Genomic DNA, 101,272 nt, shown 5'->3' on the forward strand with positions numbered 1-101,272 from the left:
TCGTACACGTTTCCGTATGAATCACCCTTTAGTTCTTAATATCTTGGCTTGAGACCAACAATATGATTATTACTTCATCCAAAAATCTGATGTCAATAAGTTAGGGACAACTTCTTGTTGTCCAAAAATATCAAGTTGATTCCACCAACCTATAAGTTGTAGATAGTATATAGTGTGAAAGGAAAAAATAGAGGGGATAATAAAGAGGAAGTTGTGGTTTAGTGCGAACAACATGGCCAAATGCAACAACTTGTAGTCCAAAAATTTTAAACGCCCTTAACTCCTTAAGTCATCCCAACAGTTGATTTGAGAGGATGTATATCTTCTCTCCAAATTGCAAATGTAATATGAGCATAACAGAAATCTGGGTCCTGCATTTTGCATTCAGGAAATGATTGATCTTCTTCAGGTTCTGAAGGGGAGGGTTTTGAGAGAGAGAGAGAGAGAGAGATGGAACTAACTAGCTAAATGCTGCATTCCAAACTATGAGAACTATACACAATGGGTGTCATTTCCACTCTCTTTAGTGGTAAATAACACAAACTGTTCAAATAACCTCCTTAAACAACTTGATTGACTCAGCACTTAAAAGACCAAAAGACAAAAGCCAAAAGAGAGAGAAAAAAAAAAAGTACATGTGAGAAACCCTTTAGTATTAGGGTAAGGGTAAGCTGCCAAACTAACACATCAAAAATAGCCAAAAGAAGAGGTGGAGATTGGCCTCTTTCATTTGAGGTGAATACAAAGATTGAAAAAGAGAAGAAAAAGAGAGAAAAAACCCGCAACATAAAATAAGAACCCTATCTAGAGTTAAAGATTCATTGGTTATGCACTTCTGATTTTGTTAACAAATTGCTGATGAAGGGTAATATAGCTGCAAGCAATGCCTTGGGGCACTCCTCATGTGGAAGATGACCACACCCGGAAATTGCAACCAGTTTCTGCATGATAAAATCATAGGCCAGATTACAAACAATCAAACAAAAAGCTCATTTCAAATAAACAGCACTTAAGTACGTTCAAGTAGTTCTCCAGAAACATGGAAATTTCACTACGGAATTAAGTTGCCTAGCATGAAATGATCAGGCCATTTGCTGACGGAGAGGAATTGTAGAGAGTTTTGCATACATCAAAGGATAAAACAGAGGCCCCAACATATATGATGGATGACCATTTTTTTTTCCCACCCGAATCCCAATTAGCCTGATGTTATACAGAATCCAACGGTGGCTGAGGGGTACTTACAGAATTTACAAATCTTGAAGCCATGACTTGAGCAGATTTCAGTGGTACAAGAGCATCTTCAGCCCCTGCAATAACCAAAACTGGCAAGTCCTTGATAGCTTGCAGCAATGTTGCTGCATTTTGTGGTGAAAGGACTGTCTCAAATGAAAGTTTTCCTATCTCATGAAGAGCTTCATCCCAGCCTTCTACACATAAAGGAGCCTGGTTCCATACAGGAGCAGCAAATTAGTGAAATGGTCAATGTATTTCATGCAGTTTTCACAGCACATCACATTTAAACCAACACTAGATAGAAATTGCGGTAACACATTCAGGAAGTATGACCTTAAATCAGATTTTCTATTCTAGGTCTACATGTCCCTAACAGATTTGAGGTTTGTGACTATAGATATTTGAAGTACCTTGTAGAGGCTTGAAACTTCTGCTGTTAGCTTGGTCGCATCGTACCACGCACGCCGATTAATCACTTGAGTAATTTCTGTCCGCAGTAAAGGACGAACTATATGTTTCTTCCCAAGCGACGTGTACAAGAGAATTCTGGCAAAGCCAGGGACCACTTCCCTTGACAAGCTTACACTCAATAGTACCACCCCCTTGATTTCAACCTGAATGATGAAAGACAAAGATGGGTAAACAAGAATTTTCCAACCCTTCGTAAAACAATTAAGGGATAAAGTACTTCTTAGTGCTCTTACTAGAGATCTTAATATATTACACATGACGGAATTCTACTTTTTCACCAAGCTGCCCAAACTTGGAAACGAGACCCAAGAGGTCGGATAGACCTTAATACCAGAATTAGGAATTGTATTATCATCCATTGGGCTCTGAACAAAGCAACAATACAGGTAACCACGGATTCAGAACCAAAGAGCTGGTATGCCATTAAGGTCTCGAGGTCATACATCTTAACACTACTGTTTGTTAGTCAGTTGATTTGATTACCAGCAGTGTGAGTGGGATCAAAAAAGAAATGCCGTCTGTGTCGACAAGAGACAGCACTTGTTACCCTATATAGCTGTCAAGAATACTATGGAGGTAAAAGATTACCAGCAAAGTCATAGTTTTACACGTAGCATCCCTCTGATGTATAGTCCTGCAGGAGTATTAGGAAACATCTAATGGAAAACATTTCTTGCAGGAAAACAAACATTTTCGGAATATCTTTTGCGTGCAAATACAGTGATTGGAGCTGTAATATATGCACTGCAGACAATGGACACCTGATGCTGCAAAATCTAAGTGCTAAAGCCTGAGTAAAAATAGGGCTATTTTACACGTAGAGCATGATGCCAAAAATGTCTAATTGTTACCTAAAACCAAGCATAACTCACATTGACAGAATTTGGTGATGCATGGACCCTCTGTGCAGCCTTTAGCGCAAGTATGCCTCCATCATCATGACCAACCAGTATAACTGAAGAAAAGCCCATCTCCGCACAGAAAGAAAGAAGCAGGTCTACCTGGAAACACCAACACCAACTTTATTAACAATCAACAAACATGATGCCATACAGGAATAAGCTACAAACCAGAAAGTAAAGAAACAAGACATGTGGGCCGTAGTCTCATAGATGATGCAGACAACCACCACGACTTCAACACCACTACCACCTCCCCTATGCCATAAAAAAAAAAAAAAAAAATTAAGAATATTCTCAATATTGTGATCTACCCCAGCACTTCATAACCACCACAACACATTTGAGAATATTCCCAATCCAGATAATTGAGAACTCTCTCAATTTTGATAGGTTTCATATTCAGAGATGCCACACTAGCCTCGTGGTATTTGAACCTCAGGGCCACTTTTGCAACTGATGCCAAAGTATAGGTCCATACTCAATCCAACCCTCCCAAAGGTCAAAACCTTCACTAATTTGGACTAAAATAAGTGCTTTTTTTGCGTTACAGCACAATACTTATAAATTTCTTCTCATTGTTTCAATTTCATTTTTTTTTCCAGTTCACATGTTCCATTTAAAACCTGATTTTCGATGTTCCTCTCATGTCTACCATTTATAACCTTTATTTCAGTAAGTTGTATCAAAACAGATTCTTACATACTCCGTGATCACCCTCACAACTATCACGCAGGAGCAAACAATCCTACCAATTAAAAAATGCTTAGTATCTTGCTAAAAGAAGAAAATAATAGAAATTAAACAAGCAAAGAAAAAGAAAATAAGCGAATGTGAAAATAATAAAATTCCTCCGTACCTCTAATTATTAACAGAAGCTTTTTCTCATGTTCAGAATTACCATATGAACTCTAATAGAGTGATCTACACATGCCTACCCCTTAAGAGTCAGCATTCTAAAGTCCTCTTTCGTTCCATGGACCAAAAAGATCTACCAAAATTGTCCCAGATAAAACTGCTCTAAACATACAATAGTGGACAATACCTGATTTTCAAGCTTGTACGGGTTAGGCAATTGATTTACTTCCCAATCCTTTTGGCGTGGTCTCGATGTCAATCCCCAACCGGGACGGTCAAAAGCAGCAACTGTACAACCAACCTGCCGAGCCAGCACACCCATCACATGCCTCCATGAAAAGACTCCCCCTCCAAATCCATGCACTAAAACAATGCCAATCTGGCCATTTGCCTCCAAATCATGCTCTGCTGCCGGAGAGCTTGATGTACTCACTTCATCCATGTCAGCGGGACTATCTAGGCTCAGAATAGGAATATCTTCAGACAACACTGGAGATGTTGGAGAACCATCTAATAGTGGAGCATATAGAGAAGAAGTGGGGTATTTATTACTAAAGCTCCTGTGGAGATGATACTGGGTTCTCGACAGGACATTCAACGATGGCCTGTCGAAAATAGTTGTGGAAGATAAGGAACGAGGAGGTGAACTGGACATGCTAAGCTTATAGTGGATTGTAAGCCCTTGGCAAGCAATGAATAAGCTGTCAACGTCAGCAAGGAATCTAATGGGGAGCTCCCCTTCATCACGAGCGATGACTCCAGGTTTTCGCCTCAATTCACCGTCACTTTTTGGTATTTTGCCTGCAGAGGGAGTGGGAGATCGCGGAACCTTCTGAAAACCAGCAAAAACAATTTTGCAAGAAAGTACCTGCAGTCCTTATGGAGATCAGCTTAACATAGGATTACTCTTTCTTCTATTAAAGAAAACTCAAGGCAGAATATTTTGGTTTAAATGCATTTTATCTACGCCCTTATATTACCGTCTGCTCTGCCTTCCTGAGGTTTATTTTCTGAGGAATCCTATTTGAACTATTGACATGGAACTACTTGTGCCTGGTCTATATTGTTAGGCATTAACGATCTGTAAATGCGACAGAGAGCTCTAGAAGAAACTTAGAATGCAGGGAAATTTTCCTCCCATGCAAACTCAACCAAAAGATTCAAAGGCCAAGCAAAGATAAACATTCTTATGTAAATGAAAATGGTAAATTAAGTCATTGGAATAATTGGATGCAGGCAATGTTTTCTGTCGTAATTGGTTTTGATTTTGAAAAAATAATCTACTGATATTTTGTAGGAACGAAATGCACAACTGCATCATATATGTGCTTATAAACTAAGGAAATCATTTAAAAGCACAAATAGATCCTTAAAAAAGCTTCTGCAATCTTACTGCTTCCGGGTCAACTCGGTGAAAGAGGAATTTCCTCCGCGCTCTGCAGCTCGTTCTATAGGCAACCACGGTATGGCCAAGGGCAAAGACCACAGAGGAGAGAAACAAAACGGGCATTTTCAGATGGAGCTTCTGCCTCGAGAGCGAAGATGAAGAAGCGTCAGCCTCAATTTGAGAGTTGAAGGTGAAGACACAAGCCTTAACTGAAAGAAGAATAATGGAACTGAAAGAACACAGCATCACAGTTCCGAGATACGGGCCGTGTGAGAGGGCAGGCCCATCACACATTGAATAAACACCTGTTACGGGAAAAAGCATCAGTAAAGTGCACAAAAACAATTAGCAACAGAACATGTTCTTTGTTGCTCTTCTCCAATCACATGCAACTTTGAGGCACATCACATACATAACCTCTCAATTCATTTTAATTTTCGCTGAAAGACGAATTCAACTCACCGAAGTATTAAATTTCTGCTTTTAAGCAACTCAACGATAGAAATTAAAAACTCACATTCTACTTTCTTTTATTGCTTTCAGGTAATTATCCATAAAATCAACAATACTAAGAGATTTCTAACAAACTTGATCTTCACCCAAACCAATGGACATATACCGATGCACAGAATCATACAATTTAGGTCAAAACAAGACTTTAAGTTAGTGAGATAAAAGCTCTCGCATGCAATTGCTACCTTTAAATTTGGAAAGTCTACGTTCAACTTCTCTTTCTTTCTGAACATCAAAATCAAAAAGAGGATAACAAGAGATCCAAAGCAGGCATAAAAGTAGAAGTCCGCGAAGTTGGCCTAAATTTTTGTTGTTGTACTTTTGTTCGTCTTTCTAAATTTTGGTAAGGTCTGCATCAAAAAATTTTGAATTAAGCAGTCGTCATATGAACCTATAAATAAAAAAACACCACCAAAAGCCAAAAAAAAAAAATTGAAACGGACTTGTCCGGTTCATTATTTTATACTTTTCCAATTTCTCCAGAGATTTATCTAAAATCTAAACAAATTATCACTAAAAAAAATATACGACTGCCATGACAAATTAGTTTATGTTAAACGCACCCTAAGTCAATTGAATCTAGCAAACTCTACCATTCAAACAAGAACTAATAACAGATAAATGCGAGGGTACCAAACAAATTGAGCAAGCAGAGATAAGTAAAAGCATACATGTGATTATAACAGATCTAACAATCGAAACCAGAGGAATATCCGTCAAAGAAGTCTTGAACGAGTATCTACGAAAATGTTCCTGAAAGCTGTAACACCTAACACAAGTGAAGCTCGAAACCAACACCCAGGGCACCAGTATATCAACTACGGAAACCAGCAACGGCGCCGAGAGGACCAGAAGCGACGCCACCATCGCCACCATGAAGTAAACCGTCCGAACGAATCTCCGAGCCTTCTCGAACGCTCCCTTTCCGGTCGCCATGACCGATAGAACGACGAGTTCCTCCCCGGTTGTAGAATCGACGGCTTTTTTCGTCAAGTAGGGCTGCGGGGGATCTGAGATCTGGTAGGGAACAGAACCCTAGCCGACGCCGCTAGCGACGGCGTCGTACCGGACATGTCTTCGTCGGTGAAACAAGTATATGGAATTACTATGGAGGCGACGTCGTAAACGCCGTGGCTAGGGTTTCGAAGGTTGGGCTCAGAAAAAAGGGAGAGACGAATATTTGAACGACTCTTCTGTTTTCCGTTGGGTTTCTCTCTCCTCTTCTCTCTGTCTCTCCCTCTCTTGCTTTTTGTGCTGTAATCTGTCGTTGCGTTCTTGTACAGAGGGAGGAGGAGTATTATATTTGGTTCTTCGTTTTCATCGTTAACTTTATGACAGAGAAAATCATGATTAATTTTTGGAATTTTTGCTGTATTTAACCTGACCCACGTCTGCAATATCTGGCGGCTTTTTTATGTTGACTGTACTGCCCTTGTCTTTACTCTGATTTTCTCTGGCACCCAAACCATAAAAGGAAAAAAAAATACTCCTCCATCTCCCAAAATGTTAAAACCTTTTTTTGAAATTGTGTGTCATTTTAATTGTTTGTACAGTATTTCTTTCGTTGCAAGTAATAATCATTCGTTCTATTCTAAATGAATAAAAAACAAGTTAGTATATCTTTAGGATTATTCCAACGTCTGTCCAAAAGGGTAGGATAATAAGTAAAAAAATGCATTGATATTCGAGAAAGGTACATTGATATTTGTGAAACTGTAATAATATACGTGAGATATGCATTAATATCCAAACTTGTTTGAAATTATGTATATATTATCTTTCGCCTAATGGGTGGAGGTTAGCAAAACCGATATCTTTAAGAGTAGTGCTAGGGACACACCCATTCACACACCCACCACTCATGTGAGTGGTGGGTCCCACACACACTAGTGGGTATGTGTTTGGGTGTGTGAGTGGGTGTGTCTCTAGAATTATTGTATCTTTAAATCGATAATGAATTTTATATTCAATATGAATATTATTTGTTAGATCTTGATTAGTTCTATAATATAATGTTTTCAAAATCACGCAAAATATTATAAATTACAATATATAATCAATTGAAAAGTGGGACGAACTTTCAAAAAAAAAATTAGAACAAAGGGAGTATCTTTCAATTTATAAATTTATGTGATTTTAACAATTTTGTTTAATAAAACTACTCCCTCCGTTCCTTTTTAAATGTCTCGCTTCGTAACTCTAACTTGTTAATAAAACATCATTATTACACATTTCACATCAATTTTTACTTTCACTTTCCATATTTACCCTTTATGTAGACATCATCATTATACTTTTATTCACTAACTTTTCAAAATGTAATCTACTTTAGGGGCAAAATGGAAAATGTACTAATTTCTATCCACCAACTTTATAAAATAGACATTTATTAAGGGACAACCCAAAATGAAATACTGAACTTTAAAAAGAGGACGGAGGGAGTAATTAAAATCTATATTGAAAGTAGGAGTATTTTTTAACATTCTCATTGAAAAATGAGTATAAGTAATTAAAAATGACACGTTATCTCAAAAAATTCTTACATTTTGGGATGAGGGAGGACCAGTATCCCCTTTCCTATAAATAAATGCATTCTTGGTAATTTTCTCTTTATGGTTTTTTCTTTATTCAACGATAGCGTTAGTTCGTTAAAAAACATTTGGGATTACTGCGAAGGCTAACAGGCCTATTATTCATAGAAGTCGAACCCTAAATATTATGGGAAATTTTAAAGTGCATGCACGATCAAATAGAGCTTGAAATTACTAACTTCGAAAACAAAATGCAAGTATGAGATTGCAGAGGTGTGTCAGAAATTTTAGAATATGAAAGTTTGCAAACAAGATGGGAATATTAGCATCGGACTACAACCGCAAAAGATGGGAGTTAAATTGGAAAATGTACTAAACAGACCATTATCTTACTCTTCTTCTCTTTCTTTAAATATCTCATCGAGGAATAAAGTTTGAAAAGTAACCGAATGAATGAAGAATTTATATACCAGGAGGAAAAGGTATCGCCGGCTCGCCGCCCAAGAACGTGATCGTTGAATGGGGTTATTTAGCAAAAAGTCTGTTGACAGACACAAAATCGACACAGGTTGCGCACAGTTTTAAAATAGTTTTTTCACATGCTCTGTGAAAAAATTAGCTCAATCTGATATCTATTGGTACTCGATTCAATCATCTAGTTTTTTTATTATCCTGAAATCTGAATGAAATATTAGATGATTAGATCGAGTACTTATAGATATTGGATAAAGATGATTTTTGCAGACTCTCTTGAAAAAATGTTATACATTTAATGAACGACTTGGATCTTTTGTGTGGAATCTGTAGTGACCCCCACAAAAAATATGTGTGCTATCTGTGTTGATTTTCTCTGTGTGAATAGCACAGTTCGTTATTTAGAGTACGGGGAGGAGAAGAGTGCAATTTTGTTCACCTCCTTAAAAGAGGGTGAACATTATCCTCCTTATTATTTGTTGAAATTGTGTGGATTTCACCACAAAGTGATGTTATGTTTATCATATAATACATTATATGATATCACTTTGTATAGAATCCACGCTATTTTTTTCAACTAATGGGAAAAAGGGTAATGTTCACCCCTCAGGAGAGGGTGAACAAAACCCAACTTGGAGAGAGTAAGAGGAGATCGTGGTCGGGACCAGAAATCTCAGGAAAAAAAGATCCGGTGAATCGCGTCCGTTTGAGGGTCCCAAAATCTCAGGGAAAAAAGATCCGGTGAATCGCGTCCGTTTGAGGGTCCCAATATGCCGACAAGCTGTCTAGCAGTTGGGCGCCACGTGTTCAATGGTACACAACCTGTGGTTTTTTTGTCTTTCCAAAAGTGGGATCGATTGGGCCCAGTAACGGTCGTCAGAATACAGTAGTATATTTTGAAAGATTCGAAAGGGCCACTGCACTGGCCGCACCACATGCGCCTTGAATCCTACGCTGGCTTTGTTGCCCATATTGCCTGTCCTCCCCCTCATTTTTAACTTTGCACGCCACCGTTTTATAGTCTCGAAAAAGCCAAAAAAAGGCGACCCCCCCCCCCCCCCCTCCCTCTCTCTCTCTCTCTCTCTCTCTCTCTCTCTCTCTCTCTCTCTCATGTGTAGCGGTTACTATAAAAAGGAAGTTAGAAACATCACCCCGCATTACACGCCAATCCGGCTATTCATCCGAATCATCCTAGTAATGGACGATTTGGATTTTCATTCGAACAATAAACAATTAAGATTTATAGATGTTTGGATTAAATTCAAGCCGTCTGCACTACGCGGTGTAGTGCTTTACAGCTCCTCCCATTCTCTGAAATTGAAACTTAGCAATACGGAAATGATACTTACACAACCGTTATGTGTATTGTGTAATTAATTCTGACCGTTCAGATGTGTTTGAACGCTCTAGATTTTAAAAAAAACTCTTCCAATGAAAAGTTTAACTATTCCAAGAAAAAATTTGAACGAATCTTGACCATTTATTACTACAATAGACGGATGGAGATTGGTTGTGTTTGATATTTTGCACAACAGTTATGCATGTAGCATCTTTGTTAGCAATATGCACTTGTCTCTTAAATTATCTAAAATTTATTTACTTCCTCTTTTAACTATCAATTGCATAGACTTGCCATTTAAACAAACCAAATGTTACTCCCTCCGTCTCCATTCTTCTGCCCCTCGTCGTATCTCAATCGTATAAAAAACCAATTATAACTTTTAATTGATAACACTATTTATATGCAATATAAATTTTGTTTGATAGATCTCAATGAGCTATTTTAAATGACATTTTTAAAATCACCTAAAAATTACAGATGGCAAGATATAATCAAATAAAAATGACACGAACTCCCAAAAGGAATTAAATTAGAATGGAGATGGAGGGAGTACTTACTAAGGCCAATTCCCACATTCGGTCGCCCCTTAAACTATCCATATTTCAATGTTACACGTTTAGTTTTGAATTGGAATAAATACTCAATTAAAATTGTAGGGTAATTGCAAAAAATTTAAACTTTTGATGTTTACTCCTTAAGAATTTAGATTCTCCAAACAAATTGAGACAAAGAGATTACTAAAATTAATGTACTATTAATAAAATAAAAAAGAAATGTTAGAGACACATTAATGTGTCACACCCTAACCACATCTCTCTCAAAATGCATGTGTGAAAATTTCACAATAAATGCTAGAGATCCACATGTATGTGAGAAATGTGTGGTTGAGATGTGACAAATTGATGTACCCCTAACGTCTCCTATAAAAAAATTATTAATAGTTACAAAACTAACAGAATCATATACGTAATAATAATTAATTCTTACTTTCGAAAAGATTTGACCCATTAAAAAAAAAATACCAAAGAATACCAAAGAATGGCGGCCAATTAAACTGGCAAATCTTGTACCACCACAAATGGTTATACAAACACTCACATTCAATTAGGGACCTGCACATACTGAAGACATAGCGTGCGTGAGTTTCAACATCAATGCAAGTGTCGGTAAAAAAAATTCATACACCAAAAGTCTCGTATTCATGCACTTGTCACATGCTCGAGTGAGTATACCTAACTTTGATTTTGGTTTTAAAAAATTGTGGTTAATTGCCAACATAAAAAAGCGAATGTTCCTGGCACGGAAAATCGACATTTCAAGTCCAAGTGCTGCCTTTGTTGTATTTCTTTCAAGTTAAGCATCCCAATCTTCGCTTTCAAATTAAAGTTTTCCCAATTGCTGAACTTATAAGTTTGGCGTCAACGGGCTTGTAATTTAATGACACTTCTTCACCTCTTCCACATGGAAGATAAGGGTTCGATTCTGATGCAGGGAGGTGTGTTGAAAAAAGAGATCCGGCGGCAAGATTGTGACAACTCTTCCTTAAACCTGTTTAGTCTGAGAATACCCAGGAATAAAGATAACAACAATTGGTTGATTCACACAGAATACCCAAAGGTAGGCATAAAAGAGAACACTCTTTTTAATTTCATTAATCATTCAAAACTAAATAGACCTAAGGCTTACAAGCTTATTATATAGTAGTAGAAATCCCAGAGCTTGAAAGGAAACAAAAATATTTAGAAACAATCCTAAATCTTGTAAAACAAAAAAACATAGAATAGGAAATTGACTCAACCTAAATTAAGAAACTAAATAACTCTATGTTAGTAATCCCAAATTATAAGATTCCCAACAAAATACTAAAACTAAAATAGTAAAATAAAAAACTAATAAACTTCTATTTTTTTTCAAAATCTAATCTGCATCATTCTAGCCAGAACCTCGAGTGTTTGGTGTGATGGTTAATGTCGTATGGACTTGCCCCACCCGTATGCCGCTTAGCGGTACCCATTTCTTGTTCTCTTAGGAATAGACTAGACATCTATCGAATGAAAAAAAGAACTTAAGTTTGGGTTTTGAGCATTCGGATGTGATCAATATGGGATTGGTTTTAAATTAACAAATTCTTTATTTAAAAAAAAAAACACTCTCCCAATTACTTTTGCAGCTTTTTATCCTTAAGAAATAGTAACACTAAACTACAACTTTATAGCCTCTCATAGGTCTCATAAGGAAATCAAAGTAGACAAGGCCTGAAATAAGCACTCCTATCAAGTAATCAACTTCCCTTTGACCATTTCAAAAAAAAACTTCCCTTTGTTTTTTATTTCCACATCCTATCCTTTCTTCTTTAGTTTAGACACTGTTGGGTAAGTCAAAAGAACTGAAACCTTTCCACTACTGTATGGAGACAAAAGGGGTGCAGGTGACACCATTGTGACACATAATAAAGGAAACTGCAAAAGCACGGGTCTTCTTTAATGGCAATCCTATCCCTTCTAGCAAAGGTGTTAGCTGATGCATGTACAGCGGGTCCTCCATATGTAGTCCCCATAAACAGACAACCTTTTTTTTTAAATAATGCAAAATGTTCCGGATCAGTTTGTGCGCAACTCGAACGAATCTCTATTGTCTTTTCGCATGTTTAAGCATGTGAGTGAGATGACCCTAGAGCCGGCTCATAGGGGAGGCGAGAGAAGCGACTGCTTCCGGCCCCCGAATTATAGTCCAAGATTGAGGCCCTACTGTAATATAACTTACATATTAATATTAGAATGTTTCCAAATAAAAACACAATTGTATCTTCTTCTTTTTTCAAAAACTCTTGCAATCATATCTTTTTACATCTATATTGTCATAATTGTATCATTTTAATTTGATTTTTTTGTTACTTTTTTACTTTTATCATTTTTTAAAATAAATTCATGAGTATGCAAGGGCCATAATATAGGAAACTCGTTTCGGACCTCCAAAATATATGAACCAACTCTGGGACTCATGACCCCAAGAATTACTGGCAAAGAGACTCGAAGTTGAGACTTAATTTGGGTGCGAGTAAACTGCTAAGTCCCAAGCGCCAAGACGACCGCGAATTATAAAGATGACTCTAGTTACCATGTGTTCACACAGGGACGTTGGAATTTCCTTTACAGAAATTGCCCTTTCATTTTTTCTCTTTCTACCATCATCTCTAGATCATAGGGAAGAAAAAGTTGATACGTACGTACACGAATTAATGGTCATATGCCCTCCAAAGGTAGGGCCAATAGGAAAAATCCTTTTGGGGGAATCCAATTGCCCATTTGATAGCGAGGTTACAAAAAATCATCCAAATCTAAATCTAAATTGAGAGTAGTGTAGTTTGTCATCTCATTTTCTTGGACCAGGGCTTCCAGGACTTGGTCCACAGTGTTAAACCAGCCTACCAAAAGAGTCCTGCTACACACAACAGATTTGTGCACAGATTGTGCATAGATTTCATTGTGGGGCCCACCATGGGTCCCATACAAATCATCCGAGCCGTTTATTAAATGTAAAACATTTTTTCAAGGGGCCCCGTAAAAAATAAGTTCAATCCGATATCTATAGGTGTTTCATCCAATCATCTAACTTTTTATTCAGATTTCAGGATAATGAAAAGTTATATGGTTGGATCGAGTACTTATAGATATCGGATTGAGCTTATTTTTTTACTGAGACCCTTGACAAAATATTTTACATTAATGAACGGTTCGGATGATTTATGTGAGACCCGTGGTGGGTCCTATAACGAAATCTGTGCACAATTTATGCACAGATTTACTGTGCATAGACTTTCTGCTACGGAAAATATATATCTTGAGAAATAAGTCCTGCACAGTGGGGAATTGTGACCCCCCACTTTTAAGAATAAATTGCGTGCAAGTGACGATGGATTAAAAGAGCTAGCGCGATTGAAGAAGAAGTTTCAATCCATTATTTCACATAGCGATAGCAACTTATTAGTTTTCCTTAGGACCCAACCCTTTTCCTGTGCACCGTGGGTATCAAATTTTTTTTTATCTCAACTGAGACACCAACCAGCGTGAAACACCCTGGCGATGATCGACACGTGGCTCCTCGGGCTGGGGCTAGCGACCTGGCAATTACCGAAGCCGCTTTCTGCTTCGGCTACCTGTGGACAAAGGCCTCCAACATGGCAGTTCACAAGCACAATCAACTCCTCAGAGCTCGAAGATAACACTCCAGCGAGTTGAGGGGCTATTGTAATGGCTCCGGAACAGGAATTCAGTCGTCCCACCAAGCCACGTTGTCCCGAGGCACCATGAGGGAACCAGCCCAATACTTGACATAAGTGCTTGAGAGGGTTATGGCGCTTCCCTCGGTACGTCGCTCGATGAGGAGGCTCCGGCCGGGGTTCTGCCATTGCCTAAGGACGTGGAGCATACCCGACCCAAACTCCCGAGGCCGCTCGAAGGAAAGCAATTACTCTGGGAGGGTCCCATGCAGTTACGCCACAAGAGTAATCATTGGGGTCTGACTTGACTATGTGTTCTGTAACCGCCTTATCCCTTAATCATATATGACGTCACCCGAGATGGTTATCCGAACTTACTCTCCACACGCTAGCCCTAATCTAGAGAGGTATGTCATTCTATCTTAACTTTAGATCTATACACTTCTCCCTACATCTAACTTGATTGTCGGAGGCTCACTGGGCAACCACAGCCCTAGTGACTTGTTGCAAGTCCGGCGGTAAGTGCACGGAGCGGCGAAGGAATGAACCAGACCCAACCCACGATCAAGATCCCATTAAATCCAACCCCTACAATTTTGTAGATCTTTTTGGGACACAGGTAACATGTTTTTTTCCTACTAAAATAATAAGATAAGATCTTTCTTTGTTCCTCAGGAAATGAGAGAATTCGAATTCATCCAGTTGATTACAATCGCACGCAAACATCATATAAATATTCAACACTACGCGACTATCGTCAATGAATTGCAACCATCTTATTAAGACTGATTTGGAGTGATGATAATCACCCACTTAATTAAGCATAACATCGATCAGTTGTCTCTCTCAGTGTCAAGTGTCAACTATTAAGTCTCTGTAAGCTTACATCAAAACGACTATGATGGATAAATGGAATCTTAGCCGTAATTAATTATTATTCCTTGAATTTAACTATTTAAGGTTGTTTTCAGTGTCAACATTAATTAAACTTATTGTTCGATATAATAAAGAGGTGAATCCTAGTGGACACCATATATACTGTACCAATAATCATGTTGATATTGAAATGATCCTATATTTTTCTGTAGCACCAATTGACTTATACAAGAATATTGATAACTCCTGAACAGAGGGGAATTGAACCTCATTTTTAAGATAATTTATTGCGTGCAAGTGATCGATTATACTTATTTTTTGAATTGACATGTGATGTATCGTGAGAGAATGACCTATCTATGAAAGCGGAAAATAAGTACTTAAAAAATAAAAATCTTAGCCGAAAGTAGCCTAATTCATGCCACGGAAAATCCTTTTCAACCGGCAATGTCATGAATAACTATCACAAAAAGGATATTCGAAGAGGCTGACTCGGTGGTCAAGGCCCAAACACTTGGAAGTTTGCTCCCTCATAAGGTCTCAGGTTCGACTTATTTGAAGCCAGTTCATAAAGAGTTTTGCTCTGACTTTAATTGAGTTTCCTGCAAGTAGGAGGTAGAATTGAGCCCCCATGATTAGCCGAGTGCGTATAAACTGACCCGGACACTTAAATAATAAAGGAATGAAAGACTATCACAGAAAGAAAATGATGAAATCAACATCATACTTTAGTTAATTTATCTCCACTCATTAACAATGCTTTCCAAATTTGTATGGACAATAGGAGTTCCGTTACAAAGTGGAAGATCGATCATCTGCCCCACAAGAAGGGACTGCTTTCTTTGGGATGAACTCGCAAATACTCGATCCGGGGACTTCCCTCGAAGAGTGGCGTCTTTTATAAGACTCGAGTTTCTCAGTTGAACTAAAAAAAACTCAGAATCATTGTCAGCCCGACTTATTATCGTACCCTATCATCACCAACCCAACCTAAATTTACAAAAGATTAACCAAAAACGAACAGAATATCGATTTAATTAAAATTTTCACCTCATTTGTAGCTTTTCATGTACCACCACCGTGGTAGCCGAGATGGCCAAAGGAGCCGACTTGGAGGGCTGCTATCTCCTAGGGACAGCATTCAACAACGCTCAATTTTACTGTCCGTTTCGATAATTAATAGTATAGATTTTAAAAGAACTATTTTAGGGAAAGAGTTTTTTTTTTTTTTTTTTAATTTGGATCGTACAGCGCCCGAATTCCCCAAAGGAGCATGTGTAAAAGTCCCTTCATCCCGCACATAGCAGGGCTGTTGAACCATATATTGTGTTAGAGTGTCTTTGGTTCCACTCGCACCTTAGTTGGGCTATAGTAACGGACTGTCTTCATTCAGACAATAGTTAATTTGCAAGAACGTCATGTGACGACGATCCTTATCGGGACAAGTAGCCAAAGCTTCAACATTCCATAGTAGGTTGGAACCCGTTGGTCACAACCATAAATGAAGCTACACTGGTCTCCCTTTCCAATCCTTTTTATCTGCTTAGCAAAAACAAGCTTTTCATGTTAACATGGAGATCTACCGTGGGCCTAATTATACACGTGTCTTTGAATATTTTTGGATCCTACATTCCATTGTAGAGGTAATTATAAGATTAATTCAGGTAAGAAATGAGATAATATTGTGAAAAAACATATGTTCCGTGGTCCCTGCAATTAACTAAAGTCAATTGAGTCATTCCATTCAATAAACGTAACTTTCAACTTTTTCCCCCTGTAGTGTGTAGTGCGTGTCATTCATCGCAAAAATCAATTGTCTAGATTTCAGTTCGGCTCTTGCGTATTTGAGTCGTCTATTATCGAAATAAAATCTAAGCCATTATTAGTTGACATGGACGGCTCAAATTGAGCGCTACACTCCAGTAGTGCACCTTTACGCTATTGGGATCCCAAGTACTGTATGAAACGAGTAACAGTATGTTGTTGTATTAGCACCCGAAGGTTTTAAAATTCGCCCAGAGACATAATCCAAAAACAAATCTTAACCGAAAGAAGAAAATTTAAGTAATGAAGATTATTGATCGGCCTAGTCTAAAAGGCTTTTTAAATTTTTGAGTACGTTGTTTTGATTTGTGCGAGTGCATGGAGCCTATGAGAATAAGAATGGTAACAGGGCGGGACAAGTTTTTATGTACTCCGACCACGATCTGAAAATTCCCAAACTCCCCCAACCCCGTCCCGAAACCCGGCCGGGTAATGAAAATTTCTCCCGTCCCCGCCCCGTTGATTTTGAACGAATATGAATGGGATCGTGAATTTTATTTTCCTTGTACTTTGATGGGAAATCGATGCAATAAAAACATGAAATACGATAATCATGCCAGTAAGCGATAGGGCTAGATTTTTGCCTGAGTGAGCCCCTAAAACAATATCCTGGTTTTGTTCGCAATCAAGGCCCACAAATTGTTTATTCTTAGCACGCAAAACTGTTTACTTTTTCATTCTCATGCTTAGATCAACATGGAAAGAAGATTAGTTAATCTCTGTTTTATTAAGAATTTTATTTTTTAAGTACTTATTTTTTATTTTACGAGACATATTATTTTTAATTTAAAAAATAAATACTTATTTGAATTCCTTAGAAGAACGGGAGACAATCAAGGCATTAGGACCCTTTTGTCAATTATGTCACGTTAATTAACTATACGCTACAACTCAGACCGTTACGTTTGAAAATAAAATAATTAATTATGAAGATGACAACTAGACATCATCCATGCGTGGCGAATCGTGCATTTTTTCAAAACTGTGGGACACCACCAGAAGAGCAAAACTAAAGGCATGCTATGACTAAATAGGCCCCCTCACATTTAAAAAATGAATTTTTTTTTTTTTTTTTTGTGGGGGGACATAATAATGAGTCATGCTATGGCATATATAAGTAAAATAAGATCTTTCTTTGTTAGGCTGAGCGCGTTCTCCTAAATTTATTTGTTCAGAACTTATTTCAATTTAATTTTGGGAATGGAGCGAGAGATTGTTCACCATCTTATGCGAGTCCATGCTCTCTGGGTATGGCAAAACTCATCTAATTTTGGGACCCGGGAGTGCTGTAGTGCACCTCCACACTACATATGTAGTGCGGTCAATTCGGCCGTCCATATCAACAATGGACGGCTCAGATTTTCATCTGAACAATGGATGGCTAGGATTTATAGGAGTGCAGTGATGGACGGTTGGATCGACTGCACTACACGGTGTAGTGCGGCAAGTGCACTACAACCCCTCCAATTCCCTAATTTTGCACCGAAATTACTTTTTTACGCATGAATTGGGCCCATAAAGAGATGATCCAAGCCACATCTTGTTGTGTTCGTTAAAGTGCTTGCTTGAAGAAAATCATCCTAATCAAACAACGACATGTATCAAACGTCATCGTATTTTTAAATTGTTCATGATTGGCATGAATACTTAATGGTTTTGAGTTCCAAAAAAGTACTCGAGCTTAGCTTATTTATTAGATGAATCGATCTCGAACGAGCAAAACACAAGTGGAGAGCTGCTTGCTTCATACAAGGGACTGGGCCTTGTGAAACTTAAAAGTCGAATCTGGTGACGCACAAGGAGGGCCGCAAGCCCAACAAAAAGAGGAGCAGAGAAGATTAAGTATTCGTTTTAGGGTAAATGACGGTCCAGGACGTGTTTTGATAATTAATACCCGTCAAGAACATACTGAGAATATTTTTTAATGCTGAAAAATGTCTTTGACGGATATTAATAATCAAAACACGTCATTGGCTGTCATTTTCCCTTGGCCGTTTTATTGGTTTTAAGTCTACAAATTTTTTGTGCAGTGTAAGCCCAAGATTCTTAAGCCCAATCTGGTGACCAATAAGGTTTGGGAGTCTGGGCCTCGAAAAGTTTTGGGTACCACTTTCAAGTATCAAGTCAGCCTCTGCCCGTAAAAATCAGCTTTGATTGGCATAGGTATGTCAAATCAGAATGTCTATTCTATAAACCAAAATTTATTTTTTAACTTATTTATTAACGGTCTTGCTATTATCAGCCCACTGAGCTGACGATAAACACACTAAAAGACAAGAAAAACACGTATTTCTGTGCACTTTTTACATCTTTTAATACACATTCACACACCTACTATCGTCGGCCTATTGGGCTGATTTTAGAATTTTCCATTTATTAATATCTGACCAATCTAATTTTTTTGAGTGAATATTTTATTCTGCTTGTTCTACGAGATGAAACATTTATAATTGCTGCAATAAAAGCACAATGAGACCAACAAATGGCGGAAATTGAAACTATAGAATTTCTAAATTTCTGTTTGACAAAAAAAAGAGAAACTAATAATTTTCACTTGGGGTACTCTTTTATTCAAAGCCTACTCTCGATGAGTGTTTACCCTAGTGAATCAACTTATGCAGAATAATTTTTTGGTTTTGTCTTATTTAATTTTTTTATATTTGTTAGTTTTACACCAAACTTTTATGTGATATGAGTGAGTAAAGACGAGCGAAATTGAAAAATTAATTTTTTTTAACTGTTACATAAGTATTTTTGAGAAATATCCAAAGAAAAGCTCAAAAAATTAGTTTTTGACTTTTTCTTGGATATTTTCCAAATTACTTGTATAAAAGTCATATTTTTTTACTTTTGCGATTCCTTTCGTTCTTACCCATCTATATCGCATAAAAATTTGACGTAAAATTAACAAACGCAAAAATAAAATAAAATAAAAATAAAACCAAAATATTATAGTGCATAAATTAATCACTGACTTGAAAACTGCGATGGAAAACTACCTCCCTGACTCCCTCAGTCCCTGTCTCTATCAGCACCTACTACAAACAGAAACAAGACTGCTAAAAACTCTTGTATGGATCAAACAAGGCTCCCAGTAGCGCCTTTTCAAAAAAAAGAAAAAGAAAATCTCAGTGGTGGACCCGACACTTATCCGTAACCCACCCCGCCAACCCACCCACTACCCACCTACCCCAAAACCACCACACAGTTGGTGAAAACCACTTTCCACCCTCGGTCGCACAAATCCCTCCCAAATAGATTTAGTCCGATTGGTTAATAAGTTTGTTCTCCATATAATTAATCAAGATTCTATTTTAAGATCAAGAAACATATGCCTTTGTGTCGACATAGATATCATGTATTTAACCGAACTTAAAAAAAAATTAATTGATGTGAACGTAAATTAGCTTGAACATCTCGACCGTCGGGCAAAAAACCCTCTTCCAGACCCCACCCACCCAACCACCACTCTTCCAATCCACTTTAAAGAAAACCCACTCCACCCTCTCCCTCCCCTCTCGCCCACCCCAACCTCCACCCACCACTCCTCCAATTCAAGAAAAAACCCACTTCACCCTTTTCCGTTCCAATCCCCCCACCCCCACCCACCACCATCCACCAATCATGCCGCCGGCAAACTTCTGGGGAGACACCCCGGAGGAAGAATACTACACCTCCCAAGGCGTCCGCAACACCAAGTCCTACTTCACCACCCCGCACGGAAACCTCTTCACCCAGTCCTTCATCCCCTTAGACCAGCCCGTCAAGGCCACGGTGTACATGTCCCACGGGTACGGCTCCGACACAGGGTGGCTGTTCCAGAAGATCTGCATCGGCTACGCCAGGTGGGGCTACGCCGTGTTCGCCGCCGATCTACTGGGCCACGGCCGGTCGGACGGGATCCGGTGCTACCTGGGGGACATGGCGAAGGTCGCCGCCGCGTCGCTTTCGTTCTTCGTGAGTGTTCGTCGAAGCGAGGAGTATAAGGGGCTGCCGGCGTTTCTTTTTGGGGAGTCGATGGGGGGGTTGGCGACCATGCTTATGTATTTCCAGTCGGAGGCTGACACGTGGACGGGCCTAATCTTCTCTGCTCCTCTGTTCGTTATTCCTGAAAACATGAAACCATCCAAGGTACTGTGAATTGAAGCAACCTTTGACTGATTTTTTTGTTTTGTTGCAAAGCTGTCCTTTACTATGCAGAAATTCATTAAGGTTCCGTTATGCTAAATAAGTCAAATGACTTATTTTTTTGTTTTAATTTAATTTTTTTATATATATTTGTTAGTTTTTTGTTAATTCTTTAGAGATTATTGCATTGTCATGACGAGAGGAATTTAAAAAGTAAAAAATTATGATCGAAATTAATTTTTTTTGAATAAAGACGAAAAAATTGACTTATAGGCTTATTTTTGTCTTTATTAAAAAATTTAATTTTGATCATAATTTTTTTCTTTTTAGATTCCTCTCGTCATGACGATGCAATAATTCTCAAAAAATTGACGAAAAATTAACAAATACGATTTTTTTTTGAATAAAGACAAAAATATATATATATATATATATTTTTTTTTGGAACAAAGTGGGCAAGTTTGTTGCCAGCTAGGAGAGCCTGCAGGGGTGAGATTGGACTGTGGGAAAATGCTACCGACGAACACAAAAAATGCTCAAACCCTTGCACATTTTAATGTCACATAATCATTCAGCAGGGCCTTCTGTTCCCGCTCTCGCGAATTTTAATTGGTTGAAATATTTTTAAAAGACAATTTTAGGCTCGTGTCCCTGCTCATGCGCACACACACTGTTGGCTTTGGGCTAAGGCCCAAGAGGCGTGGGCCTTAAGCCCCTAAAAATGTCAAAAAATTAGGATCCCTACTTATTTTAGGACATCGTATATATGTATTGTTTTGGAACCCAATTTTAAACCCAGGAAGACATTTTACATTTGGAAAAATGGAACACGGAACGCAGAAAAAAACAAAAAGAAAAAAAAAACAAAAAGGAGGAATAAAAGGTCACGGATCGCCAAAATCCCTTGGGCCCTTTAAAATTATTCAGTGTGGTGGGTGCATGGATGCATATTTTTTTCTCCTTAAACACTACTACTCCAGTACTTCCCATTACAAACAAATACTATATCGGAATCAAAATTATTTAGTGTGATCGACTTTTTATTTGATTTTCGTTTACAATTACTAAGGGCCTCACTTTTAAAGATCGTCTTAGACCTTCAAAATATCAGAGCCGGCCCTGCACACACACGGACATTATGTGTCGACTTAGCTTGAACAGACACACACATTGGGTAGGATAGTGTTTGTTTGTTCGTCCAGAGAGAAATAAATGGAAGGGCAAAAAATTTCTTGTTAACATATGGGAGGACCGGAGGACATAGGGTGGGATATCTACAGATCTACTGAATGCAGCCCATATCCAGCTCCGGATAAGGGTAATCCGGATACCATATCCAGCTCCCGTTTGTTGCACCAAGCACTTCATCTCCCATTCCACTTTCATATCCGGCAACGAATTCCTTGTCCCAGCTTTATCCCTGCTCTGAAGATACAAATCCTTCCACTGATCTCAACAATAGTATTGTGTCTTACTACCAAATGAAGCCTTTGTATGGTAGGAAAATGTTTTATTCATTTACATCTTAATTTCTCAGACGTGGTGATGTTTTTTTTTTTCTTTTTAACCCCAAATGCATCCTTCGTACCGTAGGAAAATGCTCTTTTTTTTATTTTATATATAAGTAAAAAAATATATAGCATTATCGCAGGAAAATGCTATTGTTCATCTCTAATTTTTCTATAGATGTTGCGATGCATGTTTTGTCTCTAAATACATGATTTGATTTCATCTGTGCGTTGTTTTTTTTGAATAATTAGTTCTTAGCTGAGTTTTCAATCATAGTGAGTTTTTTTTTCCCCATGTATATGTTTTGGTAAATGGATTCAGAGGTCAATGAAAAACACGGATTCATGTAGCCGACTCCAACTGACTGAGACTTAAGGCTCGGTTTGGTTTGGTATATGTTTTGGTAAATACTACTTTATAGTCTTTGTTAACCAGAACAGGGAGCTGGGAGCTGCATACTAGAGTGTTTAACGCCAAACAAATATGCCAAACAAGCTCTAGGAGCCCAGAAAAAACCCTGTCCGGTCTTTAACAATATAGGTTGCAGGAAATATATAACCAGAACACCAAACGACAACAATAGTACTACCAAAGATCACCCTAGATCAAACCCATTTTCCACCTCAAAACAGAGTTGCCAAACACTAGCTCGACCTCAAGCAACATCAACAGTTTTGTGCTGGAAAATGAGATCGGTCTTGCTCTCAATCCAAATGTGGTACATGGCTGCAAGAAAAGAAAAATTAAGGCCCAATGGAACTCAACCTCCTTTATGCACAGCATAGGCTGTCTACAAATCTGATTAAGGCCAAAAAAGGACACAGACAGAAACTAAGAGAAGATGCGTTCGAAGAAAAGATGATTATGGGACACACTCCTTGTGCACAAAACACAGGCTGCAGCCGATGGAATGTCCCGAACAATTACTACCAATTTAACATGGTCATCGTAGATAATATGCCTTGAACTTCTAACAACTGGATAGAACCACATCACCTTGTAGTCTTGTACCCAGCAGTGCCCCCACTGCATTTGTTTTTTTAATTTTCACTTTTAGTTTAATTAAAATAAGTATTCTTAGCACAAATACGCACACGTCCAACTGTATATTTTTTTCCCTGACTAAAAAAAAGGATAAACGTTAGTTATTTGGGATTCATATCGAGTCCCATCCAAATGATCTAAACTGTTCATTCGATCAAATAGTAATAGATATAGGGATTAACTAATTTTTTTGCTTGAATTGTTTAAAAATCAAGCCCTGCAATGGATTTTTTTTACTATAGAAGTATAAACCCAAGGTGGACTACGGAAAATTGAGTAATTTTTACACAAAATAACACTCTACACAAGCCTAAAGTTCCCCTTCATTTCTCACACCGCAAGACGCAAGCCACCTTCACATCGCCAACAACCATCAACTCATGGGTTTGTGGGTTGTTGTCGGAGCTTGGCTATCGTCAAAGTTCTTATGACCTAGTGCCCCCCAATAATACACATTCATGGCTTATGGCTGCGCCAGTGCTTGTACCAAGGTACAGTAGGATGTATAATTCTCGCATCATTCATGTCTATTATTCTGTCTGTATGACATTAATCCCTGTGGTAACTTCATTTGAAGTCAAAACTCAAACGACGATCTCTAGGCAGTGCTTGATTATTGGAATGAAGTTAGAATCTTTTCTGACATTTGGTTCGCTAGAAGAGGACATAATGGTATATGCATGGAATCATCATTCACCAATTTAGGTGAACTTTTGAAAGGCCAATGAATGATCATTACATTCATTTCCAAAATTGTTTCAGTGAAGCACACATTACCTTACACTTTTAAAGAGCTATGTTTGCAACTCTAATTGGTAATGATCATTTCCTAATGCACAGATACACCTATTCATGTATGGACTTCTATTCGGACTGGCAGACACCTGGGCAACAATGCCGGACAACAAGATGGTGGGAAAGGCAATCAAGGACCCAGAGAAACTGAAGATCATAGCAGGAAACCCCAGGCGATATACGGGTCCACCAAGGGTGGGGACGATGAGGGAGATTGCCAGGATGTGCGAGTACGTACAGAACAACTTCCACAAGGTGACGGCTCCGTTTCTGACAGTGCATGGGACGGCTGATGGCGTCACGTGTCCCACAAGCTCTAAGCTGTTATACGAGAAGGCGTCAAGCGAGGACAAGACATTGAAGATCTACGAGGGAATGTACCACTCGCTGATACAGGGGGAGACTGATGAGAATGCTGATATTGTGTTGGGCGACATGAGGGCTTGGATTGATGAGAGAGTTGAGAGGTATGGGCCAAAGAGTAACAATGGTGAAAGTAAAGGTGATTAACAGACGGGAAAAGATTATTGTTGACTCTCAATGTGGGTTAAGAACTAATTTGTCGGTTCGGTGAGTCGGGTTTTTGATGCGAGTCCGTGAATATGTATTGATTGGTCACTGGTGTAAAAGTGGCAATCAAAGGGCTAAAGCCTAAAAACTTGAACCTACTGTGTAATAAGGTGAGGGATGATTTTCCCACATTGTAATCTGTTTATTCAGTTATAAAGTGCTGAAAACTGCAAATGTTTTTGAACTTTTGTTATTTGTTCATATTTCGAATCCTTTCCCTTCCCATGGATTGGTTTCCATTGGCAAATGCATTTTTTCTGATTTGCTATGTCCATTCGTCTGGAAAACTGCCTTTGCAATCGTATCTGATATCTCTAGAATCTTGATTACTAGTATGTTTTTGCAGTTCATGTGGGCGCAAGACTGATGTTTCCATTTCAATTCACAAGATGCTTGATATGTCTTTGGTGGTGTATAATAGTACAAGGTTTTTTCTTTCTTGCAAAATATTGTGGCTGCTGAGCATGTGGGATAGCATGCGCTTACGGAGCACATTCAGAACAGCGAACCCCTGCAATTTTTTTTTTTTGGAATTGATATTCACATCCCCATTTTTGTTATCCACAATCTCTTTTTTGTTTTTTTAGTGTTGAAACTGTATGTAAATTTTTTGCTAAAAGACAAAAAAAAATAATTGTGGATAACAAAAAACAAATTGATACTTGCACTATGAATCGAAAATGATCTGCAGCAGTTAAATTATACACCCTCCTTCCCAAACTATTAGCCCGGTACGCAAAACGAGAACTTAAAAATAATACAGTTCTTCAAAAAAAAAAAATCAACAATTTATTATATAACAATGAGTTCTTTCAACTTATGTAAAATGTTTGAATTTTTTTTAAAAAGTGTATTATTTTTAAGACCTTGTTTTTCGGATTGAACAAACATTTTAGGACGGGGTTGTCCTTAAGGATCTAGTTGTGAAGCCATGCAGAGGAAAATCTTGAAAAACAAAATAAAACTATCTAGTATTGATATATGTTCAACGAAGACCATGTTCTGTAAACTCGAGTTCCACGTCGGCTCAAGATCGCGTCTTAAACATTCGAGGCAATGTGTATTGTGAGGAAGCCGTGCTCAGGAAAAATGCCTTTTGGCAGGATAAAACAAGTCTGAGAAACAAGTAACGCGGGGGTACCAAAGGCGAGTTCTGCAGTGGACAGACTTCTTATCTTCAATTTGCGAAGTGTTAAAAGAAGAAGGCTTCTTCTTTTTTTTGGCAATTTTCAAACTTATTTTGGAATTACTTTCATGATCCGATTTGTCCTGATTGTATAACTTGTCGATTAAAATGTTTGTGTAATGTATGAATTCAATTGAGTACCAAATGGGTATTGATCGGAGAAGAAAGATACCGAAAGAAAATGAAAGAAAGTTAGCTGGTCACACCTGATTACAACTTTGTGAAACTGGAGAAGGAGAAGGCTTCTCCTTCGTCTCTGTTTTTTGAAATTTTCGACCTTACTTTGGAATCATTTTTATGATCTGATTTGTCTGTTTTTTAGAAATTGTCGATCGAAATGATTCTGTAAGATATCAAGTCAATCGGATACTTCCTCATACGTAATCGAAGAAGATATATGTCGAAAAAATTTGAGAAAAAGTGAGCCGGGAACACTTGATTATAACTTAAAAGACTTTTTTCCACCTTCTGGTCGTGAACTTGCAGTCAATTATAACAACATCGCAGATCCAAGTCACGACCTTCACCGTTGCCGATCCTAGTTCCGATCAATTAGTCAGCCGTCGCCGATCTGAATTCCGATCGCAACTCGGGCGATCGGAGCTGGTGAACTCATCCACACGGCCACACCCATCTTCTCTTTCTCTCTCTCTACCACAACGGGCGTTTGCTAATTGTGTGCCTCATAAGTTCAGAAACAGAACCGCATCTGCAGTCAATAATGTGAGGAACAATCTAATTCAATTTCTATTGGCGCACATTCTAATAGCTTTTCCCGGGTTTTGATTTTATACAGCTTACGGCATTAGAAATCGATGCAAGGTATATGCCTCCCACGTATTTGACATTTGGCTTCTGAAGGAAGTCTTTTTTTGGCTTATGGTTTTTTTTAAACTTGAACTCCATTTCTGAATTCATAGCTTTCGCGGTTGGTCGTGCATGTAAGGCTTCTACTAGAAACTCGTATTCGAAATGTGAGGTTAGACCAATCTTTATGTCGTAGAATTCTACCAGACTCATTGTAGACCTCGCTCTTTATTGCTTCAGATCATTCATTGGTTGCTTGTAATGGTTTCGCGTATTGCAATGCTTGAGATATACATTTCACTACAGATAGGAAGAAGATGAATGGGGATCTTAAAGGTGAAGGGCCAGAAATACGAGGATGGAGATGAGGGAGTTGATGGTTGGGCCATCTCCTTGAAAGCAATGATGAACGTTGTAGTGCTGATGGGGCTTACGATCTGTGGTCTTTATTGGTGGGTGAAAGAAGGTAATCTTCTTCAAGGATGCTGTCTCTTTATTTACTGCATTTCAGCAATCTTGATCTTTTAGCCGCACAATCTATTTTCTGGTTGCAAAACCCTGGTCACAGAGCATTCTTTCAACCTTGGGTAGTTTTTTGTTCATTGGAACGATTTTTTCCTTAGGAATGGAATGGTCATTCCAAGGCCTCCCAGTGGAATGGCCATGCACCAAAGTTGGTGAATAATGATTGAATGTAATGTACAATGAGCCCGAATTCTCAAGGGAAAAGGACCATTCCTGTCCACTTCATTCCAGTGAAACCGCTATCGGGTTCTGGACAGAATGAAAAGATATGAGCTTGTGCCAAATGTGTACACTTACAATGCTATAATCAAAAGACTCTGTAAGAATGATAGGGTGGAAGAGGCTTACCTGCTACTAGATGAGATGATAGAGAGAGAGGTGAGAGACCAGATGTATGGAGTTACAATACCATCCTAGCTTGCCACTGCGATCATAATGAAGTCAACAAGGCTCTTAGGTTGATTTCAAGAATGGACCAAGATTCATGTTTGCCCGACCGGCATACATATAATATGGTGATCAAAATGCTAATTAGGATAGGGAGGTTTGATAGAGTCACAAAGGTTTGGGAGAGCATGGAGGAGAGGGGATTTTATCCTTCAGCCTCCACATATGCTGTGATGGTCCACGGTCTTTGCAAGAAGAAAGGAAAACTAGAGGATGCATGTAGATACTTTGAAATAATGGTTGATGAAGGAATACCACCATATTCTTCTACCTGTGAAATGTTGAGGAACCGACTGATAAGGTTAGGGTTTTTCAAAGCAGACACGCATACTTGCGGATAAGATGGAAAGAAGTACCTCTTGTTCCATACAAGAGCTGTCTGATATTATGAGAGGTGAGAGGGGCGGTGCAAGAATAAGAAGAGAAGGAGAAAGCTCGGACGACAGTGATGAGTGATGGCAAAGAGTTTATTATGAGATGGTGGTTGTCTCATCCTCTGTGCTCCGAGTTTGTTTGTTACAGATGAAGGGGGTGGGGTGGGGTAGGGGAAGGATCATCTGAACAATGGCAAGGAAGGGGAGGTACTGTGGTCGAGAGAAAAAAGGGGAGGTACTGTTTCGAATCTTGGGCGTGGGTAAGTGTGGGTTTGGTTGGGTTTTGGGTTTAGATTTCGGTGAAATCACGTTTTAGGGTTGGGTTTGAGCTAGAATGTCTAGCTTACCCTTCTTTTGGTGCCAAAACCACATTTGGGGTTAGGTGTTTTGTTTTTCCATCCATGAATTTGACGGAAGCGAGCAATTGGATGGAGTGGCTAACAGTTTAGTAGTTGGAGGGGGAAGTAGGTTCAATTGATAGTTGGAGGGGGAAGTAACTAAAAATTGAATAGTTGGAGGAGCAAGTAGATATTTAACCCTTTTGAGGGAGAAAAGTTAGGAGGGGTAGTTTGGGAATGAGGTTTGTCGACTCTTTTATAGAAAAGTATAGATGTTCAGCCAAAACGACGTCCTTTTGATCGAAGGTCCCCACAGTCCCCTAGTGAAATGACAATAATACTGTCCTTGCCCCATTTTTCTCTCATAGGGCTTCAGTGCACGGCCACAGCAGAAGCAAATCTCATATCCGCAGCCCTCCCTCATCTCCCTTCCAGAAGTCCCCGTCCGTCTCCCCCTCGCCGCCCTCTCTCTCCCCCTCTCCAGAAGTCGGAACGGGTCGTCAATCGTAGCAGCCGCTATTGTAGCTCGCCGGTCCTGTTGTACGACTGTAGAACTCGCTCCCAGTGAGTTCCCCTCTCTCTCTCTCTCTCTCTCTTTCCCCTTGTCTTCACAAGCATCAGATCTGTGTTTTTTACTTCGTTGTCGCTGTCGTTTGGCTTCGGCGATGGTAAGAAAGGTTACCCCTCCCTCTCTTGCCTTCTTCGTCTGGTGTAACGATTTTTGGATTTTCCGGCAGCGACGGCGAGCGATGTGGCCGGATTCGAAAGGTTTTCAAATTACTCCAACTGGGTTTTGATGCTGGATTTTCAAATATTGTGTATGTTTGATTCAAAAGTTTTCAGATTACTCCATCGGGGTTTTGATTTTCCGGCTGATTTTTAGTGTATCCAAATCGAAGTTAAAATCGATAGAGTTTGGCGGTGGTTTTGATTTTGTGAATTTTGGATGTCGGTGGCCGGTGGTTTTGATTTCGATTTTCCAGCTGATTTCGACGTGGATGTCGGTGGTTTTACTGTTTTGTTTTTTGTTTTGTTTTTATTTCTAATCAAAAGTAGCTTTGGGATTTAAAAAGGCATTTGCCTAGGCTGTTGGGTACTGAAATTAGTGGCTAGACAAAAAAATTTCCCTTTCTGTAGCCAATTTGCTTAGGATGTATTGTACGAGCTTCGGCCAAACCTGAAGAAGATTGAAAAGAGAGAGAGAGAGTCGTCTGCTCTGTGTGTCAACGAAGAGGGAAAGAAGAGGGAGGCCATAGTCTGGGGAAGTTGAGTTGGGATAAGGGGCAATATGGTCATTTCAACATGACTCTTTTTTAAAAAAGAACTACTTTTACGGAAAAGTGGAACGCATGTTCTTTTTCTGCACTGTTCATCACCGAAATAGGAAGTTTGGGAAAAGGAAGCAAATCTGGAACGCCATCTGAACTCTGTAATGGTAAGCCTCCTGAATCATCAATGGTGATCGCATCACTCTCCCTTCCTCCTCAACCACTCACCATCTCCTCCAATACCTCCGCTTCCATCTCTCTCATCCCCACAATCCCAAACCCCATTTTCTCTCTCATCTCTACCCAACCCACCACCACAATCCCAACCCCTCTCTTCTCAACCACTAAACCCCAACCCTAACCCAGACCCACCTCCACAACTCGTCAACGACCTCTCCCGAACGCTAAGCGACTACCGAAACCCCCACCACGACCTCGAATCCGCCCTCACCCCATTCTCCCCCAACATCTCCACCAATTTGGTCGAACAAGTCCTCAAACGTTGTAAAAACCTCGGATTCTCAGCCCATAGGTTCTTCCTCTGGGCCCGCCGCCACCCGGGTTTCAAACCCACAAAAGAAACCCATCACATTCTTGTTAGCATCTTAGGAAGTAGCAAACAGTTCCCGTTGATATGGGATTTCCTTGCAGAGTGGAAAGACACTCAGTGTTGCGAAATCGGGCCGGAAATTTTCTGGGTTGTTTTCAGAGCGTACAGTAGAGCTAATTTGCCTGCTGATGCGATTCGGGCTTTTGGTAAAATGGTGGATTTTGGTGTTGGGTTTGGCAATGATGATGTTGATAAGTTGTTGTATGAGCTTTGTAAAAGGAAGCATGTTAGGCATGCCCAGGGTTTGTTTGATAGAGTTAAGTCTGAGGTTGAGCCTAGTGCGAAAAGTTACTATTTTGATGCGAGGGTGGGGTGATACCTGATTCACGTAAAGTGTTTGATGAAATGCTTGAGAGGGGGTTGTTATTAGAGATGAGGAAAAGTGTATAGAGTGTTAATGAACCTTTACACATATACCTTTATTTATATTACTCTGGAGAGTTACACATACATAAGATAGACGATGTGGGACAAACCCACTTTCTCTAATAAACACTTCTAACACTCCCCCTCAAGCTGGAGAATAGATATCACAAATTCCCAGCTTGTTACATAAAAATTCTAAACGAGGTTTAAACAGTGATTTAGTAAAAACATCTGCTATCTGAGCACCTGTGGACACAAAAGGCATAGCCAACACACCAGCATCAACCTTCTCTCGAACGATATGACAATCTACCTCAATATGTTTGGTTCTCTCATGAAACACAGGGTTCGAAGCGATATGTATTGCCGCCTGATTGTCACAATACATAGGAATGGGTAACTGCACCCGAAATTCCAGCTCCTCAAGAAATGATCTCAACCAAATAACTTCACATGTAGTATGAGCCATGGCACGATACTCTGCTTCTGCACTAGACCTTGCAACAACAGTCTGTTTCTTACTTTTCCAAGTAACTAAGTTGCCACCAACAAATGTACAGTAACCAGTTGTTGAACGTCTATCAGAAGGTGACCCTGCCCAATCTGCATCAGTAAATGCCTCAACACGCAAATGACCATTGGAACGGTAAAATAAACCACGTCCAGGATGAGCCTTAAGATACTTCACAATACGAATACAAGCTTCCCAATGTGGAAGACGAGGAGCAGACATAAACTGACTCACCATACTAACAGCAAATGAGATATCAGGACGTGTATTGGTAAGATAATTCAACTTACCAACCAAGCGACGATATTGGTCTGGATGAGAAAATTCCTCCCCCTAATCAACGCAAAGTTTGACATTAGGATCCATTGAAGTCTCCACAGGTTTGGCTCCGAGCAAACCTGTCTCCTCTAGAATATCCAACACATATTTCCTCTGGGACAAACTAATCCCATCCTTTGACCTTGCTACCTCAATACCCAAGAAATATCGTAGCTTACCCAAGTCTTTAGTGTGAAACTGACTATGTAAGAACTGTTTCAACTCACCAATCCCTTTCTGATCATCTCCAGTAATAATAATGTCATCTACATAGACAATGAGCAATACTTTCCCTCGAGCCGACATAAGAGAAAACACAGAATGATCTGATTGACTTCGATGCATGCCAAATCTCAAAATAGCCTCACTAAACTTGCCAAACCACGCTCGAGGAGATTGCTTAAGTCCATAAAGTGCCTTGCGAAGACGACATACCTTATGATGCTCCCCCTGAGCAACAAACCCAGGTGGTTGCTCCATATAGACTTCCTCCTGGAGATCGCCATGGAGAAAGGCATTTTTGACATCAAGCTGATACAACGGCCAGCCAAGAGTGGCGGCAAGAGAAATAAGAATTCGCACAGAGCCAAGCTTGGCAACAGGAGAGAACGTTTCGGAATAATCAAGACCATAAGTTTGGGTGTAGCCTTTAGCAACCAGGCGAGCTTTGTGACGCTCAATAGTGCCATCAGGTAGATACTTGACAGTATAGACCCAACGACAGCCAACAGTAGATTTCCTAGCAGGAAGAGTAACCAACTCCCATGCGCCATTAGTATGAAGAGCAGACATTTCATCCACCATAGCTATCCGCCACTCAGACCGAGATAATGCCTCCTGAACAGTTTTAGGAACAAAAACGGAGGAAACAGTAGTAGTGAAAGCACGAAGGGATGGAGAGAGATGAGTATAAGAGAGAAATCGAGAAATAGGATGAGAAGTGCTAGAGAGATTAGAAAAACCATATTTTGCCGGGGGACGACGATTCTCACGAGTCGGATATCGAGGAGCAGGTGGATCCGGCGACGGGGAAGAAGACGGAGACGTGGGCACTGAGAGTTCGCCAGACTGTAATGGTTCTGTAGGCGGAGGTGGTGGCGGTGCTGATGCTGGGAAACGACGAACATATACCTGCAAAGGTTGGGGTGAAACAGTGCCAGTAGGAACAGCCATGGGTAACACAGACTCGAGTGTAAAAAGATCATTGATAGCAACAGGGTCCGAATAATATGGCAAGGACTCATTGAACGTGACATCAGCACAGACAAAGTGACGACGTAAAGTAGGAGAGTAACATCGATAGCCTTTCTGGGTGTGTGAGTATCCCAGAAAGATACATCTAAAAGATCGAGGATCAAGTTTACTCCTATCAGGATCAAGAGCATGAACATAACTGGTGCACCCAAAAACTCGAGGGGGTAAAGAGTGGAGAGGCCGACCGGGAAACAAGACCGTATGAGGAACCTTACCACCTAAGATCGTAGAGGGCATACGGTTGATTAGATAACATGCAGTGAGAACAGCGTCACTCCAATACGACTTAGGAACCTGCATTTGAAATAATAAGGCACGCATAACCTCGGACAAGTGCCGAATCTTGCGCTCAGCAACTCCATTTTGTTGTGGAGTCCGAGAGCACGACGATTGGTGAATAATGCCATGATCATCGAAAAAATGAGAAAGAAGATGGTGAAAATATTCACAGGCATTATCAGAACGAAATATCTTAACACAAGTATCAAACTGATTTTTGACTTCCATGTAAAAAGTTTTAAAAATAGATTTCAATTCAGACCGCTCTTTCATTAGATAAAGATATGTAAGACGAGAAAAGTCATCCACAAAAATAACATAATACTGAAAACCAGAAACACTAGGCACATGAATAGGCCCCCAAATGTCTGAATGAACTAACTGAAAAGGACGCGACGCACGACGCTCAACCCTAGGTAAAAAAGAGACTCTACGGTGTTTACTAAACTCACAGACTTCACAAACCAACTTATTAATGGAACGACAGAGGGCACAAGGTGCTTCAAACTCTGAAGAGAGGGATGACCAAGACGACAGTGCTGTTGGTATGGAGACTCTGATGGCTGAAGAGCTACAGGCTGAGAAACAGTCAAGTAATATAAGCCACTTCGCTCAATGCCCCCACCAATCTTCCTCCCCGTCTTGAGATCCTGAAAAACACAGCCATGAGGAAGAAATGTGACGGAACAATTTAAAGATTTTGTAAGACGGCTCACAGACATAAGATTAAACGGGAAATGAGGAACATGTAATACAGATGATAAAGTAAAAGAGGAAGTGACAGGAACTGAACCGAAGCCAGTAACAACAGTGGTAGAGCCATCGGCTAAGGTGACATGAGATGTTTTACCAACCGGTCGGTGATCAAAGAAAGCAGATGTACCAGTCATATGATCTGTGGCTCCTGAGTCAATAACCCAAGGAGAGGAAGAAGATGAGGCAACACAAGCAACGGATGAACCGGTCTGAGCGAGCGTAGCAGTAGAGGATCCTGTCGCAACCTGAAATGACAAAAAACGTTGGTACTTCTCGGCTGAAATAGCCACATCGGCAGAGGATGGAGTAAACTGTTCAGTATCCTGAGAGATAGTAGCCTGATAAGCCTGGGGAAAGCCGTGAAGATTATAACAGAACTCCATCGTATGATTTGTTCCCCAACAATGAGTGCAAAATCTTGAATCACGGCCGCGACCGTGGCCACCCCCCCTGATATGCGACCCCCACGATTATCAAAACAGAGTCACGGCCACCAAAGCCACGACCACGACCAAAACTACGGCCTCCAGAATCACGACCACGACCTCCAAACCCAGAATCACGACCGCCAAAGCCACGACCACTCACCCCATAATCGCGGCCACGACTACTAAATCCAGAATCACGACTGCGACCGCGACCATGGCTGACAGACAAAGCAGAGCTGTCAGAAATAGCGGAAGACAAAGCAGAACGACCAGAAGTCGGTGCAGAAATAGACGATGACTGTCGGAGACGACTGAATACCTCGCTGAGTGGAGGTAAGTCACGATTTCCCAAAATCTGATTACCCACAGGGCCGAAAGTGGATGATGCACCGGATAAAAAACGAGTAACCCTCATACTTTCACGATGGCGCCGTATAACCTGAATATCAGCAGTAAGTGGCTCACATATATCCAATTCATTACAAATGCGCCGAAACTTAGCATAATAATCCTCAAAAGAATCATCACCCTGAGATATATTAAAGAAAGACTGATGAAGATCATATGTGCGACGGAGATTGTCGGCACCTGAATACAACTCCTGTGCCTGTGTCCACACCTCTCTAGCTGTATCACAAAACATCAGCGTACTAGCAACCTGTTCCGTCATACTATTCCATAATTCTGAACGAACACGGGCATCAACAGCTTTCCATGCCCTATATGTAGGTTCAGCAGTAGCAGGAGGCTCATCAGTCAAAAAAGAGTCCTCAGACTGACCCATATAATACACCTCAACAGCTTTAGCCCAAAGAACATAATTGCCTCCATTTAATGGTGTGGAGGTAATAGGGCGCCTCTCGCGAGACCAAGAACCACTTGATACGCTACCAACAGGAGTAGAATTAGGGCTAGAAACAGTACCAGAATCAGAATCCTTCTTCTCCGACATTCTACCGAACAATGGAGGGGTAACAACCAATAACTAGCAAATAACCAGTACGCAACCAAAGCAAAATACCGATAACTACTGATCAACAAAATCAACTAATAGACTAACATCGAACCAGTCACCAGGCTGGATAGATACCCAATATCAACAACCCCAACATAATATATTCTTCACAACCACTAGTCCACCACATGACGGAGATACTTGACAAGAACAGTATAGAAAATAGTTACCAGAATGAGAGAAACATCAACGGAAATTGCAAAGACGAGAAAACAGGGCCTGGTGATGAAGATGGTCGCCGAAACAGGGATGAACAGTAACTGTAAAGGCGATGAACAGTAACTCGTGAACAGTAACGTCGGTGAACAGTACGCGGTAATCGTGAACAGTACGCGATGAACAGTATCGTGAACGTGAACAGTAATCGTGAACAGTCGCGATGAACAGTAATCGTGAACTAGGATTAGGATTAGGGTTAAGGCAGAGGCTAGGGTATGGTTTAGGACTAAGGTTAAGATGGTGGTGTATTAGGATTGTGGTGGTTTAGGATTAGGGTTAAGGTTAGGCTTTGATACCATGTTATTAGAGATGAGGAAAAGTGTATAGAGTGTTAATGAACCCTTACACATATACCTTTATTTATATTACTCTGGAGAGTTACACATACATAAGATAGACGATGTGGGACAAACCCACTTTCTCTAATAAACACTTCTAACAGGGGTGTTGTGTGGATTTGCTTGCTTATAATAGCATGTTACAGTCTTTGTGCAAAGGAGGAAGTGTGGAGGAAGCTTATAAGCTGTTCCGCGAGATGGGGTCTAAAGAACTTGAACCAGATGTGTTTACCTACTCGATTTTCATTCATGCTGCTTGTGATGCAAATGACATTCATTCGGCCTTTCGGGTTCTGGACAGAATGAAAAGATATGAGCTTGTGCCAAATGTGTACACTTACAATGCTATTATCAAAAGACTCTGTAAGAATGATAGGGTGGAAGAGGCTTACCTGCTACTAGATGAGATGATAGAGAGAGGTGAGAGACCAGATGTATGGAGTTACAATACCATCCTAGCTTGCCACTGCGATCATAATGAAGTCAACAAGGCTCTTAGGTTGATTTCAAGAATGGACCAAGATTCATGTTTGCCCGACCGGCATACATATAATATGGTGATCAAAATGCTAATTAGGATAGAGAGGTTTGACAGAGTCACAAAGGTTTGGGAGAGCATGGAAGAGACGGGATTTTATCCTTCAGCCTCCACATACGCTGTGATGGTCCACGGTTTTTGTAAGAAGAAAGGAAAACTAGAGGATGCATGTAGATACTTTGAAATAATGGTTGATGAAGGAATACCACCATATTCTTCTACCTGTGAAATGTTGAGGAACCGACTGATAGGGTTAGGGTTTTCAGAGCAGACACACATACTTGCGGATAAGATGGAAAGAAGTACCTCTTGTAACATACAAGAGCTGTCTGATATTATGAGAGGTGAAAGGGGCGGTGCAAGACTAAGAAGAGAAGGAGAAAGCTCGGACGACAGTGGTGAGTAATGGCAAAGAGTTTATTATGAGATGGTGGCTGTCTCATCCTCTGTGCTCCGAGTTTGTTTGTTACAGATGACTTCAGACCTAATGGTGGCTCATATTGGCTATTACAATCATGTTCCAGTCTGTCATTCAATATGTTGAAGGTTAATGTGCTGGCATGCTATATTTCTGAGAATGAGACTGTTTACTCATAAGATTAAAATGGGACAGCGGAAATATATTTCTATTGTCTCACTGAATAAACAGCAGTTGCGGTCGATATGTTGCTCGGTTCACCCAGTGTAGAAGCCTGGTAGGAGCTTAAGTTTGTGGTGTGGTTTTCAGCGAAGTAGGAAAGCATACGGCATTGTTTTGAGACTTGAGTCCCAATCCTCCATTTTAGTAACTTTGACGTTGAATCCTTAGTAAGTTTTGGTTACAATGCCTAGAGAAGGTACAACCAGTTGGTGGTAATGTAGCGTATGTATCTCAACCTGGTTGACGAAGAGATCTGATGCTTTTGTTTTGGTGGCATATCTCATACTCCTAACTTGTAGTACCTGGAATTTCTGGCATGCGGTACTTGAAGTTTGGAAGAAACAAGGTGAACAAGCTCTTGCAATTGGAAATTACTCTTTACTGCCCTGTTGACATGCTTGCTCATGCCTCCAGTGAGGTGTGGGACCCACCAATGAATATATGGGTATGTATTTCTTGTACCCGATACACATGTAGAAGTATCCATGTCAAGTACCGGTACCCAATAAGTACCTGGTACGCGTACGCCAGGCTTTTTGAAGTACCCACTTCATAGTTTTCAGTAGAGCTTGTGTTGCATTTAGGAATCCGTGTAAACTATCTTAAATTGGTTGAGTAGAAATTATTGTTTTGGGCATTTAGTAGCAGCAATTCATTCAAGTTTGAACTTGCGCTACTACATTTTTGTGTCTTGAAGCTATTTTTCATATTTTGTACTCTACTGACACTTGGAAGTTTGAAACAAGATAATGAAAAAGCTCCTGCAGTTGGTAATTCCTCTATACTCTATAGTGTTGTTGAGAATTGATAAGGTTATTGTGCCAATATCTTGCTTGGAAGTGGTCTCTAAAAAAGGCTAGGACAACCTCCCATTTATAATGGCCCGTGACTGCAAAAACTATTCATTGCCCCAGGGCCAAGGACACGTGGTGCCCCAACCCTTCTCTCCACCACACATTTGTGTTGCCCCACAAAGTGTGGAGCCCACACAAATGTTTGATGAAAAGAGAGGTTGGGCACCATGTGTCCTTGCTCCAGGGGTACTGAATAATCTCTCCCGTGACTAATAAGAGCTATGCACAAACAGTTTAATCAACCAAGCTATTCAGAAACTTTGGAATTTAGATTGTCTGAATTTGGACATGGGTCCTTTGTAATCCATTAAAATAGAATCGTGGAAAAGATGGGCTTATCAATTAATTTCCTGTGTTTAGAGTAAATAACTTTTGGTTTCACTTGGATTTTGTTCTCATTGCAATGAAAGTAACTTGGATCAGATACATAAAGCACAAGAATAAGTAAAATGAGGTGTCTCAATATTTTGCATGGTAAGGCTTCTACTAGAACATCGTATTCAAAATGTGAGGTTAGGCCAATCTTTATGTCGTAGAAATCTACCAGACTCATTGTAGACCAAGCTCTTTATTGCTTCAGATCATTTATTGGTTGCTTGTAATGGTTTCGCGTATTGCAATGCTTAAGAGATACAGATCATTTATTGGTTGCTTGTAATGGTTTCGCGTATTACAATGCTTGAGAGATACATTTCACTACAGATAGGAAGAAGATGAATGGGGATCTTAAAGGTGAAGGGCCAGAAATACGAGGATGGAGATGAGGGAGTTGATGGTTGGGCCATCTCCTTGAAAGCAATGATGAACGTTGTAGTGCTGATGGGGCTTACGATCTGTGGTCTTTATTGGTGGGTGAAAGAAGGTAATCTTCTTCAAGGATGCTGTCTCTTTATTTACTGCATTTCAGCAATCTTGATCTTTTAGCCGCACAATCTATTTTCTGGTTGCAAAACCCTGGTCATAGAGCATTCTTTCAACCTTGGGTAGTTTTTTGTTCATTGGAACGATTTTTTCCTTAGGAATGGAATGGTCATTCCAAGGCCTCCCAGTGGAATGGCCATGCACCAAAGTTGGTGAATAATGATTGAATGTAATGTACAATGAGCCCGAATTCTCAAGGTTAAAGGACCATTCCTGTCCACTTCATTCCAGTGAAACCGCTTTCTTTTTCTTTTATGTTATTTTTTCCCGGGTTGAAATGGCATTCTATCTTTCATGCAGGTACTGGGAAGCTTAAGTTGTTTTCTCAATTGCATAGAGCTTTGCTACTCTCAGAATGAAAAGGACAAGCACATCAAATGAAGTTTTTTCTTATTGTTGTTATGCAATTTACTAGCGTTTCAAGTAATAGTTTGCATACTACTCCTTTGGCAGGAGAAACCGAAGATGGGGACAATGGAAAGCACAAAGTTCTTACATCAGAGATCTTGCCACTTTGGTGGTTGCTTATGGTATTAGTATCAACCTGGTTGAGGTAACATGGAAATCAAAGCTCAAGGCTCAGGTAACCTAACTTAGTAGTACTCTGAAGTTCCTTGCATCCCAATTTGTTAATGAAATTATCTATTCTCTCTCTTTATCCATCTCTCTGACTATGCCGCTCTACATTGTGCAGTTTCCAAGCCCAAACGAGTACTCTTCATTCATGGGTGACTTCTCAACTGCGACTGGGATAGTGACTTTCATAGTGATGTTGCTAAGCTAATGGATATTTGACAAGGATGGTTGGGGAGCCACAGCCAAGATCACACCGACTGTCTTGTTTCTTACGAGAGTTGGCTTCTTTTCTCTAATTCTGTTTGGTGATCCACTTGCACCGGCTATTGTGAAGTTTAGGATGACTCCTCTTCTAGCAGCTGTATATGTGGGCGCTATGCAGAATATTTTTTAGCAAGAGTGCAAAGTACAGCTTGTTTGATACCTGCAAAGAAATGGCCTATATTCCTTTAGATGAGGAAACAAAGGTTTGATGCTTGACTCAGTAGTCACTAGTCACTACCAATGCTTTGAAAATTATAGTTGGCACTGTGTCGTTGAGATAGATTTGAATTTTGATTAGTCAAGTTACAAATATGGGATGGACACTATGTTAATTACTTAACTAGCTCGAGGCACAAAAAGTTTTCATTTGAAATTGTTTTTGTTCCTGTTCTTGTTTCTCATTGTTTAGGAAAAATACAATGAGGTGAGAAAACACATATCTTTTGGATAGTAATTTTGTTTCATGCGAAAATAAGTTGAACAACAAATTTCTTGTTGACCACATTAGGACTTGCCTTGTGTGGCTTTCTCCAACATTTCTTGAAAGGAAGTTTAACAGATTCAAAAACATCTTTTTGTTGTTTTCTGGATAATGGTTTGTGTAAGAAAATTATCTCAAGGATCGTTTTGGAAAGTAGTTTGCCAACCTAGTTTTCTGTATTTTCAGAGAGTAAAAAAGAACAAAACGAAAATCGATACCAAATAGGAATAATTCTGAGGTCTCACTGGATAATGCAATGTAGACTTCATTTGAATTTTAGTTTAGAGATTTGTTCAGTTTTCATGTTCAAGTTTCAACTAAGTCATAGTCCACATTTTCCATTTCCATTAGGTTAAAGGCAAAGCTGCCATCGATGTTGTTTGCAACCCCCTTGGGAAATCAGGAGGTGCTCTGATCCAACAGTTCATGATCCTAACTTTCGGGTCACTTGCAAACTCAACCCCTTACCTTGGTGGGATACTACTAGTGATTCTTCTTGCCTGGCTAGCGGTAGCCAAGTCGTTGGATACCCAGTTCACTACTTTGCGTGAGGAGGAAGAACTCGAGAAGGAGATGGAAAGAGCAGCCCTCAAGATCCCAGTTTTGGCTGAAAATGAAGGCGGGAATGGTTCTCTTTTGATTGGGGGGCCAGCATTGAATCCAACAGGAGGTGACTTGCCAAGTAGTTCGTCTTCTGGAACCTCAACTCCTCGAAATTTATGAAAAGTTGGTAGTCATGGTTTGCAAAACAAGAGTAACGAGCTAAACGATAACGAGTTAGTATTTCTATCTGCATTGTTGGTTGTAGGATTTGATTTGCAGGCATATTAGCTGTTGTTGACGGTAGGATTTTGTTACTTTTTGATTTATAGAGAGAATCAGTATTTTTTGGTTTCTGGATTTTCCTCCAATGTTAGGCAATGATCATCCAAAACAATGCAGCCATGTTACTCATAATGTTTTGGTTTAGGATTATTAGATGCCATGAACTTATTATTCCATTGAATCCATTCTATTTGAGTTGCTGTGGAATAGATTGTATTCTAGTGAGAGTAATATTTCCAACTGTAATTTATTTATACTGGAACACGAAGGTTGAATTGGATTTTGCACCCGGCAACAGACATGCATGAACCATTTCATGATGTGTCCGGATGGTCCAAAGTCTCGATTATTAGCTCTCGATGTTCCGGTTGATATCGTAACTTCTCATAAATTTCCCATTGGTCACTTACCGAATGAACTTTGCTTATTTCTTTGATTAAAGAAATTGCACTTTGCTGCTCTGGTACTCTGGTTCAGTTTGTTCCTTAATTGCCACAATTGGATGGTGCACAGTTACTAAATGTTACTACCCCATTCACCACCTGATTTTCCTGTCAAGCATGGTATCATATTTAAGCCACCAAAGTCTCTCTTACAAACAGAGGATGCCATTTGTTTCACAACCCTTGTCAATCTTGCTTGAGCAACAAGCCTAAACCCAAGGTTCAACATTTTGAATACCATGTGAGCTTTCCTCAATACATTTATCGAATGGACCACACTTTTTTTTTTTTTTCTTTCTTACAATACAGAAAGACTACTGGTGTGGCATCTAAAATATGGTCACCACATATGGTCATCATAACATAGCTCTGTTCTTTATAAACTAATAATTGGAAGTTTGGGTTTTATTGTAACCAAGTTCCTCAAAACCCAACTAGGGCTAGCTAGCTTAGTTTTCCACTATTGTACATCCTCTGTTGAGAGGTCATGGGATCAAATTTTTGTATGATACTATTTCTTTCAATGTATGATACTATTTCTTGAAATATTTTATATCGAGCTTGATTTTATTTTTTCTGAATCTCAAATAATCAATTGATTATGTTATTAATGTATACGTAACTGTTTGAATTCAATTCTTATCGAGACGTAGTAATCAAAATAATGAAGTTGAATTCCGATTTAAATTAGCCGATCAAGAACTGTTTGCTATTCTTAGAATTATGTTGATGTGACTGTAATTAATACTTTTGCATTACTGATACTCTGGATTTTGAATGAAGGAAGCAAGGTAACGACTAATGAGCACAAAAATCAAATCAGGGCTTTATGCCTGTCCTTTCTAATGTCTTCCGACTTTGATTTTTTTTTTTTGATCCGCTAGATATTCATTCATAATTAAAAACGCCATACGACATTTACAGATTTCAATCAAAACCACAAAAGGGTACAACAAGAAGAACACGAAGGACTAATTGTAGCCTGAGAGCATGGACCTCTAAACACAAAATGATTTCCCTTCATAGGTGAGGATGCCACTCCAAAGAGCAAACTCCCGCTGGCACGCAGAGTTCTGGCCGCGGAAGGGCAAGCTTTAATGCCCCTTGAGTTTGATTTGGAGGCATGGTTTCATAACATTAATGTCCCTCGAGTTTCTTGATTTTTTTTGGAGGTAAAGGAGAGCCGGTGGTAAAACTTTTTTTTGAGCAGCATATATTGCCAAAGGGTAATTATGATATTAGGACGTGGGTATTCCGGCTATTAGACAAAAGGGAAATCACAGTTCACGTGGTGTAAGCTACCACGTTCACGTGGTGTAAGCTAGCTACCACCTAGAGTTCAGGATTTGGCTGTCAGAGTATTGCTAGCTGTATGCAGATAGTTCCTATATTTCCTACCATTGCTCCACATGAAAATCTTAACAGAAAGCTAGGCCAGAGAGACAGAGAGAGAGAGAGAGTGAGTGACAAATTCTATTAAATACGAATATTCCATTCCAATGACATATCGTGACTTATTCTCTGGCAAGGGGAACAAAATCAATTACTATACCAAACCAAAAACGAAAGTGACTTGAAACAGAAATCTCTCTCTCTCTCTCTCTCTCTCTCTCTCTCTCTCCCTCCTCCCTCTTATCCTACCAAACTTCAACGGCTAGAAAATTTCCCATATGGAATGAAAACCAAATCCATAGTCTGTATAATTTAGTTACACCAGACAAATTATTTGTGATCTTACTTTCCATTTCCCAAACAACCCACGTAGCATGACCAATTTCTTCTCATGAATCAGTAGTTTTCCGAGAATATTCTTGTCAATTGGGGAAAGATAGCACACTCCTACCTAGTAATTACTACATATTCTTCTCCTTAAATTAACTATCCGGAAAATGCTTTGAATACAGATGTTCAAACAAAAAACTTGGCTCAGATGTATTTGCATCCGTTAGATGTGTATACATCGCATGTGCACGTACCTTGTAGGAAAGTGCATGTATGAATGGTTGCGGGCACATTTTTTGTGGAACTTTGTCCACACATCTGGGTGACTGGGTCCACAATGCTCTTTACACCCCATTTGCCTATAAACACAAGTAGTACAAGTAACATGAAATCAAAACATCCTGAACCGTCCGAGACAAATGAGGAAGCTGGAATCGCCTGAACCCTACATACCACCACAATTCATGGCGGAGTGTTGGTTCGACGATGTATGCATCCTCGATATGGACTATTTCGTCAAGACCCTCTCCGGCGTTACGGCCAAGGGCGTTCGACCAGACTTGGTCGGGTCACTGATCACACACTACGCGTGTAAGTGGCTACCGGAGCTCTCTGGCGATGAATCAGCCGAAAAGAGTGGTCCCACCACCACCACCACCACCAATTCGGAAGAGCCGTCGCCAGAGAGCACTGCAACCGCTTCGTGGATGAAGAAGAGGTTCTTCGTCGAAACACTAGTGGGAATCCTCCCTCCCGAGAAAGACTCCATCCCCTGTGACTTCCTGCTGCGGCTCCTCCGTGCCGCAAACAGGGTGGGGGTGGACCCGGCTTACCAAGCCGAGCTGGAGAAGAGGATTTCATGGCAGCTGGACCAGGCTAGCTTGAAAGAGCTTATGTTACCCTCTTTTAGTCACACGTGTGGGACGTTGTTGGATGTTGAGCTGGTTTTGAGATTGGTTAAGGGGTTTGTGAATTTGGATGAAGCCGTTAGAGGTGGAGCGGCGCTGGTTAAGGTGGCGAAGCTCGTGGACTCTTACCTCGCTGAAGCCGCCGTGGACTCGAACTTGAGCCTGCCGGAGTTTGTGGCGCTGGCTGGAGCTCTGCCCGGCCATGCCCGTTTGATCGATGATGAGTTGTACCGTGCCATTGATACATACCTCAAAGTAAGTTTTTGGTACTCATGGAGTATTAGATATTCATCACTAGCTGCGTGCACACATTACGAATAAGAACCTTAGCCAACAGGGCTGAACCCATTTTATTATGATTACAAGTTTGAGCACACTTCTCTCACGAGTGATTGGTCCCACAAATTTTAGACCCATATCTTGTAGAGTTGAAATTCTCGTTATTTATTTTTTTGGGATAATAGGATGTCTGAGAATTCTTTTCGCTAATTCTTCCTCCTTCGCTGGTCCTTTAACACAAAACGGGCTTGTTTAGTACGTAAATTTGGATTTCATTAAATGAGGATTTTAGACTTCAAAAGTAAATCGAATTTAGGCCATTTTGTGGTTGTAGAAGATGAACTCGAATCTCCTCTTCGTGAGAAGGCTATGTCTGAAATTGTACATGTTCTGTCACTTGTCTAAGCACAAAATTACTTCTCACTAATACGAGTTCCTCACTTGCATTGTCGTTGCGCAGTAGCAATTTGTGTTTCCCTCTAGTTTGTGTTTTTTGACCCTGAGAGCGATAACTCACTATCCAGACTTTGGACTATCTGAAGAATTCAAAAGGGAAACAACTTAAACTGGGTCCTAAGGCAGAGGATTTATCTGTGTTGTCACCAGCACCAGATTCTTTAATTCATACTGATTTTTTTTTGGAAAGTTGGTACTTGAGGGCAAAATGGGATGATTGGCAACAAGTTTCCTATATCCTGACAACTGTAGCCAAACATTCCCAAAATTGGATTAATTTGTGTTGTCCAACTATAAAAGTGAATGTAAATTGGCTTTTGGCACTGTACCATTATCCATCCATTCTAGCAGAATGGAGCTTTATCTGTTGTATTTTGGATCATCCTCCCACTGCTCTGCATTTTTGGATTTTCAAATGAAAGAAATTTATCTTCTCACATAATTTTAAAGGTATCTACATACATAGAATAAGGTGACATTGTCTCTATTGAAATCATGAGAAAAATTCGGAATACTTTTATATAGTAGCTCGGACCCAATGGTCTTGGATTTCTCGCGATCATACCTCCAATTGTACGTAACCCACATTGTCATTGCTCTCGGACAACTGAACAATTGTTGGAGAAAACGGTGGGTGTTTCTTTTTAATTCAAAGGGCAACGAAAGTCCAGTATATATCGAGTTCCCTTGTTCTTTTCAACCAGAATTTGCTGCCAAGGAGGAATTTAGTATTGGGTCTTCCTTAAAACACAGTGAAGGCTGATGCTCTTTTAGATCAGTTTTGTGTTTGTTCTTGCATTGGGTGAACTTTCGGCTACCAGCTTAGTTGCCATAGCTTTATACTTCATTCTCTGATCGGAGTCGTTCGATCTGTGTGGGTTCCACATGCGTTGTATGAGATCACATTGTACTTGACGGTTCTGAATCTATACTACTCCATAGCACTACTCCTAATCTTGATATGGACTCATTTTTTACACGCAAATATAATCTCTCCTTGGCAGGCACATCCAGGGGTGTCAAAGAAAGAAAGAAAGTCCCTATGCAGACTAATGGACAGCCGAAAGCTCTCCCCAGAAGCCTCCCTCCACGCGGCTCAAAACGAACGCTTACCGGTTCGAGCCGTGATCCAAGTGCTCTTCTCCGAGCAAACCAAGCTCACCCGTCAATTCGATTGGAGCGGTTCCTTCAGCGCTTCGAGGAGCCCCAACTTTGGGCTTCTCGATCCGGCTGCTCGGTGCCTATCCAAGCGTGAAATGACGGCCCAGCAGATGGAGATAAAGCGGCTGAGGGACGACGTGCTTAGGCTGCAGAGCCTGTGTATTTCCATGCAGGGGCAGATTGAGAGGATGTCGGAGAAGAAGAATAAGGGGTTCTTTAGGTGGAAGAAGTTGGGAATTGGGTTTAGAAGCGGCGGCGGTGTGGTTGATGAGGGGGAAGGGGAGTATGGGCGGCAGACACCGGTGGCCGGTGTGAAGAGTAAGTTGGTGCAGGGGAGGACTCCTAAATGGAGTAAGTCTGTTTCTTGAAAAGTCAAATTAATGGTTGGTTTTCATGGGCTATGTTGTTAATTTTGTAAGGGAATCGATTTTTATACTCTCTTTTTTGATATCCACACTCATTTTTTTTTGTCTTTTAGCAAAAAAAAAAACCGTACCATTTCAACACTAAAATTCAAAAAAGAGAGTGTGGTTATAAAAAAAGAAAGTGTAAAAACCAATTCCGGTCCATGTACCCTATTCATGACTTACAATTGTTGTTAGTTCTCAGGTTGGAATAAGATGTATATTTGTTTTTCTTTACTACTAGATTCATTTGTAATATATATATGCACTTCAGCTGATATGAAACTTATGGAGTTGTTAATTAAACGAAACTTTTTTGTTATTTTTTGCCAAGATTATGACAAATAATGGAGATTGGTACAACATGATATTGTCTGTGTCGTGTCGCTGCTAGACTTTTGAATACGCATGACAATATGTAGGTCTCGGGCTCACATTTATACAAAATCTTGCATTTTTCTATTTGTAAATGCTATAAAATGTGGATTTGTAACCTTCTTTCAATCTGTCTGTCTTGACCTAAAATCCCCGAAAATCTTGGCTCTTGAATTTGGATTGCTACTTTATATTCGGCTCAAAGTGAATTCTTTACATAGACAAGACCAAGAGAATACATGTTGACGGATTGGTAAAAAATACATGTTGAAGAGAAAAAAATGGGACTATGAGTATCAGAATATATAGTACATAAATAATTATTCAAATTGACGAGGGTAAGCATAATTGAGTCAAATTTATTGTCAACATTAAACCTCTAACCAAAAAAAAGAAGAAATATAACTATTAGAAAACAATTAACTGATATGTTCCGTTGACTTTAAAAAAAAAAAAAGTCATTCAAAATTAAGATAGTTTTTTCTCTCTCGATACAATGGGTTAGAAATATACATGTGCATTCTTTTAAAATACATACAGGAGACAAAAAAAAGAAGAGAGAGATTAAGTGCTAAATGTAATTCCTATACAAATAATATTGTGTTAAATATGCGATGCACTAGTAATTTTAGAAATTGTACCATATATATATATATATATATATATATATATATATATTTAGTCTAATTTTTTTTCAATTTTTAAAACTCCAATAAAAAAAACAGAAAAGAAGAAAGAGACTTGGTTGCTTAGTTCACCTAATATTTAAAGGCATTTAATCATATAGTAGAAAAAACTAGCGTCGTTAGTGTCGATTTAACAGAATGGAAGAATCTAGACGATAGTTCGTACCATAAGGAAGGTTAATGCAATGGTCAATACCTCAAGGGAGGTTCTGCATTTGTAGGAAAATTTGGACGTGTCATGAATTTAAAAAATGTGAAATCCAACATTTGACTGAATAAACTGGCGTGGTGGAAAGTGCTAGGTTGGTTTCGAAATAAAATACTGTGTCCAAGACGCGATTTTGGAGTGCCAAAGCAAAATGAAACCGCGTGGCCATAAATAGGAAGTAAGTTTACGGACCAGGAAACCAGCCCATGCTCTAAAACATGACGCTAACGGGGGTTGGGCCGTAAGAAATATTTTTAAGGCTCACTTAGTCATATGGGTGATTAAGAGATTGTCCACTTACATTATGTTTGCAGTTGTGATTTCAAAGCTCTTGGCTTTTCCATTATCTCCATTATTTATAAGTTTAAGTTTTCATGATGGAGGGAAACTATAAGGTTTTTTGAGGAAGATTAACAGTCTGTAACCTAGCGTTTTAGTATAAGCCTATGATCTCCATCAAATCTAGGCAATCTCAAGTCATGCATAAGTTAGAAAACACCTAAATCTAGTACGTATGTGTTCGGTATTCTACTTGAACAACAATGACTAGAGGATAGTTCGATTCTATTTTCGCTGCGTATACTGATATGTGTATTATTTATCTTACATGAGCTCTATGTCAGCTTGAGGTTGGTGGTCATCGATGGTTGCGCGGGGAGCGATGAGTTCGTCGACCTCCTCCTCCTCTTCTCTCTTCGCGAGCTCCAGGGTGGGAATTGGTTTTTGGGAGGAGGCGATTCAAAATTTCCTGCAAATTTTTTTTTTCCCCTTCAACTTGACGTAGGGTCCAGTCCACATCAGCGTCTTGTTTTAGACCGTGGGCTGGTTTCCCGCTCCGTAGACCTATTGTTTGGACTTTGGAGCATGGGTTGGTTTCTTGAGCCGCAAACTTATTGTATTGTACGTGCGTTCGACATGCGATTTCGGATAGCAACGCAGACCGGACGGCTTTGCGTTGAGGCCGATTACATCCTCGCGTGTTGGAAAACGGGAGGTTGACTTTGAATATAAACTCCCGTGTTCAAAACGCGAGTTTATAGCAACAGCAACGACGTCGTCCTGGTACGGATTAGATCACCCTATCACAGACAGCCGTTAAAACACTTCAATCTCTCACCAGAATCCAACACGCTCTCTACCCACCGAAAATGGCGGTCACAGCTAAAACCCCACAAAACCCTAGTAGACACCCACACCTTCCCAATATCCTCCCCTCGAAAACCCACAAACTCAAAAGCTTAAAAAAATTCCCCCACCTCCTCAAAACCCACCAATTCTCTTTACGCAAACCCCACGAAGCCGTCGTCCTCAGCACCGCCAGCACCATCGACACCAGAGACCCCAACTCACTCATACGCCACCTATGCCTCCACGGCCAGCTCAGACAAGCCCTAAAACACCTGGAATCCGTACAAGAGCTTCGAATTCCCGTCGAGGAAGAAACTTACATCGCCCTCGTAAGTCACTGCGAGTGGCAGCGGGAGGGAGAGTTGGGGTTCCGAGTGTACACTTGTGTGCTGAGTGAGCATGCCTGGTTCGGTATCCGGCTCGGGAACGCCTTGTTGCGCATGTTTGTGAAGGTGAGGAACTTGGTTGACGCGTGGTTTGTGTTTGGAAAGATGGAGGAGAGGAATGTGTTCTCCTGGAATGTTCTTGTGGGTGGGTACGCAAAAGGCGGGTACTTTGACGAGGCTTTGAATTTGTATCATAGGATGTTGTGGGCCGGGGTTAAGCCCGACGTGTATACGTTTCCCTGCATTCTGAGGACTTGTGGAGGTGTTCCGGATTTGGGGAGGGGGAGAGAGGTTCATGTTCACGTGATTAGACATGGGTTTGGGTGTGAGGTTGATGTGGTTAACGCTTTGATTACTATGTATGTGAAATGTGGAGATGTGGGGAGTGCGCGGTTGGTATTCGATGGAATGACCAAGAGGGACAGGATTTCGTGGAACGCTATGATTTCGGGGTACTTTGAGAATGGCATGTGTAGGGAAGGGCTGGAGTTGTTCTTTACAATGCGTGAGGTTTCTGTTGTTCCGGATCTGATGACCATGACTAGTGTGATCTCTGCGTGCGAGCTTCTTGGTGACGGGAGATTAGGGAGGGTAGTTCACGGTTATGTAGCAAGAACAGAGTTCGGGGTTGATGTTTCGGTGGGTAATTCCTTAATCAAGTTGTATTCGAGTGTTGGATATTTGGAGGAAGCAGAAATGGTTTTTTCTCGAATGGAGTATAAAGATGTGGTATCATGGACGGCCATGATTTCAGGTTATGAGGAGAATGGATTGCCTAAAAAAGCTGTGGAGACTTACATTAGGATGGAACTGGAAGGTGTCAAGCCGGATGAGGTTGCCATAGTCAGTGTTCTATCAGCCTGTGCTTCGTTAGGTTTTCTTGACATGGGTATTAAGTTGCACGAGCTTGCCAAGAGGACAGGACTAGTGTCGTATATTATCGTTGCAAATGCTCTCATTGATTTGTATTCCAAGTGTAAATGCATAGATAAGGCATTAGAAGTCTTCCTACGGATTCCTCGTAAGGATGTGATATCTTGGACGTCCATCATTATTGGGCTCCGGATCAACAATCGGAGTCTTGAGGCTTTGGCTTTCTTTAGGCAAATGAAACTCAGTCTCAACCCCAATTATGTAACCTTGGTCTCTGCCCTCTCTGCATGTGGTAGGATAGGAGCTTTGATGTGTGGAAAAGAGATCCATGCCCATTCCCTGAGAATTGGATCAGGGGTTGATGGGATCTTACCTAATGCTATCCTAGACATGTATGTAAGGTGTGGAAGTATGGGACCTGCGTCGAACCTATTTAACACGCACGAAAAAGACATATTCTCGTGGAATATTCTTCTTATGGGCTATGCCCAACAGGGACAAGGTCTACTTGCAGCTGAGCTATTCGATAAAATGACTAAGTCAGGGGTTGAACCGGAGGAGATAACGTTCATTAACCTTTTACGTGCATGTAGTAGGTCTGGTATGGTAACCGAAGGGTTGGAGTACTTTTACCGCATGAAACATAAGTACTGCATTGTCCCAAATTTGAAGCATTATGCTTGTGTGGTGGATTTACTTGGTCGTGCGGGACAGCTGAATGATGCTTATGAATTTATTCAGCAAATGCCTACGGACCCAGATCTGGCTATTTGGGGAGCTTTATTAAATTCATGTAGGATTCACCGGCAGTCGGAACTTGGGGAAATTGCTGCTCAGCATATATTAGAAATGGATGAATTAAGTGTTGGTTACTATACTCTCTTGTGTAACTTCTATGGTGGTGATGGTAGATGGGATGAAGTTGCGAGATTTAGAAAGATGATGAGAGATAAAGGGCTAACTGTTGATCCTGCTTGCAGTTGGGTGGAAATCAAGGGAACGGTCCATGCTTTCCTTAGTGGCGATGATTCCCACCCTCAGATACAGAAAATAAATGTAGTTTTAGAGGGATTTTATGAAAAAATGAAGGAAACTGGTGGTGTTGGAACAAAAAGCAGTTCTAGAAATGGGGTTGAAGATTCAAAAGCTGAGGTTTTTTGTGGACACAGTGAGAGAAAGGCGATTGTGTTTGGGCTCATAAATACGGTTCCTGGGATGCCCATTTCGGTTACGAAAAATCTATACATGTGTGAGAGCTGTCATAATACAGTCAAATTTATCTCTAAGGTAGTCCGAAGAGAGATTTCTGTTAGGGACACTGGAAATTTCCATAATTTCAAGGATGGAGTCTGCTCTTGTGGAGATGAAGGTTACTGGGGAAAGACTTGAATGATGAAACGGAACAAAAGCTGCTTTTAACTTATCATGCATACTGATTCTCAAGAAAAACAATCCATGGTTGTGGGCAGAGTGTTCTTATAACCCCTCGGCTCAATCTTAACCAACACGAAACAGGAGAGCTGCTTTTCCATTTTCTTACTTTGGCGCCCACTGATTGGCAAAATATGATTGGAATCTTGCGGCATAGTGCTATTTGAAACTTAGCCAGCTGGAAACTCTGCTCCATGAGATTGAGCTAGTGAAGACGTAACAACAGAAGCAGGAGAGGGTTTAACTTTTAAGTGGAACAATGGCACGATAAAGGACAGCCATTTGTGAAGTTTGGGTTCAGTCACGTGGTTTTCCGTTCATGTATGCATCTAGAAAGATTGCATTCTTGGACTTCCCGACGTGGGAGGAATTGAACAAAACTGTAATCAACTGGGGAAACAAAACTGTAATCAGCTGGGGCTAGCTCAGTTAATCAAAATCTTGTTCTGCTATGGGAGTTCATGCGTTCAAGTCTTGCCATGGGTAAGATTTTCTATCCCAAATCTACAGCGTCCTAATGTACCAATAAAACCCGGAACAATGTAACTACTAGCTAGATATGCTATTCTGATGTGCCACACTGCCTCTGTCTTTCATAAAATTTTGTAAACTTCTGGCCGGAAAATTTAGTGTTGAAATTAGCTTGTATGGGCAAACTGGTGCAAACTCAGTGTTTATAAGATCAGTTTTGTACTTTGAACAAATCTAACAGTCCCTTTCTTAGTCATCTTAATCTTGAGCACGTCATCATGGATGATACACGCATCGCTTATAATCGCTTCCCGGTAGTTCTGGATTCTTTAATGTCTATTGCTGCTATCTCTGTTCTCCTTGCTACTATCTTGTTGACATGGTTGCTGCTGCTTTTACTGTTGTTTAATGCACGTTCTCCGCTTATGTTTGGACCCCTGAATCAAGCTCAGTCAAGCCCATCGGTATTGATTTTGATCGTCTGATCAATCACGTGACTACCGTCATCCAATCAAACAAAATCTGCAGATTCGGTGGCTCTTACAAGATGAACGTTTCAAAATATTAAAATGGGTACGTAACATGCCTACGAATTCTCAACCACACCCTCTAGTTTCAATGGACTTTGACAGATGCCAAATACTAATAATTTCAGGTCCTAGTCCTGAAATCTGTAATCGCACATGTATAGCAGAACGTGCGAGGGGGTGGTGGTTTTACTTTTAGCCAATCAATGGTTAATTAAAATTAAGAGGTCAAACTAGGCTAAACGTGATTGTTGGCTTTTTTGCCTTTTTGGTCCCCAAAATATTAGCGAGTTGCCAATTTGGTCCCCAATGTATGAATTTAGCCAATTTGGTCCCCAACGTTTAAAATGTGTGCCAAAATGGTCTTTCTCCCCAACGGCGTTTGCCTCTTCCGTCGAAAGGGGGGCATGAATGGTATTTCACCCATGCACACGTTTCCTTCTCATGGAGAGCTTTTTTCGGCCAAATGTCATCCCCCACCTCTTATATAGATTGTAACACTCAAAAGAAAAAAGAGAGAGAGAGAGAGAGAGAGAGAGAGAGAGAGAGAGAGAGAGAGAGAGATTTTGTTTACCCAGGATTTTTTTGTCGACTTATTTATTTTGTCTTTGTTAAAAAAAAAATCACATTTGTTAGTCTTTCGTCAAATTTTTGAGGATTATTTCTTCTTCATGACAAGAGGAATTTGAAAAGTAAAAAAAAATTACAATCAAACCCAATCTTTTTTTAATAAAGACAATAAAAAGCCGATAAGCCATTTTTTTTATTCTTTATTAAAAAAAATAGATTTCGATCGTAATTTTTTACTTTTTAGATTATTCTCGTCATGAAGAAGCAATATTCTCAAAAAATAGACGAAAAACTAACAAATGCAATTTTTTTGTCCAAAAAAATAAGCCTTTTGTCTTATAATGCCAAACTAGGCATAAGTTACGTGTAAAGGGGGTGAAATACCATTCATGCCCCCCCTTTTGACGGAAGAGGCAAACGCCGTTGGGGAGGAGGACCATTTTGGCACACATTTTAAACGTTGAGGACTAAATTGGCTAAATTCATACATTGAGGACCAAATTGACAACTTACTAATACTTTAGGGACCAAAAAGGCAAAAAAGCTGTTAGATGGATAATAATGTCACTATTGAAGGCTATAACATCGCCGTGTTTAATGGGCTGGGTTTCTGCAATAGTAATCTATGCATATTTTCCAGATCCATTGACTTTGGGTGCATGTGATGTTGAATGAATTCTAGTGGACCGTGCGACAAATTTCTCAGAGTACGAACATGGATGAAGTACTAATGGGCGGATGAGCAGGGATGATTGTTTTTTCGATATATATTTTCTTGTTGTCTATGCTATACGTTCGCTTATCAAAGATTGAAATTTTGCATCCGTCCTTAGGGACAAGGACTGCTGTTTGGGTGTTGGGAGGATTTTTTTATTATACTTACAATATTATTATATGATGACGAGATCCGTCTTATGTTATTTTTTGAATTAATAGCCAAATCATGGGATTTATTTAGTGTTTTTCAAGTGCGATCATGCAAAACATCATTAAAAAATTAAGATCGATCGGATCAATTTTAAACAAATTAATAGAAATACTCCATAAGGACCACTCCCTCCCATAATATATTTTCAAAGTCTCACCATGCGACGTTTCTATAGCCATTATATTTATTGATTCAATGTAAATCTATCTTCATAAATTTTCCTTAACCTATAGAACGCATTTATCGTGAAAATAACTATGTATTACTAACTGCAATCTATTAAAAAGTTAGAAGCATTATTCAATGTAAATTATAGAGGGGTCAGGTAGTTTTGAAATCAGAAAGATTGCCTAAACCCGAATAAAATCCAGAAGATCGAGTAGTATGGAAAAATATCAAATGGACAGAGTTCCCTTAAGATCCGTTTTCGGTTAGAGTGTGGATAAAGGAAAAAAGAAAAAAAGGAAAGCCACCACTGTTTTGCTAGTCCTCAAACAACGTCTTCCTACTTCTGTGGTATTTTTGAAAAAATTGCACTATCTTTTAATCGAATATGGAGTATAAAAGATCTATTTCTTCTTAAAAAAAGATTTCTGTATAATAGTAATTCACGAAAGTAAAAATACTGTAAAAAATAAGTAATATCTTGAGATGTCCTTTTTTTTTTTATTAGTAAATTTCTTTGAGATGACTTGAATGGAGCAAATGAATTGTTAAAACATCACTTCCATCGTTTAGGACATTTTTGTGTTACTTAAGGAACCGGGTTGTTTTTCACGCGTAATTACGCAGTTAAAAAGCACAAAAGAAATCTTTCTTCTTTTTTTGATGGAAAATAGACCAAAGAAATCAGTCGATTATCACTCTCTCCCACCACCGGCTCCTTTCGCTTTGACTTCAACTTCACGCTTTTCTCCTCTCTCTCTCCTCTCTCTCTCTCTCTCTCTCTCTCTCTCTCTCTCTCTCTGTGATCCGTGAACCCAACCAGATTGAGTTCTGCTCCTTTTGAGTTGCATGCTAGGAGACTTGTCCAATCCATTTGCAGGTTAGTCTTCTTTGTATGTACCATGTAATGTTTACCACCAAATCAGACTTAATGTAATCTTGATTCTGACTGTAATCTTTAGCAATCTTTCCTTTGGTCTTTTTCCATTGGCATTTGCTTTTTTCAAGTTGATTTCTCACTTGGGTCATGGCCAAAAACTGAAAATTTGCATACCCATTTGAGCTCATAGCATTTGATTGCCAACTTCTGTAGTTTTAGTTGGTGGGTAGCTGAGAGATCTTGAAAAGATTGGCTAGGGTTTAGAATCTTCAACCATGAAGAATCTAAATAGGGGTGTCTCGACTAGGAATTTGGTTGGTCTGTTCATGTTGTTGTGCATTGGCTTCACAGATTCATACAACAGAGATGCATTTTCTGACAGTAGAGAGGAACATTCTGTGACCTACACTTACGACCGGGTCGATGAGGTGAACAAACAATGTGCCTTTGTTTTAGCCTCTGCCCCTGAGTTGAAACCTGATGATAATAGAATGTATGGTATTAAGGAAGAGCTGTCTTTTATGAATGGAGACTGGTGGCAAGAAGTCAATGGGGCACCATTGATACCATTTGATGACAAATATGTTACAGACAACACATCAAGTGTCCGATCTCAACTGAACTTGTTATCTTTCTGGGTTACCGATGTGGATCGCTCTCATACATCTAAGAAATCAGTGAGTGTCAGTGGGGTTTTGCATATGGGAATTACACTAGAGGGCTTATTCATTCAAAGACCTTCTGAGAAGAATCTTCGTTTTGACATGTGGCCCGGTCATTCTCAGCTCTCAGTTCGTTTCCAAGGAATTTACACCGAGTCAAAAGAAAAGGGTGGGGAAAGAGTCATGTGTTTGCTTGGGAATGCAGTCTTGCCTTCTCGGCTACCTGACTCCACTGATCCATGGGAATGGGTGAAAGAACCTGGTTACTCAAATCAACCACCTCTTTTGCAAGACGACCAAATTTTGCTTGTTCTGCGTTACCCAAAGACATTTTCCCTTACGACAAGAGGAATAAGAGGAAGCATGAGAAGTTTGAACCAAAAATCAAACCTCAAGTACTTCGATGAAGTTCACATCTCTTCCTGGTTGGGCACTTCTTCAGACTACGAATTTGGCTCTGAAAAGATTGTGTCCGAAGCATGCGATCCGTATCCTTATCAAGATAGCTTGATGAAAGGTGGCATTGATGTTTACAAAGGCCTTGAATTTTGTTCAATTCTCGACCGGTTTAATGGAGAAGCAATAACTGTGGCGCCAAACTGGAAATGCAGCGGAACCGATGACTTCTGTACTAAGTTGGGTCCGTTCGTGTCCAATCAGGGGATTAATGCCACAAATGGAGGATTTAAGGACGTTAAACTTATCTTGCAAGATGTTCGATGCGAGAAAGGGAATTTAGATGATGATGCTGACTTTTCAAGGGTCTCTGCAGTTTTTAGAGCTGTTCCTCCATTTGAGCACCAGTTCAATGCTGCACAAAGGACTGGACTAAATAACATGACTCTTTCTTTGGAGGGAGTCTGGAAGTCTTCCAGCGGGCAGCTTTGCATGGTCGGGTGCCTTGGAATTGTTGATGTAGAAGGTAACGGATGTAATTCTCGGATTTGTTTGTATATTCCTCTCCTGTTTTCCATACAGCAACGGAGTATAGTCACAGGGACTATATCGAGCATTGACAAAAGTGCCAAATCGTACTTCCCTTTATCGTTTGAAAAGATGGTGCGAACCGCAGAGTTGTGGGACCAATACAGTTCTGCCCATCCTTATTACAGCTACTCGAAAATTGATTCAGCTGGTGTAGTGCTCGAGAAGAATGAGCCCTTTAACTTTGGGACTGTAATTAAGAAGTCATTGTTGACATACCCAAAACTGGAAGACACTGGAGCAATTGCAGTGAGTCTGTCTCTTCTATCAGAAGATCTCACCCTTCATGTCTCAGCATTTCCTGATCCGATCCCTAGTTCTCTCCCCAATAGAACTGATGTCCAAATGGAGATTATCTCACTTGGTCCCTTGTTTGGCCGATTTTGGTCTCCACAAAACGGCACAACCTCAGAGGAGAGTCCTTACCACACTAAAGCAGAATACACAGAAAGTCAGCTTCTCCTTAATGTATCGGCTCAACTCTCAATTAGTGGAGAACCCTACAACAATGTATCATTGCTTTTCCTTGAGGGCTTGTATGACCAGCACGTTGGAGTGATGTATTTGATTGGTTGCAGGGATGTTAGAGCCTCATGGAAGGTTCTACACGAAAGCATGGACCTTGAATCTGGGTTGGATTGTTTAGTCGAAGCGGTTGTGTCTTATCCGCCCACATCAGCTAGGTGGTTAGTCAGTCCAACCGCTTTGATTTCCATATCAAGCCAAAGGAACGAAGATGACCCACTTTATTTCAGGCCAATCAAGCTCCAAACTTTGCCAGTTATGTATAGGAAACAGAGGGAAGACATTCTCTCTCGCCGTGGTGTTGAGGGGATCCTCAGGGTTCTGACACTCTCAGTGGCAATTTCTTTTATTTTGAGCCAATTATTTTACCTAAGAGAGAATGTGGATTCTGTTCCATTTATTTCTCTTGTAATGTTAGGAGTTCAAGCTCTGGGGTATAGCCTTCCGCTAATCACTGGTGCAGAAGCCATCTTTAAAAGATTGGCTTCAGAATCTTATGACACCCCTTCTTATGAGCTTGAGAAGAGTCAGTGGCTCCAAGTAATTGATTACACTGTGAAGGTTCTTGTGCTAGTTTCGTTTTCGCTTACTCTAAGGCTTGTTCAGAAGGTGTGGAAATCACGGATCAGATTGCTCACACGGGCGCCACTTGAACCTCATCGCGTCCCAAGTGAAAAGCGGGTACTTCTTATAACCCTGATCGTGCATTTAATTGGGTACGTAATTGTTCTCATTATCCATTCTGTGAAGACCAGCCAGAGGCCACTGCGGACAGAGGTAGTCGTAGATTCTATGGGAAATTCACAAACACTGAGGCAATGGGAAACCGAACTAGAAGAGTATGTGGGTCTCATTCAGGATTTTTTCCTGCTTCCTCAAATTATAGGCAACTTGATCTGGGAGATCCATTGTAAACCACTCAGAAAGCTGTACTTCATGGGTATAACAGCGGTCAGAGTTCTCCCTCATATTTACGACTGTATCAGGTCTCCGATTGCTAATCCCTACTTCTCCGAGGAGTACCAGTTTGTGAATCCGAAGTTTGATTTCTTCTCCAAGTTTGGGGACATCGCGATTCCTGTGGTGGCAATACTTCTTGCAGTTACAGTCTATGTTCAACAGAGGTGGAATTACGATAAGCTCAGCCAAAAACTTGTTGTTGGTCAACGTAGGCTTCTACCTCTGGGGTCCAGAGTGTATGAAAGATTGGCTTCTTCCAGATCGTTTGAAGCAGAGCTTGTCTCTGGTGTCAATGATGATGCTACTCGCAACAAAGGGCTTGATGATGCCGATGTCTGAGTGAGGTTGTTGCGGTAAACTATTAACTCAAAGATTGGAAACATAAATGCTTGGTAGTTGTTTTGTTGTTGTTTTACTGTTTAATCCATACGTGTTGGCTATTCGAGGAATTACTGTAATCAGTTGTTATCTTACACCTGCTGATTTGTTGTACCTCGGATGTTTTTACTTCTTTTAGAACTCGGCTTCCTTCATACGTGTTAGTTTGTATTTGAGATTTTGGTTCTCTATTTTGTTGACAACGTTGAGGTGTCGTTGTTCTCTTCAATAATATAGTGTTTATTTTGTAGCAGATTGAAGTGTTTTTCTTGAAATCTTTCCTCCATTGAACTTACCCATACTTGTTCAACATTCTGAGCTTGTACCTGCTGCTTTTTGCTCTTTAGTACTTGATCTCCACAAGTGGACTTGCATTTTCAGCATGCACCTTATCCTGTACCTGCTGCTTCTTGCTCTTTTAATACTTGATCACTACAAGGGGACTTTGCATTTTCAGCATGCAACTTTTCGAGCAACATAGACATATCGTATTACTCATATACTGCCTTTTCACTATGTGCCTTATGACCAGTTTGGAGAATTGTTTAGTTGCAATTTTCAAATTGACGAAGTCAATTTCCCAGCACAAACTTTGGATGACCGATGACCATCCTTTCTGACAGTTAATAGCCATTCCCCACAGTAGACTTGCCAGCCAACTTTGGGTTTGTGCTTACTTTTTTTTTTTGGAACAAGGTAAATCCTACTCTACTACTTATCTAAGGGAAATGGGATGGGGCTGGTGGGGTTTGAACCCTTGCTAGGTACAAGGACTAGGAGTATAAGACAGCTACCACTTGGTTGCCGCTCCATTTGTGGTAGGAGCTTACTTTGTTATGAACTATTTCATGAAGGTTTTGCTACTTCCATTTGAATATATACACTAACATGTTTCTCCTGCATAAGATGACATATCTAATGTACTAGCTTCTATGTTTTTCTTTTTTTGGATAAGTGTACTAGCTTCTATGTTATACAAGAGGAAACCTTATTAATATGTGAAAGTAGAAATCCTGGCTCCATTCGGTTATCCTTTTTTAATTTCAAGCTAATTTACCCAAAAAAAGAAATCTTGGCTCCATTGTGCATGCCTATATTGGATAGACGGGTACACGTGTTAGTTGTAAGTGTGTGTTTAAGTGTCGGTCTCAAGGACACGGAGGTACGCCTTGTATTTTATGGGATAAATAGGGTAAACAAAGTACCCTAGGACATTTCATCCATAATATAAGCGTTTTTTTTTTATTTTTATCGGCGACATAATATAAGCGTTCCATGCATATTTTGCGTTAAATTTGAATTAGAATATGCTTTCTAGGTGAATGTCAAGCAAAATATGTCCGACCCGGATCTCATAACTGTATCTGAAGATTCATGTTTGATAGCTGCACAAATTGAGGTTATAAAGAGGCCACGTGTGTGTGTGTCTTATAGAAGTAACAGCAGAAAAACTATGACCAGAGATTTATGATGTTGATCTGGTCCCCTTGTGGGTAATATTTGACCATGGCATTGATGTTAGTTTGGCTCACCTATTGGAGAGGCAACTGCAAAAGTGAGAGGTAGGCAATGAGGCTTTCCAAGCCTAATCATAAATTGCCTTGCGAGCTAGTGTGGGGTTGATTCCTGAGAATTTTGGAATAATAAATCCTCAGTCTGATATATTTTCAAATGTGTCATAAATAACATTGCAACCATGTTGGTCCAGTTTCGAAAGATGTCTACCAAGTAGACAAATAAATGGGCTAAAGTCAAGATTGATGAGCTGAGGGTCCAGACTCTGACCCATCTCAAGTTACTCAACCCCCTTCCTCAAGGCCATTTCATCTATAATCTCAAATTTTGTTTGTCACAAAATGAAAAACAGTAAGCCCCGTTCCGCTATAATTCTTATTTTTTAAGTATTTATTTTTTGCTTTACGAGACATGTCATCTTCTCACAATACATCATATTTAATTTAAAAAATAAGTATACTTATTTTCCTTAGCGGAACAGGGGGTTAAAAATATCGATATAGCATTTCCTTTTGCTCTTATCTAGACAACATTGCAACAGGGCGTATAAAATAACATGTGTTCAAAGATGAAAAACGTATACAAAATATTGCGAATGATACTATAAAATGTGTAAAATATATAATGTTGATGTTATATTATCCATCATCAGGTAGGAAAGGTAGCAAAACTGACACAATTTTTTTTTCAAATGAGTGTTTTTTGAGCATTTTTAACATGTTTTGGATGATAAATTTTTTTTTTCCTACATCCACACTAAAATTCAAAACTCGAAAATCAAACCCAAATTGGGATGGCAATTCGCTGCCCCGCCCCAATCAAGTTAGGTTTTCATCAAATTTTCGGACACCGGTGCAAGTTAAGAGAAAAATTACAAAACTTGATAGGGGTCGGGTTGATATTACCCCACTCCATTACCCACCCTGAAGTATTTTTATAGATAAAAATTATATTTCCACCCTAATATAATTATCATTATACTTAAAAATACATATTTTTACCTTAATATTATTATCAATATACTAAAATCTATATTTTCACCATTATACCAAAATACGACCATATGTATATATGTATATATAATGTATCCATAATTATTTCTTTCCATTTTGTTTTTAGGTTATTTTTTTCCTCATTTCTTATGGGTTGGGAGGAAAAAATCTTGGGAAAATGAAGGTCAGGACGTGTTTTGATAATTAATACCTGCCAAGAACATGCTGAAAACATTTGTTAATGCTGAAAATATGAGTATTAATTATCAAAACAGGATCGGTGATTATTCGCATCCAATAATTACTCAATTGGGTTCGGGCCCATATGGTATTTTCTGGGTCGGGTTGAGTAAGGCCAAATCCGCCCCGCCCCTTTGCCCTACTCTCTGAGTCTCTCACAGCGACCAGTCCGACCACCCTTCCACCACCGTAGCGCCACCGCCTCCCGTGCCCTGCCACCTTCTGACCGCAAGGCCTCCTACTGTCACACATCCACCACCAACCGCCTCCCCTCCTCCCACTGCGGCGGAACCACGGCGGCGGCATGGTGACCTGTGGTGCATATGCGTGTTGCTGCCATGGATTCACGGTGGTGGTATACTGGTACGTGCGGTGGTTGTGCTATGGTGCTGTGGATTTATACCTTCCAAATCTCCCGTACTAATGTCCAGATGTATTGATACTGGTAAGTCTCATCTCTCCTAATCTATATGGGTTTGTTTGCAGATACAACCCTTTTGATAGCTTAGGTGTATGGCTAGCTTATGCGCACCTCGACAATCAGTTCCACCGTCAACTGGCGGGCCCCACCTCGACAATCAGTTCCACCGTCAACTGGCGGGCCCCAATTAAAGCTGGAATATGAAGTTATGAACTGCCCCAAATGAATTGATATTTTGATATCTCGTGTAAGGTTTTGAAACTGAGACTTTAGGATGGAAGCAAACCTAAGTCTATGACTTCTAGGCCAATGCCTTTGGGTTATTTGTACGTACATTTATTTATAATGCACCTTGACTAATCCTTTGGAAGTCAATCTCACCATTCACTAGCGGGGCTAATTAAAGTTGGAGCAAACCATTCACTAGCGGGGCTAATTAAAGTTGGAGCAAAGCTATGTATGGACTAGCCTCACAAGAGTTGATAGCACTTGGAAAATTTGGAATACTTAGGTGTACATACATAGTATTTCAGTTGGATTTAAGTGGTTACATGAAAATTCTCCGATATTGGTTTGGTAGATAGTAGCCCATACCATGTAGAAGGCTAACCTATCAAGATTTGGAACTCTTCTGACTTCTAATGCAGTGACAGAGTTCCGGCCATTTCAATGGTCTGTTGGATTAATCATAATAGAAGATACTAGGTTGGGGTTGAATGGAACTAATATAGCTTAGGGTCCAATCTACTAATTTTATTGGAGTTGCCAATCTAATAGTACCTTGTTGATACTTGATACCACATTAAAGGCTTGAAATTGAATGCCTTAGCTGTTTCGTAATTCAAGTGCATTTGATCATACGTAAACAGTACACTAAAATTTTAGAGGGTGACAGAAATTTGATTTTGATTGAAACAGAAGGTACAATCTCAACTAAAATATTCATTTTAAAAATTTCAAGGTTTAAAATTCAGCATATGAATACTACAAGACTATCAGTTCGAAAAAACAAAAAATACTAAAACACTATAAAATTGTAAAGAGCAAGTTTTTAGTTCTTTCAAGTAAACAAGAGTTAGGAGCAAGTGTTGGACTCAGAGTTCATGGTGGGCACTGTAATTATGATGGTGGTCACGCAGTCCAACCATGCCATCCCAACACCTATGTAGCTCCATGCTATTTCTGGTGTTGCTTTACCAACAGTAAACTTGGCCGAAAGTTGGAATTTTGGGCTTGGTACTGCACAGTTTCTCCATTCTTTAATTTCCCCGCCAATTTGAACATTGAAAGACAGGTTAATTTATTCATTCCAAGACCCAAATTTCTCTTCCAGGCAAAAACCACCTCAGTTTTGTGGGAACATTGAAAAGACAGGTTAATTTACATTAATATAATAACAGCGGGTTTTGGTTAGTGTTGCATTGTGATGGACGGTGGTGAACTGTATAGAGCAAGTAGTAGCTTAAGAAGAAACAGTTCCGCAATTTGGAGGACCAGAAGTGCTAACATTTTCTCGCGGTCATCACGAGGAGAGGACGATGAAGAAGATCTTAAATGGGCTTCACTCGAGAAACTACCCACTTTTGACCGATTACGGAAAGGGTTACTGAAAGAGTCACTTGGCGCCACCAATGAATTAGTTGACGTTGAAAATCTTGGGTTTCAAGAAAGGAAGAATTTGATCGAACGGTTGGTGAGAATCGCTGATGAAGATAATGAGAAGTTATTGTTGAAGCTCAAGGGCCGGATTGATAGGTAATGAGTATTTTTCTTTTTTCTCTTTTGCATTCTTTTGTAGTTTAGTTGCCAGAAAACAGGCATGGATTTTTCCGTAATGGTCTTCTTATTGAATGAATACCTCAGAGTTGGAATTGTTATACCCACAATTGAAGTCAAATTTGAGCATCTAAACGTTGATGCAGAAGCTTATGTGGGAAGTAGGGCTTCACCTACTTTTATCAATTACTCTGTTAATATGCTGGAGGTAGTATTTTAACCTTATTGTTTTGTACATAAATGCTAAGAAGTAGTTCTTCTTTCTAACTTGGACTGTTGTACAAAAGGGGTTCTTGAACTATCTCCATATACTTCCTAGTAGAAAGATACATCTGTCCATCCTCCGTGATGTTAGTGGAATTATCAAGCCTTGCAGGTGAGAAGCTACTGTATATTTTCCCTCAAATGAAATTGTGACTTGTTTGTATTCTTTTTGTCCGTTTTTCAATTTGAATAGCTGGGGAAATGCATTTCCAATACTGATCTTTCTTGGGGTTTTTGTAGAATGACTCTTCTTTTAGGTCCTCCAGGTTTTGGAAAGACTACACTGCTGTTGGCTTTAGCTGGAAAGCTTGATTCTGATCTTGACGTAAGGATGTATTATTGCAGCTTTTCCACACCCCCCCCCCCCCCCCCCCCCCCACACACACACACACACACGTTCTTGCAATTTAATTTTTAGCTTCGAAGTGTATGTTTAATTAGGTCCATAACCAATTCGGAAAATTATATTTCCTTTTTTCTTTGTAATGCTAGTTTTCTGGAAGTGTGACCTACAATGGCCATGGCATGAATGAGTTTGTACCACAGAGAACTGCTGCATATATTAGTCAGCATGATCTCCACATAGGGGAAATGACCGTGAGAGAAACTTTGGCTTTTTCGGCAAGATGCCAGGGAGTTGGATCCCGTTATGGTTGGGGGAAAAATCATGTTTTTTCCTGTTTACATACATTCAAGCCATACACACCAATAATTTCGGCGTAATTTTAGTCTTTTTGAACATTTGCAGAGCTGTTAGCAGAGTTATCAAGGAGAGAGAAAGCAGCAAATATTAAGCCTGATCCTGATGTCGATATTTTTATGAAGGTGAGAAATTAGTATTTCAAACTTCGTAGAACTTGGTAAGAGATAAAGTGCATTAACTGAGGCTAGTTCTTCTCATAGATCACATGAGCTCAGAGTTCTCTACTTATGAATTAAACTCGATGAATTCTGTGTAAGATGGCTCTTAAATGACTGGTTGCATGTTTCTGAGAAGTCTTGGTTTCAAATAATGTCAAGGTAGTTAAGGTTTTCACTTGATATTTTTCACATTTGTCTGGATTAGGTGCAATCTATTTTTAATCTATGATCTCTCAGGATTAAACTCAATGCAGTGGATTTTCCATAGTAGTGTTTCGTTGTTGTAGAAATTATATGAAATTGTTTCTGGTAATTCAGGCAGCAGCAACAGAAGGGCAAGAGGCAAGTGTAGTCACGGATTACATTCTAAAGGTAGCAAAACACCATCTTATTAATATCCAATATAAGACTACACAAATTCTACTTTTACGTCATTTTCCACTTAAAATTACAGGTTCTTGGTCTCGAAGGCTGTGCAGATACTATTGTTGGGGATGAAATGTTACGAGGTATCTCTGGAGGACAAAGGAAGCGTGTCACAACAGGTATATTAACCAGCTTTGTAAATCCTAAGCAATGAAGCCTTCAATCTTTGTTTTATTTTTTCATACTTCTGCTAATTGGCCAAATTTTTAGGTGAGATGCTCGTTGGACCAGCTACAGCACTTTTCATGGATGAGATATCTACTGGTTTGGATAGTTCAACAACTTTCCAAATTGTGAAGTCTCTTGGTCAATATGTCCACATTCTGAAAGGAACAGCTCTCATCTCTCTTCTGCAGCCGGCACCAGAGACTTATGAGTTATTCGATGACATCATTCTATTATCTGATGGCCAGATTGTTTATCAGGGTCCCCGTGAACAAGTGCTTGCGTTTTTTGAATCTATGGGCTTCAAATGTCCGGAGAGAAAAGGTGTGGCTGACTTCTTGCAAGAGGTAAATGTATATCCATCTTTGTGTGCTCTCGTTTATAATCAAACTAAATACAAGTTGGGATCAAAATAAAAAAAAACCTAAATAGTTACGTGGACGAAAAGTTCTATAATTTGACTACCGATAGGCAAATCGAATGACAATCCGTCAATCTTATAAAGAGTTGCGTGGAAGATGCAGGTTATATCATTTCAAACCCAAAAACCCCTCAAGGGGAGCTATTATGTTAAACTGTCACTACCACTGCCACATCATTTTGGTTGAAGACTGTGCATAAAATTTTGGGAATAATACTGTTATTTTAGGTCTTATGAAGCATTAATTTGTCCCAGGTGACATCAAAGAAAGATCAGAAGCAGTATTGGGCACGTAAAGATGTGCCTTACAGTTTCGTTACAGTCAGCCAATTTGCTGAGGCATTCCAATCATTCCATGTGGGACAGAGACTTGGAGACGAGCTTGAAGTTCCATTTGACCGGACTAAAAACCATCCGGCTGCTTTGGTAACCAGAAAATACGGTGTTTGTAAGAAGGAACTCTTGAAAGCTTGCACCTCAAGAGAACTCTTGCTTATGAAACGGAACTCATTTGTCTACATATTCAAACTCATGCACGTGAGTTCTTTGAAAGTTCTAAACACGCGTTTATATTCCGGTTCTGATTTTGTTATTCGTATCCTATAATATTTACCTTTTTCTGCTTAGATCGCTGTAATGGCATTCATTACAATGACAGTCTTCCTAAGAACTGAGATGCACCGGAATTCGAAAACTGATGGAGTAATTTACACTGGTGCTTTGTTTTTCACTGTGATTATGGTCATGTTTAACGGAATGTTGGAAATTCCCATGACAATTGCAAAGCTTCCCGTCTTTCACAAGCAAAGGGACCTTCTCTTTTATCCCCCATGGACATACGCTTTACCCACGTGGATCCTCAAGATTCCAATTACATGTGTTGAGGTTGCCTTGTGGGTGGTACTCACTTACTACGTCGTTGGATATGATCCAAATATTGGGAGGTAAAGCTTTTAGTAATGAATATTGTCCAGAATTTGTTTCCCTCTTTTGCATAATTCTTGTCTTCCAAATTACAACTAACCTATAGCCACACTGCAGATTGTTTAGACAGTACTTGGTACTTGTACTTGTAAACCAGGTGGCTTCCGCATTGTTCCGATTTATTGGTGCAGCTGGTAGGAATATGATTGTTGCAAACACGGTTGGTTCATTTGCATTGCTCATGCTTTTCGCGTTTGGCGGCTTTATTCTGTCACGAGGTAGAACCATATATAGACCTCTAGAAAAGAAGTCTTCTCATACTTGAATTACTAAGAATGTATGTATACTTGTATTATTTGACAGAGGATGTGAAGAAATGGTGGATATGGGCTTACTGGATGTCACCGTTGATGTATGGACAGAATGCAATTCTAGTAAATGAGTTCCTAGGGGATAGTTGGAGACATGTACGTCAGTGAATTTGGAGTACACGAATTTTTCCTCAATCAAAACCAGCTAATGTTTGAATTTTCTTTTATGTCAAAGGTTCTCCAAAATGAGACAGAGCCATTAGGAGTAGTGGTATTGAAGAATCGAGGGTTCTTTCCTGATGCATACTGGTATTGGATAGGAGTTGGGGCATTGCTTGGATTTGTACTCCTGTACAACTTTTGTTTTACTCTATCTCTCGCTTATCTCAACCGTGGGTATCTCTTTATTCTAAGTTGTTTAGGGATGTGGCTTAAAGTAAGCGCTCATGTACTAGACATTGCAAATTTGTGCAGCTATTGGAAAGCCTCAAGCTGTTATTCCAGAGGAAAGTCGAAGCAAGGCAAATGATGATCAAGTGAATGGCTCTGTTGGGGGAACTCAATCCAAAGGTGATGAAACTTCTGCAATGGTTAGGTACGAGGGTCATTTTATTGGTTATATTCCACATAATTTGTAACTTTAACTGCAGAGAGAGGAGATCAGATTAGGCGGCAAAGCATCTCATCTGGGTCCTCATCCATGAGAACAATAGCCATTGTCGATGCCAATCACAGTAGGAAGAAAGGAATGATTCTTCCGTTTGAACAACATTCCATTACATTTGATGATATTACATACTCTGTTGATATGCCACAGGTAACAAGGCCCAGAAGAGGAAACAATCACTTCTTTTGTGCTATGTATATGATTATAAGTGTATCACATAGTCAGATAGTCTTTGCTTTGAGAATTGGATGAGTCAGAGACTTATACGTACACTAACGTGATGTACACTTACACGTTACCCGTACCGGAGCCCATGTAACACAGCATTCGTGTATTTTGATGCTAGGAAGCTAATTTTCTGAAAAATAATTGTTGTCCGGAAAATGCCCACAAATTGACAAATTGTTGAAAAAAAATATGCAGGAAATGAAAGATCAGGTTGCAGTGGAAGATAAACTAATGCTTCTGAAGGGTGTTAGTGGAGCTTTCAGGCCCGGTGTTCTGACGGCCCTAATGGGTGTCAGTGGTGCTGGTAAAACAACTCTGATGGATGTACTCGCAGGTAGGAAAACTGGTGGATATGTTGAAGGTAACATTACAATTTCTGGCCACCCAAAGAAGCAAGAGACGTATGCTCGGATTTCTGGTTATTGTGAACAAACCGACATCCACTCTCCTCATGTTACTGTCTTTGAGTCCTTGCTCTACTCAGCTTGGCTGCGGTTGCCTCCAGAAGTCAATTCCGAAACTAGAAAGGTTGATATCCCAGATGCATTTTACCATTTCACAGATCTTCCAAACTTTTGTTAAATGAAATAAGCCGAAAGATGCATAGACATGGAGCTTCAACTTCACTTGATTGTGCAATAGTCAAGTTTGATATCATTTTGTATGTGTATAGTTCGTGAACTCGTTGAGTACCAAAAAAAATATGAAGCCTTTTTATAAGTAAGCAATAACCGGGGTGGTTATGGGTTCGTCTTGGTTTCAATATCGGCTTGCTATAAAAAAACATGGGAAAACGCAACTTTGATCCTTTTGATGGCAGTCCTAGAAGGCACATGAGTCTGTAAAATATTTGAGTCAGGCGAAACAATATGTCCGTGTTGTTAAAGCTCATATCATTTATTTAAAGGAGAACACACTTAAATCCAGCTTTTCAAAACAAAGTAATCATGCGCTAAATGAAAGAAATCCGAGGAGGTTGGAAAAAGCATTTACCCTATAAGCACTTATCAACCCGTCACTCAAAAATATTTGTACAACTGATGAGGAATGAAAACAAATCTTTTTACAGTTGTTAATTTGGACTGCAGATGTTTATTGAGGAGGTCATGGAGCTTGTGGAATTGACTCCACTGAGTGAAGCACTAGTCGGATTGCCTGGTGTTAATGGTCTCTCAACTGAGCAACGTAAGAGGCTGACGATAGCAGTTGAGCTAGTTGCTAACCCCTCCATAATTTTCATGGATGAGCCTACTTCAGGCTTAGATGCAAGAGCTGCTGCAATTGTGATGAGAACAGTTAGGAACACAGTGGACACAGGAAGAACAGTTGTGTGCACCATCCATCAGCCAAGCATCGACATATTTGAAGCTTTTGATGAGGTTATTAAAACTCTCTCTCTATTTATAGGCTTGAGTATGTGTCCAAGTGTCAGATTCATTTCACTTCTGTCTCAACGAGGCAGGACATCAAAGTAACTATATAATTGGTGTTTTCTTTAATTTTCTAGGACAGTTTCAAGGGTTTTTAGGGCATTACATGCATAATTGAGGAGTTGTATGCATAGTTCATAACAAGCTCGAAAGGAAACATATTCATTTAGGTGAATGCCCTATTAAACATGTCGGCTATGGATCCTGTACCTTGTCCGATTGTCGAGTTTGGGACACTGGTATTTTGTACTTTTAGATGAGCCCGTGTACCAAACGCTTGCTTCTTTGAATGAGATACTGAGCTCTAAGACATGGTTTTTCCAGCTTTTCCTAATGAAGCGAGGTGGCCAAGAGATATATGTTGGGCCATTGGGTCGTCATTCTTGCCATCTAATCAAGTATTTTGAGGTGAGATGCGTTGGACAACCAAAAACTAAAAGCAATAGCCTGCTATTTGAGCTCTAAATGGTGAAAAAGTACTTAATAACATGATATGCTTTTTCACAAGGGAATTGAAGGAGTAAGTAAAATTAAAGATGGCTACAACCCCGCGACCTGGATGTTGGAAATTACTGCTCCAGCACAAGAATTGGTTCTTGGAGTTGATTTTGCCGAAGTGTACAAAAGTTCTTCACTGTACAGGTTTCTTTAGTTCTGCTAATACTTGTTCATTATGAAAACTAGTAGAAACTTTCGAATTTTATAAATATGTCATAATTGCCTGTCTGGGCCATCTCAAACTTGTATTCAAGCCTCAACTAACTTACCACATATATCTCAGGAGAAACAAAGCCCTAATTACAGAATTGAGTGCGCCTCGTCCTGGTTTTAAGGACCTCTATTTCCCTACTCAATACTCGCAGAGTTTCTTCACCCAATGCATAGCTTGCCTATGGAAACAACATTGGTCCTACTGGCGGAATCCGCCATATACTGCAGTACGATTTATCTTCACAACCTTCATAGCACTGATGTTTGGTACGATTTTTTGGGACCTTGGTTCCAAAAGGTGAGTTTAAAAAGGGAGTATTAGATGTTTAGCCACATTTTGATGCTTTTAATAATCTATATCTCCTTTTTTTGGGGGGTAAGTATCTCGATCTACATTTTGATCTCTTGGTAATAATACATGGTCCAGGTCAAAGCAACAAGATCTGTTCAATGCTATGGGTTCTATGTATACCGCTATTCTCTTCCTAGGAGTCCAAAATGCCTCATCAGTGCAGCCAGTGGTGGCTGTTGAACGGACAGTCTTTTACAGAGAAAGAGCTGCTGGAATGTATTCTGCCATGCCTTATGCCTTTGCTCAGGTGCATAGCATTCTTCCCATAAAAACTTTAGTAGCATATAATAATATCTGCCCTTTTGTCTCAACGCATTTTGTTAGACAAAGAATCCATTTCCCCCCTCTTTGGATTGCACAGGATAGATTTCATTGCCTGTTCATGAGTGAATGAATTAGATAGCCATGGGGCCCATTTAACCCTCTTTTGTTTTCCTTTTTCCCTTGATGGGAAAAGGAAATCCCAAAGACTATTTGACTATGGGATTGAGTGTCCGAACATGACTCTATATCTCACATTCACAAGGAGATCACTCCTCTTATCCTGTCTGAATTGCAAGCATGGGCTTATATCTTTGATTCTGTTCATGATTTTTTGTTCTTCCATTGCAGGTTATTATTGAACTACCGTATGTCTTTGCACAGTCTGCAGTGTATGGTGTCATAGTATACGCAATGATTGGGTTTGAATGGACTTTTGCCAAATTCTTGTGGTACTCTTTCTTCATGTACTTCACATTACTGTACTTCACCTTTTATGGCATGATGACTGTGGCTATGACTCCAAATGGCGACATTGCGGCGATTATTGCCTCGGCCTTCTATGCGCTATGGAACCTCTTTTCAGGATATTTAGTCCCACGAACTGTAAGTTCCATTGTGTTTAATTCAAGTTGTGTTGATCCTTTGTCTTAACTACTTGTATCTTATACTTTTACCATCACAAACTCAAAATCCAAACATATAGCCTTAAGGTGGTTAGATATAGGGGTAATCATTATTGACACGACCTACATAGCTGGACTCGAACTAGGAAGAAACATAGCTGGTTAGGATTGGCTATTCTTTGACATGAACATGACCATCCTGTAAATGGACACAGCCAACCTGTTTAATCATCCATGTTGACACGATCCCACTATTCACCCGTATAGATCCCACTTCTGAAATATATAAGTTCATATTTACCCAAAAATATAGTTTTGTGCACATACATACTGTATATTTTACATTACTACTTTTTTTTGGTTCTTTTGTGTTGTTTTTTAAAAGTTATAAAGCCCTCAGAAATCTGTCTTTAACAAGGGATCAAATAGGTTGTTCTCATAATCACATTAACTGTTTGATATTTGGGTCGACATGGTTATTGACAGGTCATGTTAGGGTGTGCATATATGATGCATGTTTAGTTAAACAGTTTGGGTTGGGTTTTGGAAGTTTTTGTTGCAAACTGAAGACGACACGAACTGAACAAGAGCAAGAACTTTAATTATGTTTTCTATTTTCACTTGTCCAGAGACTTCCTGTGTGGTGGAGATGGTACTACTGGACGTGCCCAGTTTCTTGGACCCTGTACGGCTTGGTCGCATCACAGTTTGGAGACGTACAGGACTTGCTTGACACAAACGAAACAGTTGAACATTTCTTGAGGAATTACTTTGGTTTCAAACATGAATTCGTTGGAGTGGTTGCAGCAGTGGTGGTTGGGTTCACAGCTTTTTTTGCTCTCGTCTTTGCCTTCTCTATAAAGGCGTTTAATTTCCAGCGGCGATAAAATTCGTGATATGACCACCCGAAAATTTGTGTCCCCCTTGTTTTAGCTCTTCTTCCAGTCGCGCGATGTGGCTGTTTGAAATCAGGAAACAATTGTTTTGTGGAAACAGAACAGGGTTTTCAGGGAGCCTGTAGTCTTTGAAGGAACTGCTGTAATGTACTCCGTATTATGCCCAATAGTGGGTTCAACTTCATTTTATAAGCTTGGACTTTGGAGAGATGTTTTTCCTTCCATTTGTTCTTCCGATTACGTTGTTAAACTGAAGATATAGAGTGGATGATACAGAAAATGCTGCAATCCTACCGTTCCCGGTTAATATGATGAATGAAAATATGAGACAAATTTTCTAAATCCAGCTGAAAACGGAGCGGGGACCCTGCAGTAAGCAATCCTGTAGCGCCCTTTGTAGTGCACAATTCGAGCCGTTCATCTCAATAATCAATGGTTCAAATATGTTTGTTACTATCTTTTACCGGTAAAAGATAACTTTGACCCGTAAAAGTTAACAACGAATATGAACCATCGATTCGGAAAACGGACGATCTAGATGATCACTACACCTCTGTAATGACTTGCTCACTACAGGGTCCCCGGGTCCACCTGAAAACATCTGTCGATCAAAGATCTTTAACATGTTAATTGGAGTTTTTATGGCTCCAGTTTCCTCGAAAAAATAGTTTTATGGATTAAGTGATACTCCAGAATAATAGATAGATACGTACAGCACATATTTATGTATAAAAATTTACTTAGAACCTCTATTTGATTTTCAAAACGGCTCTCTTTGCCGCAGCCCAAATAGCTGACGAAAATTCAAACATCCCGATGGTGGCGCAGCCCAAATTTTATGTTAAAAAGGAAGAATTAACGAACAGATAATCTATCTGTCCCTTTTCAAATGTGCATGACGGGCCCCAAGCTTGATTAACAAACCAAAAACAGCTCTGAGTGCTCAGACTAGTTTATGCACACTTCGACTAATTTATGTCTTCTAAGGATTTAATACCAATATCTTGTAGCACAGAGGCAAAGAGCCCAATTAAATGAGTTGTTTTTTACCGAGTACTATTAAAAACATATTTTAAGAAAATTAAACGGCTCCGATCATTTGTGTGGAAACTCTTTAAAATTTGTGTTAAGCTGATCGATCCGGACACTCTGATTAATTTTTAAAATAAAAATCTACTATAGAAATTAATAAGAATCTTGATCATGAGAGAAACATAGTCTGAAGGCAAAATTCAATGCAACTGTAAAGCCATGCAATATCACATGTTGTTACCTAGTACCAATTGAATTCTAAGTAGATGGGGCCCAAGAACAGTCGAAAACCCCATCTATTTGGAACTACCTATTCGTCAATAACACCAAGTTGCACCAGATATGTATGAGAATAATAATTATGTCACCAGCATTTTTCCCAAAAAATTTGCATCCAGTATTTTTCAGAATGATTTTGTTAAAGAAAGTGTTATGAATGAATACGGATATTGTGATTGATAATTCCATCTCCACTAAAAACGGTGTATGAATCGTTTGGACCTACGCATTTCAAATCAACGGGGATGATGGCTAGTTTTCTCAAAAGTGCTAAAAGTATTAAAAGATTTTTTTTTCCTTCTTATTTTGTGAAGGAAAAGACCCCTTTTTAGTACTTTGAAAATTTTTACTAGCACTTTTGAGAAATTAGGCCTGAAACTATTTTTTTGTGTGAGAACCCACTTGTGGCATAAGTCCTACATCGGGCTGTCCGTGGAAAATTGTGTAGAATATAAGATACGGCCTATCAACCACTGTATAACTTGAGGTTAATCTTTTGAGCCGCGTAGTTAGGCGACTAGTTAGTAGATTAGTTCAAGCGGGCCATTACATTCTGTCTCTGTTATTGAGGGTGAAAAAAAATCTGATTCATTATTAATTTATTTGTCGTTAACTCTTCAATAATCTAATCAATAGACACTTTCCCCTCTTATCTATTTCTACCAACAAACAAAAAAAATATGGCCCACAGGGACTGTTTGTTTGCATTCCTTTATGTCATCCATTATTATACAACTTGTCCTCTAGGGCCTTTATAAATGGGACCAAACCTCATTCTTTTCCCTCTTATATATTCCCAACCCCCATGACCCTCCAAGAAAGTGAGTACCCCTTAACATGGCCAACCAATAGAAAAACACAAAAATAAATAAATAAAGTTCAAAAAATAATTTAATGATCATCTCCAGCCAAAAGGGCCTTATTGAAATGCCCACATAACCGGACCGACGCGAGGGCTTTATTGAAATGCTTTGCCTTGGTGCCTAGGTACTCGACCCATGTAACGGGCCGGTAGAGAGGAGGGTGGGTCGGGTCTACTAGTTTTGGAAGAGGTGAGATCAGAACGTTGGCGGGCGGCCCATATAGATAGGCGATGGAGAGGCGGTGTTGGGTTCGGTTCACCATGGCCCGATGGAGCACGCTCGGGTACAACCCATTTGATAGTATATGAAGAAGATCCCCCACATTGACCACAAGTGCGCCGGGTATGGGTTGAACCGTGGCCCACCCGGATCCCTCCCGAAGGACTTGTAACCCACTTGTGTTGTTTTGGTAGAGAATGGTGAGCAGGGTCGAGTCCGTATGCGCAGCTAGACCCATGGCCCGGTCCGGATCCGGACATGCCGGGTAAGAATTCAGCTGAATGGCCCCTGTGAAATCGCCTTTCGGGCCGGCCCATTTGACATCTTCTTGGGCTATGCCCAATGACCCAAGTATCAGCCACATCAGCCTCCCTGCTAGCTGCTTCATCTCTTTCTCATATTCCTCAATTACATCACTACAGACAAAGCAAATCACTCATCAAAACCCACAATTGGGATTTTTATTATGACAAGTATACAAGTATACAACAAAACCAAACAGGTACTTAGATTTGATATCTTTTATCTGGGACCACCATTATCCTTGTCTGCTTTTGTTATTTGTTGTTACTAGTATACAAGGATAAGGTGAGTAGTAGTACTCCCAAAGTAGCAGTGACAAATCATACGGTATAGACATTATCATGCACTTTTGCAGAGTGATTGAAAGATAAGAAGTGGTCCATATTGTGTGGTAACGATCTTTTATTTACAGGTAGTATCACATCACATCTCAATGTCAATGTCACATGATACTCCGGTAATACCCAATAATCAACCGGCTAGGGTAATGTGGCCACATATATAATTATAAAATCTATATGGAGAACTTTTGTCCAGAACGTAGAATGTCGTGGTACTTATTTTGTAAGCATTTGTTCTTAATTGTTTTCTCCAAAATTAGTAAAAGAAATGATTCAATTAATAAATTTGAAAAGAAAAATACTCTTTCCGTCCCTAAATAAGTGTCCAACGCGCAAACCTAGGCCTTCAAAAAGATACATTTGTTTCGTTAAAAAAAAAAAAATCACAAATCAATAGATAGCAATGAGTTCTATTAGATTGTAAAAAAAATTAAATTTTTTAATGTAAAACATGCATATTTTGTAAGGCATAATTTTGCGCGCCGGACACTTATTTAGGGACGGAGGGAGTAGTTAATTTAGCCCACACCATGGTTAATGCGACAACCCCACTGTTCTGCGAAAGGGTTTCTTGTTAGTACTCCATTCCTCCCAATTTAACAGTTTTTTTTAAGAGTTTGTGCCACTTTTCGATTGATTATATTTTATAATTTAGAATATTTCATGTGATTTTGAAAATATTGTATTATAAAGGAATATGTGGATACCAGAAATTGGAGTAACCGTGGGGCCAAAGCCGGCGAGCTTGTTCGGCCGGCGATCCGAAGATCGTGAACCCTTCGGACCACATAAGTTTCGGAAAAAACGAAGAAATCCGTGCCACGCCGTATCCGGAGATGCCGTCCGGCGATCGGGCGGCCCTGAGCTTCTGCTGTATCGGGAGAGAGAAAAGCCTCTTCCCAGCGGATTCAACCTCGTGGAGGAGGCTGGTTTTGATTCCGTGGTTCGACACTTGGAACACACCCCATGTCCTGCATGCATGGCCCACTTGGTCAAGGGCATTTTGGTCATTTAGATCGATAACAGGCACTGATTCGATAGTAGTATTAGTAGTAGAGTTGATAGGGTCAGTGCAGGGGTAGTGGTCGAGTGGAGAAGTAGTCCATGCATGGGATTCAGGTAATTCTTTTAGGGAGTTGAAGTCCAAATGCTTGTGGTGGTTAAAGTGAAGAGGGTGGCTTCTAAAGGCATCGGAGACTCTTGAAGGCATTGGAAGAGAGAGAGAGAGAGAGAGAGAGAGGTGTTTGAAAAGGCCTAGGTAATGAGCTTCTTTGATGGAGTAGTACAAGAAAAGAAAAAGGGTACATTGGTAGTCATGTAGTACTACTCCCTATATATATATACATATAAGGTATGAGGGGGGAGATAATGCCAAGTGGAGGGGAATGGTATGTTTGGAGGCTGGTGACCAAGCTGAATTTTTTTTTTTACAACTCGAGTATACGGATCAGTTTACGTGGCTTAAAAAATTTTAGGATCAATTATGCCGTCTACTAATAGGATGTCAACTTAAAGTCGAAAAAGTTCCATATAAACTGGCTCCGGAAAAATTGACAGCATTTATGAGGTTTTGTAAAAAAAAAGGGCTTCTGATTTGTTCAACTGAGCAAAAGACTTCTTTGTTTTTTTTTTCTTTGAAAGTGTTTCTAGAATCAATTCCAAAAGAATTTTACTAGAATATAAATTCAAAAACGTCAACCAAATAAGTTTTCTCGAGCGTATTTCCTTTTGGAAAATGAATCTAGAAAACGCATGTAGAAAACAACAATCAAACATAAATTCAGAATGAAATTAATAGGATACGTGAAAGGAAAACATGAAACTGTCTCATGTTTTCATTTCATGTGTTGTACCAGGCCTCAATTCATAATGATTTGCTTGACTTTTTGTGGTCCTTTCCTTTTACCCTCAAACACCGATGCTTGTAATTTAACGAGGAGTATTGGGGACACAAATTTTGACACAAAAATAATAGGAACCCCACGCTAATAATAACAGCCGTTCAATTAGTCTAAAACATGTTAAGAGTTTCCGTCAAAAATCAACTCATCCGAATATCGGTAAGAGCTTGATCTGTATTTGACCCTAAATTTGGCAGGATAAAATTGAATGAATCGTTCAAGCCCTTGTCGATATCCAAATGAGTTGATATTAATTTGTGGCAACTCTAAAAAATATGTTTTAAACAAATTGAATGGCTCCAATCATTTGTGTGAAACTCCGAAATGAATCCCACACAAGGTAGTAGCCATTTTGTGTTAAAATTTGTGTCTTCGAAACCGTCCCGTGAAGAGCACCACTATTTATATATCAAGAAACCATTTTCTCTATACAAATGAAGTTTTTTACTGAAAATTTTCCTTTTTTTCCTGCGGTGTTGAGACTTGAGAGGAGTGTTGATGCAAGGGGACAAGAAATGATAGAGAAGGTAATTGGACTGGACAAGAGAAAGAACAAATGTGGAAAGGACCATCTTGTCCTCTACCAAACAATACTCCATAACTGAACAAAAAGTTAAGGTTCCATGCATGAAAGTTAAGGCATCTCGACCTCACAATACTAGAGAGGGTTCCATGAAAGTTAAGGCATCTCGACCTCACAAAACTAGGGAGGGTTCCATGAAAGGGGAGGGTCTATCTATATCCATGTGCCCCTTGTGTTGGACTCAAGTAGATAAACACACACATAAAAGTATATTGCTCTCTATTTTTTGTTATTTGTGTCATTTTTTAAATCCTCATATCTCTCAATTTATAATTTTTTCATAATTTTAAAAACTTTGTATTACAAAACTAATCGAAAATTATCAAACAAAATCCACATAGCATTATTATTTTTTTGGATATTTTATATCGAATAGATATAAACGATTGAAAACTGACACAAATATAAAAAATAATAATAATAATAAAATGGAACAGAGGGAGATATCACTCCTCTCCTCTCCTCTTGAAGCGGTTATTAATTAATTAGTGGTTCTGGGGTATCACGTAGCGATGCTACAAAAAAACACCCAATAATTGGCCTTGATCCCTCCCTCCTCGATGCAAGACATCCTTTGTTAACTTGCAAAATGACCAAACTACCCTTACCTTACGCTTTGGGAATTGATTAAACTACTCCTCTCTAGAATCCAGGGGGTATATAGCGGCTTCTCAAATGATGGAAGAAGACAAGGACATATTCTGGAAACATCAAGAAGGGTATTTTAGTCTCTAGGATAGTATATAGATTAAAAAGAGCAAACTTGGAAGCCTGGTATTTTGCTTTTCTTTCTTGCATATATTTTGGTCATTCCCATGAAAAGTAATAAAGTTTGTTTTGGTATTTTGCTGTTAGATTTTGGTGACTTTTGTCCCCCCCTTGACCCCAATTTGGCTCCCTAACCTTCAGCTTTCTGGTACAACAACATTTCGAACTGTGTCCCATATTAATCATCAACTAATTAATTAATGGGTCGTTTCTTTCCTTAATTTAATTGTGAATTGCCCCATGTCCCTAACACAAGATGTCCTTGAACACTGCGGTATGTGGTGTCTTAACTCTTTTCATAAACACGCATATTCACGTGGAACACACGATCAAGTCTTTAATCTCGTATGATCAATATTATTGTAGTCGTACGAGATGTGGGCAGTGGCCGAGCACCGCTATGTAGCGCCTCATGATCAGAGGATCGTGCATGGAGCATGCGCTCGGGAGCGTGCTTTTTTCATGACTAGTTGTCATCCTAATCGCATGTGCCATTCCCATTAATTGTGAGGTTGAACTTAACCACACATGATTGGGCTAGCTAGTCATCGGTGCTTAAAACTTAGGGGTTTACTCCATCTTAAGACTTTAGGTTAATTTGAAACCTCTCACGTAATATTAAGTCTTCTCGGACAAGTTTATACAGGGTTTGCCCCAATCAACTTTAATTGGGCTTTGCTAATGAACGATGGAATTTGATCTTTACAGATTAGTTGAGGTACACTTAAATTGCCTAGACATTTTGGATTATCAGAAATACTATATAATTAAACTTTGAGAAGCCGCTTCTACTTAGGGTTTGCCGACCTTAAGTAGAATTCATGCTTCTACTTAGGGTTTGCCGACCTTAACTCCATTGATCATCAATCAGATAATTTTGATTATACCAGATCCCCATGAAACTATATGCAACTACATAGGATTTACCGACCTTGACTTTATTGATTATCTTAATTAATAAATTCCTAAGAACTTTGTTCCTGTGTGGGGCCCAGAATATTTTATTCCCACTAGTCTTCTTTTTAGTGCATCTAGAAGTATTTCATTAGAAAAAAGTGAGGATCCTATATATATTTATGTAAATGGCCTCAAATATTAGTACAGTAGTAAAATTGGTCATGACTTTGTTTCCTCCCATGCGAGCTCGACAAGTGTCACATTAATAAAACAACACATTTCCAAACCTCTTTTTTTTTTTTTTTTTGGTCGATAAATTGGGGAAATTTATTATCATGTTATCTTTACAACATATAACATAGATATCAGTCTGGTTGATTGGTTGGGTTGCTTTGCAAACAATTGACTAGGGTTCAATTCTTAGGATCTTACTGTAAGAAAGCAATTTCTTGTGAACCTCATGATCTTGATGTGAATGACTTGCTTTTGACCAGATTGAGGAGGGAATTAGTTGAGATGCGCTGCTGGCCCGAACACGACTGTCGAACCAAAGACATATGATAGATATATATCATTCCATATGCCTCATCAAGCTAATGCAACAACGTGAATGTGATTGATAATTCATTATCTAACCCAATGGATTGAATACTTCTAGGATCAATTTCATTGTTGTGAAGACGCAATAAAAATCAGAATAAGCTAGTTATGTATAGATTATCCCAAAACAAGAATTAATTAATTGATTGTGGGTGGTAAAAAACCGTACATACATTTAAAAAATTATCACTTGTTTGTGAAGCACCGCCACATTATTCTACATGAGCTTTTTCCACTGCACATTTGGATGGACTCCACCACTAATTGTGCGGCTCGTAGGTGGAGAATGCCCTAGAGTACCACGCGACGGTACTGCTCCGACTGAGGTTAAATCAAATGTCAATTGTACCATATATAGCTTCCACAAACATCTCAATGGAGCCATTGACACTAAGTACACAATAACATCTTCCAATGAAGAAGAAGGCCAAATGTATTTCAATCACTTAGTACCCACTTCTGGATTCTGCTCTACTAGTAGTAGTATAAACCATAAATGGTAGGCCTAGCATGTAATCCAAAGTCATTGAAGAAGACACTGATCAATCATGGTGGCTTTGTGTGCATAAAAATTGCACGTGTCGCGATCGATTGGACCGTCCTATGCCTAAAAACTAGATCATCAAACCCAAAGTACACACCTAAAAATTACATGGTTTGTGATAAGATGTCTTCTAGCTAGGGTTGTTGACTTTGGAAATCTGAGTGGTCAATTTTTCATTTCCATTCTTTAATTTAGGATTCAATTATGGGATTGGACCTGGGATCCTTTTTGGTGCAAGTTTCGGCTGTTCTTGATTGTTAGGCTGCATTATGCAAGTTGACCAGGGCGAAAATAGGAACATGTGTTTAATTTTTCTTCACGTGTATTGGTGATGGGGTAGTGAGTTAGATTATTACAAACGGTGGTGTCGATGCTGGTTCATCGGCTCGAACTGAAAACCTCTAACACTTAACTGGTGGTATATGAATTCGATCTCCTTTGGCTTCTTAAGGTATAACATGATGTAATTACCAAATGAGGATTGTGTAACTTGACAACCGCTTGTGCTTAAAACAGCCAGAAATTGTATTATTGCCAATTTGATCTTGTGGTATGTCCAAGGATGGAGCCAGGGGAGACAATTAGAAGCGGGGTCGCCACCACAACTATTTCAAAAAATGCTAATATTATTATATTGAAATCAAAAAAATTATCCTCTATTTATATAGGCCTGCCACCAATAGATTTTATTCATTTGGAGTATATTTTTGTTACATAAAGAGTCTTTAGTCCTCTGGTTTTGGTATGGTAAAGGAGGCAAAAAAAACATAGTCCAAAGCCAAATCTAATGAGTAGAATGAAGTTTTTACAAAACATGAGGTCCAAATTAAGAGAAAAAAAAATCAGACTTTAAACTTTGTCTTTTAATACAAATTCTGCTTATATTAAAGGGTTAGATTAACACAAAAGGAAAGGAACCTAACAGAAATCCAAATAAAGGAAAACAGCTTATCAAGCAACTTTCACGGATTGTAATAGGTGTGCATATGATAAACACATACCGTTTATTATGTTGAAATTTTATCTTCCCTCGATACTATCCATATCATAGTCCATCTTTTCCTCTCTCTTTTTAGCACATACGTTCGCTACCACTAAAGTAAAATTCTGGCTCTGCTCCTAAGCTAGTCGACAAAGAAAGGTTAATTAAATACTTAATAAAGTCTGAACATGCCTATATTTGTGGAATCCACCAGGATTATTATGTCACGGCTCAATCTGTTGGTTTTAGACTAAAAGTGAAAGAGAAAAAAATGCCTTTACCAGTGAGTAGTAGACAATGGGAATTATAAAAATGGAAACCAATTAAACCCATTAATTGGAGTCTACAAGGGTCACAACACTTGTGGGTTTTTTCAATTTTACCAACGGCCGGCCAGGGTTGTCCAGAGCCCAAGGGCGATGATATAGCCAACTCAAAACTCAAAGGAAGGAAGTGAAATTGAAATCGATCCAAGAATGTGTTAACAGATCCTTTTTGCATCATTGGTAGGGCTGCAAACGAATCGAGCAGCTCGCGAGCTCGGCTCGGTTGGTTCGTTAACGCTCAGCTCGGCTCAGCTCATTTAGTAAACAAGCTGAGCTCGATCGAGTTTTTAACTCGTTTAGTAAACAAGCCTCTTTAATCGAGCAGAGCCTTCCTCAACGATTCTTTATGAGATTTGCTGAAAACAAAATTAGATCAGGAACAGTCTACGGTTTTTTCTCTCCGTTTCTTACCTCGTTTATAAGTTAATCAAGAGCTCTTTATTGTCGAGATGAGATCCGAGCCGTCGGATGCACGATCCGATGACTCGGAGATGCGCAGCACGGTGCTACGCACACCACTATACAGCACCATCCCCCATTCGTATTTTTGCTAGCGTATGTTTATCTCTTCTCCAAAAATACAGCCTGAGCCTTCTGAACGTGCGTGATGACTCCTCGGGGCCACAAGAGATTGCGTTTTATGAGCTCTTCTTACGATCTTGATCTTCAACTATCGTAAAACAAATCGATGCAGTAACACGAAGGATCTTGAACTGATCAATAGAGAAAATGAACTCACGTAGCCTAGTTTTAATGCTTTTTTTTTTTTTTTAACGAATGCGCTATCATTGATAGCAAGAAAGGTACAACTGTGTTGTCACCGTTACAATAATAAGACACGTCAGCGACGTGCGAAGACCAAACAAGGGCCTAAGGAACAAAACACAGAGTACTAACCCGCAAAACTCAAGATACTCAAAGAACTATACTATCGCCAGAAGATAAAGACTAATAAAAAGCCTAGGGATGCCGACGATTAGCGAAGGCCAACCTAAAGAACAAAGCACAAATTCTTAATGCTTGATTTTGTGTGGTTAGCACATATCAAGTTATGCTGAAACGAAAAGGTTAGATATCCTCTCATCTATTCACTTTTCTCACGCACACCTCCTGAACTCTAAAAGCGTTCAAACTGATCCCCTCATCTATAAATGTTATCCAACTGAAATCCAGGGCAAATAATCACTGATTTGGCCATTTTTAGACGAAAATACCCTTAAACACCATGATATACTCCCCCATCACATTTTTTTTGGTCCAAAATTCCCCTATTTTGTGTCCCAAAAAGATTGTCCATTTGAAAAGACAAAGATACAAAATTCTTTATTTTTCCCATTTTACCATTCTCTCAAATTTGACATTTGAATGGGGGAAGTTTGAATTTTAAATTTGGAATACCTTTTTTACCGCCACAATTTTCAAGATATCAATTCCAAGTTTCTGACTCTAATTAAGAGAATGACCAGCAAAATTCAAATTGGGGGCAGACTTTTGTCCCATATTGGCGCCATAAATTGGTTTCTATCAACTCCAAAAAATCACTCAAGGGTATTATTGGAAATGTGAAGTTTTGAAAAGATTATCATGATGTTTCCTTAAATTTGTAGTATTTCGAGATTGGACGATGAAAATGGGACAGATGTAGTACATGCTATTGGTGTTCATAATACTATATACAAGAGATAGAGAGAGAGTTGAGCATACATACCACTATATATATTACTGGTGTTCATAACATATACAGGTTAGAGAGTGTTGAGGTGTTATGAACACCATAAGTATGGTTGTAGTGGAGTTCAAGGACATTTTTTTTTTCTGAACAATGGTTAAACCAGTGATATTTGCTCTAGCAACAACAATCATGCAACAAAGGGTTTCAATTGGGTAACATTTATAGATGACGTTGTCCATTTGGGCTGTTGTTTAAAAGTTGAGGGGGTGTGCGTGACAAAAGTGAATAGATGATGGGATTGTGGAATTTAACCAAACGTAGTAATTTTGTTAGGTCGCAACAGTGAGTTTCAGCATCAGAAATCAAAACTCGTGGCCTCTAAAAGTTTGCCTGATCGTTAGCTTCGAAGTTCTACGATGTGTACTTGAATTAGAACGGACATCTTGTTATAAAAATAATACTGTTATAATTAATCTTGCTGCTTCTGAAAAAAATGTACGATTGACAAAGAAGTACTACTATTTGTTGGGAAAAATTCGGCATATACAAAAAATCCAGAGAACAATTTCATTGATAATGTAACAATTACATAATCGAAACAAAATACAAATACAGAACAGATTGAAACAGTCGAAATACAAACTGAATTTCCAGAATATCGAACCGAGTCCTGTGTGATATCACAGTCTCCTTAAGAAAGATTCACCTTGCATCAGCGACTTTCTCCCAAGGTTGGCTCGGCTAAACCGTAAACCGTCGGAACATCACCGTCGACCGCCTTGGCGAACTGACTACTGTCTGTCTCTCCCTCTCAAAGAATTATATGCTAGAAGGTATAGAAACACACTTGAATTTATAATGCCTTCTCCAAAACGTGAGCCTCCTTTTATAGGGTGAATGAGGTAAGGGAGGAGTAATGCTGCCATCAATTGCTGATATGAATTCTGCCAATGAATGGAGATGTTACAATAGTGAATGACAATCATGGTGAGGGGTTACGGGAGTTATAAAATCCACACATCAATACGTCTATTGATTGTGGTACGTCCAGATACAACGAATCCAGTACATGCACGGTTGCTTCGGAAAACCCTCTGATAGTCCCGATTTCATTCATCCGAAATTCCGTAAATTTCCAACACTATTTACCTCTTTCCACTTGAAAAATCTACAAGTACTACTACCACGTAAACGTAAAGTAGTCTAAGAATCATTTAAACCGTAAAACCATGATGACCCCACAACGCCATTGGACCATTGGTGCAGTAGTTCAAATTGGACAAGATGAGAGCCCGCTTTATTCGCTTGAAGTTCCCAGAATCTCTCTCTCCCAAAACGATTTTCAATAAGTTTGATATCATTTATTACTTATTACATCTTTCTATCTCCACTTATTACCAAGCTCCCGACGTGTCTTTGTTTTTCTACTGTCATCAAACAGTTCATATATGCAAATCTCCAAACAATTCAACCCACCCTGTTTGCGTGTGGTGGGAGGAGTGTTTGTTGCCTGAGAGAGAGAGAGAGCAGGGTGACACCACAGAATGGGGACGAGAGAAAGAACAGAATGCAGAAATCACAAGCCATTTTGAAAAAAAGAAAGAAAGGATCTACTTGTGAATGTGGGTATGTAAATGGGTGTGATTGTAGAATGATTGGTTTTTATCGGGGTACAACAGAACATAGAAATGATTCACTTTGGGAGTAAATATTCAGTAGTCCCAAAGTAGAGCCACGAGGTGCTCCGGATCATTCCAGCACCACACATTCAAGTGGAGACCGTAAACTAGAATGTGTGATGTAAGAAAGTTCCGGAGCACCACTTGGCCATGCTCCGGAAGCACAGAATAATTAGACCTACATTGGGCACACATGTCTCTTTGTCCTAAATAGGGAAAGCAACACACATGAGATTAACAGGTCACTGCTGCTGTACTTTCCCCCACCCTAGCCTCATCCTCCCCCAGCTATATTTTTGGCACTTTCCTTTCTTGTTTTTCTATAGTTAGGGTTTTGTACATCTTTTCCACACTTGAACCTTTTTCCTAATATTAGGCAAACCTGGCCTCTAATATGTATGTACACTTTCACTCTGCTTCAGATGACAGCACCTTTAAGAAGAAGAATTGTCAAAGATTCAGCTGCTCAAAACAGTGTGTTTTTGTACTTGATCAAACTGCTGGATATTGTGTGTGTGTTTAAAAGATCAATTATGCCTCTCCCTAATCAACAATTGCCTAGGTAAGTTGATATGTGGAATTACCCTCTTACCCTCCTCCAAAGCAAAAAAAAAACTGCTGGATACACCAAATTCAATATTTTCTGCAACAAATTTTCCACCCAAAATAGTGTTTTTCATTTACTTTCAAAACCACATAGCCAAGGCATGATTCCCAGTTTATGCAAGCTCTTTAAATAGATTAGTCTATGCATAATACAAATTAGTACAATTATTTTTCATCATTTTGCACTGTCAATGGCTAATTTTAAATCTCAAATGCTACACACACAAAAAAAAAAAAAGGAATGTCATCAATTAAGAAACCTCATTGTTTCAATTAGGGGTGTGCACGGGTCTGGCTTGAACCCAAACCCGACCCGACCTTGTCGAACCGAACAGGTGGTAAGAATTGTCCGTGAGCCCGATTCTTTACGTCGGGTCGGGCCCGGTTCCACGGGTAAGGAATGCACTAACCCGAAACCCGAACCGAAAATTGATTTTTAACAAAAAGTGAACCCGCACCTGTCCGAACTACATTTGCGACCCCGCCCGAAACCCTTCGGGTCAGGTTGCGGGTTTTTTACACACCCCTAGTTTCAATGACTAATAAGCAATCTGCAAAATTCAATAATCATTAAAAGAAGTTGAATTAAATAAAAGTTATTTGCTACAGATGGGAGCCGGAATAAAAAACCTTTGATCATGCTTATGCACAAATTGAACAAAAAAAATGGGACAGAATCAACTTGCTCCAATATCTTTATAAGAAAACTGAGCTACTTTTTGGGAAATCTAAGAAAGATGTATAAAGCATATAGACAAGATCTATCGTTCTGAATGATGCATGAGGCCTTCTCCCAATATCCATAATTGACACACAAATATATGTAAACAAAAGATCTCGGCTGGAAAAAAACAAAATAGATTAATATTACTTTTGTTTTCAATTTTACTCATGAGTGCAATCATACAACTGTTTCTGCTACACACTAGTTTAATTGGTAAGCATTCCAATGTGATCTTTTTCTGCAGAGCCCAATGGGTATGTTTCTGCTACACACTAGTATAATTGGTAAGCATTCCAATGTGACCTTTTCTGCAGAGCCCAAAGGGTATCCAATGAAAGCACTAGGAACAAAAATTTGTTCATTGAGCACACATAGAATTCAGTAAAGCCTTGTGACCTGACAATGATCAAGGGCGGACGCAAAACTTTAATATTGGGTGTGCAAATATCCAGTGTTGGAGTCAAGATTTTTGATAAATGGGGTCGGAAATTTAAACTATGTGCAATTCACGAACTTAACCCTTGATTTGTTTTGAGGAACGAACAAACTAGCGCTATGTTTGGAAATTTTGTGGGTGAAGATTTTATTTTGAGTCCTTTTTGCCCTAAGTATAAAACCCTTATATGGGCTGGAGAAAAAATAAATTTTAAAGTATGATCAAATTAGTAAAAATAAGGTAAAAATTATACGGATTTATATGAAATTTTGACAGCATGGGATCAGCTGTCCACCCTTGTCTCTATGTGTTGAGTTTGGACGCATTCAAAATGATATTGTCCAAAAACCACTCGTACAATAGTTTACACAAATGCACTCACAAAGGAGCACGTTTTTTCTTTTTATAGCTATCCACCTCCTCAATGAATGCCTAGGATTATTTTCATCCAACGGCCCATGTTCTCCTTCTAGAATCCTCCTAGAAAATAATTTCTCTTCTTCACATCTATACAATATTCTAGAATTCTCCACACAAGTCTAGCTTATAGAGTTATCCACAATCTTGTAGAACATTCCAGAATCCTCTAAATTTTTTGAAAGTTTGTAAAGTCCTAGAATCTTTTAGAAAAATATAGAAGAATCTCCAATGTTTTTGACCGTTTTAAAATAATTTAGATTATTTTTCATACTTTAGAGAATTCTCCACCGTTCTAGAATACAATATAACACTCTTAAACTTTCCGAACATTTTTAGGATTCTTTAGCTCATTATGAATGATTCTAGATCTATAAAGAGTCGGATATTGACTCTCAACAAGAGGTACATCACAAAAAAGTACTAAAAATATAGTCGTAGGTATATTAGATCAACCTATTAGTATAAAAAATGCACAGTACTATAATTGTAGATGCATATAATATTGTACACCATAGCTGTTTCAAAAGATAAACTATTAAACCTAATATTAATTTCTTTTTAGAGATGCATACAATTTTAAAAGGACACTTATGAAACTTTTGAAAAAACTCTTGACTTGAATGGGCAGACGTTAAATTTTATTTTAAAAACGTTGGGTGGACGAACTAATATAGTTTTAACTTTTCTTAAGACAAAAACTAGTATGATTCTATAGAAATTTTGAATTTTGGATAGGGCGATCACCCGATCTCATCCATACGCCCCTCGATCGGTCATTGTGACAATGGTTCAGGTTATGGAAGTCACCCCAAAGGTCCCCGTTTGAGTCAAATTCGTAATTTTTATAACCTACTATTTTGGACTAACCAATACAGTATGAAATTCAATTCTCCTCACTCTTATAGAGAGATGTGTAGAATAAGTAGAATTCTTCTGGGCCCACCCACCACGAGGCATACCAAGCCTTCCTTCTGTTGAAAAATATTATAGGATATAATATTTTATTTTAAGTATGAATGAAAATTGATTTATTTTGGAGTTGCATCTTTTTATTGGCACTTGTTCGGTGTGGATGGACGCATCCTTCACGAACAGATATGCCTCTTTCTTTGGTAACTTTTTGTAGAGTTACCAATTGGCCTATATAAATATCATTTCCCTCATTCATTTTTAAAAGGTTGATTTTTCCTTCGGGAAAGACTACAATACGCACCCCTTATTTGGGTGTGTATTATATGCACCTCTCAAAATGTTATGAATTATAGAAAAAATGTTACGAATCGTATTGCTAAAAAGTTACGAATCATATAAAGGTTACAAAATACACCAAAATGTTATGAATCATAATGAAAACGTTACGAATCGTATTACTGAAAAGTTATGAATTCTAAAACAAAAGTTACGAAACACTCTAAAATGTTATGAATGAACCACAAAATAGGTGCATATGGTACACCCTTTTAAGTGGTGTGTATTGTAGACTTTTCCTTTTCCTTCATTCAAGTTCATTCATATGGGAGAGTTACAAATACAAGATGGTTCGTCAGGCCCTCCAATTAAAGTGCTACTTTGGAGGGATTCCAATCAAGTAGTGCTGGGAGACAGTCGTCCAATACAAACTGCGAGCACCGTAGCGGGGGCGAAATCTGTCTTAAGTACATAGTGTCACACACAAACACTCGTCTTGATTACCAATTTGTTTCCATCAATTTCTAGGTTTTGAGTTTTGATTTTATTGCACTTAGATTATTGATTTTCATCACAAAAAGTAGACATTTTTCCAACACCTACAACCGGTGGGTGTTTGGCTATGTCACGTAGACATTTTAAGAAACTCATAAAGTCGAATAAGGGGTGTTTCCACTAATTAACAAGTTGTAGATTATCGAGATTTTTTGTTGTCTTTATTTAATTTTTTTTGTTATTTGTTATAGTTTTGCACCAAATTTTTATGTATTATTGCTTCGCCTCGGTGAGAAGAAACAGAAAAGTAAAAAAATATGACTTTCATAAGTGTTTTTTGAAATATCCAAGAAAACACCCACAAAGTCTTTTTGGGATTTTTCTTGAATATTTCCCGAAAAAATTGGGTTAAAGTCAATTTTTTTTTTTACTTTTCTGATTCTGTAAGATCCCACGTCGGCAAAAGATGAAAGGTTTAAATGATATATAAGGATTCGCAAGCAACTACTGTATAACTTGAAGTTAATCTTTTGAGCCGCGTGGTTAGACGAATGGTTACAGTTGGTATCAGAGCATCAACATTGGTCCTACATAGATGGAGCCACCTCTAGAATCTGGTACGAGCACATTGATTGTGCTGTACAGGATTAAATGCCACACTGTGGCCACCAGAGAGAAGTTGTTGGGCTTTTTTAAATGATTAAAAAAAAATCGGTGTCCAACATCTCTAGCTAGACTTTCACTTTGGCAAATGAATTTTGTACTCAAGCTGACCATTAATCATACGCAGAACTTCTATATTATGCATGAAATGCGCACACATTTATCTGAGGCAACCAAGGAATACATATATTAGAGCAAGTTTACCAATTATCATGTAAAAACGCTAGTGAATAGTGCAATTTTTTTCATTTTACCTACTCACGTCTCTTTTAACACCACATCAATACTATCTATTTTATCTATTCTTTATTAAAATATCATTCTTTTTCTTTTTCTTTTCCTTTTATTGTTCTTCTTCCTCCCCCTTTGGGCTTGAAGCCCCATAATATGCGCGTGATGCCTTAGAACAACGCCACACCAGATCTGGATTTTTGGAATCAAATGGCCAACAAAAATTCCCCCTACTTGAGGAACCCCAAAAATTATACACAGGCTTATATATGTCTATATATACATGTCTATATACGTATGTACATGAAAGAACCTATTTTTCATTTTCTCAGCCATTTTTTTGCTGCCCATGTTGACTGGTGTCTTGCTGAAATTGGGCAATTCTTGGTGGGCGAGATTAAAGGAGGATGTCTTGGTCGGCAAGATCGAAGTCAATTGATCGTTCCAGATCGAAGCCTTTCTTTGTTCGTTCCAGTACCATTTCTTTCTTCGGTGGAGAGAGAGAGAGGGGGGGGAGGAAAAAGAATTAAAAAATGGGAACCGGGTGAACAGTCGTTCGGTAGAAGAAGCAAACAACTGTAGCCGAAGGAATTCTACCGTGTGGTTTACCTATGTTGCTGCAGGTGAAAATTTCTCTCTTTGGTTAGCTAGAATAGCTTTTTCGATTGTTTCCCTCAGCTGATAAACTTGCTCTTAGAGGGTGTCGCCAAGTCCTTTAGATGAAACTTATTTTATTTTTTTGATCAGCCCTTTAGATGAAACTTGATGAACCTGACTAACGCGTATACATACCCACACCTAACACACAACCATGTATAACTAACGCTGTCAGTGGTCCGGATTGGACCGGATTGTTATGAATCCAATTTTAATTCATGAGTCACGGTTTTTAGAAAATACAATTCGTGTCCGGACCAAAAGTTCTACGGTTCGGTTCCAATCCAATCCGTAAGTCACTGTTCGGTTCCGATTTTATCTACGGATTAAATTTCATATTGCAAATCCAACAAAAAAAATCAAATTCTTGCCAACAAAAAAACTAGTATTACAATCTGCCATTACATCCAGCAAGAGAGCAACCAAATGAGATAAAGTACACAAATATTATCCAAAATTTCAAATTAGTACAACACAACATACACGAAATTTTTTTCCTCCTAGGAATGAAATACAGTTTACCCCCGTGAGATAATATATTGTTACAATATAGTATCACATTAAGAAAAAAATGCTTAAAAAATTATGACAATTGGTAAAACTTATAATATAATTATTTACTACATATTACACACACACACACACATATATATATATATATATATATAAATATTTCACGGTCCGGTCCGGTTAATCCATGGTTTCGTAATGAAAATCCATGGACCAAACCATATCTCACGGTTTTTTAATTTTCAAATCTATGTCCGGACCATTAATCCACAGATCCAATCCAAAAGTTACGGATTGGATCAGATTAGTCCGGTTTCACGGTTCTCGGTTTTTCTTGAACAGCAAGTGATATAACATTGGGGCGCAGGAAGCGGGTTAGCGGTTGCAACAAGATCTGTGGTATCATAGTTCTTCCCTGGATACCAAAATAGAGAAATATTAAAGGAAAACGGAATATATATGGAATTGGAATAGGGGCAGGCCTCGGACGAAATTTTGAGCTGAGAGCTAGCTTAAATTTCCCCTTCACAAGACTGAAACACATCGACGCCAAACACTCACTTATTGGGCTCCACGACTTGAGCCCAGCACGGACTTTGAAGACTTTAGGCTCAGAATCTCAACTACTGGGTTTGGTCTTGTACTGGCAGCCTATTTTTGGCTCAATAAGTGGAATGGTTTTTTTTTTTATTCTTATTCGAAAAAATTTTAGTTTTTCGTTGATATTTTATGAATTAATTTGTGGATTATTATTTTGTCATGACGAGAGAAATTTAAAAAATTTAAAATTACGATCGAAACACAATTATTATTATTTTTGAATAAAGACAAAAAAAATTGGCCTATAGGAATGAATTTTTTTTTAATAACCCACAAAAAATCGACAAAAATTAATAAATGGAAGGAAAAAAATTGAATAAGGAAAAAAAAAAAAGTCATTTGGCTTATTAAGCCAAAATAGGGCGTGTCAAGTACAATAAGCTAAATTACAACCCGGTTAGGACCACTGGATTTGGATTTACTGAGACCCTCCACGTTTGTAATTGAAAAAACGTAAGGCCCCGTTTCCACTAACAAAAAATCATTAAAAACTTAACGCATTTTACCATTTCATTTTCACTAACAAAAAAATTTCAGAATTTTACCATCTCGTTTCCATTAACAAAAAAAGGCAAATGATAATGCCACGACAAAATTCTTTAGTGGCACGAACATTGTTTGCATATTCCCTTTTTACCCTGGAATCACATATGGGCCTCTCGATCTCTCTCTACAGCGTCTCAGCTGTCTCCCAACAAGCAAGAAATACCGCCGTCCCGTCTGAATCCCAAACTCCGACCAACCTTTCTGGGACACGAAACCTAAATGGATTGAAGAACCTTCACAATATCAATAAAGCTCCACACCTTGATCTCTGTGTAGTTTTGTGTATTGTACCATATAATCTGGGTTCATTACTAACAAAGCACCATTTTTTTGTGTATTACAAGAAACAGAGCTCTGACAAGTGACAATCAAAATCTGACCAGAGATGTTCAACTCTGTACAACTTGTCTCCGTCTTCTCTAGACTCTAGCACCACATTCCCCTCCATGTCCGGCTCTCTCACACCTCGTTCTGTTATCCATCTCTTGAATCGCAATCGAAACACAATCACCTTCTTTGGATGGATTTCTCAATGTCCTTATCCTTTCCGACCTCTTCCCACCTTTGAAGTGCAAGTATGACGATATTATCATAGCCCCCAGGAGAGAAATCTTGATCTGTAATCTTCAGAAGTTCCTCGAATCGGTGTCGGTTGAGAATTTCGGTCTCGCTGTAAGGGTGTCGGTTGGGAATTCCCATCTTGCTGAAGGTATCTTGTGTTGTTAGTCTGAGCTTGCTCTTTTCGAATCAGAGAGCGAGATATACGGGAGAATCGAGAAGAAAGTGTTAAGATCCAAAGAGAGAAAAAGTCAGGATCGTGGTTCTTGCAAGGGTATAAAGGTCAAGACACCACAACCTGTCGTGGCATTAAAGTTTTTTGTCGTGGCATTATCTCTTCCCCAAAAAAATTGTCAACAAATACTATTTTTGCTACGGTAACTCTACTTACAAACCATTAACAACTTATTCACTACCGGAAACACATAACAACTTATCGACCATAAATAAAAACTTACAAATTTTTCACTACCGGAAACACCCAAATATCCAAGAAAATAACTCGTACAATCTATAACTTATAACAGAAACCCTTTACCTTAACAAATTAATTCCTGTCCTTATCACCATCTTCAATAATTTCATCTTCTTCAATGGTAATTTTATCAGCAATTTATTTCATCTCCTGTATTCTTACTAATTATTTACTGCTGTTATAGCTGCTATTGTCAGGTAAGATCCGCAAAAAAAAAAAAAAAAAAAAACGGCAGTTTAGTTCTGAAAGCCAAACGGAAATTCTGAATTTACTATCAATAAATTGAATGAACAGCAAGTTCTGCAATCATAATACATTTGTGGAGGGGGGATAAACAAGAACACAACAATAGGAGACATTTGCCGCCCTTGGGGTGATAATCAACACCGCCCAAGTATCGTAAGGGAAGCCGAGAACAAACAATCAACCAACCCAAATACCATATCATGTGGAAAAACAACTGATTAGGTTTTGGTATCAACTTACCCCTATGCAGATCCAAATTCTGAAAGCCACTTCTCGTGCCGTTCAATATCAGCAGCAGAAACACTGGGTTGAACCTTTTTCAGGGCCTCTTCAAAGTCACACATGGCGACTGGATCCTTTGAGATATCCTCCTTAGACATGTTCTTAATCTCATCGCGTGTCTTCCCCGCTATTTTACGCCTCATGCCATTTAAAGAGGCATCGCGGCAAACATTGGTGAGATCATCTCCACTGTATCCCTCTGTTTGGCGCGCCACTTTATCGATATCCACGTCAGTAGACATCTGGTATGGATGATATTCAAATAGTTAAAAAGAGCACTAACGATCATTCAGCTGGTATACATTAGTAGGTACTATACTATGCTTTACAGTAATTTTGTGAAACATGTAGTCCTCAATTCTCAAAATAAATGGTCCTAGAACCACAGCGGAACAGTCATGTTCATGAAAAAGATCAGGACTTCAAGGATCCCGAAAAGTGAGCTTCAAATGTTCATATTTTAATTAAGGCATAATAGCATAAATACTCTGAGCAAACAATCAGCCTCCAAAATAGCTAACGATAATACTACCAAATGAGCTTAATCTTCTCCTTCTGATACAATCAGAAAAGAAAAAAATAATAATAATAAGTTGATAGTAATCTAAATTCTAAAATAATGTATTCACAAGTAAATTAACCACTCTCTGCCTTTCTAGCATAAGGATGAGTCAGTTATGACCATCCAGTGGAAAGAGTAATGAAAGACTGATTGAGCTTAAAAGTACACCAAAGTGTTTTTTTTCAAGTTACACGCTTTGTTCCGCATTGTTCTCCTTTACTGTCTATTTTCCTTAATATGGCATTCCCTAATTTTGAAACTGAATTCTCTTTTTCCTGTTTGTTTTTTTCTTTTTGGTTTAGTGCTTTCATAGCCTATTGGCAATGATTAGGTTTTAGCACATCAAGGAAGTTGCAGCAAAGTGCAGGTTCATGCCACTGATCTAGGGTCCACAGCTGTATGCCTGCATGCGTGTACACGCTGTTTCTGCATTTCAAACCCATGATGCCAAGGTCACAATGGAGATCGGAGACCTTTCTGTTGCTGCAAAGTTCTACCTTTTCTGCAACATTCCTGTCAACACTATATATTCTGGTCGCTCAACACTACAAATTCCAACAATAACAAATATTCTACACATAAAACTAGAGATCTATCAAAACTGCTCATTTGGAAGCCCCACGCTTGCTTTCCACTTTTTCTCCATCATTTTCCCATCCATTTTTCAAATACAGTACCCCATAATGTACAAGATATCAGACCCAATGGTGATCTATTTTTTACACCATATCCATTCTAGAACTTTCATTCATGTGAACTGCTTTTGGAGTGGTGCAAGGTGAAAGCTCGGACTTCCAAGTATGAGAATGCAAGTTCATAGTCTATGAGCAGCAGCCCCTCCATACCAAAAGTTAGGTCTTCTATGAAGGTTTCCAGTCTGAAAGCAGACTATTTTTACCAAATTAGACCAATCTTTTTCAGCTGCAGGCTTATAGCACAGCTAATTATGCCTCTTTTTTAGGTCTTCCCCAACATCAGAGGCTCAGAGCTTCTCTTTGACCAAGCAAATTTCATTTCTTTTGCTTTTAGATTATTATTTAGCCAAACACAGTCATTTCCCAGCTTCAATCGAAGCTGAAAAACAAACCAAACACCCCCTTTTGACCATCCATTATGTGTAATGTAATTGAGAATAAAAGGCCTGGAGATATCATCCGGAGACCTGACACCAATTCATACCGATTTAGCACGAACTTACTTCTGCTATACTCTCAAAAGTCAAAATCAATCTCAGCGCCATTTTGCATGTTCCAAATCTAAACATACATGGCTCATAAGTCAAGGGTGCATTTATAGCATTACACACCTCTTGTACCTCACTTTAGTTACCATACTGAGACTGAAAAAAAAATTATCACTGATTTAGCATGAACTTACTTAGAGATAGGACGTTTTGCTTTGTGCCATGAAATTTACTGCACTAAAAAGTCTAAAATTATCCTTTCAAACTAATAGTAGTTTGATTCATTACTCTTTTATGTCATGTATTTAGACCTTCCGATCTGACTATACGAAGTATCATCACGATTACGTTTACTCATACAGCACAGAAATAAGAGTATGGATGGATCAACTGTGGATATATTTGTCCGATTAATATGTTTTCAGCTTGAAAGATAGAAAGACAAAATATCCCTCCACTTTCATTTGTTAAAGTTCTAGTTCCCAAGAGCAAAGAATCGTAGTAGCATTATTAATAGGTAAACCTGTGGTTGTTACCATGAACCCTGGCCAGTACCTAATTCAAATTCAAAAACCAAAAAGTAAAATCCAAATACCTTAACACTTCAAGCCTACAAAAATAAGTAGCATTCAGACACAAAAGCAAATTTACCTCAACAGTTCTCAAATTGATCCGTATAAGTTCCTTACGGCTTTCGAAATTTGGAAGTGGTATGTATATTCGCTTTTCCAATCGCCTCCTGCATTATGTCAACTCGTAATCAAAAGTAGCACTAGTTAATAAAACCAACTAAAAATGTACTTTTTTTTTGCTAAAAGACAAAAAAGGGAGTGTTGATAATAAAAAAGGGAGTGTGTATTAATTCTCTTTATTTTTGTTATAAATACACTTCGAACTCTGATATCAGCAGGAATTTCCAAATAGTAAAATCTACTTGGCCGTTGAATATAAGAATAGAGAAAAAGAAAAAGAAAAAAAATGAGATTTCAACCTCAGCGCCTCATCTATATCCCATGGAAAATTGGTAGCAGCCAAAACCATCACTAATTTGCGACTACCATCTTCATTAGTGGAAGTATTGCTCACACCATCTACTTGAACTAGAAGTTCAGACTTCACTCTCCTGGAAGATTCATGCTCCCCTGAAGCCCTGAAAAGCGTAATGGTAGGGTCAACATTGAACATACAAGATCCATCCATCAAAAGATATGAAAAAGGTAAGATCAAGCACATCCAAGGACAAAATGTTTCTCTGAAACGAGTACACAAACTTCCACGCACAGAGGATAGAGTCAGTCAGACAGTTTAAAATACATTATGGCTTCTGTATAACCAAGATGATGATATCCAAATCTAGCTTCTGTATAACCATGATGATGATATCCAAATCAGAAACAGTATACCCAAAATCCACAAACTACGTCATGTCTGAGAACACGATCCACTGCAAGATAGCTAACTGCAGAAGCCAGTTCAAAACGAATGTAGACTTACCCACGGGCATTGCAGAGAGAATCTATCTCATCAATGAATATTGTACTTGGAGCATAAGCTCGTGCGAGATCAAATAAGCACCGCACCATACGCTCACTCTCCCCACGCCATTTCGAAGCCAGAGTAGCTGAAGAAACATTGAAGAATGTTGTGCCACATTCGGTAGCAACTGCTTTGGCCAAGAGTGTCTTTCCAGTGCCAGGAGGCCCAAACATAAGAACGCCTTTCCATGGTCTCCTAATTCCCTGCATTACACCAAAACAAATGATCAAACTGGTGGATGTGAACCCATAATTTGGTCATGCACACAATTACAAGTTCTCAGCAAGGAAAACATGGTCTAATGAAGGAGATGGGAAAATGCAGTATCTAAATCGATTTTATGGAGCGTGTAGACGGAAGCATTAACACTACAGTCCAAAATCAGTAAAATCTTTGGCAGTTGGGTTCCCTTTCCTCGACATTAGTTTGCCAGAGAGTTGAAATTGTTGTGTCATGTGTGTTTCAAAATCTTGGGAGTTACAGAATTGAGACTATCAAGACTCATAAACTACAATCATATTTCAACTTCAAAGCAATAAGAAATACCTGGAAATATTCAGGCATCCACAAAGGAAGAACAACAGCTTCCTCTAGAAGCCTTTTTGCTTCAGTCAACCCAGCTACATCATCCCACCTCACACCAGGAGTGGAATCCAAGACATCCCTTTCAAGCATTTCAGCCAAGTCATGATCAGGCCCCTCGTACTGTCCGCGTTTGGATTTTCCATCTTCAGAATCACCATTCTGCATCACATCAGAGATGAATAATCTGAGCATAAACAAGCACAAATAAGAACTGAAAACAAATTGTGCAAAGATGAATATAGTTATGCAACAATACAAGACTCCAAACAATTTTTAATTAACTATTTAACTCTCCAAGTCATGATGCTAACATTGACAAGTCTGCCCCCAGAAATGGGACTAAGTGACTAACCAGTGTCCCACAGTTCACACTTTCCAGGCATTGGATTCCAGAGAATGAATCTAATGCAAACAAAGAAATTTCAAGAAAAATAAACATATCAAGGAAAATCATGCACTTAACCTTTCTATCCACCAGTACATAAGGAATAGCATTTGCTCTTAAAGATCAAATATTGAAATAAAACTATATTTGAGACTGTTATATAGCAAGCCTTCATGGAGTGTTGAAAAAACTATTTTGTCAGGTAGAATATACCAGTGCGTCTTCCTTGCCAGATTTCCCTGAGCCAGTGCCTTTCTTTCCAGCAGCTGAAGCTCGGACTCCTGTATTTGACCTACTAGGATTACCAGCCTTTGCTCCACGACCGGTTGTTCCAGATTTTGTGGAACCACGTGCCCAAGCTCCATCTTGAGGTGACTTTCTTGTACCAGCTTGACCTGCTCTTGTAGGTCTTCTACTCGTATTATCTCTACTAGGTGGCCTCCATACATCAGGATCATCCATCGGAGCACCAGATGAAGTCGGGTACTCGTCCAATGGTTGAAAAACAAATGAAGATTTTGCAGAAATCGGAGGAGAAGGAGGCCTTCTACCCAAGGGAATATCCTTGAAAGCCCTTCTCTCTGCATCTAACTGCTTCACTACTTCTACTTCTTCTGTAAGAGCTTTCTTTACATTCATCCATTTTGATCGAATCAAAGGGTCATCAAGCGTGTTTAAATGCCTGACGAAAGCGAAAAAGACAAAAATAAAGTTTTAGCAAATTTACACGAATGGCATATACATTAAAGAATACACCTAGAAATGCATGTTAGGAATTTCAGAACCCTAGCACATGATCAAGGTGATAAAAATGCAGAAAATAAAGAAATCAAAAGCACAATCACACAACACCACCGGTTTTACGACGGCCACCCAATTTTGCCGTGCCAAGAATCGCGACCTCAGCCTCTATTTTCGCTTCAAGTTAAGAATACAAAATTTGTCAATCAAGAAATTTTCCGCCGGGACCATCATCTGATTTCAATTTGATAAAGCATAACATTATTACATCAGAGTTGCCATTTGCTGCAAAACATAAAGCAAGGATAATTGTTTGAAAGTACCAAGAGTCAGATCCGCGAGGAACACTATCAGGCTCCACACACTCCATAAAAAGCCAAAGTAGCATCACCAATACGACTCGAATTCTTAGTTAGTAAGCGGAATACCATCTGAGAGCATTGTCCTAAATATGAGCCCCCTTTATATTTGACAAATTATTCGTTTATTGATACGTGATCAAGAATCTTGGAAAATGATTGATTTTAAGGAAGGTAAACTTAATTCCTCAGATTCCACGCCAGAAATCCTTTTGATAGGGCCTAATTAAGTACTCAATGAAGAACTCCCATCTTAAATTTCCAATACAAAGGAATCAATGAAGTCAGTTTTGTACTTTTTCAGTAGATATAAAATCTAGCAACTTTCAATTCAAACATTATCAAGGCAAAAACTAACAACCAAAGCCCTATTTGATTATAGTGGTGGAGTGTTTGTGTGTGTGTGTGTGAGAGAGAGAGAGAGAGTACTTGTTGATCTGGGCGATGGCGCCATCGAAGAAGATAATGGAGGTATCGTAGAGGCCTTCAATTGCGTAGTCTCTAGCCAATTTGAGGTGATCTTGAACGCCAGCAGGTGACGTTCCCGCCATTGTAGAGAAGACTCTAGGGTTTTTCTTCAGAATCTATGGCCTTTACTAGCGGAGAAGAAGCAACTCAGAGCTCAGACCTGGAGGCAGGAAGTCATCAACCAGATATAGCTCTCTCTCTCTCTCTCTCTCTCGGCTGCTGGTTCGACCAGTGAAGATGACGGCGACGTTTAAACGGTTGAGAGACTGGGAAGGGTCCACCGGAGGGAGAAGAGTGTCGAATTACTAGAATGCCCTCCGGGTTTTTTTGATATTACCAATTAAGAATACTCCAACAGGCAAATGTATTGGCGGTTACATTCTGTTAAATTACTTCAACTATCGTGTATTTTAAAGGGAATTTGATTTCTACCCTTCCTTTTTTGATAATCACATTTTTTTTTGGATTTTAGTGTTGGAAGTTTATGTATTTTTTTGGCTAAAAGACAAAAATAAGGAGTGTGAATATAAAAAAAGAAGAAGTGTAGAAATCAATTCTATTTTAAAGTTAATTTTCTGATATAGCTATCGATGCCTGATCAAATTAATTTTTTGCGAGTATACATAATTTTCCGGGCTTTACAAGACAAGCAGTTCAAATTAACACAATGAATGCACAATGATTTTCACAATAGCAGTAGCAGAGAAAATCAATGATTTCCAAACCATAGGAGTTTAAATTCTTTCCACTTAGGGCGGAAACCAACTTATTGTAGGCCCCATCGTGCATTTTTTGCTAACCTAAATCGTTCATCTTGTAGAGTTAGCAGAATAGTACAGTATATTCTTGCCAAAAATCAGGTTGATACTTGATCGGACATCGATAGGTACATCAAAAATTAAATTTTAGTTTCTAAAATAAACGATCATGAATAGTTTAACTTTAAACCTATCTACCATCGATTTTATAAATAACATTCAATTTTGTATATACCTACCAATACCAATGTCCAATAAAGCTAACTTTTGTGGAGATATAGGGCCTGTGTTGATAAAACTGAAAACTGAATGCTGAATTTTTTAAGCCGAAAAGCTATTTAGTAAACATATTAAGTACTGAATTAAAAAAATGATAAATTAATTTTAGTTCTGATTCTCTTAATTTATTAATGGTCACAATGTACTTATAATAATGGTGGCATTATGGTGGTGGCGGTGGCGACGGTGTGGTAATGGTGGTGGTGGCCGGTGATGGAGTGATAGGGGAGTGGTGGTGTAGTGGTGGTGGTGGTCATGGCGGCGAAGTGGTGGTGGTCGTGGCGGCGAAGTGGTGGTGGTGGTAGTATAGTGATTAAATGCAAATACACAAAAATTCAGTCAGAATTAAGTAGCTCAAAACTATTTAATTTTTTTTCAACTTTTTAGCCTACATTTTAAGTATCACTTAATTTGTTAAGCAATATAAAATATCGTTTATTAAACCTACTGAATCACTTATTACTTAATTGATTCAATTTTAAGTGCTGAATTTAGATAATCAAACAAACCCTTAGAATGACATCATTATTCTAAACAATCTCTTAAATACATTATTCTAAATAAATACATATTTGTAAAAAAAACTCGTGTTTTTCACCTAAGGTGTATAAAATTTAAACTCGTGTTTTCCTGTGGCCAAAAAAAGAAAAAGAGAAAACACTCATGCGTTGGGATATCATGGTGTTCGTTGTCGGCCGTTAGGGTCGTGGAGCCCGCGGTGGGCGTTGGTAGGTGTTATCAACCTATCGGTGAAATCAAACCAAAGGACAAAGGACAAAAGGCTTCTTCTTTCTTTTCTTTTCTTTTCTTTTTTTAATCCGAAGCACAACTTTCATTCAATAAAAGTTTCCTTCCGAACATTGAGATAAGGAGCTACAATCAAATCCAATACACTAATCGACACATAACGGAAAGGGATACACACAAACAAGCGAAAAAGAGAGAGGGGAGGAGGGGGGTGGAGCGGTGGAGGGGGCGG

The 101,272-nt window shown here is 39.1% G+C and overlaps 10 protein-coding genes across 10 annotated transcripts; 7 read left to right on the forward strand and 3 right to left on the reverse strand.

Annotated features, from left to right (window-relative positions):
- Nucleotides 1–451: 451 nt before the first annotated feature.
- On the reverse strand, nucleotides 452–6,707 carry LOC131335456 (uncharacterized). The gene is made up of 7 exons (XM_058370818.1): nucleotides 6,036–6,707; nucleotides 4,858–5,156; nucleotides 3,652–4,332; nucleotides 2,580–2,708; nucleotides 1,647–1,850; nucleotides 1,246–1,446; nucleotides 452–941 (listed from the first exon to the last, which is right to left on the reverse strand). Exons 1-7 carry the CDS (start codon nucleotides 6,298–6,300, stop codon nucleotides 819–821), a joined length of 1,902 nt encoding a protein of 633 aa, XP_058226801.1. The 5' UTR covers nucleotides 6,301–6,707; the 3' UTR covers nucleotides 452–818.
- Nucleotides 6,708–19,856: 13,149 nt separating this feature from the next.
- Nucleotides 19,857–24,860, forward strand: LOC131335458 (caffeoylshikimate esterase). The gene is made up of 2 exons (XM_058370819.1): nucleotides 19,857–20,761; nucleotides 24,152–24,860. Exons 1-2 carry the CDS (start codon nucleotides 20,255–20,257, stop codon nucleotides 24,614–24,616), a joined length of 972 nt encoding a protein of 323 aa, XP_058226802.1. The 5' UTR covers nucleotides 19,857–20,254; the 3' UTR covers nucleotides 24,617–24,860.
- A 3,345-nt stretch (nucleotides 24,861–28,205) lies between these two features.
- Nucleotides 28,206–41,013, forward strand: LOC131298783 (pentatricopeptide repeat-containing protein At1g52640, mitochondrial-like). Its single transcript, XM_058324253.1, is given in 11 exon segments — nucleotides 28,206–28,250; nucleotides 28,722–28,917; nucleotides 29,738–29,788; nucleotides 29,832–30,522; nucleotides 30,524–30,544; nucleotides 30,546–30,615; nucleotides 35,820–37,338; nucleotides 38,450–38,609; nucleotides 39,122–39,251; nucleotides 39,363–39,711; nucleotides 40,341–41,013. Coding segments are annotated over 7 exon segments (1,914 nt in total). The 3' UTR covers nucleotides 36,660–37,338; nucleotides 38,450–38,609; nucleotides 39,122–39,251; nucleotides 39,363–39,711; nucleotides 40,341–41,013.
- On the forward strand, nucleotides 38,465–43,354 carry LOC131298784 (plastidic ATP/ADP-transporter-like). The gene is made up of 10 exons (XM_058324254.1): nucleotides 38,465–38,609; nucleotides 38,969–38,987; nucleotides 39,122–39,251; nucleotides 39,363–39,439; nucleotides 39,627–39,711; nucleotides 39,918–39,932; nucleotides 40,341–40,659; nucleotides 40,812–40,832; nucleotides 42,284–42,378; nucleotides 43,241–43,354. Exons 1-10 carry the CDS (start codon nucleotides 38,465–38,467, stop codon nucleotides 43,352–43,354), a joined length of 1,020 nt encoding a protein of 339 aa, XP_058180237.1.
- LOC131335459 (root phototropism protein 3) lies at nucleotides 43,259–46,509 on the forward strand. Its single transcript, XM_058370820.1, has 2 exons — nucleotides 43,259–44,142; nucleotides 45,627–46,509. The coding sequence occupies exons 1-2, from the start codon at nucleotides 43,399–43,401 to the stop codon at nucleotides 46,149–46,151; spliced, it is 1,269 nt and encodes a 422-aa protein (XP_058226803.1). The 5' UTR covers nucleotides 43,259–43,398; the 3' UTR covers nucleotides 46,152–46,509.
- Nucleotides 46,510–48,420: 1,911 nt separating this feature from the next.
- Nucleotides 48,421–51,978, forward strand: LOC131335460 (pentatricopeptide repeat-containing protein At1g15510, chloroplastic). Its single transcript, XM_058370821.1, has one exon. It carries the CDS (start codon nucleotides 48,605–48,607, stop codon nucleotides 51,230–51,232), a length of 2,628 nt encoding a protein of 875 aa, XP_058226804.1. The 5' UTR covers nucleotides 48,421–48,604; the 3' UTR covers nucleotides 51,233–51,978.
- A 2,624-nt stretch (nucleotides 51,979–54,602) lies between these two features.
- LOC131335462 (uncharacterized) lies at nucleotides 54,603–58,577 on the forward strand. The gene has a single exon (XM_058370823.1). It carries the CDS (start codon nucleotides 55,091–55,093, stop codon nucleotides 58,283–58,285), a length of 3,195 nt encoding a protein of 1,064 aa, XP_058226806.1. The 5' UTR covers nucleotides 54,603–55,090; the 3' UTR covers nucleotides 58,286–58,577.
- A 2,568-nt stretch (nucleotides 58,578–61,145) lies between these two features.
- On the forward strand, nucleotides 61,146–72,028 carry LOC131335461 (pleiotropic drug resistance protein 1-like). Its single transcript, XM_058370822.1, has 25 exons — nucleotides 61,146–61,516; nucleotides 62,907–63,247; nucleotides 63,356–63,476; nucleotides 63,556–63,644; nucleotides 63,773–63,857; nucleotides 64,025–64,184; nucleotides 64,281–64,357; nucleotides 64,712–64,765; nucleotides 64,848–64,938; nucleotides 65,030–65,331; nucleotides 65,661–65,942; nucleotides 66,033–66,349; nucleotides 66,447–66,607; nucleotides 66,693–66,796; nucleotides 66,876–67,032; nucleotides 67,115–67,210; nucleotides 67,291–67,457; nucleotides 67,731–68,063; nucleotides 68,624–68,914; nucleotides 69,290–69,373; nucleotides 69,474–69,607; nucleotides 69,747–69,974; nucleotides 70,104–70,275; nucleotides 70,641–70,895; nucleotides 71,545–72,028. The coding sequence occupies exons 2-25, from the start codon at nucleotides 62,919–62,921 to the stop codon at nucleotides 71,800–71,802; spliced, it is 4,347 nt and encodes a 1,448-aa protein (XP_058226805.1). The 5' UTR covers nucleotides 61,146–61,516; nucleotides 62,907–62,918; the 3' UTR covers nucleotides 71,803–72,028.
- A 1,970-nt stretch (nucleotides 72,029–73,998) lies between these two features.
- LOC131335463 (gibberellin 3-beta-dioxygenase 1-like) lies at nucleotides 73,999–76,158 on the reverse strand. Its single transcript, XM_058370824.1, has 2 exons — nucleotides 75,556–76,158; nucleotides 73,999–74,620 (listed from the first exon to the last, which is right to left on the reverse strand). Exons 1-2 carry the CDS (start codon nucleotides 76,056–76,058, stop codon nucleotides 74,014–74,016), a joined length of 1,110 nt encoding a protein of 369 aa, XP_058226807.1. The 5' UTR covers nucleotides 76,059–76,158; the 3' UTR covers nucleotides 73,999–74,013.
- Nucleotides 76,159–93,165: 17,007 nt separating this feature from the next.
- Nucleotides 93,166–99,497, reverse strand: LOC131335464 (katanin p60 ATPase-containing subunit A1-like). The gene is made up of 7 exons (XM_058370826.1): nucleotides 99,218–99,497; nucleotides 97,902–98,370; nucleotides 97,265–97,462; nucleotides 96,677–96,921; nucleotides 96,174–96,332; nucleotides 95,834–95,921; nucleotides 93,166–93,679 (listed from the first exon to the last, which is right to left on the reverse strand). The coding sequence occupies exons 1-7, from the start codon at nucleotides 99,337–99,339 to the stop codon at nucleotides 93,398–93,400; spliced, it is 1,563 nt and encodes a 520-aa protein (XP_058226809.1). The 5' UTR covers nucleotides 99,340–99,497; the 3' UTR covers nucleotides 93,166–93,397.
- Nucleotides 99,498–101,272: the final 1,775 nt, after the last annotated feature.

This window comes from Rhododendron vialii, chromosome 8a (assembly GCF_030253575.1).
Source record: "Rhododendron vialii isolate Sample 1 chromosome 8a, ASM3025357v1".
NCBI lineage: Eukaryota > Viridiplantae > Streptophyta > Magnoliopsida > Ericales > Ericaceae > Rhododendron > Rhododendron vialii.

Excerpts from the sequence above, each read along its gene's own strand:
- LOC131335461 (XM_058370822.1), top strand. The coding sequence starts at position 62,919 with ATGGACGGTGGTGAACTGTATAGAGCAAGTAGTAGCTTAAGAAGAAAC. Across the intron at positions 64,185-64,280 it reads GGGAGTTGGATCCCGTTATG|AGCTGTTAGCAGAGTTATCA; the intron begins GTTGGGGGAAAA and ends GAACATTTGCAG. Across the intron at positions 64,358-64,711 it reads ATGTCGATATTTTTATGAAG|GCAGCAGCAACAGAAGGGCA; the intron begins GTGAGAAATTAG and ends CTGGTAATTCAG.
- LOC131335460 (XM_058370821.1), top strand. The coding sequence starts at position 48,605 with ATGGCGGTCACAGCTAAAACCCCACAAAACCCTAGTAGACACCCACAC.
- LOC131335462 (XM_058370823.1), top strand. The coding sequence starts at position 55,091 with ATGAAGAATCTAAATAGGGGTGTCTCGACTAGGAATTTGGTTGGTCTG.
- LOC131335464 (XM_058370826.1), bottom strand. The coding sequence starts at position 99,339 with ATGGCGGGAACGTCACCTGCTGGCGTTCAAGATCACCTCAAATTGGCT. Across the intron at positions 95,922-96,173 it reads GATATAGATGAGGCGCTGAG|GAGGCGATTGGAAAAGCGAA; the intron begins GTTGAAATCTCA and ends GACATAATGCAG. Across the intron at positions 93,680-95,833 it reads TCAATTTGAGAACTGTTGAG|ATGTCTACTGACGTGGATAT; the intron begins GTAAATTTGCTT and ends CATCCATACCAG.
- LOC131335459 (XM_058370820.1), top strand. The coding sequence starts at position 43,399 with ATGAGGAAGCTGGAATCGCCTGAACCCTACATACCACCACAATTCATG. Across the intron at positions 44,143-45,626 it reads CCATTGATACATACCTCAAA|GCACATCCAGGGGTGTCAAA; the intron begins GTAAGTTTTTGG and ends TCTCCTTGGCAG.
- LOC131335463 (XM_058370824.1), bottom strand. The coding sequence starts at position 76,058 with ATGCCTTCAAGAGTCTCCGATGCCTTTAGAAGCCACCCTCTTCACTTT. Across the intron at positions 74,621-75,555 it reads CACGGTTACTCCAATTTCTG|TGATGTAATTGAGGAATATG; the intron begins GTATCCACATAT and ends CTTTGTCTGTAG.
- LOC131335456 (XM_058370818.1), bottom strand. The coding sequence starts at position 6,300 with ATGGCGACCGGAAAGGGAGCGTTCGAGAAGGCTCGGAGATTCGTTCGG. Across the intron at positions 5,157-6,035 it reads TAGATCTGTTATAATCACAT|GTGTTTATTCAATGTGTGAT; the intron begins GTATGCTTTTAC and ends TTCCCGTAACAG. Across the intron at positions 4,333-4,857 it reads ACCGAGTTGACCCGGAAGCA|GTACTTTCTTGCAAAATTGT; the intron begins GTAAGATTGCAG and ends TAAGGACTGCAG.
- LOC131298784 (XM_058324254.1), top strand. The coding sequence starts at position 38,465 with ATGGGGATCTTAAAGGTGAAGGGCCAGAAATACGAGGATGGAGATGAG. Across the intron at positions 39,440-39,626 it reads ATAGTGACTTTCATAGTGAT|AATATTTTTTAGCAAGAGTG; the intron begins GTTGCTAAGCTA and ends GGCGCTATGCAG. Across the intron at positions 40,660-40,811 it reads AGCATTGAATCCAACAGGAG|GCATATTAGCTGTTGTTGAC; the intron begins GTGACTTGCCAA and ends TTTGATTTGCAG.
- LOC131335458 (XM_058370819.1), top strand. The coding sequence starts at position 20,255 with ATGCCGCCGGCAAACTTCTGGGGAGACACCCCGGAGGAAGAATACTAC. Across the intron at positions 20,762-24,151 it reads AAAACATGAAACCATCCAAG|ATACACCTATTCATGTATGG; the intron begins GTACTGTGAATT and ends CCTAATGCACAG.